At 34.2% G+C, this 144,179-nt stretch overlaps 1 protein-coding gene and 4 pseudogenes across 1 annotated transcript; all 5 read right to left on the bottom strand.

The window, feature by feature from the left end:
• Window positions 1-33,674: 33,674 nt before the first annotated feature.
• On the bottom strand, window positions 33,675-38,681 carry LOC141522644 (NEDD4-like E3 ubiquitin-protein ligase WWP1 pseudogene; annotated as a pseudogene).
• Window positions 38,682-53,023: 14,342 nt separating this feature from the next.
• Window positions 53,024-54,441, bottom strand: LOC141522643 (methionine aminopeptidase 2 pseudogene; annotated as a pseudogene).
• Window positions 54,442-59,673: 5,232 nt separating this feature from the next.
• Window positions 59,674-90,226, bottom strand: LOC141523074 (cytochrome P450 2C23-like; annotated as a pseudogene).
• A 4,797-nt stretch (window positions 90,227-95,023) lies between these two features.
• Window positions 95,024-114,184, bottom strand: CYP2E1 (cytochrome P450 family 2 subfamily E member 1). The gene is made up of 9 exons (XM_074232637.1): window positions 113,948-114,184; window positions 108,241-108,400; window positions 106,394-106,543; window positions 104,391-104,551; window positions 103,382-103,558; window positions 101,656-101,797; window positions 99,746-99,933; window positions 97,971-98,112; window positions 95,024-96,246 (listed from the first exon to the last, which is right to left on the bottom strand). Exons 1-9 carry the CDS (start codon window positions 114,122-114,124, stop codon window positions 96,056-96,058), a joined length of 1,488 nt encoding a protein of 495 aa, XP_074088738.1. The 5' UTR covers window positions 114,125-114,184; the 3' UTR covers window positions 95,024-96,055.
• Window positions 114,185-118,945: 4,761 nt separating this feature from the next.
• On the bottom strand, window positions 118,946-119,633 carry LOC141522642 (protein NipSnap homolog 3A pseudogene; annotated as a pseudogene).
• Window positions 119,634-144,179: the final 24,546 nt, after the last annotated feature.

Genomic DNA, 144,179 nt, shown 5'->3' with positions numbered 1-144,179 from the left:
AGACACTTGGACATCTTAAACTTTAAATTCAAATAATAAGGAACAGGAATTATCTAAAGTTGACTCCTGTTTGAAGTCTTTATTGTTTTACCTGGATTAATTTATCAGTTATGTAATTTCAGACCTTCAATCCAGAAGCAATCAGATAAATAATTTTCTGGGCTCTAGAGGTAGAAGATATCTTAGCAGTCATAGAATCATGGATTATAGGACCATAGATTTAGACCTGAAAATGATCTCAGATTTGATCTAACCTAATATTAGACTCAAAGGGGGTGGTGGTTGGTCCTAAGCAATACTGTAAATAACTGGAGATCTAATTTTCCCATCTTGATCTTTTGTTTCAAAATATGTAAGCTTTTTCTAATATCCTGCCTCTAGTCAGTTAGCAGAAGGGGAAGAGAGGCAGAAAATGATGTCCTCAGCATTTTTTTGAAAATGCATTTTAGGGGTGGCTAGGTGGCACAGTGGATAGAGCACCGGCCCTGGAGTGCCTGAGTTCAAATCCGGCCTCAGACACTTAATAATTGCCTAGCTGTGTGGCTTTGGGCAAGCCACTTAACTCCAATGCCTTGCAAAAAAACCCTAAAAAAATGCATTTCAACAAAAATAATAGATTCCAGAGAGATGAATAACCAGGGGGTGGAGACAGGAGTAGTTGGAAAACATGGGAATAAGGGAAACTGCTAAAGGAATTGAGTGAACTACCCTGACTCCCTCTTGTAACTCCAATCTGGAATTAGTTCATTTCTTTTTCTATTTATGTATGGATCTATTCCACTTTCTGTTTAGTAAGAAAATATTAAAATATTTGGACATTGAAAGAAAACAATTATTTTGTTTAAACCTGATCCAGCATGACTGGGAAGCTGTAATATCTCTACCTGTTGCTTGTTTTGGTTCATTTATGTCTGACTCTTCATGACCCCATGGACTTTGCCATGGTCTTTTTTTTTAGATTTTTGCAAGGCAAATGGGGTTAAGTGGCTTGCCCAAGGCCACACAGCTAGGTAATTATTAAGTGTCTGAGACTGGATTTGAACCCAGGTACTCCTGACTCCAGGGCCAGTGCTCTATCCACTATGCCACCTAGTCGCCCCTATGGTCTTCTTTTGGCAATGGTAATGTAGTGCTTTGCTATTTCCTTCTCTAGTGGAAGAGAGTATGGGCTCCCATTTTATAGATGAAAAACTGAGGCAAATAGTAATTAAGTGACTTGCCCAGTATCATGAATCTAATAAATGTCTGAGGCCAGATTTTAGATCCAGTCCTCCTGATTCAAAACCCAGTGTTATATCCACTGCTCTTACCAGCTGGTCCTGTTCCTTAGAGACTCGTGGCTTTGTAACTAGGTTATGCTGACTAGAAATCAGTCAGAAATGAAGATTGATGCAAGAAGGTTTTTTAATAGTCATATACAATTGTACAAATCAATCCATATATCTTTTCTGAAAACTGGTGCCTTAATAGGTAAGTAAATATTGTTTCCATGTTATTTTGATTGAATATAGGAGGGTTGTAAGTGGTATCTCTTTTTTTTCTAATTTTATGAAACTTACTTGTCTACTCTTCCTTCTCCCAACACTCAAAACTCATTCATCCCCCTACCTATCCCATAAAGTCCTTAATCTTTCTCAATTGGAAATCAGATTATATAATCTTGTATCCTGGTTTAAATTCTGGTAATTATTTTTTAAATGCATAAAAACCTATTTTGTATCTAGTGCCAAGTTTGCAAATATCTAATCGGGATTTATTATGCAATTGGCATACACTGAATATTAAATCAATCTCAGGGGACCAGGAAAGAGGATGGAGCCATGATGGAGCAAAAAGGATAAGGACTTACCTCAACTTTCTCAAATTTTTCTCCATACAACATTAAAACAACTCAAAATGAATTTTGGAGCAGAAGAACCAACAGAAGATCAGAGTGAGACAAGTTTTTAGCTCAAGTTAGCTTAGAATTTTGGCAGAAATGGTCTATCTCACCAGTGAAAGAGTAGATCACACTACATTGTGGTCAGTACCCCAGCAAATAAGCAGAAGACCTTGGATACAGATTCAGTATTGGTATGCAGAGCCCGCAGACAGTAAAAGGGTCAGGCAAATGGTCAGACTGAGATTACAGGAGATGCTTTCCTGGCAGTGGGTGCAGGACACTTTTGTATTGCCCATAGAAGCATGGATCACAATCCCAGAGCAAGAGGAGCATTTGCACACTAGTGACTACGAATGTGAGTGAACAGGGACCTTGCTCACAGTTCTGAGAAGCAAAAGAGACTTGTTATCACTCACAGAGCAGTGCAAAACCCAAGAGAGGAGTGACCACCACTCTTCTTACCTCTTGGCACCTGAGAAGAACTGACAACTCACACACCTTCAAAGATCAACATAAAAAACCTAAGACTTGGAACAGTATCCTCTCTAGTCCAGTAATAGAGCCTAACATTTTACTTTTTAGATTAAAAGCACAATTATTGATATCACGCTATCTCAACTTTAAGTTAGCCTGAAGGGTCAGGCATTCCCCAAAGACGAATTTTAACATGAAGCTAAAAGCCAAGAAATACACTGGAAATGAAAAAATCCACTGGACCAATTTTTCCATAGAAAGCTACTATAATGACCATGGATTTTAAGACACAACCGCAGAAGAAGATAATGGAATTAAATGAGCTGCATCCAAAGCCTCAGAGGAAATGTGAATTGATCTCAGTTTCAAAATGCATTCCTGAAACAACTCAAAGAAGGATTTTTAAAACCAAATAAAAGAAGTAAAAGATAATTAGGAAAATAAATGAGAATGATGAAAATATCATGAAAAGAGAGTAAACAATTGGGACAAAATATTGAAGAAAATAGCACTTTAGTAAATGAAACAAATCAATTGAAAACTTTAAAATCTGATGAAAAGTTCAACTAAAAAGTTAAATTATTCAAATATAAAGAGAGGTACAGAAATTCAGTAAAAATTCCTTAATAATTGAATTTGTCAAATGGAAAAGTAGGTACAAAAATTATATTAAGAAAATATTTTAAAAGCAATATTAGGCAAATTAATGGTAATTACTCTATGAGACATCCAAAGGTATAAATAAAAGAATGAAAAAGTGAAGAAAATTTGAAATATCTTACTGGAAAATCAACTGACCTAAAAATAGATACAGAAGAGATAATTTAAGAATTACTGGACTATCTGATAGATAAGATTTACAAAATGACCTGGTAATCCCATTTTAAGAAATTATCAAGTGAAAAATAATGTAGAACCAGAAAATAAACTAGAAATGCAAATAATCCACTGATCACTTTCTAAAGAGTTCTACTGTTGGAATAGTAGATAAAGCACTGGCCCTGAAATCAGGAGAACCTGAGTTCAAATCTGGTCTGAGACACTTAGCTGTGTGACTTCTGGCAGGTCACTTAATCCCATTACCTTACCAAAAAAAGGAGTTCCCAAAGTAAAAATGCCTAGGAATAGTACAGCTAAATTCTAGAGGTCTTATGTCAAGGAAAAAATATGGCAAGCAGATAAAAGGAAGCATTTCACATACAGTGGAATCACAGTCAGCACTACCAATATTTATTAAACTTTTATGTTGAAATATTGAAAGGTTTGGAATGTGATATTTTAGAGGCCAAAATAGCCAAGATTAAAATCAAGAATAACCAGTAAAAATGAAAATAAACCTTTGAGTAAATAATGACTTTTTCATGAATGAAAGGTACTGAAGCAGAGCTGAACAGAAAGTTTGATTTTCAAATATTAAACTCAAGAGAAGCATTGAAAGTTAAACACAAAAGAAAGAAAAATCATAAGAAATTCAATTTAAAAACTACATTTTTACATGGGGAAGTTAATATTTATAATGTAAAAACATTGCCATTATTAGGGCAATTTGAAATATTTTAAAAAAAATAGAATGTGAATTATATTGAACATGAAATTATACCAAAAACAAAATACAATTAAGAAGCAAGAAGTACAGAGCCATTGGGAGACTTGAAAAGGGAAAAGTAAAATGGGGTAAATTATTTCACATGAAAGAGACCTGAAAGCAGGAGCTTTTGCAATGGAAGACAAGATGGAAGGTTGTGGGACTTGAATTGGCTCAAAGAAGGAATAACATACACGTTGATATGGAAATCTCTCTTGTCCTAAAGGGAAATAGGAAGGGAGGAAGAAAAAAAAATGGAAAGGTTGCTGAAAGGGAGGGTTGATTGTGGGAAAAGGAAAGAAGTGTTGCAAAACACTTTTGAGAAGAGATTAGTTGAAAGAAGGGAGAGAGGGAGAGAGACAGACATACAGACAGACAGTCAAAGATAGAGACAGAAACAGAGACAGAGTCAGAAAGAAAGAGAGGGTAAAATAGGATGGAGGAAATATATAGTAAGTGATTGTAATTGTGAATGTGAATGAGATGAATTCACCTACAAAATGGAAATGGTTAGCAAAGTGGATTGAAAACTTAAATCCAGAAATATGTTACATTTCCCAATAGAAAAGTAGTTAAAGATAAGAAGAAATTAAAAGTATCTATAGCCACATGAAAAAATGTTCTAAACCACTATTGTTTAGACAAAGGCAAATTAATACAACTTTGAAGTACCACCTTATATATATCAGATTAGCTAAAGTGACTCAAAAGAAAAATGACAAATGCTGTGAATATGGGAAAACTGGGCTACTAAAGAATGTTGTCTATGATATAATCATTCTGGAGAGTAATTTACAACTATGTCCAAAGGGAAATCAAACTGTACACACAGACAGACACACACACACACACACACACACACACACACACACACACACACATACGTTGATCCAGCAATACCCCTATTAGGTCTGTATACCAAAGATATCATAAAAAAGAAAAAAGGACGTATATATACAAAAATATCCATAACAGCTTTTTTGTGGTGACAAAGAATTAGAAAATTAGGGGATGACCATCAATTGGGGAATGGCTAGACAAGTTGTGTTATATGAATATATGAAATATTATTGCTTTGCAAGAAATCATGAATTCAGAAAGACCTGTAATGACTTACATGAAATGATGCTGAATGAAGTGAGCAGGACCAGTAGAATACTGTAACATTAACAGCAACTTTGTGTGGTGATCAACTATGATAGAGTTAGCTCTTATCCATATAGTGATCAAAAACAATTCCAAACGATGTGTGATGTAACATGCCATCCATATAGAGAGAAGGAACTGTGGAATCTGAATTCATACCAAAGCATATTATTTTCACTTTTAAAAATTTGTATTAAGGTGTGACACTGCGAGGCTACCTTCCTTTATGTTTTTACTTTGATTCATTTTTTTTAGAAAAAAATTTTATTTATTTATTATGCTTTACAATATGTGCCCCATTCCTGCTTCCCCCTGCCCACCACAGAAGGCATTCTGTTAGTCTTTACATTGTTACTATGGGAAATATTGATCTCACTTGGATGTGATGACAGAGAAATCATATCCTTAAGGAAGAAAAATAAAGCGTAAGAGATAACAAAGTTACATAATATGATAACGTTTTCTTTTCTAAATTGACAGTAATAGTCTTTGATCTTTGCTCAGATTCCACAATTTTTTCTCTGGATACAGATGGTATTTTCCACTGCAGATAGCCCAAAATTGTTCCTGATTGTTGCACTGAAGGAATGAACAAGTCTATCAGGGTTGGTCATCACCCAAATGACTCTGTAAGTATGTACAATGTTTATCTGGCTCTGTTCATCTTGCTCAGCATCAGATTATGCAAATCCTTCCAGGCTTCCCTGAATTCCCATCCCTCCTGGTTTCTAATAAAACAATAATGTTCCATGACTCATAGTTTGTTAAGCCATTCCCCAAGTGAAGGACATTCGCTTAATTTCCAATTCTTTGCCACCACAAACAGGGCTGCTGTGAATATTTTTGTAGAAGTGATGTTTTTACCCTTTTACATAATCTCTTCAGGGTAAAGACCCAGTAGTGGTATTGCTAGATCAAAGGGTATGCACATTTTTGTTGCCCTTTGAGCATAATTCCAAATTGATCTCCAGAAAGGTTGGATGAGTTCACAGCTCCACCAACAATGTATTAGTGTCCAAGATTTCCCACATCCCTTCCAACATTGATCATGGTCCTTTTTGGTCATATTGGCCAGTTTAAGAGGAATGTGGTGGTATCTCAGATATGCTTTAATTTACATTTCTCTCATAAAAATGATTTAGAGCAATTTTTCATATGGTGATGGATGGCTTTGATTTCTTCAGTTGTAAATTGTGTTTGCATACCTTCTTTGTATATTTTAGAAATGTCAAAAATACTAGTTGTAAAATTTATTTCCCAATTTACTACATTTCTTTCCATCTTGGTTAGAGTGGTTTTGTCTGTGCAAAAGCTTTTTAATTTAATGTAATCAAAATTATCTAGTTTGTTTTTAATGATGTTCTCCATCTCTACCATGGTCATAAACTGCTTCCCTTTACATAGGTCTCACAAGTAAACTACTCCTTAATCTTCTAGTTTGCTTATAATATTGTTTTTTATGTCTAAATCCTGTGTCCATTTTGACCTTCTCTGGGTATTGGGTGTGAGGTGTTGATTTAATCTAAGGTTCTTCCATAAAATCTTCCAATTTTCCCAACAGTTTTTATCAGAGAGAATTTTTATTCCAATACCTGGACTCTTTGGGTTTATAAAACAGCAGATTATTATAATCATTTCCTGCTATTGTACCTCGTCTATTCCACTGATCCACCATTCTGTTTCTTAGCCAATACCAAACAGTTTCTATGACTGATGCTTTATAATAGAATTTTAGATCTTGTAAGGCTAAGTCACATTCTTTTACACTTTTTTTCATTGAATCCCTGGAAATTCTTGATTTTTTGTTTTGCCATATGAATTTATTTACAACTTTTTCAAATTCATTAGAGTAATTTTTTTTTGGAATTTTGATTGGTAGGGCACTAAACAAGTAATTTAGTTTTGGTAGAATCTTCATTTTTATTACATTAGCTCAGCCTATCCACGAGGAGTTGATGTTTACCCAGTTATTTAAATCTGATTTTGTTTGTGTGAGAAATGTTTTGTAATTGGTTTAAAAAAGATTGTGCATCTACCTTGGCAGGTAGACTCCCAAGTATTTTATTTTGTCTGAGTTTACTTTGAATGGCATTTCTCTTTCTAGCTCTTTCTGCTGCATCTTGATAGTCATATATAGAAATGTTGAGGATGTATAAGGGTTTATTTTATATCTTGTTACTTTGCTAAAGTTGCCAATTATTTCTAGTTGTTTTTTAGAAGATATCTTGGGATTCTCTAGGTATGCCATCATGTCATCTTCAAAAAGTGAGAGTTTTGTCAGTGCTTTCTCAATTTTAATTCCTTCAATTACTTTTTTTCTCTTATTGCTGAAGTTAACATTTCTAATATGATATTGAATAATGGTGGGATAATAGACATCCTTGTTTCACCCCTGATCTTATTGGGAATGCTTCTAGCCTATCCCCATTGCATATAATGCTTGTTTATGGTTTCAGATAGATACTTCTTATTATTCTGCAGAACAATCCATTTATTCCTACATTCTCTAGTGTTTTTAGTAGGAATGGGTGCTGTATTTTGTCTAAAGCTTTTTCGGCATCCATTGATATGATCATATGATTTCTGATAAATTTGATATTGATATAATTAATAACACTAACAATTTTTCTAATAATGAACCAACCCTGCATTCCTTGGAAAAATCCTACTTGATCATAATATATTATCCTAGTGATAACTTGTAATCATTTTGCTAAGATTTTATTTAAGATTTTTGCATCTATATTCACCACAGAGACAGACCTAAAATTTTCTTTCTCTGTTTTTAACTCTGCTTGGTTTAGTTATCAGCACAGATATCAGCACAGGCAGAGTTCTGTCTTCATCTGTTTTTCCAAAGAATTTAAATAGAGTCGGAACCAATTGTTTCTTAAATGTTTGATAGAATTTACTTGTGCATCCATCTGACTCTGAAGATTTTTTCTTAGGGAGTTCAGTAATGGCTTGTTGAATTTCTTTTTCTAAGATAGGGTTATGTAGGTTTTTAATTTCCTCTTCATTTAATCTGGGTAACATTTTTGTAAATATTCATCCATTTTACTTGGATTGTCACATAGAGTGGGGCAAAATAAATATGAATTATTATTTTAATTTCCTCCTCATCGGTGGTGAGTTCACCTTTTTCATTTATGATACTAGCGATTTGGTTCATATATGTTTTAAGTGAGAGTTCATCCCATTCACATTCAAAGTTATAATTACTAACTTTATTTATTACTAACTCATTACAGCGCCTTCAATCCCTTACTGTTGATATGGCCAGGTCCGACATAATCCTTACTGTAGCTCCTTGGCATTTAAAATTTTTTTCTTTCTGACTGCTTGCAGGTTTTCTCTTTTCTCTGTTAGTTCTTGAATTTGGCCACAACATTCCTTTGGGGTTTTAATTTTAGGATTTCTTTCTGGAGAGGATTGATGAATTCTTTCAGTAACTATTTTGCCCTCTGTTTCCATGATATCAGGGCAGTTTTCCATCACTAATTCCTGTAATATTAAGTCCAGGCTTTTTTCTCTTCAATGTTTTCTGGAAGGCCTATAATTCTCATGTTGTCCCTTCTTGATCTGTTCTAAAGCTCAGTGGTTTTGATGATGAGGTTTTACATTTTTTCTACTTTTTCGATCCTTTGGTTTTGCTTAACAGAATCTTGTTGTCTTATGAAGTCATTAATTTCCACTGATTCCATTTTTTTTTGAGAAGAATTTTCTTCATTTATCTTTTGCAACTCCTTTTCCAATTGATCAGTTGTATTTTTGAAGGAATTTTTCATTTGCCCAAGTGTAGTTTTGAGGGAATTCTTTTCTTTTTGCATTTGCCCAATTGAGGATTTGAGAGAATCATTTTCTTTCTGCATTTGCCCAATTGAAATTCTGAGATAATTGTTCTCATTTTGTATTTGTCCAATTATATTTTCCAAGGATTTGTTTTCTTGTTGAAACATGTTAATTTTCTCTTGAGTTTCATTTACCAATTTTTCCAATTGATTTTTAAACCCTTTCTTGGTTACTTCAAGGAAATATTTCTGGGCTAGAGACCAATTCACATTCTCCTCAGAAGTGTTAGATCTCTCTGGTTTAGAATTTCTCCATGGGCTCCCCTTTACGCTGGCCCTTCTTCATCTTTCTAGGATCTTGTGTTAGGGATGTGTGGCTCTCAGAGGTTTGCTTTTGAAGATCCTAGAGGCTTTGCTCACTTGGCTTGGTAATTCCAAGGACCAGCCAGTAGGGACCACTGGTTGCTTTCTCTGGAGTTCTTGAAGTCTTCAGCAGCAGGATCTGTGTTACCTTCAATAATGAGCCCTAGGGGAGGGAGTTAATCTCTTTTTCCATTGAGTGAACTCTGCTGCCCATACCTGAGCCTGAGGGCACGGGTAGTTGCATATCCTTTGTTCTGGGAAAAGGGCTCAGCTGAAAGTATGGAGCTCAGGTCCCAGCCCAGTTGATCATTTTCTAGGCATGCTCTGAAATTCTCTGTGCTGGAAATCACCCTCCCTTAGCTCCTCTACCCCTGGCTAAATTTGGATATTGCACCTGCCACTCATCAAAGTCTCTGTGGCTAAGGCTAGTCCTCTGGCTTCCCCCAGCTGCTGTCCTCATGCTGACCCTCTGCTCTTGTATCCTATTTAACCCACAGTCCCCTGAGACAGACCTTCCTGGTAGATGTGCTTCTCCTAGCTTCTCTTTCTGGGTTTTGTTGATCAAATTTCTTTTAAGAGGTTACTTTCATGTTTTTTTTTTTTTGAGGGGAAAGAAGAGAACTTAACACAGTGCCTGTCTTCTCTGTGCCATCTTGACCGGATTCCTGACCTTTTCTTCATCTGAATAAATTTTGACATTTTTTTCTAGCTCCAGAAAATGAGTTTTGATAATGTTATTGGTGGCACTAAGTAAATTAATTTACGTAAAGTCGTTATATTTGCTATATTGCTCAGCCTTATATTGAACATTATTGATGTTTCCAGTAGTTGAGATATAACTTTATTTGTGTGGAATTATATTCATAGAGTTCCTAGATTTATTTTCACAAGTAGACTTCTAATTATTTTATAATTTTTAGAATTATTTTGAATGGAATTTCTTTGCCTCTTGTTGGTAGATTTTGTGGGAATCTACAAAAATGTTGATAATATAATGTGGATTTATTTTATATCATGCAATTTTCTGAGGTTGCAAATTATTTCAACCACTTTTTCCATTGATTAACAATCATATTGTTTGAAAAAAATTACAATACTGTTTCCTCATTGATTGTTTTCAAAGTTTGAATTTCTGTTTCTTGTATTATTGCCACATCTATCATTTCTAGTACTATATTGAATGGGAGCAACTATAATGGGCATCCTTGCTTCATCAGACAAGTAGATCTGGTGGGCATCCTTGATCTTATTGGGAAGGTTTCTAGCTTATCCCATTACAAATTATGTTTGCTGATCATTTTAGATCAAATCTACTTACCATTTTAAAGGAAACTCCATTTATTGCTATGCTTTCTATTCCTTTTTTAAAATTTTTATTTATGTAAGGCAATGGGATTCAGTTACTTGCCCAAGGTCACAGAGCTGGGCAACTATTAAGTGTCTGAGACCAGATTTGAACTCAGGTACTCCTGACTCCGGGGCCTGTTCTCTAACCACTGTGCTACATAGCTGCCCCAGTTTCTATTACTTTTAATGGCCATAGGAGTCATATTTTCTCAAATGATTTTCTGCACCAATTTAGATAACCAGATAATTTTTATTATTTTTGTTGTTAATATGGTCATTAATATTGATAGTTTTCTTAATGTTGAATGGGTCTTGTATTCCTAGTGTATATATCCCACCTGTTCATAATCTTTTAATATATTACTGTAATCTCATTACTAGCATTTAAAAAATGTTACACTACATAAATTTGTCTGTGTTTTTCTTTCTTATTGCTTTTACAGGGTTAAGTATCAACAAGATTTATTAAGTTCTCCTTTGACTTTCTGAATTTCCAAATTTTCCAAGTTTACCCAGGAATTTTTAATTTGTTGTTTCTCTATTTTTAAAACTGTTTACATAATTCTTTGCTCTGCTCCTTTGCTATTTTTTGATGAATTTCTGTAGAGCTATAAATTTCTCCCCAAATAATTCTTTGTCTGCATCCTATCAATTTTAGGATGTTACTTCATAGTTTTCATTGTCTTTAGTAAAATTATTTATAGCTTGTATGATTTGTTCTTTTATTCACTAATTCTAAAGGGTTGGATTATTTAGTTTCTAATTAATTTTTTTCTCTTTCCAAGGCTCTATATTGAATGTGAAGAATTTTACCAGAATTCTGCAAAATACTGTTTACAAGAAACTCATTTGAGGAAAAGGGATATGGAGTAAAGATATGATTGGGGCAGAATATATTATGGTTCAAGTGAAGTAAGGAAAAAAAAAGAAAGCAAGGCTAGTATTCCTGATCTCAGAAAAAAGAAAAACAAAAGTAGATCTTATTAAAAGAAGTAAAGAATGATACTACGTCTTGTTTAAAGTTATCATAAATAATAAAATTATATCCATACTAAACATATGCACAAAAAGGCATAGCGACCAAATTCTTAGAGAAGTTATGTGAATTTCAGGAAGAAATAGAAAGGAAAATTATTCCAGGAGAGGACCTCAAAGTCTCTCTCAGAATTAGATAAATCTAACCACTGATTAAACAAGAAAGAAGTTAAGGAGGTAATTAGAATTTTAGAACATTTAGGATATGATAGATCTTTGGAGAAAAATGGAGATAGAAAATAATATATAATTTTCTTAGTGATAAAGGACACATCACAATCAAATGCAGAAAGGCAGAAATACTAAATGTATCCTTTCCAGATTATGATGCAATAAAAATTACATATAATGAAGAGCCATGGAAAGACAGACAAAATTAATGGAAACTAAATAATCTAAACTTAAAGAGTGGGTAAATAAACACTCACCTTTGTGTCAGGAGGAGGGGAGTTCGAATCTGACCTCAGTCACTTGACAATAACTCGCTGAATGACCCTGAGCAAGTCACTTAACACTAAATACCTTGCATCCAATGTCATCTCTAGTCATCCTGATCCATATCTGGTCACTAGACCCAAAGGGCTCTGGAGCAGAACATGAGACTGGTGACTTAGTTCAGCATCCTCACTCACATATAACTCATGTGCTTGTGATGGCATCACCTCCCTGATGTCATAATATTCTTCAAGAATGATGGACAAACATCATCATAATCATCTAAAATATTTGAAACAATTAATTTTATCAAAGTTGCAGGATATAAAATAAACCCACGTAAATCATCCACATTTCTATATATTGCTAATATTGACCAGCAGCAAGATATGGAGAAATTCTACTCAAAATAATTCTACACAATGTTTGGCAGTCTATCTGTCAAGACAAATCCAGGTATTATATGCACACAATTTACAAAACTCATTTCACATCAAAGGAGTCAGATCTAAATAATTGGAAATATACCAATTACTCATGGGTAGATTGAGGTATAATATTATACAAACGGCCATTCTAACTAAATTAATCTGCTGCTTCAGTGCCAGACCAAGCAAACTATCAAAAATTATTTTATAGAGCTAGAAAAAAAGAATTAAAATCTCCTTTAAAAAACAAAAGGTCAGTATTATCAAGGATATTAATGAAAAAATGCAAGGGAATGTGGTGTAATTCTAGCAGATTTAACACCATGATATAAATGTCAATCATTCTATAGTAATCTCCTGGTTGATAAACCCCCAAAAAAGCTTTTTCTTGGGTCTTTTTGAAATTTCTTAGCTCCTTCTGAACTCCCAAGTCAAGGAGAACTTATACAAGCAGCCAGACTGAAACAATTCAATTATCATGAACCTACAGTTAGGATTACACAAGAGTTATCAGATTCTTCATTAAGGGATTGTAGAGCTTGGAACATGTTATTCCAGAAGGCAAAAGAACTTGGATTAAAACCAAGAATCCACTACCCAGTAAAACTGAACATCCTCTGTCAGGGGAAAAGATGGATATACAGTGAAATACAGGACTTTCAAACTTACCTGTTGAAAGGACCAGAACTTAAACAGAGGGTAGATAAGAAGGACAAATTATGAGGGATTTAATGATGTTGAACTGCTTATATTCCTGCATGAGAAGATGATGTTGATAACTCAAATGGGATATCTCATTTAATAGGGCAGTTAGAAGGAACATATATGTATATATATATATATATATATGTATATATATATATATATATAGAGAGAGAGAGAGAGAGAGAGAGAGAGAGAGAGAGAGAGAGAGAGAGAGAGAGAGAGAGAGAGAGAGAGAGAGAGACAGAGAGAGAGAAACCACAGGAGGGAGCTGAATATGAAAGTATAATATATTATAAAGATGGAGTTAATGGGCTAAGTTATTTCACATAAAAGAGACAAGAAAAAAATATTTGCAATAGAGTGAAAGGGGGAAGGTGAGGGGGAATGAGTAAATGTTCATTCTGTTTTTTTACAGTAATTCAATGGCAATATTTATTAAAATACCATTTTAATCACATGTGTACATAATAATACATAGTAATACTCATTTTTGACATAGGCATAGTATCCCATATCTCTCCAAATGACTGTCTTTGGCAAACATAAAGTATGTAAGTCAAAATAATGCCTAATTCACATACTCTTAATACTTAGCATCAGAAGTGGCTTATAGAGGAAATTAAAAAAAACAGACTTAGTTGGTTATAGAAATCTATCTTACCCAGAGCACAATAGGAAAGAGATAGGAGAGGCAAGGGGAGGTACAGAAGATAAAAGAGAGGGAAGACTGTGGGAGAAGGTAGTCAGATAGAACACACTTTTGAGGAGAAACAGGGTGAAAGAAGAGAGAGAATAGAGAAAATGGGACTGGTAAGGAATAGGATGGAGGGAAATACAGCTAGCAATAGCAACTGTGGGGAGAAATATAAAAACAATTTCTCTGATGGACTTATGATAAAGAATGCTACGCATCCCCAAGTCAGAAATTATGGTATCTGAATACAGAATGAAACATTTTGTTTTCTCACTTTATTTTTCTTGGGATTTCTCTTTCTTTATGGGGGCATTTATGTCTAGTCTTACAACAAGACTATTGTAGTAATGAGAAAGAAATGTATTTAAAAATGCTCTAAATCAACTTTTTTTAAAAAAATATTTCTTTTCATCATAGGAACATAGGCACGTGTGTGTATATATATGTCTGAACAGTCAGGTAAGCATTGTACATGCATAAACATGTTTACAGATTAGTAATTTTGGGCATGAGGAATTAGGATTAAGGGAAAGAGATACATGAGATCTGGAATAACATTGTTCATAGCTTGGCCTTATACAGTTGTCCTAGCTCTCTCAACTGCTGCATGGATCTTCTTCCATCAAGGTTGTTCATCTAATAATGTTGTTGTTAATATGTATATTGTTCTCTTGTGTCTACTCCCCTCAGCATAAGATCACATAAGTAATTCCATGCTTCTTTAGAGTCTGACCATTTATGGTTTCTTATAGAACAATGATATTCCATAGTGTTCATGTACCATAACTGGTTTAGCCATTCCCCAATTCATAGACATTTCCTCAGTTTACAGTTGATTTACTACAAAAAAGAGTTGCTATGAATATTTCTGGAACATGCAGGACTTTTCCTTCTGTTTTTTCACAATTTCTTCTGGATAGAGACCTAGAAATGGAATGCTGGGTCAAAGGGTATGAACAGTTTTATTGCTCCCTGGGCATAATTCCATTTTGCTGTCCAGAAAGATTGGATTCATTCACAACTCCACTAGCAATGGATCAATGTCCTACACCTAACACAATCTCTCCAACATTGATCATATTCCCTTTTTCTCATCTTGGCCAATCTGATAAGTGTGAGGTGATACAGTATCATTGTTTTAAATTGCATTTATCTAATCAATAATTATTTGTAGCATATTTTAATATGATTATACATAACTTTAATTTCTTCATTTGAAAACTATCTGTTCATATCCTTTGACCATCTAAATCTCTTTTGATTTGAGAAATCAAACCAACTCTAAGGTACCACCTCACAGTCATCAGTTTGGCTAATATTCCTCAAAAGAAAAATGACATGTTGTTGAGGAGGTGGGAAGCCTGGTATTGTTGATGAAGTTATGAACTGATCCAATCATTATGGATAACAATTTGGAACTTTACACAAAGATCAACAAAATGTTCCTTTTGATGCAGCAATACCACTCCTAGATGTGTATCCCAAAGATTATAAAAAGGGAAGGGGTTTTTAAGTATAAAAATTTTTATAACAGCTTTTTTGTGGTGGAAAAGATTTGAAAATGTTCCACTGAAGGAATAGCTGACAAAGTTTTAGTATATAAAGTAATATATTAATATTAATCAATAGGAAATGTTGAGCAGGTGAATTTCAAAAAAACAGAAAACTTGTATAGACTTACATGAACTAAAGCAGAGTGAAGTAACCCAGAGAACATTGCACACAATGACAACAACGTGAGGTGACCAACTTTGATAGACTTAGTTCTTCTCAACAATAATCTAAGACAATTTCAGAAAATGTCACTCAAAAATGTCACCCACTGTGGCATCTAAATGCAGATCAAAGCCTACATTTTCACACTTTTATTTTTTTTTTATTTCTTGTGTTTTATTCCTGTTTTGATTCTCCTTTTACCACATGACTAATACAGGAATATATTTAACATGATTGTGTATGTATAACTTATTTCAGATTTCTTGCTGTCTTGAGGATGGGGGAAGTGAGAAAGGAAAGGAGAAAAATTTTGAACTCAAAATTGTACAAAAGTGTTGACTGAAAGCTATCTTTACATATAATTGGAAAAAACAATATAATTATTAAAATGAAGAAATACATTTTCTTCAACAGATTCTGAAGATCCTTGAGTAAATGAGGTACTGCATATTAAGTTCTTTTCCCATGGTACTGCTAAGTTGTGTAGAGAGCACAGCTTTGATGGGATGACTACTTTTTTTTCAGATGCAAAATATATGTTTTCCTGTAACACTATTTCATAGACAATTCACAGATTGCAAGCACTCACACAGAGGTTAACTGTGAGACATTGGAGACACAAGCACAGGACAACTGATTATGGTTTGCTCTTATCAAAGAGGGTCTTGTACTCTATGAGTAAAACCTAATTGCAGTAAAACAAAAGAAACATGTGAAGTACAAATCAGAGCCATCTCCATTTCCAGTGTTCATGTGAACTATTTGTGTCCAACCTACAGTGTAGCCTTCCAAGGTCATAATGTTCTGATCATCCATCATCAGACACACTGTTTCTTGACCCGCATAGAGAGAAGTTGTTTTTTGTAATCCTCTTCAAAGAAGGAAGGACAACAATCATCATAGAATTAAACTCCATATGACATTTCACAATCTGCCCACTCATAGAACCATTTTTAGGCTTTTAACATATGAAGAAAATTTTCCTTTCCAAACTTTCCAAAAGTGGAAAGAGCTGCATTTGGATGTAGTGATTTCCCCATAACTAGGGGTCTCCAAATGGCAGTTAAACGACCATTGAGGAGGAGGAAGTGGTTAGATTCCTAAGATAAGAGTTTAAGAATTGGGAGAAACCTGGAAGAATATGTAGTTCAAATACCTCATTTTACATTTGAGAAAACTGAGCCCTAGACAGACAATGATTTCTCTAGAAGAATTCACGAGGGACTCAATATTAGTTTCCAGATGTCCTGAACCATAATACTGCAACATGAATCTACGTATCATGCTGAACTCAGGAACAAAGTTATGAGAAAAAGAAACAAGAAAATAGGATAACAATGACTTTAGAGCCATCTGCTGAGGTTAATATCTCAAATAAATCCCAGTGATTTAAAATGATTTTGACTTTCCAATTTGCTTTCATTTACTTATGATTATTCATAAGTCCTATTTATCATTTCATAAAAATTAATGCAATTTTTAATTAATTCATGTAGATATCTAAAATATTTTACATGTGATTAGTCAAAGAGTTTTTAAGACTTGTCTTTGCAGACCTCAAAACTATCTTCTCTATTTAATATCAAGATAACATTTTTTTGCAAGGCCAAAGTGAATTGTCCAAGGTCACACAGCTAGGTAATTAAGTGTCTGAGGCTGGATTTGAACCCAGGCCCTCCTGAATCCTGTTCTGGTGCTCTATCTACTATACCACCTAGCTACCCCCAACATAGCATTCTTTTTTTTTTCAAGGAAAATGGGGTTAAGTGGCTTGCCCAAGGCCACATAGTTAGGTAATTATTAAGTGTCTGAGACGGGATTTGAACCCAGGTACTCCTAACTCCAAGGCTGGTGCTTTATCCACTATGCCACCTGGCTGCCCCCCAGCACAGCATTCTTAAAGAAAGAAAATGAATCATGGCCCATAATGAGTTCCAATGTGAACAAATGGATCAACTTTTATTGAGTGAAATTTTTAAAAAGAGCAATATGGTTTAAAGCCTAAAGTTGTCTTGATGCCATTCTATAATGCTATTCCATGACATGAGGGTATATAAGGAACTCTTTAATTTATTACTTTTCATTGCATTTTATTGAACAAGTGAATAAGAATTGGAATTTTTTAAAAGACACATTTAAAATACATATTGCATTTATCCTCAATAGAACTGGATATGAGAAACAAAGCAGGCCAGAGACAAAGTGCCAGTAAATCAGATAGTGGGTTTATTAATTACTTTCTTTGCAAGGAACCATTTTGAAAATCATGAGTTTACTCCATTCCTAGGAGTTCCACCTTGCTGTTGTGGAGCCAGATATTTTATATATGATCATCAGTGGGAAGATGGATCATAGAACAATCAATTTAGGTGACTTTGCCAAGACAAGTACAACCTAATGATTGCCTCACTTGGTGACAATCAATGTAGAGGCCCTCTGGACACAGTTGGGTTGATTATATAATTTGGGGTTTATAGGACAATACAAATTACTGACATATTTCACTTATCATAGGTAGGGACAATTGGGATACCTGTCACCTGTTTTCCCAGATCCAAATCCTTTCTGTGAAAAGAATCTTTAGAAATAAAGTTATTATCATTATTATTATTATTATTAACTTCATCATACATATCACACTAATCTTTATAAAAACCATAACTTTTGACAAAAACCATAGAATGGATTTGAAATATGACTTTTTCATCTTAGTGGGGAATAAAGCAGAGCTGGAAATTTGGAATAGAAATGACTCCTTTGGATCATCAATACCTTGAGGGTAAAGCTTTGCAGAATCGTGACTAGGAATCAAAATAAGTCCATCTTAGCCAGGTTGTCTCCTAAATAGACCCATTTTCCTGAAAGAAAACATGATTCATATCAGTGATCTTCATGAGAAAGGAAATAACTTCCAAGAATATCTTGTCTGAAGTACCTCCTCTCCACCAAAATAGAATGGTACTTTCCTAGTGCCCATGTAAAAAAACCAAAAAACTTAGTTCCAAAGTAAAATAGAGTTCTGGGTTTACAAATTGGAAGAAATGATTTATAATTTGAATTCATCAATTCACTTAGCCTCTCTCAGCCTTAGATTTTGTAATTATAAAATGGGAATAATTATAGCATCTCTTTTCCAGGGTGGATCAAATTAAATAAATGAGATAGAACACCTTAAAATTTTGAAACAATTATTTAAATAGCTTTTACATTATTAACTATTATTGATACAACTTTCATTTGAGTACAATTATTTATGTTCATATTTTCATTCCCCTACTCAATTATTTTATACCTCCCTGTCAGTTACAGATCACATCTCATTTATCTTTGAGTATCTTTCTTTGCAAAACACAATGTCCTTCTCTATTTATTATTTGGTCCTCATCTATGCCTTTATCAGTAAAAAAATTGTCAAATGTCAAAATAAGAAACTATTTTGCACTTTATAGTTAAACCCCAAAACTTAAAGGTTAACTGACTTGCTCAAAGTCCCATGACCAGAATGAGTCAGAGGTAGGATTTGAACCCTAGTTGATATAAAAGCAGTTCCTTCCAGTGAACTAAAATCCTTCTCCAAGTTTTCCATTTATTAAACCAAATACAAGTGATTAAATATCCTCCCCAGTTCCCTGACCACTCCCACTCCCAGGGCACTCTCCAATCAGCCAGTAAACAATGCTCTGGTGCTCAAGGACACCAGAGATGAAAGTTTACAGTATTCCCACACACAACAGTCCCTTATAAATCCCCCTTCATGTTTTTTTTGAAGCAAAATTTCTTTAATTCAATTATGTAATAGATGCCACATAAGTTGTAGACAAAAGCTCAAAAACTGTATAAATAAATGCCAATTAAACAATAGTTAAAACAACTAAGCATCCAAGCAAATTAACATGAGTTATTAAATTTGACAGATAATATTTCCATCATTATGCAAGAATCCACAGATTTATCCCAGAAGGGGATCATGATTTGTAATATTTACCTTACCATAAATGTGTGATGATAGGTGAGACAAAGAATATATAACATAAGTAACTGTTTGACAATTATATTAATTTAACATCAAAACAAATCAGTACAAATATCTCTTTCTCAAAAGAAATCAGTAAATTATATAATTCAATATTGTCAAATTCCTAGAAATATAAATTATCCCAATATAATTTCCTTCTGAATTACACATACACACACACACACAGGCACAAACAACAGAAACAACTCTCTTGAAACACATTTACCAAGCTGAGATCGATACCCTTGCCAGTACCAGATCTTAAAATAAAGGAACATTTTCCCACCCCTACAGGGCAGTGGAGAGATGTGAAATGTCCTACTGATGTTTAAATTCAAATGTACACATATATATACACACATATATATTTATATTTTGAGCTACTCTTTTACAGAGATATTACCCATAAGCACAGGCTTCATTCAAAAGATGAAATTTGAATTTCCCAGTCCCAGAAAAAAGTCTTCTTCCTCTTTTTTCTTAAGTAATTGACCACAAAGTTTCCCAATCAATAGCCTAAGAAAAAATGTGGTTATTGGCCAACCCTGCCCCCCTCCTCTTCCCCAAACCAGGAAGAAGGCATGGGGTCCCTTGATTTCTAAAACAAGTGTTGGGGGGATAAAAATAATCAACAATATTATAATGAACACAAAGCCAGTAATATACAACAATTGGTAAAAAGAAGCTTGCCTCTAGTTCCCTTCTGAGACACAGGCTTGAGTTTTGAAGTTCCGAAAAGGAAGATTTCCCTCCCCCCACCCTGCCCCCCACAGAGGGTGGGGGTGGCAGAGAATGAGAGAAAGCATTTGAAAGAGTAAAAGAGAAAAAGAGTTCCATGCAAAGATTTTTCGTCTGTCCAGACTCCCTTCTTCATGTAACCAAAGGGATACTTTTTGGCTTGATGTCATCCTGTATGCCACCACAGAATCCCTTCCAGTTGAAAATTTAATAGTCTCTGTTGGTTTGCTGAGTTCCTTCCTAAACAAAATGGGTGTTAAGTTTGTGCTCCTTATCAAAGGCACTTTATCTGGGACCAGGGAAAGGAGGCTAAGAAGATATTTCCATTCAAGAGCCTTTCCTTCTCCCTTTACCAGCTCCATGTTCTTCAACATCGGTATCTCAGTCACCATTTGACTTGTTCTCTAGACTCATGTATTTGGTGTTCAGATTTGGAAAGTTCACAGGCCACAGTTTTGTTACTAGCTCAGGATGAGGACTCATGTTACTTAGAGTCCTCTCTCTGAGTTTCTGGGAAGTTCCTGAGGAAGAATCAATGCCAAGTTTAGGAGGGAATTGCCTCACTGGGTCTGTGAAGACAAAATATTCAACTTTCAAAGATGGGATGTGTCTCACTGAGAGACACACAATATACACAGCCAGGGATTGAATGGCAAAAATCAAAGTCCCTTGCCTTCTACGTGCAGAGTAGGTTTTCTTTTCCACACTTGATGAGACCTCTTGAGAAATGATCTTCTCTTCTACTTTCAAAAATTCTCTAATCTTTTTAAGGGTTACTGAACATCCTTGTCCTTTTATCCCTAATTTCTGCCTCATGGTAACAACCAACCTGTTACCTCTCCAAAGTCTTTTGCTCTGCGATATTGCCTGGAAGTTATTTTTTCCGTGCTTGTATCTGATGGTCCTTATCCTGGACTCCAATCAGATTTCATGTCCCTGTTCAGGTGCCATTTGTTATGTTCCTGCAGGCTAATCCTTCCCCAGGTGAACGTTGAAGAGGTGGGAGAAAAGGGTGGCAAGTTCTCCAAGTTCTCCAGTTATTAAACCAAATACAAGTGCTTAAATATCCTCCCCAATTCCTGGTCCACTCCCACTCCTGTGGAACTCCCCAGTCAACCAGTGAAACAATTGTGAGGGGCAAAAGTGCTGACTTTTCAGAAACATAGTGCTAAATTAGTCTAAGCCATAGGCCTCAGTTTCTATTTCTCAAGAATCAGGTGAGCATGAGAACCCAGATCTCCGGCTAGAAAAATCATGTCACCCTAACCTTATAAAATGGAAACAAAGACAGACGACCCTCCTGGGAAAGCTTAAGTACACCTCCCTTCTCTTCAGACCATCAAATTTGACCAATTGTTGTAAGGGTCTGCAAAAAGAGGAGGGGGAATGGGTTATGGTTTTTGTGGTTTATTAACCCTTCTTCAGCTTCTGTAATTCGGCTTTTCCTGCTCTCTCTCATAGAGTTAGGAATTGCCCCGCTTCTTGCAAGAACTGAATTAAATTTTAACTCTTTGCTGCCACTTTGAGAGGACTCCGAGTAGTCATTTTGGGTTAGGGTCTAAATTCTCCGAACACAATGCTTCAGTGTTAGAGGTCACCAGGTGATGAAAGTTTACAGTATTCCCATCCACAACAGTCCCTTACATATAAGGGCTTTGCTTTTTTATGCATATGTTATGCTATACATTTACACTGCTATACAGGATCTGAGTTAAAGGTAGCATTTTCTATCATCTGAATGACTTCTAGTAAGTTGACAAAATGTAAGAATCAGCAATTTTAGAGAGAATGATAGTAATATTTAGTCCTAACAATTCTTCCTTCTGAAATGTTCTTAATTGGTCAAAGTTTTGGTCATTATGGTAAAAATAATTCATAATATTATAATGAACATAAAGCCAGTAAGAGACAACAATTGGCAAAAAGGAAGCTTGTCTCTAGCTCCCTTTCCTCCTTTATAGCCACTTTTGGCATCTTTTCTTTTGTTAAGGGTGAGAACCAATCTCTCAATTCTTTCTTTTCAGGACCTAGGCACAGTTCTGCCCTTGTCAAACAATGTTCAAGATTTCTCTACCTGTCTTTTACCTTTTCAAAACTTTAGCTTAGTTTACTATTATATTGGAAAAGTTCTGGCACAATAATGCCTTTTAAGATCTCTGTAAAGAAAGTAGAAGCGCATCTTTTAGATATTTGTCCTAAGAACTTTCGTGACTTGTTAGAATTTCCCTGAAACTCATGCAGAACAAATTAAGCCTTATCACATAGTGTTACAGAGCCTAGAGACCAAAAAGTCTAAAAAATATCTTCATAGAGTAAAAGGTGGGTTGTTGGGTAGGATCATTTATGGAGTAGAAGTGTTTATAAAGTAGAAGCGCAGTTGGCAAGATAGTCAAGAAAGATAATCATTATATAGGAATCACCTGGGATTAGCTTTGACTCTTATGTTAGATGAGACTGTTTTTTACTCATTTGGCAATCAAGATATTTAAACCTAAGGTTCCAATTCCAAAGCTGAGGGAACTCTTCTATATTATATACCATGAAAAATGATCAATAAATCTTTGCTTAAAGAGCCATAGTGTGCATCTCACACCCTATAACAAAAAAAGGTCAAAATGGGTACAGGATTTAGATACACAGTAAAGCACCATAGTACAATGATTAGATCAAGAAATACTCTATCTGTCAGATCTATGGAAAGGGGAGAAATTTATGACCAAGGAAGAAATAAATACATTATAAATTGCTAAATTAATGATTTTGACTGTATCAAATTAAAAAGGTTTTTCACTAATAAAACTGATGTTGCAAGCATTAGAAGGGAAACAGAAAGTTGGGAAACAATTTTCACAGCTGGGATTCTGATAAAGGTCTCATTTCTAAAAATATACAGAGAATTACATGAAATTTACAAGTCATTCCCCAACTGATAAACAGTTAAAGGATGCGGACATAGTTTTCAAATTTAAATTTAAATTTAAAGCCATATACATCATACTAAAAATGCTCTAAATCATTATTGATTTGATAAAGGCAAATTATGAACTTTCACCTCACACCTATCAGACTGGCTAAGATGACAAGAAAGGAAAACAATCAATGTTGGAGAGGTTGTTGGAGGATTGGCACATAAATGGAAAAGGTTCCACATGTTCCAAAATATTCATAGTGACCCTTTTTGTAGTGATAAAGAATTGGAAATGAGGGAATCCCCATTAATTCAGGAATGACTGAATAAGTTATGGTATATGAATGTTATGTAATACCATTGTTCTATAAGAATATCTGGATTCTCAGACTCTAGAGAAGCAAGGAAATAATTGCAGGATCTGATGCTGAAGGAAGGGAACAGACTCAAGAGAACATAATACACATTTACAACACCATTGTGAATGATCAATCTTGATGGATACAGCTCCTCACAGTAGTTCAGAGATCTAGGACAACAGCTGGAGACATGTTATGGGAAATGCTTTCTACATCCTTTGAAAGAAAAGCAAAACAAAACAAATTGAAAAACAAAAAACAAAACAAATCATACAGAATCTGAATGAACACTACATTCACTTTTTTTTGCAAGACAATGGGGTTAAGTGACTTGCCCAAGGCCACACAGCTAGGTAATTATTAAGTGTCTGAAACTGGATTTGAACTCAGGTACTCCTGTCTCAAGGGCTGGTGCTCTATCCACTGCTCCACCTAGTTGACCCCTACATTCAAATTTAAAAAAATTTCTCTTATGTATTTCTTTCCTATCTCATGGATTTCTTTCTTTTTCCTTACTCTAAATCCCTCATACTATTCTGTAAACATGTTAAACATAAATGTTTGTATAGTGTTCACCTGATATGTAACAGCTGAGGAGAGGGGGTGGGAAGGAAGGATGGACGGAAGAAAATCATGTAACTTAGAAATGTGATTTTGCCTATGGATGAATGCCAAAAAGTTTTCATAGCATATAATTGGAAAATAAAATATGATATCATTTGGTAAAAAATGACCCCCATGAGGTACAGAAAGAAAACAGTTTTTTTGTGGAGAAAGAGTTCTCCACAAAACTCTCTCAAGCAAATTTAAATAATGACCCCAAAGAAATTCTGAAAACCAGAAACCAGAAAAGGATGGATAGAAAAATATTTTTTAGCCCAAAATAAAAAGGTCAACAGTAACAGTCTATTGCACTAGGGTGAGAGTAGCGTCTAATCCAGTACTGACTGTAGGTCTTTGAGTTGTCAGAATTGGTGGCAGAAGTGGCAGTTTCCAGACATCTTAACCCATAGAGGGTAAAGAAATCAGATCAAAGGAATATTCCAGAAATCTTTCTGTGGTCAACAGGACAATTTGTGTTGCATTGCCCATACTTGGATCTAGGCTGCAATTCTGATCTCAGTCCCAGGGTAAGGAGGAGCACTAGCACACCAGAGCTTGCAAACATAGGGGAGCTGGGACCCTAGCAATCATTCCAGACTGGAAGAGTTCTTTTTTTGTCACTCAAAGAGCAGAGTTCAGGCTAGGAGAGTAGTCAAGACATGTTTCCCCAAGATCAACCCACGTTAGAAGAAACAAAAAATTTAGACTCCCAGAATTATCTTTGAAAACAATTAGACAAAAATATCCAAACTCAAGCTTATGCCAATGCTTTTTCCACTCTAGAAGTAAAGTCCGAATTTAATGGTGTGTAGTAGTGCTGGAGGTTTTCTCCTAACTGTTGGTTTTTAAATTGAGAGAGATCAAAAGAATATTTATTATCTGCTATTGTAGGGAGGTTGATACCATTTTATTATGTAAGCTGCTGGAGGAAATCCAGTCAAAGTTTCAAGTCCACCCATTAGCATTTCTGCTAATCTCTATTCCACTAGTCCCAAGTCTGCTTCTCTCCTTACATTTTCTACTTGTCCACATGGCAAGTCCACAATGTCTACCCATTCCCTGGGTTTTTATAGGGGCATAGAACAAAGCCAGTATCAGGTCAAATTTGAGGGTCACATATGCATCTTAAGTATAAACAATGTTGAGTTTAATTCCATATAAAGGCATTACATGCAGTTGAGCTTCATAAATGTGATTAAGGGATATTCGTATACGCATACAACCAAATGACTTGCATTGCAAGTATAGAGTTAAAAGCCAAAAAAAATGGACTGGAAAGATGAGCAAACAACAGAAAAAGATTAATATTATAGAAATTTATTATGGCAACAGAAAAGCTGAAATTTAACACTCAGAAGAGAACAGTCAAAACTGCTTCATTGAAACCCTCTAGACAAATATTAATTGGTCTCAGGTGATGAACGAGCTCAGAAATTATTTTAAAAACCAAGTAAGAGAAGTAGAAGAAAAATTGAGAAGAGAAATTAAAGTGATAAAAGGTGAAATGTGTCAACAGCTGAGTAAAGGAGCCAAAAAAAATACTGAAGAAATAATATCTTAAAAACAGTAGGAAATGAGCTATGAACCAATTCAACCATTCTGGAGAGCAATCTGGAGCTATGCCCAAAGAACAAAAAAACTGATCATGCTTTTTGACTCAGTCAGTAAGAGGCCTATATCAAGAAGAAATCATAAAAAATGGGAAAAGTCCTACATATTCCAAAGTGTTCATAGCAGTCCTTTTAGTAATAGTAAAGAATTGGAAATTGTGGGGATGCCCATCAATTGGGGAATTGCTGAACAATTTATGATATATGGAACAGAATCAAGAAAACATCATATATAATAGTAATTTTTAGTTGATCAACCTTTATGGATGCAGTTCCACTCAGCAGTTCAGAGAGCTAGGACAACCCTAGGAGACGTGTTATAGGCAATGCTCTACACAAACAGAGGAAGAAAAACAAAACAAACCAAAACAACAAAAACCATACAGAATCTGAATGAACACTTCATTCTCTTATTAAAAATTTCTCTTATGTTTTTCCTTCCTATGCCACAGTTTTCTTTCTCATCTATTCATCCTAATTCCTCAAGGAGAAAAATAACTAATCTGAATAACAGAGAGATGGTAGAGTATGTCTGAAAACTTTTGGTGCTTTAAAATTCTTCAATGTATATAAGAGATTTCATGCATACCAATATTTATAGGTTTATTATTGATTACAATATTTACTCACCCTAGTACTGGAATGACTATAAAGGAAGGATTTCAGAAAAATTCCTTGAGTACCAGGGACCACAGTAAGGATTATGCAGCATTTTGCAGCTTCAACATTAAAGGATCAGAGGACCTAGAATGTGATATTCTGGAGGGCAAAGGAAATTGGATTTTAACCAAGAATCAACTACCCTGAAAAATTCAACTTATTTTTTCAGAGGAAAAGATGGATTTTCAATGAAATAGAGAATTTTTATATTTATCTGATAAAAAGATCCAAATGGATCAACGTATTTTATCTTCAAGTAAAAGGCTGTAGAAATGTATAAAAAGGTTCACAGAAGAAGGTGGGAATTGTTAGTTAACTTTTGAGAACCATATTTCTCTTAGGACGATTGAAAGGAAAATATTTAAACAAAGGGTATGTGTGTGATTTGATCAAACGTTTATCCCTTGAGTGATTTTACTTTACATGATACTTTTGCTCATGAGGATTATATTTCTATAGAGGATACATTGGAAAGAGGGGTGCAGTATAAATTGATTATAATTTAATGATGTTTATGTTTCTTGAGATTTGTATTTTTTTTTTAGTTTTTGCTAGGCAATGAGGTTAAGTGGCTTGCCCAAGGCCACACAGCTAGGTAATTATTAAATGTCTGAGGTCAGATTTGAACTCAGGTATTCCTGACTCCAGGACCAGTGCTCTATCCACTGTGCCACCTAACCACCCCTGAGATTTGTATTTCTAATGGAGCAGTTGAGGGGACTCTACTTGGATAGATGCAATAGGTATGAAATGACTATGAGGTAATGCTGCTTATAAGTCTATCAGTCAATCAACCCTTGGGAACTGTACCTCTATCAACATAGATAAAGCAAATATATGTATTGATAGATGTTATGGGTACATGACAGGATTAGGATAATCAAGACAAGAAAGGAAGGATAGTACTAAGAGAAGGAGAGGCATTAAAGGATAAATAACCCCCATGAAGAGATGAAAAAGAAATTTAAAAATTAGAAAAGTCAATGAGGAAACAAACTCTCAGTCTTTACAGATGCTATGATGGTTTACTTAGAGAAGTGACTAAAAATTTCTTGAAACAATTCACAACTTTAATAAAGTTGCATGATATAAAGTAAACCCACATAAATTATCAATATTTCAATATATTACTGACAAAACCTAGAAGCATGAGACAGAAGGAGAAATTCTATTCAAAAGAACTGTAAAATATTTGAAAAATAATATCAGAGAAACTTAAGGCAGCTCAGAGAAGAGGGAGACAATGAATTTTCAGTGAGGAGCTTTCCAGAGGAGTCCTGGGTCTAACAGTTCACTTTTTGCAGGTGAGTACATGTGAAACCAAGGACTCCACTGTGAAGCAGAGTAATAGTATGGAAGAATCATCTAAGACAAAATTCACAGTGAAGAATAATGAATAGACAAAGCATTAAAGTAGATGAATCATCCAATCAGACAGGACACCTTATTTTGTGTCAGAAAATTCTTTTTTTTTTAGGTTTTTTTTTTTTGCAAGGCAAATGGGGTTAAGTGGCTTGCCCAAGGCCACATAGCTAGGTAATTATTAAGTGTCTGAGACCAGATTTGAACCCAGGTACTCCTGACTCCAAGGCCGGTGCTTTATCTGCTATGCCACCTAGCTGCCCCCAGAAAATTCTTACTGCAGAGAAAATATTTAAGTGTTATAAATGTGGGAAAGCCTTTAACTGCAACTAGTCTTCTTATTCAACAGAGAATACACACTGACCAAACCCCTTTACATGTAAAGAATGTGGGAAAGCCTTCAACCAGAAGGGAAACCACAATTTATATTTATGTATCAGAAAATTCATACTGGAGAGAAATTTTATAAATGGGGGAAAACCTTCAAGCAGAGGAAACACTTTAATCCATATCAGAAAATTCATTCTGGAAAAAACTCAATAAATTGAAGGAATGTGGGAAAGCCTTGGGGAAGAGGGTAAACATGAGAGATTTAAGACTGGAGGAACATTCTCATAATGAAACAAATGTCAGCCAAAAGACATCCTTTTTTTATCTGTAGAGGAATAGTTTGGATGAAATGAATGTGGGAATGTTTTCATCCAGACAGGAATAAATTACTGAACAATAAATTACTTAGACTTAAAACACTAGAGACTTAGAAGTAATCTTAGAACCATCTATTGTAGTCTCTTGTGCTTACAAAGATGGTGATGTTGATCAGAGAAGCACAAGATTCCAGTTATCATGTCCTTCCTAAAAACTTTCTGTCCGAAGGAAGCACAAGATCATATTGGGTACCGAGTCTCCCTTCCCAAACTTTGAGCTGATTGAACTTGCCTTCCTCTCAAGACTCCAGATCTCTTACTATCTGTTGCCAGTCATGCCTCTGTCATCTGAGCACTGTGGAATGGATTTTTAAATCCTAGCTTAGCCACCTGATGAATTCCTTAGCTCAACTAGCTGTGTCCTAGGTGCCTTTGATAAGGATACAGGTTAGATCTTTATCCCAGTCACTGATTAAAAAACATACATACATATATATGTGTCTATGTCTATGTCTATGTCTATGTCTATGTCTCCATCTCTATCATCTGTCTATCTATACAATACATAAGCCTGTTATGGCCAAGGATCATAGTCAGGTGGACCTATCAGAGTGTCTAATCCTATACCTTATACGTATTAGGTGCTGAGAGCCAAAGATTTAAGTCATTTACAATCACAAAGGTAGCAGAAGTATGATTTCAATGAAGGGCTTTTGACTTCAAAGACAATGTTCTTTACTCTTTACTATCAAAACAAGGGATCAAGAAATACTAGCTGAATGACTAAATGTTAAATAGTACAATTACTTATCCCTGAAATAGTGCCCCCACCAGTGACATAGACCAAGCAAGCACTCAAAAATTGTGGTAACTACAATAACTAAAATTTCCATAGCATTTTAAAGTTTGCCAAGCACTTTAGAAATCAATCCAATTTGAACCTAACAACTAACCTGGGAAGTAGCTGCTATTATTATCCCCATATTGCTGATGAGTAAACTTGAGGTAGGAATAGATGGCTGATTAGTGAGCGGAACCAGTAGAACATTGTACAGTGAAGAACTGTGAATGACATCAGGTTAATAGAGTTAAAAAGAGTATAATGGTAGTGAGGTATAGGAGGAAGAAGTGGGGACAACTGGGTGACATGGTGGATAGAGAGCCAGATGTGGAGTCATGTAGATCTGTGTTCAGATACAGTCTCACATATTTAGTTGTGTGGCCCTTAATCCTATAAAATGAGCTGAAGAAGGAAATTGTAACCGTTCCAGTTTCCATGACTATAAAACACCAAAAGGATATAATCCAAAAGAATCACACTCAACTGAAAAACAACTAACATATCCATAAACATATACACACGCATACACATGTACATATGTGTATATCACATGCCTGTATGTGTGTTTACACACACGTATACATGTGTGTATATTATGTGTTTGTCTGTATGTGTGTTTACATATACACATGTACACATGTGTGTATATTATGTATGTGTGTCTGTCTGTATATGTGTTGTGTTTGAGTATGTGTGGCCAATGGGTCAAGTATGTAAGGAATTCTTATTTCATCTTTCAACTGAAACTGTTTCTAAAAAAGTTGCTAAGAAACACAAAATTACTAATAATTGCATAACTGTCATGTCTTATGGCCTTTTAAAAAATTCATCTTTCATAATCTCTCTGCGTCATTTTTCTTTGCCTATTTCTTCTTGGTCCTTTTTTCTATAGGCTCTCATTACAGCTTTTATTAGTTTCCTTATATTCATCTGACCATTTTTCTGACGTCTTTGCTGCATTTTTATTCATGATTTGAAACTGATCAGGACTTTTACTTGGGTCCCCTGAAATTCCTTTCTCTATCCTCCCCTTCTCTCTTCTCTCTCTATATTGCTTCACTTGGTGATTTCATTAACTTTCCTGAATTCAATGATCATGTCTATGTTGGGGATCAGCTCCACTTATCCCAACCCTAAAAGTTCTCTTAAACTTCCAAATTCCAGTCTCCAACAGCGTATTGAACATTTGAAAGTTCTAGTCCTATAGACAAGTCTACTAGTTCCAAACTTGAATTCATTATCTTTCCCCTGATGGAGTTAATTGAATTGCTTATCTTGGACTCTGAAATGAAAGGGTTAACTGTGATATTATAGCCCCTAGTTTTGTATAGGAAAAGGCTCCAGAAAGGCCGTTTTTATAAACTGGACCAACACATGTAACACCAAGCATAACTTGCACCATTATCTCTAAGGCCCCTTGTTTTCCCTTCCTTTCTGAGAAACTTCTGCCTTGAAAACTTTGCAAATGGAAAATTCCCAGCCTATGGGTCTCTGGATGGAGTCCAAAATTTGTCTTTATAAGTTATTCCCCTTTTCCCCATCGCCAGTCAACTCTCTTAAATACCTTCTTTTCTTGACTCTACAAGCTTTTATACATATTAAAGGCTGACTGAAACAGATTGCTGCTTATGTGAGTTCTCTCCCAATCATCTACAAGCCAAGGTGGGTTCCTTAGAAACTTTCTGGGCCCATTCTCCCCATGACACCCTCCTAACCCTTCTCCCTACAAACATTCTTTTATTTTCAGTGGCATCACCATACACCAAATTATCCAGACTTGAAACTTTAATTTCTCACTCTCCCTTATGCCATCCAAATATCTAAACAAACTTTTAGCAAATTCTGTCGGTTTTATCTTAGTAATATTTCTTGAATATTCCTACTTCTCTACTCTCATAATGCTACCATTTTCAACAGTCTCCCACCTCACCTCAAAGAAATGAACATTAGAACTCTGCTTATTGGTAATTATTGCAATCATACTGAAATTCAATTTATAATTATAAGACAAGTAATCAAAAAGTTCATTTCTTTTATCATAGTAATTCCACTTGTATGGGACAGATGAACACCAACCCAATTAATTAAGCGAGAGACATCTCAAGGTAGAAACAGAAAGCAGTTTTATTCCATTTCTTAAGAAATAGCATGTCACCTCCACCAGCAAGTCTGGTAGAGTGAGGTGAAATGGCAGAAGCAAGTCAGATTTTTATACACTGTGATAAACAAGTTTTGACTGTATTTCCTCATACCCCCATCCTGTTCCCATCTATTGTCAGGGGCTTACAATCTTGTGATCACCCATTAGGGTCTTTCTGCACAAGAAATCACAGTTGTTAGTAAGGCAAGGCATCATTCTTTCTTGACAACCTGTCCTGATTTTTTGCAAGACTAGGTAAGATTATTTTTACAGGAATCTGCTTCTGTGAAGAAAGACCCTTACAATATCCTCAGGAAGGGGAGAATTTTACAATATTTCTTGAGACAGAGAAGAGGTCATGTTCCCAAGTTCCTGAGAAGTCTTCACCCAGCAATTTATTTCTTCCTCTCCACTGTTGACAGTTATTTTAAGAAGATAAAAGACCTGTGTAAGAATGTCTACATTTATAAATATACATATATAAGTATTCACATACACATATAATTACATATGTATATATTTTCATAATATATATACACATTTGTATAGAATTGTTTCTCCTGAGTGACCACAGCATTATATTGTGAGAGCAGAAAATTAGAAATATGAATTTCATCAGCTGTAAAATTGTAAAATTCAAAATTAATAAATAAATTTTTAAAAAAAGAAAAAATCTTCATATTTGAAAAAAACTTATGAGGTGCAGGGAAATAGCAGAAAATCCAAGGGAAATCATAATTGAGTTATAATAAGGGGTGGAGGGAGAGTATTACAAATAATTTTACTATTATTATTCATAATCCTTTTGTATAGCTTTAAAATTGTTAAATTGCATTTGCTAGGACTGTTATTGTCAAATTATATATAATTCTGCAAAGCAGAAAAAGGAAACAATTTCTTTTGTATTAAGTTTAATGGAATTTACAATGCATATTCAAAGCATGATACAAGTGGTAATTTTAATTTTTTATATTAATAAGGAAGCACATAGCACTTAACATAATTCACATCAGATTTATAATTGTTAAACATCTTTGCATTTCAGCAAATGCCCTTAATACTGGTAAAAACAAGTCTAAAGTGTTCACTTTGGACAGAAAATAACTTTGTCTACATTAAAAAAGGACAAGATTTTAAAATATGCTTATTTAATTAAGATTTAAAGAATTTTGCATGAACATAAAGAGGGTTGAAAATATTTCAAGATGAATAGAAATCCATTGGTTTAATAGTTTAATAGTATAGATGTTCACAAGCTTATATAACTGTCGATTGATTTGGATTGATGCAACCAAAACTTGGAACATAAAAAAAGCAGTGCAAGTTCACATTTTCTTTCACATATTTGTAAATGTCAAATTACACAAGTCTACCATGAACCTAATTTGATGTATAATCAAAAATTAAAATGAAAAAGAAGCAAAAAATAAACTTAGGAATAGTACAATTTCTTTTTAATAAGCTGAAAATTACCTAGTGTCTCAAGGTAACACAAAAGCAAATCTTTATGTTGCTCAGTGAGTTCTGTCCAGTACCTATAATAAACTAAGTGGCATCAGTTGTATAGCATTCACTTTATTGTGTTTGACTTTTATGTAAAGGTTTCATTCATTATTTTTGCTACATCATTAAAGTAACAGAGAAGAGTTACATATACTTATATACTTATACTTATTTTTAAAATAAATTGATCGAATTAGGCATCCGTCTTCAGAAAAACCATTTTTTTTCTATGTACTCTAGGTGGGTATTAACCTACGTCTTTAATACCAGCCTAAACAGCCATGTAATTAAAGAAAACCTTGGGAGCTATTATATAAGATAGAACATGGAGCAATTTATACTTTTATATTTCAGGATAAGGTAAAGCAAATCCAGGTCTTTTTCAATGGCTGCAATTATTTCATCTACTTAGAGCTCTAAAAATCTAGAGCCAGTAGTATATAAGTATATGTACATATATATTTTAAATAAAGTCTCTTGTCTGCTTTGAAATTTAAGGGTGGTTTGTTTTTTACTAGGTCAGTCATCTCAAAGGGCCAATAAATGAAAGTAAAAAGAGGTTAAACTGTTTTGTATATCTTTGTGGAAGAATGTAGAACATTTACACTTTTAAGGTTCCAGAAAGGTCACTGTATAGACTAAACAACTTATATACAACATCTGTGCAATTTTACTTGGCTGAGTATTTTAATGCAAAAAGCTCCTCTTAGACAAGAAGCCACAAATGTTCTTGTCCAAATCTGTCTCTTCTATTGCAAAAAGCAGTTTCTCTTTAGCTGTTTGTAGCTTTTATAAGGTGGTAGATACAAATGATTAAAGCATATAAGACTTCAAGGTTTTTTGCTAACTTTTTCAATACAAAACTCCTGAGGACCATTACTCCCCACGAGCTCAGCAAAGCATCCTAACAGTAGTCAGCAGGTTCCAGTGACAAACTGCATTAGACACATTTCAACTTCATTAACTGTCTCTTTCACAAACTGCCAGAACCAAATGAAGTTTGCTATTTCTTGTGTAATGTTGAGATATGGTATTTCTCTGCCAGTCTGCTAAGTTGGCTTCTTGCATACCACATAATATCAACTCCAATTCTTTTTCATCAAAGTACTGAAGCCATTGAAAGGGAACAACTTCATTAAAGCCATCAAGGAAAACTTTGGTCTGGTCTTATACTCCTCAAGAAAAATGCCATTCTGCCATGAAACTAATATATTCTTTGTTCTCCCCCAGTTACCAGGATGTTAGAACCACCCATCTTCAGGTCATGAGAAGTCATTTTTCCCAAAATCTCCATATCAACTGAAAAATACATTTCCAGGCCACATTCTTCAAAGCTGTTGTCTCTTATCCAGATGAGGGAATTACAGAATTCAATATCAAGAGATTCCAAATCTTTAACAATAAGCTTCTTACTTAACATACACTTATAGAATGGCAAAGAGAAACCAGTATCAATAAGCTTTCTATGAAAGAGTGCCATTACAATAAAGTGTCCAATGAAACAGAAGTATGAAAGATAGTCTGGACTGATTGTTGATGCTGAATTAATCTGAAGACAATGATTGCTTTTTCCAGAATACTCAAATAAACAATACATAGTATTCAGAAGTTTTGGGGAAAGTAAAAAAAATTCTCTTGCCAGGCCACCATAATCAAGTCCTGCTTCTCTCCTGAATATCACATACAATCTCCTCCTCAAGTCATAGGGTTTTAGAGCCATGTAAGATCTGTTGGAAAGAATATTCAAGCAATGTCTTCTTTCACAACCTGGTGATAAAGGTTGTGGTCTCTCCCATGTTGTAGTTTTGTGTTAAGATCAACATAATTCTATCATGAGGATCTTTTCTCTGTTCCCACCCTAGTGGCAAAGGTTCTATAACGGAATTTCCAGGCTGTTGCCTTATAGGTTCTTCAGGTAAATGAGCTATTTAAAAAGGAACTTATTTTTATTTTTTTCTATTATAAAGAAGATAGTTTTCTTTCTCCCCCTACCTCACCTCAATCTTAGGATAGCAAGTAATCTAATACAGGTTATACATGTACAATTATGTTACACATAATCATGCTGTGATAGAAGGAATCAGGATAAAGAGGAGAAAACTATGAGACAGAAAAAGCAAAAAAACCCAACAAATTTTAAAAATAAAAATAGCATGCTTTAATCTTCATTCAGATTTCATTTCATAATTTTTTCCTCTGGATGTGGCTGGCATTGTAAGGGGACCACATTCAATGGGGATCAGGAGAAATGAAGCAATTATTGTGCCTTAGGGAAATGATGCTAAACCTCTTATAAGTGGTATAGACATGTTTAAAATGCTATCCAGTCTTTAACTAAGTACCTGTTCATATATAAAAATAAAATGGTAGATAGATGGATACATAGATAGATAGAATGTTAGAGGAAGTTGAAGTAGTATCTACATAACTACCTTCAAAACCAGGAAATCTGAGTTCAATGCCATCTTGGACACATACTAATTTTGTGAACATGGTCAAGTCATCTAATCTCCTAATATTCTAGGTCAGAGAGGTGAAACATAGCCAATGCCTCAACCAGATTAAAATTCAATTGGAAAAATTAAAAAAAAATCAAATAAAGGGAGTAGCTAGGTGGTACAGTGGATAGAACAGCAGCCCTGGAGTCAGGAAGACCTGAGTTCAAATCTGACCTCAGACACTTAATTGCCTAGCTATATGACCTTGGACAAGTCACTTGACCCCATTGCCTTAAACAAATAAAATTTTAAAATATAAAGAAAAATGCAATAGAACATTGATAGTGTCAATATTTAGATTTCCAAAATCAATATCCAATATGCAGGGATCTTTATATATGAATTAGTAGCTGTGCATTTCCATTCGAGTTTGACATCACTGTTTTAGGTAATTCTCCATTATAATTTATTGAAAAATTGCTGACCAGATTTTGTAGAAGGAATTTTCTCCTCTGGGGGTTGTCTTTATTAGTGAAATCATAGATTCTGTGTCTATCATTGTCCTGCTTTATATCCCTAATATTGTGTTGCCAAGGTAGATGAGTTGTGTTTTGCTATAGGTTGAGACAAGTTTGGAGGGAGGAAACTCACTACAGCCCATTCTTGAAGAATCTGACTGCTTCTGAAGGGATAAGTTCAGTGTCATCTACAGATGATCTCTTTTCTGTAGGCTTTAGCTTTGTCTCATTAAATGTCTCATAAATTTTGGAAATTTTTATGGAAAGGACTCTTCCTCACAAAACATGGGCTGCCCTAAATAGTAAACATCATTATCTAATCAATGTGAAAATATCTACTCATTTAGTATATTGAATGTCCACTCCTCTGGAAGACACTGGATACATGGGCACAGAAGGCAAAAAAATAGCATTCTAGCCTTTTAGGGGCTGCCAGAACAATTAGGTTTTATCAGCACAGATTAGCTGAAAACAAAACAAGATAAGACATATTCGAGACTAGATTATAAGCATAGTAAAATAAGAACAATAGCAAAGTAAAATAGAAATTTGTAGAGAACCGATATGAGAGTCAGGAACATTTGGTTACACTTCTACCTCTCAACTATACAGTAGTATATTAGAAGTATGACTTAGGGTATGGCTCATAGCTCCTCTGTGACCCTATAGTAGCCTAAGATTGTAAATTATAGAGAAGTTGATGAGTTGTATGTTTATTCATTCAGATTTCCCTAACTAATGAAGTTTCAGATCTGAAACAGCACTGGATAATTTATAGTTAACATTTATGCAATATTTTAAGATTCGCAGAACACATTTTTATGCATAATTTCTCATTTCCTAGAGCAGTTAATATACTTGTAAATGCTAACTTGTATTTCTCATATGTCTCCTTTGTGATATTTTATTCTTTAGAAAGAAAATTTCTCAATTGAATTGTACCCATAATATCATCTCCTTCCTAGAATTAACCTAAAGATACAGACTTAAGTATAAACATGAATATATATGTTTATATATGTATATATCATACATATGCACATACACACATATATACATAGCATTAAGTATTCTCTACAACTTATAGTCTTTAAGAATCAACCAACTTTTTAAAGACAACATCATTCTGACTCTGGGTGTGGTGCTCAAGTCATCATGCCAGCACTATCTTTCATTAAGTTATGAAAACCTTAATTTGTTATTTCTTACTAACACCTTATGACCATAGTCATTGATGAAACATCATTATTAAAATGTTTGTAATGACTATTCTACTTGATTGAGTCCAGATGTAAAATTCAATCCCCCTTAAGTTGCAGAGAGACATGGAGAGGTCCTTGCTTAGTTGGAGCATATTCCCAATGATGGGAATAGGAGACAGACCAGGAGGAATCTTCTTTCCTTTATGATCTTTTCTCCATAGTGACAAAAATATCAAGAAAAAGACCCAAAGTACAAAAAAGACAGAGGTGAATCCCCAGGATTCTTTGTGGTAATCTGGCCAAATATAAAAGAGAGATCAGTTCAAAAACTCAAGTTAATATATCTGTGGTTTTTTTTAGGCTGGAGTGGAGCTAAACAGTTAATAAAGTCTTTAGTTCTCATAAATATTTAGTATCTCAGATTGCAGAGGGAAATGGGACTGATGGAGCAATGGCCTAGCAACCAACTTTAAATTTGTACCCTGTAAACCCCTGAACACTACTTATGGGAGCAGGAATGAAGGGCTTAGAGAATACAGAGGATTCATGACAATATCATTTCTCACACTTGATCCCTGTCCTTTGCACTTCTCATCCATTTTTACTTTGATTAATATTGTCTATTCTTGATGGCAAACAACTTGAGTCATATTCTCACACCTATTTAAGCTACAAGAAGAGTAGGTCTTGCCTAGTTCAGAGCACAAGATGAAACTGTAGAATGGAAATTCCCCCAGTAAGTTAAGAATAAGATCCAGTAACCTTGGAAGGTTTCTTTATGAAAGGTTCACATGGGAAGGCACAGATTCCTTTTATTTTTATTATCTTTATTTTAAAGCATGATTCTAACCAGGACTGAATATAACAAGTAGATTTGAAAACTTCAAAATAGGACTACTGGTAAAAATGACAGAGAGAAACCAGAACTTCTCTAAAGTGCTCTTAAGTTTACCTTAGGACTGATATGAATCAAGCCTCTTAACAGATTTTGGAGAAGCAGATTGCAACAAAGATCAGAGTGAAATATCTTCCAGACTGTCTTGGGGTGGAGTGGGTGTGCCCAGTGTAGAGAGCAGAGACCCAGTGCATCAGGGTGGTGGGGGAATTCACCTGAGATCCTCAGCTGTTGGAGTAAAGAATTTGGAGTTGGGACTTGGATGCTTGCTAAACAGCTCCACTGCACTGTGAAAGCTCCAGTACAAGTGTCCAGGACCCACATTCAGCCCTTACTGCTTTTGTGAAAACATGATCCTATTGTAAACTTCAGACATTTCTAGGCAAGAATAGGGTCTGGCATCTTGCCATCAACAATCAGGAGATGGTCTTAGGTGATCCAACCTTTCCCAACAAGCAGGGCATCTGAATTCCCTGGCATTGATAGTCAATCCAGAGATAGAGCACCAGGTGTTCCTGTGCAAACAGCACAGACACAGGTGTTCCCACTTCCTCCATCAAGGGAGGGTGTGACTGAATTCCATGCTCAGAAGAGACTCTGCTCCAACCTGACTGGTCTAATCCAGTGACAGGGCTGCCCATAGACAATTCCAAGATAGGCTATCCTCAAGATACTACTGTGGGGATTGGGCAGTAGACAACCCCCAATACAGCAGCCCAGAGAAGAAAGCCTCAGGTGTACCTTACTAGTCAGTCCACTGAGCAACCCTTAAGAGTTCCTAACATCAACTGTCCAGAGCAGTTAGAAAGTCTCTAGGACTTTCAACACCTAAGGACTGCAAGCAAGCTCTTCCCTCAACACAAGAACCTTAGAATAGGTAACAAAATTCAAAATGAAGGAAGGTCAGGGAAAAAACATCAGAATCCATTAAAAGTTACCTTGGAGATAAGAATGGGCAAAACACAAGCTCAGAAAAGTAGAACAGAAGGGTTGTTACATGTGAAGCCATGGAGAAGAATTTGAATCGGTCTTTAGTTCAGACAGATTTCTTAGAAGAATTCAGAAAAGATTTCAAAAATTCCATGGAAAAATTGGGAAAGAAATACAAGAGAAAATTAACATCTTTCAACAAAAATTGACAAAAGAAAACAAATCCTTTAAAAATACAATTGGGCAATTGGCAAAAAATAGCTTTTTTAAAAATAAAATTGACCAAATGGAAGTGGAAATGCAAAAGCTAAAAAGAAGAAAATAGTCTATTGAGTAATAAAATAGGAGTAATTGACAATAATGATTTCAGGACAAATGAAGAATATATTATAAAAAATTTGATAAATGAAAAAATAGGAGAAAATGTAAAATGTATTATTGGTTAAAGAGCTGACTGGGAAAACAGAGATCGGAGAGATAATTTAAGTGTAAGTGAACTATTTGAAAATCATGATTAAAAAAGAGCCTGGGTTCTGTTCTTCAGGAAATGATATAGGAGAACTGACAACTTGTGCCCAGAGGGCAAAATAGACCTCAAAAGAATCTGCTGATGCCCTCCTGAAAGAATCCTAAAATGAAAATGCCAAGGAATATTGTGGCAAAGTTATCCAAATTATCAGATTAAGGAGAAAATTCTGAGAGTGATCAGAAAGAATAAATTCAAAAAGTGAGCAACCACAGTCAGGATTACACAAGACCTGGCTACATCAATGTTTAAAGGATTGAAGGGCCTGGAATATGATATTCTGAAGGTCAAGGGAGGATGGATTACAGCCAAGAATCAACCGCCCAATAAAATTGAGTTTATTCTTTTAGCAGAAAAGATGGGACATTTAACAAAAGTAGGTGATGTCAAATTTTCTTGATGAAAAGACCAGAACTGAACAGAAAACTATCTTCAAGCAGGAGACTCAAGAGATACATGAAAAGGTAAACAGAGGAAATGAAAATGACTCCCTTAAATAAGGTTAAACTGGTTACATTCCTACGTGGGACAAAAATTCTCAAAACCTTGAGAATCTTAAATAAATTAGAGGGAATATACTTTTCCTGAATGTATGATCATAAATTTATTTTGATTCAATGATTTATAACAAATTATTTAGACTTTTTACAAGGAGTCATTATAATGAGACTGGAGGAACAGGGTGGCAGAATTGGTTAAAGTACATCACAGGAAGAGCCTCAAAGAACCTATTACAAAAGAGGGAAAGAAGGGAGGGATTGAGAACGGCTTGACTCTTATTGCCACTGGATTTGACTTAAAGAGGGAATAAAACACACTCAATTGGATTTAGAAATGTATCTTACAAGTTGTGGAATCAGGATGGTGGTATGAAAGCAGGAATTCCCTTAGACCACTCTAAAAGTCATACAATTATGACTCTAATGAAATTCTAGAGAGAAACCACAGAAAGAGCAAGTGAACCAGCTTTCCATCTTAAGACTATTTGGAAGCTCTACAGAAAGGGTTTGTTCTACTAGGGTCAGAAGGGGTTGCAGCAAAACTGGGGTCACAGTTGCATTGTGCCATAGCCAATGAGCTCCATCATCCATGTAGAGGGCCTAGGTCTCTGGGGGTGTCTAGGTCTGTGGCAGTGAAATCAGACCTCTCAACCAAGGGATCACCAAAGACAATTTGTCAGCAGAAAGATTAGCAGGAAAACTGCTATACCTGAATGAACAATGATCCCAGGCCAGCCAGGTATTAGCATGGACCTGTCCTATGGAAAAAAAAAAAATAACAGGCGTTCCAGCAGGGAGCCACCTGGCAGCTACTTCCAGAGCCTTCATCTCACTGATGGTAAGGGGGTTGGTGGATGCTTTTGAGGTCTCTCTACCATCCCTGGGGTAGGAATTTGTTGATTTGAACATAATCATATCAGATAAAAGTTTGGGACCCTCCACTGCCATAGCAGAGCACGAACCCTCTCCTCAGATCCATGGCAGAGGGGACTGCCTTTGACCATCCTCAGACCAAAGCACAGGTCAGAAGAACAGTCAGACTCTCTCCTAAGACATTGAAAGAAATAAGGACCCTGGGGAGGAGGGTCCTGAGTAAACAACAGAAGAAAAAAAAAATCTGATCATAGATAATTACTTTGGTCCCATGGAGGATCAAAACACGCACACTCAGAAGATGATCAAAGTCAAGGCTTCTGTATCCAAAGCTTCCACAAAAATAGAAATTGGTCCTACTCTATGCAAAAGCTGAAAATAGATTTTGAAAATCAAGTAACAGTTGTGTAGGAAACGTTGGAGAAGAGAAATGACAGCATTGAAGGAAAATCATGAAAACCAAGTCAGCAGCTTGGAGAAGATACAAAAAAGATAGCAAAGAAAATAACACATTAAAAACCAGTTCAGATCAAAAGGTCAATGGCCAATGAGAAGAAGAATGTGTTAAAAAGTGGTATTGGCCAGATGGAAAAGGAGATTACAAAAAGCTCTCTGAAGAAAATAACTCTTCAAATGTCAAATGGAGTGAAGGGAAGCTGATGACTGTGAGAAATCAAGAAACAATAAAAACAAAACCAAAAGAATGAAAAACTAGAAGAACATGTGAAATATATTGTTGAAAAAAAACTGACCTGTAAAACAGATCCAGAAATGATCATTTAAAATTTATTGGGTTATCTGAAATTCATGACTAAGAAAAGAACTTAGATTTCATTTTTCAGGAAATTCTCCAGGAAAATTACCCTGATATCCTAGAAACAGTGAGTAAAATAGAAATTGAGGGAATTCACTGATCACCTCCTAAAAGAGATTCCCTATCAGACTGCCATTTGTGGGGTGGTAAGGGGGAGAAAAGGGAGGGTGGGGGAAAATGTGTAAAGTTCAAAACCTTACCAAAATGATAGGTGGAAACTACTATTTTATATAACTGGAAAATATTTATATAATAAAAAATAAATTCCCCCTCCAAAATCTCCAAGTAATATTATAGTCAAATTCCAGAATTCCCAAATCAAAGAGAAAATATTACAAACAACCAGAAAGAAACAATACAAATTTGTGGCACTACAGTCAAGATTACAAGGATTTAGCAGCATCTAAATTACTCACAGGACTTGGAATATGATATTCTGGAAGCCAAAAGAGCATGGATTACCATCAAGAATCATCTACTCTCTTTAAGGGGAAAAGATGGATATTCAATGAAATAGGGGACTTTCAAGTTTTCCTGTTCAAACAACAGAGCTGAACAGAAAGTTTAATCTTCAAGTATAGGTCTCTGATAAAGCATAGAGATGGCGGATGGGAAGGGTAAATTATGAGAGATTTAATGATGTTGAACTGCTTTTATTCCTACATGGAAAGTTATAAACCTTCTCATTTATTAGAGCAGTTAGAAGGGACATTTATAGACAAGCCACAGGAGTGAGATGAATATGAAGATAGAATATATTATAAAGACAGAGTCAATGGACAAAAAAAAATCAAAATACTGAGATAAAGGGAAAGGAGAGGTAAAATGGGATAAGATAATTCATGCAAAAAATTCAAGAAAAAACTTTTGCAATGGAGTTTAAGGGGGGGAAGGTGAGGGGGGATGAGGAGACTTCATTCTCCTCAGAAATGGTTCAGAGAGGAAATGACAAACACATTCAGCAGGATATAGAAATCTATCTTACCCTAGAGGAAAAAGGAGAGGAAAGGATAGGAGAAAGGGGACAGGGAGAGGGGAGAATAGGAATGGGTGATAGAAGAGAGGGAACATAGTAGGAGAGGGTAGTCAGATACAACACACTTTTGAGGAGGAATAAAATGAATGGAGAAAGGGAATAAAACAAATGGGAATGGGGAGAAGGAGAATGGAGGGAAATACAGTTAGCAATAGCAGCAATGGGGTAAATTAGTGAAGCAACTTTTCTTATTGAAATAATTCCATAAAGAATGTGATCCATCCCAAAGACAGAGTGATGGTATCTGAACACAGACTGAAGTATACTTTTTTTTTCTCACTTATTTTTTGAGGCTTTTCTGTCTTTGTGGAGGGAGGGAGGGAAGGTTTTCTTTACTATTACATGACTATTGTAGTAATTTGAAAATAAATAAATTTTAAAAAATCTTTTTTAAAACCTATAAAATTTTAAAAACATATATAAGTTCAGAACTTCAGTCATGAGCCTATTAAATAAAAAAAATTTCTTAGGCTCTGGAGTTAGAAGATATTCACATAGGATTATAGAATCATGGATATAGATATGGAAGTAACTTTTGACAAGATTAATCTAATCTTAGACCACAAAAGGTGAAGTGTCTGGTCCCAATGTAACTTACATCTTGGAAATGTGTATTCAGTTATGTGCGAATTGTGAGAAAATTTTATTGAACTGTTTGAATCTAGACCTGGATGGCTAGGATACACTTTATTTATTGCTTAGAGATTCCTTTTTTTTTTTTTAGATTTTTCAAGGCAATGGGGTTACGTGGCTTACCCAAGGCCACAGAGATAAGTAATTATTCAGTGGCTGAAGTCGAATTTGAACCCAGGTACTCCTGACTCCAAGGTTGGTACTCTATCCACTGTGCCACCTAGCCACCCCTGCTTAGAGATTCTTAACTGAGGGCTTACCTTATGCTGACCAGAAATCCATGCAGATCTGAAGATGGATGCAAGTTCTCTCACACTTATATATCTTAAGCAGTCATATATCTTACAACAAAATTGGCACCATACTGAGTTTGAGGTTAGGCTTACCCTCACCCTATATTTGGATGAGGATTACTCTCTTTAAGGGAAGAAAGAGTTGTGGCAGGCAATATTAAAAACCTAAGAATTCCACCTTAGATATAATTTTAGGGGCATAAACCCAAGTGAAATGTTCATTGCTAAATTGGCAACCAAAAACTGCATACAAATAGTTTATAATGGTGAGGAAGTTTAATGACATGCTATACTTGAAGTAGTTCTATCAAATTAGTGCTAAGCTCTCATTTCTGTTAAACAGGCCTAATATCCAATTTAGACTTTCAGGAAGAAATTATGTTACAAAGGGTAAAACAACCTGTAGGAAACATAATATTATTCCAGTGGTGTCAGTGTTAGGATTACAGAGATAAAATGGGGATTCTTGCTTTGTTGGTTAATTTCAGAACTCACACCACTCTTTCTCTGCCCTAATTGAAAAGGGACTTAGCAAAAGCTTAGCATATCTTGGTGACTTTGGAAAAAACACACAATATAATCTGTTTTAACGAAAAATAAGAATTGTGTCACATGAAAACTTCAGATGAAAAAAGCTCTTAGATTAATTTCTTCCTGAAAATTGTTAGAGCTATTGATTTAATGTAATGAAGGAAAGTATCATCATTTTCTTCCATTTACCCAAATATAGCGAAATATAATGAATGTCCCATCTTAGTAAATATTTGCACTTAATAAACTAGGCAACCTAAGGAAAGGAGATAAAATGTGAGAATTGTGAAGATAATATGTGGTACAGTTTTACTGAACCAATCATAGACTTAATCTACTTAAGGTAATCTCCCCTAGGGTAGAGCATGATAGTATAGGAAAAAAATAGATAAAAAAGAAAATAGAACCCACAAAAGGGTGAAATAGATTTTTTTCCTAGCCAAGACAGCTTAGCTGGTTGAAAGGAAAAATCTGTCATACAAGGGTGAAAGTAGAGCATAGTCCAGCATAGGTTGTACCAGTATAGACTACATCTCAGGAAACAAGCTGCAGGTATTAGAGGTGACTGAATTAGCAGCTGCAGTGACTGCTCCCAGAGCTCTCAGGTCACAAAAGGTAAGAGGAATTAGAGAGTTTATCCAAAAAAAAATTACAGAAATACTCTGTTGGCTCTAGGGTACAGAATTCTTTTGGATTGCCCATATGCAGATATAGCTGACAGTCCCGGGAAATCCCAATTTGAGTAGAATACAGAATAGAACACTTTCGTCAGTAGATTGCTAATGTAAGCTTATGTAGACACAAAATATGGCAATGTAATACACGGATGTATAATGAGGAGAAGACTTTTTTCTTTCCCTCCGCTGATCTTATTTTAAGTATGCTAGAGATATCAAACTCAAAGGATACCAATATCCTTCAGAGGAAGTTAAATACTCCATAAAATGTATCTTCCAAGTAAATCATGGCACTTATGTAGGTGGAAATGCAAAAGAAGGAGGAATCTCACCAAAGAAATGAATAACCACATTGGATCCACAGAAGGACAATCACATCCTTAGAGCAATATACCTAGAGGAATTAAAAGTATAGTTTCCCCACACTCTTTAATAGTAGAAAAGTCTGATCTATCATGGTAATATAATATAGGGGATGGCAAATGGCCTCATATTTCTTATATATCACTACTGTGAAAAGAAGCAACTCAAATGATAGAGTTCAAATGATGTTGTGTGTCATACAAATACTCTAAATAAAATATTCAGGGACTGGGTCTGAACAAAAGAATTTTTTTTTGTTTATTTGCTTTCTTGAGAAAGGACAGATTCAAAAGTCTCACATGAAGAGTGGCAAGATTCAGAGAGCTCCATGCAATGTACAGTCAAGAAAAAAATATGTAGAGTTCCCACCCACAGCCTCCATAACCTTCCTCCCCTTTAGTACATTGACTGGGATTTTGGGGGTACAATCTATTCACTGAAATTTACCCCAGCAAGACACACAAAGACAAAATGTTTTCATAATATTTTTTCACCAGATGGTGAGGTATTTTAGGACCTTCATAATTATCTCAACTAAAATGAAGAAATTTCTATGATCAGAATGTCCTCTCAGTTTGAAGAAATGGTCTTACCATAAATTAGGAAGCTGAGAGCCTCCTTTGTAATGCAAGATTGTCTTGACATAAACATTTTTATCCCTGAGAAGACTTCACCAGGAACTTTCCCACATAATTCCTCCATAGATAGATAGATAGATAGATAGATAGATAGATAGATAGATAGATAGATCTAGACAGATATAGTTATAGATACACACATATAGATAGATAGATAAATATATAGAGATATATGGATATATAGATATATTTATATCTGAAGACCCTTACATTACTCTTGATATATCCCCTCAGTAAGATTCTTCATTATCCCCCACTTAGGTTCTATTATCTCTTCCTGTCCAATTGAGACATATCTTCTTCTTGGAACCCCCTTACCAAACAACCCATATACATACCTAGATGCAAGATGGGGAAAGATGAACTGGTTCAGTCTCTCTCTTTTACCCTGCAGACAACTGATATCTTTCTGTATCATTAAGAGTCCATTCCAAAAAGTTCTCTCCAATTCAGGTGACTTGTTGAGATCTTCTCTTCTGATATAGGTACTTCATAGCACAACATCTTAACAGAATTATGTTTTCATCACTAGACAATAAAATTCTAGAGCTATTATAATTTACATTTTGATTTACTCACTGTCATGTTGATATAAATAATTCACTCCAACAACAATAAAACTTCCATAATTGTTTCATTGAAAAGGTTAATTTGCTGAAAATTGCAAGAATAATTTGAGCTTATAACATATATATATATATATATATATATATATATATATATATACAGATATATATATGTATATATATGAAGATCACCTAAATACAAAAGTGATCATCAAGTAGCATACAGTCTCAACCTCTTGCTCCTTAATAAAATAACACAAGAAACTTTAAATAAAATGAATTTCTCTTCTCAAAATGTTTCTAAAATATAATATAGGTGATTCTTCTAATAAACTCAACTATTTTACATTTTTGTCATTAAGGTAGAATTTGAAACTACTATTGCACAGAATTGTATCTTGTTATTTTAAAAAACCCTTTTTATATTTCTTAGCTAAATATCCTTTCTAATATAAAATCAAGAGATCTAGCATAAGTACCTAATAATCAATTGCAGAAAGGCAGAAATAGTAAATACATCTTTCTCAGATCATAATGCAATAAAAATCATATGCAATATTGTGCCAGCAAGATATAGACACAAAACTAATTAGAAACTAAATAACCTCATTTTGAAGAATGAGTGGATCAAAATTAAATGTGTTAAGAGAGAAATAATATCCTTAAGGAAAAAAATAAAATATAAGAGATAACAAAATTCTCTAATAAGGTAATGCTTTCCCCCCCCTTAAATTAAAGTTAATAGTATTTGGTTTTTGTTTAAACTCCACAATTCTTTCTCTGGATACAGATGGTATTCTCTATCACAGTTACCCCAAGATTGTCCCTGATTATTGCACTGATGAAATGAGCAATTCTATTAATATTGATCACAACCCCATATTGCTGTTATGGTATATAATGTTCTTCTGGGTCTGCTCATCTCACTCAGCATCAGTTCATGCAAATCTTTCCAGGCTTCTCTGAATTCCCATCCTTCCTGGTTTCTAATAGAAGAACAGTGTTCCATAATAGATATATATCAAAATTTCTTCATTCCCCAATTGATGGACATTCCCTTAATTTCCAATGATTTTCCACCAAAACAGGGCTGTTATGAATATTTTTGTACAAGTGATGGTTTTACCCTTTTTCATGATCTCTTCAGGGTATAGGCCAAGTTATGGATCAAAGAGTATGCACATTTTTATTTCCCTTTGGGTGTAATTCTATATTGCTCTCCAGAAAGGTTGGGCGAGTTCATAGCTCCACCAACAATGCATTAATATCCCAGATTTCCCACATTTCTTCCAACATTGATCATTTCCCTTTCTGCTCATATTGGCTAGTCTGAGAGGTATGAGGTGGTACCTCAGAGATGCCTTAATTTTTATTTCTCTAATCAGTAAAGATTTAGAGCAATATTTCATATGGCTATTGATCGCTTTGATTTCCCCATCTATAAATTACCTTTGACAGTTTGTCAATTGGAGAATGGCTTGTTTTTATTTCAAAAAAATTGTCTCAGTTCTCTGTATATTTCAGAAATGAGTCCTTTGTCAGAAATACTAGTTGCAAAAATTGTTTCCCAATTTACATTTCTTTTGATCTTGGTTACAGTGGTTTTGTCTGCCCAAAAACCTTTTAATTTAATGTGATAAACATTATCTAGTTTGTTCTTTTTTTTAAGTTTTTTGGTAAGGCAACTGGGGTTAAGTGGCTTGCCCAAGGCCACACAACTAGGTAATTATTAAGTGTCTGAGACCGGATTTGAACCCAGGTACTCCTGACTCTAGGGCCGGTGTTTTATCCACTATGCCACCTAGCCGCCCCTCTAGTTTGTTCTTAATAATGTTCTCCATCTCTTCCTTGATCATAAACTTCTTCCCTTTTCATGTATCTGACAGGAAAACTATTTCTTTTGCTTATAATTTTATCTTTTATATCTAAATCCTGTATTGATTTGGATCTTGGTATAGGGTGTAAGGTGTTGGTCTAATCCAATTTTCTTGCATCCTAACTTCCAATTTTCCCAACAGTTTTTCTCAAAGGGAGAGTTTTATCTCAAAATCTGAACTCTCTACATTTAGCAAATAAATAGCAGATTACTATAATTATTTCCTGCTTTTGCATATAGTCTACTCCACTGATCCACCACTATATTTCTTAGCCAATACCAGGCAGTTTCAATGACTGATGCTTTATAATATAATTTTAGATCTGGAAGGGCTAAGCCACCTTCTTTAGCACATTTTCCCATTAATACTTGGACATCCTTGACTTTTTATTTCTTCATATGAATTTACTTCCAATATTTTCTAACTCATTAATTTTTTGGAATTTTGATTGGTCAGGCATTAAATAAGTAGTTTAATTTAGGCAGAATTATCAGTTTTATTATATTAATTCCTCCTATCCATGAGCAGTTAATATTAGCCCAATTATGGAAATCTGATTTTATTCATCTGAGAAGTGTTTTGTAGCTGTTTACATGGAATTTCTGAGTCTGCCTTGGCAGGTAAACTATCAAGAATTTTATATTGTCTGAAGTTACTTTGAATGGTATTTCTCTTTCTAGCTCTTGCTGTTGTATCTTGCTAGTAATATACAGAAAAAGCTGAGGATTTATGAGGGTTTATTTTATATCCTGCAACTTTGCTAAAGTTGATAATTGTTTCTATAAATTTTTAAAATTATTTTTAGTATTCTCTAGGTATACCAGCATGACATCTGCAAAAAGTGAGAGTTTTGTTTCTTCCTTCCCAATTCTAATTTCTTCAATTTCTTTTTCTTCTCTTATTGCTGAAGCTAACATTTCTAGCATAATATTGTATAGTAGTGGTGAATACAGATATACTTGTTTCACTCTTGATCTTATTGGAAATGCCTCTAGCTTATCCCCATTGTATATAAGGCTTTTTTGATGGTATCAGATAGATATTGCTAATCATTCTATGAACAATCCATTAAATACTAAGCTCTCTGGTGTTTTTAGTAGGAATGGGTACTGTCTTTTGTCAAAGGCTTTTTCAGCATCTATTGATATAATCATATGATTTCTGATAGGTTTGTTATTGTTATAGTTAATTGTACTAACAGTTTTCCTAATATTGAACCACTCTTGCATTCCTGGGATAAATCCTGGTTGATCACAGTGTATTATCATAATGATAGCTTGTTGTAATCACTTTGCTAAGATTTTTTTTAAGATTTTTGCATCTATATTCATTAGGGAGATACGTCTATAATTTTCTTTCTCTGTTCTAACTCTTCATGATTTAGGTTTCAGCACCATATTGGTGTCATAGAAAGAGTTAAGCAGAGTTCTTTCTTCACCTATTTTTTTCAATGACTTTATATAGAATTGAAACCAATTGTTCCTTAAATGTTTGATAGAATTCAGTTTTGAATCCATTGGTCTTGGAGATTTTTTCTTAAGGAGTTCAATGATGGCTTGTTGAATTCCTTTTTCTGTGATCAGGTTATTTAGGTATTTAATTATCTCTCCTTTTAACCTGGACAACTTATATTTTTATATATATTCATCCATTTTGCTTAGATTATCAAATTTATTGGTATGCAGTTGGGCAAAATAAATCTAAATTGCTATTTTAGTTTCCTCCTCATTGGTGGTAAGTTCACCTTTTTCATTTATGATACCATCAGTTTGGTTTTCTTCTGTCTTTTTTGTTTGTTGATAAAATTAGTCAGAGGTTTATCTATTTTATTGCTTTTTTCAAAAAAACCAACTTTTGGTTTTATTTATTAATTCTATAGTTTTCTTGCTTTTGATTTTATTAATTTCTCCTTTTTAGAATTTCCAACTTGGTATTTACTTGGGATTTTTTAATTTGATCTTTCTCTAATTCTTTTAGTTACATCTAGTTCATTTTCTCTTTCTCCAATTTTCCATGTAAGCATTTAAAAATATAATGTATCCCCTGACAACTGCCTTGATTGTATCCCATAAGTTTTGATATGTTGTCTTGTTACTGTCATTATCTAGGCTGAAATCATTAATTCTTTCTATAATTTGTTCTTTGATCCACTCATTCTTTCTAATGAGCTTATTTAGTTTCCAATTACTAATAGATGTATCTCTCCATGGCCCATTATTGTATGTGATTTTTATTACATTATAATCTGAGAAGGCTGCATTCACTATTTCTGCCTTTCTGAAATTCATTATAAGATTATTATATATGTTATTATGTTAATTTTTTGTCATGTACTGTAGAAAGAAAAGTTTATTCCTTCCTATCCCCATTCAGTTTCCTCCAAATGCTTATCATGCCTAGGTTTTGTTACATTCTATTTATCTCTTTAACTTCTTTCTTGTTTATTTTATGGTTAGATTTATTTAAATCTGAGAATGGGAGGTTGAGGTAGCCCACCAGTAGGGTTTTGTTGTCCATGTCTTCCTGTAACTCATTCAACTTTTCTTCTAAGAATTTGGGTAATCTACCACTTGGTACATACATTTTTAGTATTGAAATTGCTTCACTGTTTATGGTACCTTTTAGGAGGATATAGTTTTCTCTTCATGAGATCTATTTTTTTTTTATTGTAAAGTAATTTACTAAAAGCACTATTGTTTAAACATCAAACTAATCATTTGTTAGCCAGTAAGGTACAGCATTATTTTAACATGACAGAATGGTTCCAAGAGATACATGGATGGATAGTAGGTAGTTACACATTTCTTAAATCCATACCCTCCCTGCTTAACTAGATCACATCCCCCCAAAGTTCAGCCAGCCTAGGACTTAGCACAATCACGGTCGCTGATGCTATATCCCCCAGTCGGTCAGTCAGTCAGTCAGTCACTGGAGGGGAGCTTGTGCACATACAGAATTGGTCCAAGGATCCATCTGCAGGACTAGGATCATCTTAAGCTTCGACATTCTACAGCGAGCTAGTTGGAAGGATATAGCAGTAGTAGTAAGTAACATACTTATTATACATGGTAGTGATTATAGAGCATGCGTTTTGGTTGTCCTCCAAGTCCTGCTCCCCTCCTCTCCAAATACACTTGTCACCCAAAAGGAGGATCCTGCTAGCTTTCATTCATTCTTTCATTCATCATTCTGTCAAGAGGCTGCTGGTTTAAGCTCCAGAGACGCCAAACCTCTCCCACTGAGGAAGTCATAGGTTTCTTTGTATTTGAGAACAGGATGGTTGGTGAACAAGACTAACAGAAACTAAAGCGATGTCCCACAGGCGATCACATCGTGAAGTGATGGTGACAGGACAGGGGCACACTTGGAAAGCAAGCATGCCATTTGTTAAGGCTTTTTACCCTGGTACAAAAAATATCAAGCCCCAAAAATTAGTTTTAAAGTTTTTGGGACAGTCCCAACTGAGTATTTATTTACAAGTAAGAAAAATTGGGATTTGACAGCCTGATAAAAATCCAAGTAAATATATGACCCTTCACAATGAATTATTTTGGAGGTATTTGCATACTTGGGCATTTATATTTCACATAACCTTTGCAGCATTGCAAATTCATCCCCTAAGTCCCTGATGTTGATTTGATGTGAGATGCAAAACTAACCTCTCACCCTATCAAACTGGCTCATTCTAGCAAGGAGCCTAGTTAGTGACTATGATCGTATTTGTTCTATTCAGAACAGTAATTCAACCTAGAAACTTCCCTGGTTTTCCTTTTCTTATTCTTCAGACTCAAAAGGTTTCTTTTTCAGGTATGTAAAGTCTTCTGCTAGCAAAGCCAAAGAGTTTTGTTTTTTTTTCCCCCAGTGTGGATACAATCAGTAAAAGGTTCCATTTTAGAAAGTCAGAATGCTTGAAAGTTAATATATCTCTTTCCACTTCACTGGAGAAAATGAGGATTAACGGGAGGATCTCAGAAAGAAAATGTAGAATTCTCAAAGACTGGGTGTCTGCTAAGGTTGTTTATCCTCCTCCATCCATTAGGAAGAAAATCAGGAGCCAATGGCTTGGTGCACTGCTGCTGCCAGGGTGGTACCAGGCTGGCGAAGGTAGTAATCCACTGCATGAGCAGGAGGAAGGAAAGCTACATTCCAGATTCTAACACTAAGACATGGATTCTCTTAAATATAGCCAGCAAATCTTGCCCAGAATTAGAACCACAAACATGGAAATGTATTCTCTTAGATCAGAAAATTTGTCTTTATTTTTTACAAAATGGAATCCAGGAAGTGTAAAAGGCAATAATTTGAGACCAGAGGGCTTATAGTAAATGAGTGTGGGAGAATTAGGTGGTCAATTAATTCAAAGCATTCAAAGAATATGGTCATATAAATATCTGAAAAGCATCTTTTATAGAATAAATGTTCAAAACAAAATGTATAGAACTCATTCCAAACTAAAAATTGAGCATTATAGGTATGTTCTCCTCAACAGAAAATAGTCAACAGTTTTAACATTTTATGAAATCTCTCTAAAAGTCCCTGAAAGCTTTTTGCCTTAGTTACATGAGAAGACTTGCCTTTGATTGAATTCCTTCTTTTTTCACACATGAGAAAGTATTACAGAGGTCCACTGTTAAAAACAGACAATATGTTTGTTGCAAATTAATTCTGGTATAATGTATTACAACAAAGCCTAGGGAAAGCTGCTGAGGTGGCCTCGGGGCTAGGTTTAATAGTCATCTCCTCTGCTGACAACTTCTTTACATGTTGGGCATAAGAGAATGGTGTGCTCAAATTGTGCTGTATAGGAGCCTTTGATGTCACATAAGGGGGGGTAGGGATCCACAATCCCCAAGTCAAACAGGTTCTTGAGAGCCATGAGATATTTACTTTCTCCAAGGCGATCTAGCCACCTGTGGCAGAAGGCCAGGGTGCCAAAGTTTTCATTGATGACATTTAACAAGTGTTTTGCTCTTGGAGGTCTTATTGGCATGTGTCCAACATCAACATTTTTCATATAATGTGAACATTCCATATCATGCACCACACCTTTTCCTGTACTACCAAAGGTTTCTATGGTGTATACTTCACCTTCCTCCATTCTCGTTGCTTCTCCTCCTTTCACAATGGGCACTGTTTTTCCAGCATGTATTCTATATGGCCCAATTGAATGTCCATTAAGATTTCGAATGGGTTTCACTTGATACGTTTTCCCATCAATTTCCACTTCATAAGACTCCATGACTTCCTGGATGGCCTCACCAACATCACAAAGATGAACATCAATTCCAGCACACTTTATTGCAGTGTTAGTAGCATCTTTTACAGCCTTCAACAATGTGTCATATTTGGGGTTGAAAGTGACAGTAAAAGCACAATCGATAATTCTACCGCTGTCGTGTGTTCCAAAATCTATCTTGCAGATGTCGTCATACTGCAAGACCATGGGGTCCCCAGCATTGGGAGTGTAGTGGGCTGCACAGTTATTGAGGGAGCAGCCTGTGGGGAAGGCAAGGCCAGCATTGAGGCCATTCTCTTTTATGAGCTTCTGGGAACAGTCTTCCAGTTTTTCACAGATTTCTATCATAGGCTTGATCCAGCTCATCACATACTTCCTCACTTGTCTATGTGCCTCTGCTGCTTCCCGAAAATCATTCCAGATCTCTTCACTGGCCTGGTCTAATGCTTTTTGTCCTCCACTTGTGGTTCTCCAAGCTGCCGTTCGCCCATCTTGTGTGGAGGGGTACTCGCATTCTTGACCCTTTGGAAATACACCACTGGGATACAGGTCACATATAGGAACTGAGGGCGGGTCTGTCTGTACCTTCGGTCCTTTCTCCTTTTTCTTCTTTTTCTTCTTTTTCTTCTTTTTCTTCTTTTTCTTTCCTGCTGCTCCATCTCCATCACCATCTCCTTCTTCTTCATCATCCTCTTTTTCTTTGTCCTCCAGGGCCTGTTTTTCCAGCTGTTTGGCTACCTCATGCACTGAAGTCCCAGATTCTCCCTCCGTTTCCTGTTGACCTGCGGCGCTGGTCTTCCCCGCCTCTTCTTGTGCCGCCTCTTCTTGGCCATGTCCTTGGCCGCCGCGGCCGCGCCGTCGTCGTCCGGGTCCAGCTTGCCGTTCAGGTGCGGCTCCGGGGCCGCCATGTTGCCGGACCATGAGTCTATTTTTGCAGCTGTTTTGTCTGAGATGAGGATTGCTACCCCTGCTTTTTAACACTTCAGCTGTAGCAAAATATATTTTGCTCCAATCTTTTACTGTCACTCTATATACATCTCTCTGCTTCAAATGAGTTTCTTGTTAGCAGCATATAGTAAGATTCTGGTTTTGATCCAGTCTGCTATTCACTTATGTTTTATGGTGGAGTTCATCCTATTCATGTTCAAAATTTTAATTACTAACTCTTTATTACCCTCCATGCTATCTTCCCTCTGTTTTCATTTTTCCTCTTTTTCACTTTATCCTTATTCCACAGTATTTTGTTTCTGAATACCATCATCTTTAGTGTGTTTTCCCCCTTATATTCAATTCCCTTCCCCTTTTATCCCTTTCTCCTTTGCCAGTTTTTCCTTCCCTTCCTTCTGTAAGTTCTTCTTTTCCTCCCACCTCCCCCTTTCTCCTATTAATACTTGGAAGGTATGATAAATTTCTTTACTTAACTGGGTGTGTGTATATGTTAACTTTAAGTCAAATCTGCTGAGAGTAAGTTTCAGGCAGTTTTAGCAATGGGCCTGTCTTCTCTCTGCCATCTTGGCTCAAAAGTGTAACCCAATGATTCTCAAGTTGTCTCTCCTCATTCTATTCTTGAGGTCAGTGGTTTTGCAGATGAGATATTTTATATTACACTTTCTTCTATTTTTTCCATTTTTTGTTTTTTTTTTAAATAGATTCCTGTTGTCTTATTAATTTATTCATTTCCACAGATTCCTTTCTTTTTTTAGAGAAGAATTTTCTTCATTTACCTTTTCCAGTTGCTTAATTCTATTTTTGAAGGAGTTTTTCCATTTGCCCAGTTGATGCTTCGCGAGTTATTTTCTTTTTTGCATTTGTCCAATTATATTTTCTACGGATTTGTTTTCTTGTTTCAAGGTGTTAATTTTCTCTTGAGTTTCTTTTTCCAATTTTTCCAATTCATTTTTAAACTCCTTCCTGATTTCTTCTAAGAAGTCTTTCAGGACTGGAGAACAATTCTTGTTCTCCTCAGAAGTTCTAGCTCTCTCTAAATTAGGGTCTTTGTATTCAAAGTAGCTTTCAATAGTTCCCCCATACTCTGGCCTTTCTTCATTTTCCTAGGGCTTAGTAACTCTAGTAGAGGGTACTAGGGGCTTTCTAGGAGCATCTGTGAGCTTGATATTTAGTCCATTCCATAAGCCTGGGCAGGGAGTTAGCAGCAGATTCTGAATTATCTTTGAACAATGTGAGCTGGGTCCTTTGACTATTTAGTTAATCTCAGTACTGAGAAAGATCTGCTGCCCATACCTGAGCCTAGGGGGAGGGGAGGAGGTTGTTACTGTGTTTGCTCTGCAAAGAGTCCCTTTATCTCACAGGGATGGGGGTGGGGCTCAACCAGAAACTTGGGGACTCTGCTGAAAACATGGGTCTTTTAGCCCTGGTCTTTCAGGCCACTGGAGCTGACCAGATTGATGTCTAGCCACTGTGCTGCAGTTCCCCTGTCTACTGGGCTGCTCTTCTGCCTGATCAGAACCCAAACTTTCAGAACTTGCTCTGAGGTTAGTCCTGGGTCTCACTCTACTGCCCCTGTGCTGACTCTCTTCTCTTTGCCCTAGGCTCAACCAAGTTCCCCTGAGACAAACCTTGTTGGTAGATCTTCTTTGCTTCTCTGGATTTTGTGGATTTTAATTCTGTTAAGGGGTTTGATTCATATTAATTTTGGGGGGAAACCAGGGGACCTCAGCACCTAGTTTTCTCTCTGCTATCTTGGCCATAAGTTGCAAGGTAGCTTAAAAAAAAACAATGGGTATCTTTTATCATATAGGGCTATTCAAAAAGTTGATAGTTTGAAATAGAATTCCATGTATCCATGGAAATATTCTTTTATTTTCTCCTTTTGCTAACTTAAAATTGAGTTAAAATAAGTAAAATGTATCACTATTTCTACAATTTACAATGCAATTTGAAATTGCACTATGATTTAAAAATGATCAAAGAAATGTGAAAAGCACTTCTAAACATATAAAATGAATGAGACTGTTTTGTAAGCCTAATAGGAGAATTTTTAAAAATTAAATTTATAGATTGGTGAATGACCTCTTGTGACCTACCCAACCTTTAAAATTCCTCCTGGAAAAATGCATTAATAATGCATTATGGAGATAGAGAATGTGATTATTTCCATTCATATAATTAGACAAATTTCCACTGCATTATAACCAGAAATACTAAAAAATAAATAAGAAGAGCTATAGAGCAAACAAATGAAACAATGAAAAGACAAAAATATAGAGAAGCCATTTTTGTTTTCCACATTACCCTAGGCAGTTTTCTAAGCATGTTTTAAATATAAAATATTTCCTTTCCCCTTTAAATTCATCATACAGAATAATACTTCATTAAATTATGATATGTATTAGAAATTAAATCCAATGGTGGTTGTTGTCCTTCATGTTCAAAGACGATCAAAATAATACCGCTCTATGGGAGCTCAATAGACAATATTTCTGACTATGCTTGATCAGACCATTATGAATTTTTAAGATTCTATCATGTATAAATAGTATAAACAGATATAAATTGCCTATATGACCATTAGGAATGAAGATGGCTCCAAATTTGCACATTTCATATTTCTTTTGTTATTGCAATTCTGCTTTGCTCAAAAAGAATAATGCCTTCTTTGATGAGGGTGTGCTAAGATAGATTGTCCTGTGTGAGTGTCTCCCATGTCTCACAAAGAGATCTTGATAGTGATCTTGTGTAAAATCTTCTGACCTTTGTGTGAGAAGTTACATTTTCTGAATTCTTTAAAAGATAGTCTTTTAGGAAAACCAATGTTTGGCCAGTTCATCTAACTTGGGTCCCTGCATTAGAGCCTGATTTCTTGACAATTCAACTCAGATTTTTCTACCTTATTTTTACAGGTGATTTTCAAAATCTTTACAAGACAATTTGAATGAAATTTCTTCAAATTCCCAACATGTGACTGTTATCCTGTCTAATTTTCACAGACATATAGTGAGATAAGCACAATGATTTTGCTGACCAGTTTGGTGGGCAGACTAATATTACTTTCTACCACACTTACCTTCAGAGACTCCCCAAAACTGGTTTTGCAATTGTCAGCCTAAGCATCTGTGTTTACATTCCTGGCAAGTATGCAGCTAAGGTAAATGAACTTATCTGGAAATTTCAAAATGTCTCCATTCACTATAACCTGATTGCATCTATGAATGGTCTGATGTTGGCTGGTGGAAAAATTCTGTTTTTTGATATTGTTAGACTAAACTTATGGCAAGAAGCATTGCCTCTCAAAAATTATTCCATCCCAAGCTCAGGGACTACTTGAGTATATAACTCTTCTTCCACTTTAGCCTTTTAATTAAATCAAACTGATTTAAATCCACTTTTCTCACAAGAAATTCTCCAAAGAGTAGAAGCACAACAGTATACATTTATTTTAGAATATTTTGAATACTTTCTTGATAGTAGCAGTCCTATTTGCCTTTGAATAACTTTCCTCTTTAACTCAGAACCTTTGAACTCATTCATCAGTTAAAAATGAAAGCAGATATAGCTGTGAATCAAATTAGATGCCATAATAACTCTACTCCAAGAATATCTATAAGTAGATGGGATTCAGTGAGGTATACCAACTCACATTTAAGCAAATTTCATGCTTAATGAAATGTAATGCTCTGTGAAAAGTTTCCTCATTCTCTGTGGTAGACTACTTTGCATGAATTCTGTTTTCATGTGAAGGTCAGGCCTGATTCAAGATTTTCATATTACATGCTTCTTAGAAATAATACAAAGAAATAGACTTATTTTCTGCTGATGAATTCAATATTTAACTAGGAATAAATAGTATAACCTAATAGCTTTTTAGAGATAAGTCAGATTTATCAAAGTTTCTGTGACTTTGGCAAATGTTAAACTTTGATTTTTGTATATTTTAAATTGACCTTAGTATCCCATATGTATTTTGTCTCCTACTTCATGACAAAAAGGGAATGCTTTAATCAAATTCAATTGCCCATGATCCAGTACAAATAATTAAAGCTAATTCTATTTCTATACTCTCTTAAGCCAGACCACTTGTTAGGTACTCTGTGGTTAATGGATTAAGTGGTTTTCCTAACATCACATAGTTGCCCTCAAAAATATTCTTTTTCATTACAACTTTGATGCCTAAAATTCCCATTTACTCTATGTTGTAAAGTCCATAGTAGATTCCTTTGATTTTCTGCTGACTTCCAGGACCAACCAAAAGCAAATACAGAATAACTGGCATCATAAAAATTTATGATTTGCAATTAACTTGCAATAAAAATAGTGTAGAGACTTCATGCCCTTTTGAATGATAAAAATCAGAGTCAGATTTCACTTTTGGTAATAGCTCAGTCTTTCATAGCAAAGTGATTATTACTGGATAACTAGGCAAAAGTACTGACTGCCAAGACATTATCTAGACATGGAACGCATTGTTATGTTTTCTGAAGAATATTGATAAGATCAGTAGAATATTTTTTTAGGTCAAAAAATAGACTTGAGGAGAGAATTTTGCAGAAAATCTATTATAGACATGCCCTCTCCAATGAAGGCCCATGTTCCTTAAAGAAGAAAATTTTACTTGTCCTTACAAGGTGTTCTTATAAAAGTTGGATTTTATATCTCCCCACCATCAAACTGATTCCTTGGACTGCTTTTTTGACATAATAACTCCCTTTTAATATTCTTGGTATTGACTCAAAAGATTAGTAACTATTGATGTCACCTGTTTTTAACTGATAGTATGCAACTGGATAATAACTGATATTTATCATAAATTTTTCATGACATGAATTTTAAAGGTTCAAAATTGTCTTCTTTATCAGCAGGAAAGCACTCAGAGAAAAATATGAATCATGGCACCAATGAATTCTAATGTGAAAGAAATGGAACAACCTTTATTGAACTGAAAAATTACAAATATGAAGCATAACTTAAAGCCTAAATATGTTCATTGAGTCTCCATGCCAATCTCTATTGCAACCCTATCACATGAAAGTATGCAAGGATTTCTTTAATCTAGTCTTTCCTTCTACTCATGTATAAGAATAAGAGACTGTTCAAAGACAACTTTCCCTCAAGAGGATTGGCTAGTTTCAAGACATAAGATCATTGGGATTTTGCTGAGAAGTAGGGTGGACTTGAAGAGCGACTTAGTGAGGAAAAAGACAGAGCTGAAACTTTGGAGGAACAGTGACAAGTCCAGTAGAACAAGACTTGATGTTGATGTCCTTAGGATCAATGATACTCTTCAGGGTAAAGTTCTGCAGAATGGTGACCAGAAATAAAAATAATTCCATCTTAGCCAGGCCCTCTCCTAAACAGACCCGTTTTCCTGAAAAGCAAAGAAACAAAAAAATCATAATCCTCCTTGGTGACTTTCATGCAAAAATCCATTTTGATACCAACATTCCCAGGAAATCTTATCTGAGACAACTGAGACTTAAATTTGACCTCAGGCATTTCTAACTATGTGGCTGCACATGCCACTTAACCTCTTACAGCCTCAGCTTTGATGCATACAATATTATGGGGATTAGAGCAAATGTGTGGGGGTTAGGAAGCAAGGTATTGTGAAAAGATTTATTCATTTCTCTGCCTATAAAAATTTATTCATTTCTATTCCTATAACAATGTAAACTATAGCAACTGTCTTCGAGGGTTATTGTGAGCATTTACTGAGATAAATTAAAAACTTCACTTTCAAACTTTAAAATAGTATCATTTAATATCTTCTCAGAAATCATAGGCAATGTCTCATTTATTTTTGAGTCTTTCCATACCAAGCACAATGACTTTTCCTTGACTATTACAAATAACAGTTTTACACCTTATAATTTTAAGTACAAGGATTTAAAGACTAAATGATTTGCTCAGATTCACTTGACCAGGATTATGTCAGAGGTAGGATTTGAATCCATGTTGACATTAAAGCTGCCTCTTTCCTTCTGCCATCACCACATATACCATATATATATATATATATATATATATATATATATATATATATATACTATAAATTGATTTATAATATGTTTTTTAATTGAATGAATTAATGAACAAATGAATGATCCAGGATAAAAATATGATAAACATGTTAAGATGTGTGTAATGGGAGAAAAATGGAGGAAAACCAGCTTCAGTAAAATTCAATTCAGTTGTGATCATTAGGTATAGAATGAATAAATCTTGCTACACAAAACTTCCTGCTTCTCACCAATGTAACCTGAAAGTGTGGTGTGAGTCAATCATCCAATAAGTATTTATTCAGCAACTATTCCATGTTAGACTTGTTTTGTTTTAAGACTTAGAATTACAAAACAATGAAAAAGAAAAGAGATAAGAAGAATTCTAAGGAATTAAGCTAGGCTGCTGAAGTGCTCACATTTATGTTGCATATGAAAACAATTTGAATCATCTTATTAGTGACAGAAGAAGAACACACATTCACTAAAGGGAATCAAATAGAAATATTGTAGATACTCATTCATTTAAAATTGAGAAGGAAAAATGAGAAAGAAAAATCCACCTATGGAAAAAGCCATAAAGTAGTTATTCTTCTTAAAACTACCATCTTCATTCAGGAAGTGTCCTTCGTCAAACTGATGGGGATTGGGGAATTCTTTTTTGTCAAACAAGATAGAGTAAAGTGATGGGAATACTGTTGTACCCTGAAATAAAGAAATTACAATGGTGGATTAATATCTTGATCCAATGTCCAGAAAAATACTTTTTACACATTACTAAATATTATTTTCTGTCAATCATCTCTCTCAGATTATAAGACTTTCTTCCAATCAAATCAGCTCTTCTTAGTGACTTCAACCCATTTAATTTCAGCTTCTGTCAACCTTTCAGCAGTGTTATATTCTCAACTCCAGTCTATGCTCTGCGATGTCTAAGCAATTTTTCTCCTCAGTCTTTCTGCTATCACTCCTTCCTTACCTTATTCGGTCATGGAATCATATTATTTTCCATTTTTAGAGACTGATAATACCACAGACTTTAGGAGTTATGTTTACTTTCCACAGAATCCTGTGAAAAATTTGTCTAGGCATGGTTGCTTTGATGATGATGTGATTCTTGTTCCTCATAAACAAAGTTACAAAGTCTTTGAACAGCTCAGAATATAGATTTTTAACTTTATAAACTAAAATGCAAGATTTGTAGGAGAAATGTTTTTTATTGAAATAAAGATGTACTTTTCTATCTTAGTACATTAATCCCCTGTGATCTATTCATAAAACCTGAAATATCTATTATGGACTTCTTTTCTTTATAGTATTTCAAATAGATTTTTTTATTGTCTTTTAGTTTCTTACATCTCTATAATTTCCTTTGCTATCCCCATTCTTTGCATTCTCAGAGAGACATATAGTAAGGAATACTTTATAAAAAAAAGCAAAAAGCACCTATAGCTGATAAATACATATAATATCACATGAAAATAAGATAAAATCTTTATTTCTTCTAGGAATCTAGTTAAACTTAAATTGAAACTATGATTTCTTGGAGGATGTGTATGGAAATGATGTAGTAGGATTGTCTTTTTTGAGTTTCAGTTCTTCACATCACTAATCCCATACTATTTCTCTACCATGAGTGTTTTCTTTATTTTTCTCATTTTTTCTGGACTTCATAAATTTGAACTTTTATCAGTACTAAGTTCTGTATTTTAGTTAAGGAATAGTGTTTTCTTCTTTCATCATGATTTGTATTCTCAGAGAACTGAATAATGAGCTAGGTATTCTTCAGGGAGGAGTCAGTTGATACACTGGGTAGAATGCTAGACTTGGGCCCAAGAATATCTGAGTTCCAAACCTGTATTAAACCTTAACTAGCTTTGTGATGCTGGGCAAGTTATTTAACCTCTATCTGCCTTAATCTCCTCAGCTATGGAGATGGTAAGAGCTTCTACCTCACAAATTAGTTGTGGAAATAAAATCTGATAATATTCATAAAATGTTTTGTTACCATTAATATGCTATATAAATACTTGCTAAATAAATAATATATTTAAATACTTGCTATGTAATATATAAAAATACTTGCTATATAAATAATATACTAAACAAATACTTTGTTTTTGTTCCTGTTCTGACAGAAGTGTTTCTAACTAGCAAGTTCTCACAGATTAGGATGAAATGGGGACATCTGATTTAGCATATGCCCTTATTAATACCCTCCAAATCAGAACTTCCTAGGTTCCTGGTTCAGGGTCAGAGTAAAAAAAAAATGTGTTCCAGTCCTCACTAGCTTGAGTTGGAAGTCTTCAGTTATTGGTTCAAAAACCTGTAAAACTGTTACTGGTATTCTTCAAAATTTGTTCCAATAATATATGAACAGAAGTTCAAAAATTTTCTATGTGCTCTCCAAGTAAGAAGCTTAATTTTAGCACATTTTCTACAGAAAATTTGGTAAACTTCAGATATTACCTAATGTGTCTTGCATATATCTGCTATCACCTGGGCCATGGAGTCCATAATTCCATGAGATCCACCGTTTTATTTTGCCCCAGTTACCATAGCTATCATAAGTGATTTTCTTAGTGATGGACCAATTGAGTTTTGGTAGTGGTTATTACCTTTTTATATCCCATGGCAAAATCATACTTATCTGCAAAAATATTATCCAACAGAAGTTCAACCTAAATAGCTCCTTCAACAAAGCTATGATAGATTCCCCAGAGGGTCACTTTCTGCTTCTCTGTTGACTTAGAGAATCCCATCTAAGGGTTATCTTGCTATAAGTTCTCTATGCAGGTAAGTTTGGTTCAAAGCTTCAAAACTTTCTTGAGTGAATGGCAAAAGCTCTGTAGGAAGATGCTTATCTTTAGTTACAATGCCGGTATGGAGAGTCCTGATCATATGTGGAAGCACTGTGTCCCACACCAAAGGTATTGTGAAGCTACTGTATTCATGGAAACTGATATATATGTATGTATGTATGTATATATATATATATATATATATATATATATATATATATATACTCATGCACCCTCTTCTTTTCCACTATCGTCCACAAATATTTTATCATATAATGCCACAAGTATTTGGAAAAGGCAACATACAATTTAGACTTATTTCAAAACAATCCAATTGTTAGGTTACACCTGAAATTTAAAATCATGCTTCAGTGTGTAGGGAAATAAAGAAAAACAGCTAACATCTCCTCATTACCCGTAACATTACATTTCTTCCTCCTCAAGACACACGACATTTAGACTGGTTCAGTCATGCATACAAGACTAATGTACTTGAAAATGTATTAAAGGGGTTAAGCAGACAATAAAGCAAAAAAAAACACACAACAGAGTTCAGAGTCATATTCAGGTCTTTATTCCACTTCACCCCTCCATATGCATTGACTTGATTAGAATAATAATCAGAAAACAAAAAAGAGAAAATTCTATAATGATTTCAGTTAGAAGTATCCCTTGAATTCACCTTTGACTTGCTAGAAATAAAGTATTTTGCAGAGACAATAGTCAAAGACATTGAATAAATTCTCCAAATGTCTGCTAAAAGTTAAATGACTGTTATTGTATTTGATAAAGGAAAGTACCCACTCAATTGTTACCTAAACTATAAATCCTTACACAATTTTGAATGGAATTTTGTCTAATAATAGGAGATTCTCTAAATGTGACTGTAAAGTGACTTGTGAGAGAATTATTTTTAGGGTCATATGCCATCTTTAGAATCTCTTTAAGTAAAGTACTTAACTTAATTTCAATTGATAAAAATGTTTCTGTAGAAGTGTTCCTAAAATGAGGAATATAGCTAATGAATAAAGTTGATAAGAAGACAATAAAGCAGAAAAAAATAGCAGAGTTCAGTGATGTTAAAATCTTTGGCATCTCTTGTACTGTGATAGCAGAAGATTGCTATTTCTATGTTAAATGATTGATAGAGTACAGGGGAATGTTTTTTTTTTTTTGATGGTAGTGGAATGGATCTGGAATTATAAGTTCTAGGGAGGATGTTTTTGGTGAGTAAACTACTAAAAGACTAGAGGATTCCCCTGAAAATTGAAAGTTAAGTTACATTCTAATGGCCACACCGTCATTATGAGTCCGAAGCATACTTGAACTTTCTTGATGTTTTATTTTTGAATTATATATTATCAAAGTTTTTCAACATTTATCCACTTGCATATTTAAAAGTTACATATTTTTCTACCACCATCTCTTCCCACACTCCCTCCCCTCAGCACTAAGCAGTCTGGTAGAGATTGTATTTAACATGTTTATATATTAGTCATTTTGTGAATGAGAAATAAGGCTAAAGAAAAAGAAAGAAAATCATAGAATAGAAAGGAAAAACATGAGAAGTTTTACAAAAAGTGAATGTAGTATCCATTCAGATTCTGTGAGTTCCCCCCACCCCGATATGAATGACATTGTCCATAACAGGTCTTCCATGGCTGTCCTAGATTTCTGAAATGCTGAGAGGTGATGTGTCCGTCATAGTTGACCAACTCCCAATATTGTTAATGTGTCCAATGTTCTCTTGGTTCTGCTTGCTTCACTTAGCATCAGTTCTTGTAATTCTTTCCATGCTCCTCTACGGTCCAATTATTAATAGATTCTTATAGAACAATGGTACTTCATAACATTCATATACCATAATTTGTTCAGCCATTCTCCAATTGATTATACCTCCCTTCAATTTCCAATTCATTGCTATTACAAAAAGAACTGTCATAATTAATTTTCAATAAGTGGGATTTTCCGATTTTTATGGCATTTTTGTATATATAGACCTATTGCTCTTTGGACATAGTTTCATATTGCTCTTCAGAATGTTTGAATTAGTTCACAACTCAACCACACTGCAATAATGTTCTAGTCTTACCATAAGTTTTCCAACATTGATCATTTTTTTTCTTTTTGTCATCTGTCAGTCTGCTTGGTATGAGGTAGTATACCATAGTTGTTTTTAATTGTACTTGTCTAATTAATAATGATTTGAACTATTTTAATAATGATTATATATTGATTTAATTTATTCCATTGGAAACAGACTGTTCATATTCATTGATTATTTATCAATTGGGTAATGACTCTTGTTACCTTTATATTTGATTCACTTCTCTATGTATTTTAGAAATGAGACTCTTATCAAAATGTCAAACTTTCTGTTTTTTTTTCTAATCACAAGAGAATTGGATTTATTAGTGCAATTTTTTAAAATTTAATATCATCAAAAGCATCCATTTTGCAATTTATAATGTATTCTATTTCTTGTTTGACTATAAATTTCTCCCACTTCCATAGATTTGAAAGATAGAGTATTTCTTGATCTTTTAATTGATCTATGATATCATCTTTTCTAAATACATCCTGATGATTTTTGCGTGTTTGTTTTATATCCTGCTGCTTTTCTGAAATTGTTAATTATTTCAAGGTTTTAGTTGATTTTGTAGGCTTCTCTAAGTAAATCATCATTTTGCCTTTAAAGAGTGAATGTTTTGATTCCTGAGTATTTTATATTTTGGTAAATATGTATCCCTTTTGCTCACATTATCAAATTGATTGGCATACAGTCAGGCAATATAACTCTGAATTATATCTTTAATTTCCTCCTCATTGGTGGTGAGTTCATATTTGATACTGGCAATTTGCTATTCTCCTTTCTTTTTTAAAATCAGATTAACCAATGATTTATCTATGTTTTTCCATAAAGCCAGCTCAGGTTTATTTCTTAGATCAATGATTTTCTTGCTTTCAATTTAATCTCTCCTTTGATTTTCAGAATTTACAATGTGATATTAAATTGGGAATCTGTAATTTGTTATTTTTCTCACAACTCATTGATTTCTTCTTTGTCTATTTTATTCATAGGAGTATTTAGAGATTAAAAAAACTTATCCTAAAATGCTTTGGATACATTCCATAAATTTTCATAAAATTTCTCATTCTTATCATTTTCTTGCTTGAAATTGTTGATTATTTATATCATTTATTGATCCCATTTGTTAAAATTAGATTGTTTAGTTTCCAACTAATTTTTGATCCCTTTAGCTCTCTTACCAGAGTACTATAATCCTTCTTAACTAAATTATTGATTAAGGCAAAATCATATTCTGATCTGTTTATGTCCAATTCTTTTGTTATATCCAACTCCCAACCTCTGTCTCTATTGTACTATAACCCTCCTTAATTAAAGTATCTAGTGAAGTAAGGTCACATCATGCTTTAATTATGTATGAACCTGTAAGTACTCTCCTTATCTCTGTCACTATAGAAAATACCACCCTCATAATCTGCATTGATTCAATTCTCATTTATACTCAGATCCTCTATGAATAATCTTTTAAACTTTTTTTAACCCTTTAACTGTTCCAAAAAATAGTTTTCAAAAGTATCAAGATGTATACAGTTTAGTGTTCTTTACTAGCAATTTTTTCTTCTTTACAATTACTTATTTTTTTTAGGTTTTTGCAAGGCAAATGGGGTTAAGTGGCTTGCGTAAGGCCACACAGCTAGGTAATTATTAAATGTCTGAGACTGGATTTGAACCCAAGTACTCCTGACTCCAGGGCCGGTGCTTACAATTACCTTTTAAAGAATCTGTTGAGTATTGTATTTGCAGATCAAATTTTCTCTTCAGTTCTTATCATTTTATCAGAAAATTTGGGAATTCTTCTATTTTATTTGAAATCCATGTTTTTCCCTGACAGAGTATGCTGAATTTTGGAGTGTAGATAATTCTTGTTTATGGTCCAAGGTCTTTAGTACTCCAAAATATCAAATTCCAGGCTTTCTAATCCTTTAATGTTTAAGCTGATAAATCTCTTGTCATTCTGATTATGCTTCCTTTGTATTTAACTTGCTTCTTTTTTGTTGTTTGTAGTATTTTCTCTTAGTTGAGGATTCCAAGATGGCTATGATAGTCCTTAGAAGTTTTATTTTGGGGTCTTTTGTATTCATTCAAGAAGTATTTTATCATCTTGATTTATTGTATTAGGACAATTTTCAATGATAATTTCCTGAATCATATTGTCCAGCTCTTTTTTTTAATCAAAGCTTTTGAGTAGACCAATAATTCATAAATTATCTCTGCTGAATCTATTTTTCAGGTCATTTGATTTTCTTAAATATTACTTTATATTTTCTTCAGTTTTTCAGCCTTTTGGTTTTCTTTGATGGTGTTTCATAGAATCATTAGTTTTTATTTGCTCAATTCTAATTTTTAGTGTTTTATTTTCTTCAGGTAGCTTTTGCTTTTCCTTTTCCAGGTGGTTAATTTTACTTTTAAATGAGTTGTTTTCCTTTATTAGTTGGTTAATTGGCTCTCCTTCCCCTCCTTTTATTCTTCCTTTCTTCTTTGGTTTTTAAAATCCTTTTTTAAGCTGCTCCATGAGATTTTAGATTTGAGTCGAATTCATAAACCCTTTGAGACTTCTCAGGTAAGTAATGCTTCAATAGTTTCTTCTAAAATGGTATTTTTATCATCTCTATCAGAATGGTAGCTTTCTATGGTTACTTTTTTTATTTTTGCTCATTTTGATAGCTGAGTTCTGCATTTAGGGTATAAGGAGTATAGTTCTAAGTTTTTTGTGCTTGGGGGTGGATCTGGTCTCTGGTTTATTGCTTGCCAAATTTTTGCCTATGCACCACAGACATCATGCAGAGGTTTGTTTCCTCCTTTAGGTTTAAATTTTACCTATGTTCCCTACCCAGTGCTTTTTGTTGCCTCAGTGTTTCTAGGGCTCAGAATTTGCCTGGATTGGGACACTGCCTGCTGGCCTGCTAAGTAGCTGAGCCATGACTCAGGCTACTGTCTAGATGCTGGGATCTAACTGCTTCCCACCAGCTATTCCTCTCTCTTCTATTGCTGGACTAAACTTCTCCTTTTCCCCCAAAGACACAAACCTTTCACTGAAGATTCTCCATGATGTTAGAGTTCAGAACTTATTTTGTTCTTCTTTTTTTGGTAGGATTTATAGCTTTAATATCTGTTTAGATGCTTCATTTAATGGGATATAAGGAAAAACTCTGGGAGCATGATAGCTTCATGTGACTACCTTGACTCTACCCTGAAAGCCCTCTGAGCAAAGGTATTGCTAACAACAAGGCTGATTATTCACCTTCTATGCTTATATGTGAAAGGACATGAAGAATATAATAACTTTCCTTATTTCTTTGTAATTCAATTTGATTGAAAAAATGTTCAATTTGGTAATTTCATACATATGTGAATACATTCCAAATGGTTCTTTTCTCAATGCCACTTCAGTTGGAGAAGCTATTTTACAGCTACTAAGCTTATATCATTATCTTCCTCATGTATTCAAACCAACAAAGAGCACGATCATGTAATAAATAAGAAAATGGATGTGATTTAAAATCCCTTTCAGGTATTTATTATCTATATTACACCAAATGTCACTTTGCCTCTGATAGCCCCAAGAGTTTATATGCAGAGTATATATTAAAGTAAATATGCTGCATTAGTACTTTATGACACTGACTAAAAATCATACATTGATTTGGAAAGTTTGAAGAAAGTAATATGGCTACAATATTTCTTCCATTTCCATCTTTCTTACCTTAGGTACGAAGTATTGATGGAGGTGGGTATCATGAGTTGCTTCATGTGGTAAGCTGAAAGGGGCAAGATTAGTATATCTCTGTATCTCATGCAACATAGCTTCTGTGTAGGGCATCTCCAGTTTGTCTTTCATGGAAGGAATTCTATTTTGTCCAATAACTCAGTCAATTTCTTCTTGAATTTTAACTGTTTTGAAATAAAAAAATAACTAAACTTATGCTGTCTTAATAACTGAAATACTAAACTGACCATAGTGATATAGTTACCAGAAAGTAAATTAAATAAAATTTCTACAGAATCAGGAAGAAGTTCTTTTTCATATGAATTGAATTATATAATATATATGTGGAAAGAAGAAACATTCATTTTCATGAGTTATTTTAAGTTGTTTAAGAAAGTTGGCTGAGTGCCTATCTTTTCTCTGCCATCTTAAATATATCTATTAAAGGTTTTCAAAAGCATTGAAGAAAAATGTTAAATCTAATACTAGTGAAAATAGGGAAACAGGAAGTTGTTAAATAAGGGGATGACATAGATCTGTACTTTCAAAAAATCAACTGGACAATTGAAGAATTTGTGGACTGGTTTGTGATTTGATTCAGGGAGGAAAATAAGCAGAATAGCGAAATAGGAGGGGCTGAAAGGGATCAGATAATAGAAATATCAGAGGAGTGTATATGGGAGATGTTAGACAAGGTGATACTGAGATTATGAACCAGGATGCCTAGGAGAATGTAATACATTTGTCAGTGATAGGAAAGTTAAGAAGAGAGGAGAATTTCTTGGAGAAATCATGATTTTTAATTTTGAGCATGTTGAGTTTAAAAATTCTATGAATCAAAGATTGAGATGTTTAATAGAGCTGCCAGACTGGAGGTAGAAAGGTTGGAGTTCGATGTCTGGAAGTCTTCTATATAAATAGGATAATTGAGACCAAGAAGCAGACCCAGAAGCAGCTTCAGAAAAGGCAGACAATTGGAGAACCAGTAGAGAGAAGTATTAGGAAAATATAAAGAGAAGAGAGCAATTGATCGTGTCAGATGATACAGAAGAGAAAGATTATCTTAATTAAGAAATCATTTTTTTTGCAAGGCAATAGGGTTAAGTGGCTTGCCCAAGGCCACACAGCTAATTATTAAGTGTCTGAGACCAGATTTGAACCCAGCTACTCCTAACTCCAGGGCTGGTGCTTTATCCACTGAGCCACCTAGCCACCCCCTTAATTAATGAATCTAATGGGTTGTTTTTAAGTAGAATGAAGATAGAGAAGAAAAGTCATTAAATTATGCAATTAAGAGATTATTAGTAACTTCATAGTGAGCAGTTTGATTGAATGAATAGTTAAGATTCTAGGCTACAAAGAGTTACAAAGGGAAAAAGAGGAAACGTGAATAAAGGCACCTATTGCAGATGATATTTTCAAGGATTTCAGCCCTCCCTCCCTCCCCCCCCCAAACACCAAACATACAAAGGGACATCCATCCATAAAATGGAGGAGAGACATAAAATAGTAATTACATTCTTTACAATTGTTCTGTGTATGCTTATATGTTACTTGATTCCCCTACTAAGATTTAAAATATTTGAAGGAAGATAGTATTTCATCCTTTGTTTTCATAGCCCCAGAAAGTAGAACATTGTTTGACACAGGGTAGATGCCTGATAAATGTTTGTTGATCAGCTGATTGGACTCAAACAGAAAATATTCAGAGTTCTCAACTGCCTTGAATAAAACTCATTCCAGACATGTTGTGTTCTACTTTTTCCATTTAGGAAGGTAAAAGGGCCCGCATGCTCTCTAAACTGCCAGTTAATAGAAGTATCTGCTTCAGGAAAAATTCACAATTTTTTATGGTCATGGAGAATTAGAATAGTTGCTTTGATAGAAAATATGATAGTTGAGGTATGTGGAAGAGTCAGCTGCTGTGTCCTGAGTGCCATGTCCATTCTCTTATTTGTCCTTTTCTCCTCACTGAGTTTATTCTTTTTTGCTTCCCACTATTATTAGACTCTTTCCTATCAGCTGTTAATATTTTTTGAAAATCATTCAATCACAATCATGAAGCATTGGACCAGGTTCTGCATAAAGTTGGTTAGACAATTAACCTGAAATCTTTGATTTTAGTATCATAGTATTTTGAATTTTTGTCTTTACCTTGGATTTCTGGATGCTTCAGGATGAGAAGAAGGCCATATCTCAAAGTGATGCTGATTGTTTCTGTCCCAGCATCAAATAAATCCAATCTTGCTGTGGTCAAATTTTCCAGGTCAAACACAGTATTTGGATTACCTGGGTCCTATAGGTTATTTAGGCAGCAATAAGATAAATGTGTAATGAATGAATGGAAATAAAATTGGAATAATTAAGGAGAAATGAATTTAAAAAATCAGTCATTGACAAATTTGAGCAAGTATAATTTTAGTTCTCTGTTTCCTTGTCCAATCATATTTGTCATTCTTTTCTAGAGAATGAGACCCTACATAAAGATCTTGCTTATTAGGACATGGTAATATCTCTGCTATGGTGAAACTGTCCTCTGACTATGCTCTTCTCCCTCAGAACCTACATTTAGTTTGCTGTAATGTCAAAAAAAGGACCTGGGCCAATCATACTTAGTAGAAGGGGGTCTTTTGGTATTTTAGGAGAGTTGGCGGTCCTTGAGCTCAAGAACTATCTAGCTCCATTATTTCCTTGAAACTCAACAAGAACAAATTCAATCTCATTTCACAGTGGTTCCAGAGAGTCTAGAAGCCAAAAAGAATAATGATATTTTTGGAGTCCAACAAAACATGAAATAGAAGGTTGTTCTCTATGAAGTAGATAGGAAGAGACTAGCTTGGATGTGAAACAGTTGGAGCTGGCTATAAGTTATAATTTAAATGAGATTGTGCTTTCTCATTCATTAATCAAGATACATTAGCCTAAGATGTAATTCCAAAATCAAGGAGACTCTATTACCATCCTGAAAAATTGCTCAATTAGCCTTTACCTAAAAACCTTTAATAGAGTGAAAACATTCTATCTGGAGACATTCTACTTTCTTTTTATTCAACTCTAGATCTTAGATATTCATTTTATCAAGTTAATACATAATTACTTAATTAATTCTGTCTATTGGATTCAGGCAGAAGACAGTCTTTTCATCCCTTCAAATAATGGGAGTTATCACCTGCTCCATTTGTCTTCCTTTGCCAGGTAAAATATTAACTTATTTAACCGCTTCCCAGATGACATAATCTCATAGACCTTTACCACCTTGTTTGTCCTTTTCTACACACTCCACAGTCAATTAAAATCCTTTCTCAAAACTACTTCAAGAGGCGGCTAGGTGGTGCAGTGGATAAAGCACCTGCCCTGGAGTCAGGAGTACCTGGGTTCAAATCCAGTCTCACACACTTAATGATTACCTAGCTGTGTGGCCTTGGGCGAGTCACTTAACCCCATTTGCCTTGCAAGAAAAAAACTACTTCAAAATGAACTTTCCAATACAGATATGGTGTGAATGGGGAAATACAGAAGGCAACTGGACAGTCACATGTTGTTCCTTTATTTTTTTCTCTCATTAGACTAGTTTTCTCAATCTAGAATATGGCACAAACCCTAATGTCTTCTTAGACCAATGAAGAAGACTTTTGTCTAATCATCCCTAACTTCAAATTAGTGACTTCCTTTTTGATTCACCATTTTTGAGGAATTCATTTGTTCACCCCCATAAATCACTCCTCAATGCTTTCCATGTATCTATTCTTATCTATAATCTTTCATCTTCTATCAGCTTTCTCACTTCTTCCTAGATTCCTTGTCCTCTGTGTCCTGGAAGATAACGCTAGTACTGGAGCCACAGCAGCTGATTGGTGAGTTACTTCTAGAGGTTTCAATTTGAGTTCATAGGAGGCACATAAAGGATTCTTTTTGAATTAAAGGTATTAACTCTCTGGTCTTAGACATTCTGTCTGTCTCCATGCAGTCTAAATCCCATCAATTTGTGAGTATCATTAATTATGTTTTAGAGGGTATAGGGCTTTCTTTTATGCCACTTTTCTTTCTTTTGTGCCATTTCTGCAGTCTGTCTCAAGAATTACCCATGCAGGGGCAGCTAGGTGGTATAGTGGAAAGAGGATTGACCCTAGAATCAGAAGGACCTGAGTTCAAATCCGGCCTCAGACACTTATTAATTACCTAACTGTGTGACCTTGGGCAAGTCATTTAATCCCACTGTCTTGCAAAAGAACAAAAACAAAAACAAAGAATTGCCTGTCCATTTTGTCAGCCATACAATAAACATTTGATAAGTGGATAGCATGTGCCAGACAGGATCAAAAATCAGGGAGACAGAGTATTGTCTAAAAGACAGTGCTTGCTTTCAAGGATCTCACAGTTTAATAAGAGAGACGACATGAGGCAAGTATGAGTAAATCATTCTACACATAAATTAGAACTAATTAACAGAAAGGAGACAATTGAATTAAGAGGTGTTGGGGGGAAACTTCCTTTAGAAATCGGAATTCTAGTTGAGACTTGAAGGAAACTAGAGAAGCCAGGAGGGTGAAGTGATAAGGAAAGAAAACAGTTCTAGCATAAAGGGCACCAAATTAAAATATACTGGCTCTATAGCTACAGGTGGTTTTGGTGTTTGAACAAAAGCAAAAAAAAAATCCAGTGTCATTAGATAATAAATTATATGAGGTAGTATAGGAAATGTAAAAAAGACATGAATTCTTAGAGGAAGGGAAGTCTATGAAGGTCTTCAGGCATCAAAAAAGATTATCATTTCTTTTGGAAGGAATATGGAACAATCGGGGCTTATTAAGTAGGGGAGTGACATGGTTAAATGTGAACCATTTAGGAAGATAATTTAGACTGAATAGAACATGAATTGGAGAGAGGAAAGGCTTGAAGCAGGGAGACCATCCAATAGATTATTATAATAGTGCTCCCATGAGTAGATAAGGTCCTACAGAAGAAGGATGATTACCAGAAGAGAGAAAAAGGGCATATCTGAAAGATTCTACGAATATCAAATTGATAGAACTTGGCAACTGAATAAGAATGAGAGTGAGTCCTTGGAAATTACATCTAGGTTGCAAGTATTACATTAGAAAGATAGTAGTACTCTTTTTTTTTTAAAGGATTTTGCAGGGCAAATGGGATTAAGTGGCTTGCCCAAGGCCACACAACTAGGTAATTATTAAGTGTCTGAGGCCAGATTTGAACTCAAGTACTTCTGAGTCCAGGGCCGGTGCTCTTTCCACTGTGCCACCTAGCCACCCCTGGCAGTAGTGTTCTTAATAGTCTTTGGGAAGTTACAAATAGAGAAGTCTTTTGGGAGAATGATTATTTAAGTGTGAAAGTGTTGAATTTAAGAGACATCCATTTCAATACACCAAGAAGCTGAAGATGTTAAGAAGATTAAGTGAGATAAATTATTTGAGAATCTTCAGCCAGCGAAGTGATAAGTCAATTCCTTTGAGGTGATATGATCATCAAATAAAACATAGAGCTCAGGATAGAACTCTGTTGAACATCCAGAGTTAACCTAGTTGATTTTGGCTAAGATCCAGCAAAGGAAACTGAGTAGTATTCCTAAGGAAGAGAACCTAGGGTCAGTAGTGTCATAAAACAAGAGATAAGAGAATGTCAAGGAGAAGATTGGTAATATCAGTGTTAAAACCTGCAAAGAGGTGCAGATAGATGAGTTTTGAGAAAAGTCCGTTAGGTTTGGCCATTCATTAATCATTAGTAAAATCAGAGAGTTATTTGTTTTCAGATGACATAACAAAAATTTGAAATCTGCATCCCACAGACTGTGTACCATCATAATACTTCTTAGTGTAGGTCCATACAGATTAGACTACAATATGGAAATATTTAACAAAATAAATTAAAATCCACAATAACCATGCTAATGTTATTTTGTGATTTTTCTAAGACCATGTGTGGACTCAAGGGATCCTAATGTAAGTTTTAGCAGCTCCCATTTCGATGAAGTGCAACTTGTTTGTCCAGGGAATAGATTGCCCAATCTGGAGTCAGGAAGACTCATTTTCAAATCTTTCCTCACACAATGTCCATTGGCAAATCACTTAACCCTGTTTGCCTCTGTTTCTATTGGAGAAGGAAATGGCAAATGATTTGAATATCTTTACTAGGATAGCCCCAAATGGGGTAACAAAGAGTCAGACACAATTGAAAAGATTGAACAACAAAAAAAAAATTCAACGAAAATATATTTGTGTTTGTCTTTATTAATCTTCTCCTTAATACCTTCTTGATATTTCTTAATACTTTCTTCCATGTATGCTTCAATTTTTGTCTTTCTTATCTGAAATTATCCTCTTACTATACCTTATGTGTTCACACACACGTTCAATTGTTCAGTTCCATAATAAAACAGAGCAAACATAAAATTAAAAGCAGAATAATATGAAATATTTGTATTTTGAAGAGAATGTTTGAGTAAGTGCTTAGGATTCGAAAAAAGAGATATTGCAACCATGGCAATGATTCAGAATTCCTAAAAATTAACATGCCAATGAGGGCTACTGTAGCAAATAAATTGTGCCAAGAATAATAGCAATGTTAGATAAGGGAAGAACATAGTAGGTGGGAAGGAGGAAATAAAGGACAAAAATATTGTAAATGGGATCAAGTCATTAGGAAGAAATGAATTCCTTCAGTCATCCCCAACCAAAAACAGATTAATAACATTGGAAAAGAGATTGATAGGTAATATATTTGGGTGCACAATGCATGCAAATATGTATGTATATACAAAAAGCAACTATACATGTATGTATAATATGTCTGCATAAAATTTATATATTACCTCTTTATCTATCATGATAATACGTCATGAGATCAGATAATTAAAAACATAAATTCCTTTCATCAGGAAATGGAAAAAAATAATAAAATTTGATATGCAGAAATAGAATATCATTGGGTAATATGAAAATAATCAAAGCACAGACTTGAAAAAATATTGGGAAGATTCACATGCTCTGATAAATAATGAAATGAGCAGAAGCAATGTAACAATAGAGACAGTGAGAAATAACCCATAAAAAACAGATTTTCAAGAAAACCTGTTTTTAAGAGAAAGAACAGCTATTTCTTGTGGGCCTAATTTTAACATTACCTGTTATATTTTATAGAGGAAGCAGTCAATGTAATTCTTAAGATTGCTAGGATCCAGGGTCTCTTGTTGCTTCTTTACATTATGCAAAATAAACTTTTTAAGTGTCTTTATATTTGAAAAATATTTCTTGTTAGGTCCAGGTAAATAGCGGACAAGCCAGGGGAAATTATTGTAGAGCTATTTAAAAAAAAGAAGAGGATCATATATAAATGTATGAATGTTCAGAAAAATCTCTTACATAGTCACAGTTTTATAATTGTTTAAATTATATTTGCTTCTTTGGAAAGGGTTATCCTCTTTGGTAACTTGGTAGTTTAGAAGGCTATTTTGTCTTGTAGATAGAAATACTAAAGGGGAACACTTTCAATTTAAATTGGGGAAAAAAGAAACATTGTGATTTAAGGAATGACACCAAAAATCTTAATTACTGGTATAGAAATGTTCAAGATACTATTCAATAACCAGTTTAGTTGTTCTCATATATAAAAAGTTCTTTTTTTCTTTATATTATGGCATTAAAAGTAACATATTGAAGTAGTTCCTATACTGCTGACCTTTGATATACACTAGATGTGAGAACCTTGTCAAGTCATTTATTCTCCAAGTGTTCTGGGTTGGAGAAATTAAAAATGGTCAGTGGCACAATCAGATTAAAATGTAATTGAGACATTTTTAAAATATTATAGTTTTGATAGCATTACTATGTTAATATGAATTAAAGGGTGCCCATTTCTATTTGAGTTGGATACCACTGTTCTAGTTACCTCTCTAAGATTATAATTGGCTGAAAAGTTACTGGCTTGCTTTGAAAGGATGTATTTTCTTATCTAGGTGTTGTCTATTAAAATCATAGCTAGTGTAGTCCTGTTCTATGCCTCTGCATATCCAGATTTATTGAGTAGTGTTTTGCCACAAGTTGGTCTAGTCACAGAGGGAGAAAGTTCACTGGCAAATCTGGTTGCAACTGGAGGGATAGAAAATATATTACTTTTCTTAAAAGTATTCTTTTTTTTAAATAGATTCATACTTTGTCTCACCAAATGGTCCTCCTTTACATTCTCTGGAAATGATGATTCCTCACAATCCATGGCCAAGTAATGTACTGCCCTATATAGTCAACATTCTTATCCAATCCAACCATCTCATCCAGTATGTTCAATCTGTCTGGCTGGTTCTATTCAAGACACTGGGCACATGGGCACAGAAAACTATAAAACCCTTTGAAAGGTCTTCCAAGATAGCTAGGTTTTGTAAGCACAGATTAGTTAGAAAACAAAACAACAAAGGTAGGGTATGTTTAAGTGGTAAATTTTAAGAATAGCCAATAATGATCACACAAAGTAAAGCAGTAATTTGTAGAGAGCAATTCTGATAGAAGCATCTGGGTTAATTACTGTTTCTGCACTGAACTGTATGGGAGATATGATCCTGATCATGTTCCTTAGCATCTCAATGACATCAGATAGTTCTCTAGGACTCTAAAGTGTAGAGAAGTTTCTAATATGGATATTTATTCACTAGAAATCTTTATTTTTATTATGTAAATATTTTGTTTTCCAATTATTTACAATAGTAATTTCTAGCTATGAATTTTAGGTAAGATTTCCCTAGAAACCTTTAAACCAATGAAATTACAGATTGGGAATAGCATTGGATAACCTTATAGTTAAAATATATGCAACATTTTAAGGTTTTCAAGATACTTGATGCATATTTTCTCGTTGGATATTGAGATGAGTGCTATTATTTTCTTCATTTTACAGATGAAGAAGCTTCTTTGTTCAGTGAGAACAAATCAATTTCTGTTTCTGACAATCTAGTACTAAATGAGCAAAGGTAATCTTTTGGGAAGGGAAAACTCTGTAACCTTTGAAGCATGCCTCTTCTCGATCTTTTTCATGAACTGCACAATTATAAAATAAAATAATTGTTTCCTATTAGAATCTTCTGTAGTTCTCTACTTTGAGATAAATTTTCCAAAGTCATAAAGACAATGAGGAAGTGCAATGGTGTGTGGTACAATGGAAAAAAATTACAGGACTAGAAATCTGGAGGCTTTGAGGGAACTCCTATCTTCAATATTTGTTCGACTAATGATAGGTCACTTAACCTCTCACAGTCTCAGTATTGTTCTTAGTAAAATGGTTATAATAGGTGATAAGAAAGTTCTCGCATACACACACACACACACACACACACACACACACACACACACACACACACATGGAAGTATAAATAGAATGGATGGAACCCCACAAAAGAAAATGACTTCACAGAGCGAAGTATATGCTTGTGTAGAAGTTTTGTGGGGTCACATTGTTGGTGAATTTAAATTCCTATTACATTGAAATAATGTGATGACCAAATACACAAGCATGGGTTGACGATGTCTTACCTAAGCCATTGGACTGTTCAATAGATTCAGATTATCACTCAATATCCTCATCATAAAAAAAAATTTTCATTATTGGACTGTTCAATAGATTCAGATTATCACTCAATATCCTCATCATTAAAAGAAAATTTTCATTATCATAGTTGAAACCCTGATGGAACAGGATGGAGCTGATAACATTGGAAGGAGCACATCCAAAAATGAATGTTGGCTCAAAGGGTTGACCTAATTATAAAGAAATTCACAAAATGAAAAGATCAAGTTTAATGATAATATTTTGAATCTACTAAAATTATGATGGAATGGAAAAAACTTCTAATCATGTCTGATCTGAGAATGTCCTTCATTTTCATCAATACTGAACTATGCCATATCTGCCATAACCATAAGATCTTATGAAACAGGAGAAGAATCAGGAAAAATATGATCCACTTCCTTCCCAAAGTGTTGCACCTGGTTACGAAGATGGATAGTACAAAAAAGTGATTTCAAACCCAGAGAGATTCACTCCTGGTGATGAGTTATTATATAGTATCCATATGTCCAAAAAAGAATCAATGAAAACCAACTATTTGTTTTTCTCATCTCCTCCAAAAGAAACTGAGCTTCCTCCTGAACATGTTCTTCAATGCTCCTTTTTCCCATCCCAAAGTTCCTCAGTGTCATCAGGGAAAATCTGCGCATTTGTTTCCACCTTTCTCCATGACTGACAGTAATTCCTATGAAAATAAAGAAGCAATTATGAGGATAACAATATTATTTTGCTTAAAGCAGAATTTTTATTTTGTCATTGTTTATAACTAGGGAAGTGATCATTGTTAATTTGTTCTTCTTACTTTGGTTTTCCCATGTACTATTTTTTTTCTTTTTTTGCAAAGCAAATGGGGTTAAATGGCTTGCCCAAGGCCACACAAGCTAGGTAATTATTAAATGTCTGAGGCCAGATTTGAAGTCAGGTACTTCTGACTCCACGGTCATTGTTCTATCCACTGTGCCTCCTAGCTGCCCCTCTACTATTTTTTCTTGAAGAATCTGAAACTTACCATGTCCTTCGTAAATGTCATCAAATATTGGTAGTTTTCCCCTATCTCCAAAAATGTCTCCTTGATCAACCAGAGACTCCTTTAGTACCTTGAACCCATGTAGAATCACCACTGGATGAGATCCAAATTACACAGTAAATACAGGACCATACTTTTCAGGTAGCTGGGAAAATGAATACATGAAACAAATTAAAGACCAATGTTCAACTTAAAAATGGATATTTCTGAGTATTCACATCACATGCTAAAATTTAGACTACATTGGCTATATTTGTTGAATAGGTGAGCATATATATATATAGTTAGATATAGATAGATTTGGATACAGATATCCATTTGTACATTACATAGTGTCTATTAATATTTTTACTGTTTTGCAGCTATATATAGGTTTTAGTAGAAGGATTGCTCTGTTATTTTTTTACAATTACCATTCTGTTTGATTTGGTGGTTTCTTAAGACTGAATTCTTCAAAATTATAAATTTATATATTTTATTTATATATAAACTATATACTTATAAATAATTTTACATATAAATTTAACTATTTAGTGTATAAATATATATTTAAATAATAGATTTCTATATAAAATATAAAAATAGTAAGTTCTCAAGTGCCTTTGTAGGATTAGCATTATAGCAGTTTATATATATATATATATATATATATACATATACAAATATATATATACAAATATACAGTTTATATATACATATACAAATATAGCATATATATACATATATATATATATATATATATATATACACACAAATATACCATTTGCAGGAGTAGCATTATAGTAATAACTCACATTTTGTTAGCTCTTACTATGTGCTACCATCTTTCCCAAGCTCTTTACAATTAATATGCTATTTTACTTTCACAACTACTTTGGGAGGGAGGTGGTATTTTTATGCCTATTTTGTAAATGAGGAAACTAAGGCAAATAAAAATTGAATGACTTGCTCAGCATCATAGAATTAGGAAATGTATGAAATTATATTTAAACATGTCTTCATGCATCAAGGACTAGTTTTCTATCCATTGTTCCAGCAGCTGGATTTATGAGAAATCTTATCAAGGAATTATTTTGAATGGTGATATGGGTGATTAATAAACTATAAAAAGAGATGGAGCACTCACACTAAAGAAATCATGAATCTACTAAGGAATTAGATGCTATTTGAATATCCCAGGAGAAGCTATCCCTTCCACCATTTTAACCTGCAAACTAATGTTTTCTGTCTTTCACCGTTTCCTATCTGGAAACTTCCTGCTAATACTGCCATGAAGGGGAAAACCCAGAGTTTCTGCCCCTCTCCAACTTTCAAACCATATCTTCTTTGCCCAGTGATAGGAGAGATCCCTCCAACTTACTGGCATTTGACCAGGTGAAGAAGACTTCGTATGCCTACTGAACAACAATAAAGTCATCAACTAATATCTGACCAACAAAACAGAGGATCTTTTGGACTTCTCATGAGCACCACTACATTAGCCTATCCTCAGTCATTCCCATTTGACCTGCCAACATACCCTCAGGACCCTGGACTACTACTCTAAAGATGAATCCTTTGAATCACTAGCCCCTTCTGTTTGGTCAACAAATGTACCTTCTATGTATTTTGAGTAAACTAAATACAAATTTAACTACTTGAGAGAAAGAAATTTCTGGATTCTTTTTTTAATTTCTATAGTTTTAAGAGTCTTTGGAACATAATGAGTGTTAGATGAATTATTTTTCCTTTTAATTATCGAATTATAAAAATAGAAATAGTACTGTCTTAGAAGGCAGAAGTCCCTGATTTTAATCCAAATTCTGTTGCTGTGTAGCTTGGATAAATTTATGGAGCCATCCCAGGTTTCATATTTTCCTCCTGTGGAAAATAGGGGTTTAAGGTAGATTTAATTCTATATTGAATATTAATTGATTCTCAATATCAAATATTTGTCTAGTTTATTGCACTATTAGAACTGTGCCATAAGGTTGTTAACATTTTTTTTAAATGAGCAAATGAATGTTTCACTGGTTCTTTTTGAGAATCAATACAAGAAGTTGGAAGAGTTGAATTCACTGTATTTCCAAAGGCATTAAGAAAGGGATTTAATGGAAGACTTGATTATCCTCATTTTAATAAGAAAAAATAGCACCAATAAGTAATTGCAAGCTACTATTTCTTGTTGCAGATAATAAATTACTGAGTCCATGAAGAAGCTATCAAGTCTATTGAAAGCATAAGAACACAATTTTTGGAAACTTCAATGACAAGGAGATTAGTAAAGGGGAAAAGAGAGTTTAGACTTACTCATGTTAATATATCATGAATATTTTGCTCACAAGAGAGGAAGACATTCAATTTAATAAATGCTGAACTATATACAAAGAATTAATGGCCAACGAAATCCAATAGCAAAAGACATTTAAAAAAGCACATAATTGGGAATTTATCTCCCAAGAAAAACAGAATTACAAAACATTTTTCACACAAATAAAGTCAGATGTAAACAATAGGGAAAAGGCAAACTGCTCATAGGTAGACCAAGCTAATAAAATAACAATGACAACTCTACCCAAATTAAAATTGCTTATTCAGTGCCATAGTAATCAAACTACTAAAAAATATTTTACAGAGAGAAAAATATGATAACAAAATTCATCTGCAGTAAGAAAAGGTAAATAATATATATATATAGGAAATTAATTAAAAAACATTGCAAAGGAAGGTAGCTTACCCAAGCCATATCTAAAACTATATTATAAAGTAGGAGTCTCAAAACTGCTAGTTACTGACGAAGACATAGAGAAGTAAATCAGTGGAATACATTAGGTACAAAAGAAACAGTCATAAATGAATAAAATAATCTACTGCTTGATAAACCCAAAATGTAGCTTCTAGAATGAGGGCTCATTGACAAAAACTGTTGGGAAAACTGGAAAAGAATATTGCAAAAACTAGGCAGACACCTGAACTATAACACTGAACGCATGGAATTATATACTCTGTGCACTAGGAGCAAGACTCAACTATCAAAATAAGCAAAAACAAACAAACAAAAATCCCCCCCAAGACAAAAAAAAGAGCTTTAACCACAGAAAATTCCTGTTCTGATAGAGATGATAAAATTCTCATCTTTAAAAACAAAACAAGGCAAAATGCCTAATAGTAAATCATCAAAGAGGTTCAATGAATTGATCTCAAATTTAAAAAGACTTCTTAGGAAGAGTTCAAAAAAGGATTTTAAAAATCAAAGGAGAGGCACAAGAAAAATTAAAGAAAGAAATGAGATTCATGCAAGAGAATTATTGAAAATTGAATGAAGAAACAATATCTTCTCAAAAAAAAGTATTTATTTAAGGCAATGGGGTTAAGTGACTTGCCCAAGGTCACATAGCCAGGGAATTATTAAGTGTCTGAGGTGAAATTTGAACTCAGGTCCTCCTGACTCCAGGGCAGCTACTCTATCCAAAATGCCACCTAGCTGCCCCAGAAAACAATATTTTTAAAAGTAAAGTTGACCACCTGAAAAAAGGAAAGAAACCAATCTAACAATAAAATTAACATAATGGAAAAGGAAGCACAAAAGCTAACTGAAGTATATAAAACCCTATAAACTAAAATCGAAGAAATGGAAACTAAATTCTTAATGAGACACCAAAATTCCATCAAACAAAACCGAAAGGCTGTAAAACAGAAGAAAAATGTATAGTCACTCTTAGGCAATATGGTCTAATTGGAAAATAAATCCAAGACAAATGATTTAAAAATTATTGGTTTACCTGAAAGCCATGATCAGTAAAAGAACCTAGGCAACATCTTTCAGGAAATTATCATGGAAAATTGCCCTAATATCCTTGAACAAGAAGATAAAATAGTGCTTGAAAGAATCTAATGATCTACACCAGAAAATATGATCCCATAATACAAAATCCAAAGGGACATTGTAGTAAAATTTCTGAATTCTCAGCTAAAGGAGAAACTAGTATTTGCATCCAAAAAGAAGCAATTTAAATACCAGGAAGTCACAGTCAATATTATTCCAGACTTATCAACTTCAACATTAAAGGATCCAAAGGTCTGCAATATGATATTCCAAAAAACAAAGGAGTTTTGGTTATAACCAAGACTCAATACCCTCCACAATTCAGCATATCACTTCAGGAGAACAGTAAGATTTACAATGAAAGAGAGGACTTTCTAGCTTATCTGATAAATAAAAAAGATGACAATTTGATCTTCAAATGCAAAATTCAAGAGATATGTAAAAATTAAAAGGAAAGTGAAAGAAATGTCATTCAATAAGACTAAACTATTGATATCCCTATGAAAGAAAACACTTTTAACTCTTGAGAATTAAATTTTTTAGGCAGTTGAACAGACAGTACCTAGACTTAGGATGTGGGCATAAATTGACTGTATTGTGATCAAATCTTTAGATACTAAGCACTGTATTTCTATTGGCACAGTTGAAGAAATTATACTTGGAATGAGGTTGTAAGTAGAAATTAATAATGATGTAAGGATGCTTATGGCTCTTAAAAGCTATATTTTTATCAGAACAGTCGAAAAGAGTATACTTTAATAGAGTGTGGATACATAACATATGAAACAATTAAAAATAAGCATAGGCTAGGCAAAGAAGGTAGAGACATTACTGGATAAATAACACCTCATGAAGAGGTATAAAGGATCCATTTTAGTAGAAGAAAAGAGAAGATGTGAGAACTGAGTAAATCTCACTTTTGATTTTGCTAAAAGAGAAAAAATAATTTGCACCCACAATTGAGTTTAGAAATGTGCTCTACCCTAAATGGAATCAGAGGAGAAGGGAAAAAAAATGAAGGAAAGGGTGATAAAGAGAGAGGAAAATTTAAAGATAAAGAAAAGAGCAAAAGGGTCAAGGGAAAAGAAAAAAAGGAAGAGGTCTGAAAAAGGGAGGACAGTTGGGGGGGATAATAGCTGGAAGCAAAACATTGATTAGAAGTTATACAGAGAACAAAGAGAGAAAAGTGCAAATGGAGGGCAGAGAAAATTGTACTGGAGAAATAAAGAGTTAGTAATCATAACTCTTAATGAGAATGGGAGGACCTCTCCCATAAAATGGAAGTGGATAGCAGTGTATTAAAAACCAGAAACACATTCAAAGCATACAAGCACACAAGGTAAAGGGAAAAGGTTGGAGGAGAATATATTATATTTCAGTTGAAGTACTAAAATACAGGAATAGTAATCTTAATCTCAGAAAAAGGAAAATCAAAAGTGTATAGTTAAAAGGGATAAAGAAGGAAACCACATCTTCCTAAAAGATTAGCAATTAAGCAATGTCAATATTAAACATATATGCCCCAAGTGATATAGTATCCACATTCTTATAGAAGAAAATTTAAAGGAGTAACAGAAAGACATAGATAGCAAAAATATATCAGTGCAGGACCTCAACCTCCATTTAACAACAAAATAAAAAGAAAGTTAAATGAATAGAATTTTTAAAAGGTTAGCTATAATAGATTTTTAGAGATGTCACCTACACAAAAATTGACCTTTTATAAGGATATTAAAACCTCATAGTCAAGTGCAGAAAGACAGAACTGTTAAATGTATCCTTTTCAGATCATGATGCAATAAAAACACATGTAATAGAGGAGCATGGAAAGATAGATGAAAAATTTATTGGAACTTCAAAAACCTAATATCAAAGAATGATTCAAATCATAGAAATAATCAACAGTTTCATCCAAGACAATGATAATGATGAGATATCATATTAAAACCTGTGGAATGTAGCCAAATGCTTACATGAATAAATTAGAGAAAAAGGAGATTGATCGATTGGACATGCAAATAAAAAAAGTTTGGCAAAGGGCAAAATATAGCCCCCCCAATTAAGTACATAATTAGAAATTGTGAAAATTAAAGGAGAAATTCACAAAAGTAAAAGTAAACTATTGAACTAATAAAACTAAGATTTTGTTTTATGAAAACCAATATAACAGATAATTAATCTGATTAATTGAATTTTAAAAAAAAGAAAGACTAAATTATCATGAAATCATCATCAATGAGGAGGAAATTAAAGTAATAATTAAGAAGTATTTTAATAAACTATTTGACAAGAAATCTGATGATTTCAGTGAAATGGATGGATATTTACAAAAAACTATAAACTTCCCAGATTGATGAAAGAGGAACATTAATACATAAATAAACCCAATTCAGAATAAAAACTGACAAACTAACAATGAATTTAGGGAAGAATTTCTTGGGTCCAGAAGATTTTACAAATAACTTTTCCAAACATTTAAAGAATAATTAATTGCAATTCTATATAAACTATTTGAAAAAAATGAAATAGAAGTCCTACTAAATTCCTTTTATGAAACCAGCATTTTACTGCTGCTTAAACCAAGAAAAACTAAAACAGACAAAAATGTAGACAAATCTACCTAATGACTATTGATTCAAAATTTTTAATAAAAATTGAACAGAGAGATTACAGCAAGTTATCATTAGGACAATTCACTATGATCGGATAACATTAGGAAAACAATTAGCTTAATTAACCATATCAATAATAAAATTAGCAGAAATCATATCACAGATGCTGAAAAAATCAAACAAAATATAGCATCTGTTTCTATTAAGAATGCTAGAGATAGGGCAGCTAGGTGGTGCAGTGGATAGAGCACCAGGCATGGTGTCAGGAGGACCTGAGTTCAAATCCAGCTTCATACACTTAATACTTACTTAGCTGTGTAACCTTGGGCAAGTCACTTAATCCCATTAACTTGTAAGGATCCAAAAACTAAAAAAAAAAACACTTGAAAGCATAGGAATAAATGGAGTTTTCATTAAAATGATAAGCAGTATCAATCTAAAACCAAGAGCAAGCATCATAATGTGGATAAACTATATGCATTTGCAGCAATATCTGAGATGAAACAAAGTTGCCCAATATCACCACAATTATTCAATAATTTCAAAATGTCAGTTTTAACAATTAGAGAAGAACAAAATGAAAGAATTAGATTAGGCAGTGAGGAAACAAAACTCTTACTCCTTGCAGATGATATAATGGTATATTTAGAGAACCCTAGAAAATCAATGAAAACGATGCTTGAGATAACATATTCAGCAAAGTAGCAGGGTTTAAAAGAAACCTACGCAAACCATCAAAATATTTATATATGAACAACAAAGTTCAAAAGCAAGAGAGAGAAAGAGAAATTATATTTGAAGTACTTGTAGAAGAAGTAAAATACTACCTGCTAAGAGAAACCTAGAAACTATATGAACATAATTGCAAGACACCTTTTCACACAAACAATATCACAACTAAACAATTGGAAAAATGCCAATTGTTCAGGAGTAGTGCAAGCTAATAAAATAAAAAAATGACAATTTTAACTAAATTAAATTAAATGTTCAGTGACATAGCATCAAAGTCCCCCAAACTATTTTACAGAGCTAGAAAAAAATAGTAAGAAAATTCATTTAAAGGAATAAAAGTTCAAGAATATCCATGAAATTAATGGAAAAATGCAAAGAAAGATGACCTAGCTAAATCATATCTGAAACTAAATTATAAAGTGGCGACCATCAAAACTGCCTGGTACTGGCTAAGAAATAGAAAAAGAAATGATCAGTGCATTAGATTAGATACAAAAGAAGTAGTAGTAAATAACTATAACAACCTAATGTTTGATAAACTTATAAGACTATAGCTTCTGGGATAAGAAATCATTATTTGACATCTCCTAGGAGAACTGGTAAAGAATATGGCAGAAACTAGACATAGACTAACACCTCATGCTCTATTTCAATATATGGTCCAAATGGGTACAAGATTTAGATATAAAGTGTGATATTTTAAGTCAATGAGGATAACAGGGAATAGTCTTTTTTGCCAGATCAATGGAGTACGGAAGAGTTTATGAGTGAAGAAAATATAAAGCACATTATAAATTGCAAATTTTATAAATTTTAATATTTTAAATTAAGAATCTTTTGCAAAATAAAACAAATCCAACAATGATTAGAAGGAATGCAAAAATGTGAAATGATTTTCAGAGTTAGTGCTGATAAAGGATTAATTTCTAAAATGATAGAGAACTGAGTCAAATTATAAGAGTATAAATAATTCTATTGACAAATGATTTGTTTATGAATAGGAAGTTTTCAGATATAGAAAATGAAAGCCATCTAGAATCATATGAAAAATGATCTAAATAATTATTAATTAGATAAATTCAAATTAAAGCATCTTTGAAGTACCACCTCACACCCATAACATTGACTAAAATGAGAAAAGAGAAAAATGATAAATTTTGAAGACGAGGTGGGAACTCTGAAATGTTAATGCATTGGTGGAGCTATTAACTGATTCAACCATTCTAGAAAGCAATTTGGAACTTACCAGAGCCCAATAAAACTGTATACCTTTAGATCCAGGAATAACACTACTAGGTTTATATCTCAAAGAAATCATAAAACATGGAAAAAGATCCACAATTATAGAAACATTCATGGCATTTCTTTTTGAAGTGGCAAAGAATTGGAAATTTGAGGGAATAATCATCAATTGGAGAATGATTGAACCATATATACACACACATATATATATATATATATATATATATATATATATATATATATATATATGAGTGTGTGTGTGTGTGTGTGTGTGTGTGTGCGCATATGTAAGATGGAGTATTATTTTTCTGTATGAAATCATTAATGGGCAGACTCCAAAAAAATCTGTAAAGAATTGTGTGAACTAATGCTGAGTGATGTGAGGAGAACCAGGGAAAATTGAACACAACGATAACATTGTATGATAATCAACTATGATGGATGCAGTTCTTCTCAGCAGTTCATGGATCAAGGATAATTCTAAAAGACTTGTGATTCACATCCAGAGAGAAAACTATGGAGTCTGGATGCAGATCAGAGTATACTATTTTCCTTTCTTTAAACTGGTTTTATGTTTTTTTTTTCTCATTTTCCCCTTTAGTTCTGATTCTTCATTCACAACATGACTAATATTGAAATATGTTTTACATGATTGTACTTGTATAACCTATATCAGCCTACTCACGGTCCTATGGAGAAAGAAGAAAAGAGAGGGAACTAGAAAAATGTGGAATTCAATAGTTTAAAAAGAAGATGAATGTTGAACAGTACCTTTGCATGTAATTGAAAAGTGAAATAAAATGAGTCAAAAAACTTTTCAGTAGAATTATCCAAATGGAGAAGGAGGTAAAAATAATACCTGAAGAATTTAATTCCTTAACAAGTTGAATTGAGCATGTGGAAACAAATGACCCTATGAGACATCCTGAATCTAAAAAGAATAATGAAAAAAATAGAAGAAAATGTAAAATATTTCCCTGGAAAAACAACTGACTTGAGAAATCAATTCAGGAGTGATAATTTAAAAAGCTTTGGACTAGCTAGAAGCCATAATCAAAAGAAAGACTTGGATAGCATCTTTCAAGAAGCTAGCAAGGAAAACCTGCCCTGATATCCTAAATCTTCAGAGTACAATAGACATTGAAAATATTTTCCAATTGTTTTAGGAAAGAGTTCTTGAAATAAAAACTGCAAGGAACATTACTGTCAAATTATAGAACTACAGACCCAAGAATACCTACTACAAGTGGACAGAAAGAAATAATTCAGATATTGGTGAGTTGCAATTAGGATTGTACAAGACATAGCAGCTGCAACAGCAAAGACGCAGAGGTCATTGAACATTATATTTCACAAGGTAAAGGATAAAGAATTGTAGCCAAGAATTACTTACCTAGTGAAATTAAACATGCTATTCCAATGGGAAAATGTTCACCCAATACAATAAAATAATTGCAACTTTTTAAAGTATATTTGAAAAGAAAATTAATATTAATATCCATATCCACAATATTTAAATTATTAATATCTGTATTTCCCAGTGTGGTTAATAATATTGTCAATGCTAACCTCTTTTTCCCCCCATTTCTCCCATTTTGCTTTTATCTCTGGAAATAATTTTTAATTGAAGCTTATTTTTGGAAAAACTTGTATGTTGTCACAAAAACTTAAATATAACCATGACTATACTTATAAATATATACACATATACATATACATAAATACATATGTATATAGTCAATACTCAGTTTTCTCTACAACTTTAAGAAATGTTTGACTTGATTTTTAAGGCAACACCATTCAGAATCTGGCCCTAGTGCTCCCGTCATCATGCCACCATTTACTCTCTTTATATTATGAGATCTTTTATGGGAGCTTTGTTTACATTGCTCAAATGTTCTAGTATCAGTTATGAGCAGCCTTTACTAGAGGACTTTGTAATGAATATTCCATTTGATGTAGTCCAACAACAAGATTCAATCCCTTACCTTGCAGAGAGACATGGGGAGGTCCTTCTTATTTAGTTGCAGCATATTCCCAAAGATGGGGAGAGGAGTCGGGCCAGGAGGAAAGTTCTTTCCTTTTCCCTTCAGTGATAAAAAGACCAAGAAAGATGCACAAATCACAAGGGTGAGAGTGATGAATCCCCAGGGCTCCATTGCAGCAATCTGGCCACCACTAGAATAAATCCAAAGCTTGAGCTTAAAATGTCAAATTCATTTATTTTCAAGTGAGAGTGAAGGTAAGTAGCCAATAAACAGTATTTAGTCCTACAAGGAAATAATAGCAGTACTCTGGCAACCGTTCTGGAATCTACCCCCTGTCATATCCTGAATGCTAATTGAAAGGAGTTAGTGATGAAAAGGATAGGGAATATAGTGGATTTAAGACAATTTATTTTTTCTAACTTGGTCCTTGTTCTTTGCACTTGCTCTACATTTTCTCTTTGGTTAAGGTTGTCTGTTCTAGATGGCAGAAAACCTCCTTTACATTCTCATTCACTCATCTGAAAAGAGATTATATTGCAAAATTCCAAGAACAAAATGTAAGTGTAGAATAGAAATTTTCTACCGAAATGTGAGAGTAAGAGCCAATGACCCTGGAGGATTCTTTGTGAAGCTTCTTATGGGAAAACACTAATTATTTCTCTTATTATCTTTATTCCTTATTATTAGATTGACCAGAACCAAATCCATCAAGTATGTTTCCAAACTTCAAAACAGACCTTTGGCCAACAGATTGTAATCTTGAATTAGAAATTCAAATCACAAGGAGTAAAAATTATCTTCAGAGGACTCAAGTTTAATGTCCTTAATATTTTACTGGGATTAATTTATCTGTTATGTAATTTCAGAACTTTAACCCTGAGGCAGTTATATAAAGAATTCTCCAGTATCTAGAGGTGTAAGATACCTTGGTGGTCATAGGATTATAGGATCATAGATTTAGATCTGAAAGTGATCTTAGACATGATCTAGTCCAAACTTAAACCCAAAGAGCAGAAGTATCTGGTTCCATATAACACTGTTAGTAAATGAAGATCTAGAACTGCAAAGTGAGACTTTTGCTTACAAATACATAAAGTTTCATTTATCCTGCTTCTAGTCATTTATCAGAAGGGGAAATGAGACATACAAAGTTATTCTCACCACCATTTATTCAAAATTTGTTATTTTTTCTTTGTTTATTTATCTAAAGCAATAAATCCCAGAGTGAAGAATAACCAGGGGGTGGGAGAGACAGTGGAAGGATATAGGAATAAGGGAAACAATTGAAGGAATTGTGGGAATTGAGTGAACCACACTAATTCCATCTTGTGCCTCAATTCTAGAACTAATTCAGTTTTCTTTTTATTCAGTTATGAATCTATTCTCCCCCGTGTTCAGGGTCTAGTGCCAAGCTGAGGGAGTCTGGTCTGGTCCAGATTCCTAAGGAATTGGCATGCACTGTCTTATCTACCAACTTTCTCAGAAGCCTGCCACTTTTCTTCCTCAGTTGTTTCAAATTCTAACTGTTCCAGTATTTGGCTAGTCAAACAAGGTTAAGTCAGGACTCCGTCTCTGGGGACAGCAGCTGTCCAGAAAAAAAAATCCATTTAGTACTTTGGTTAATGTTTTACAAATAGAATTTATGTGGCAGATGGACTTTCCTCAATTTCAAATTCGATGCTAAGGTATATTTTACCTCCACCCTTGTAAGGAAGGTTTGTCACAACCCTGAAGGTTGGGGAAGGGTGACGTTTACCTACAAACCACTGGGGAAAACTTACCCCAACCCTGAAAGTTGGGGGAGATTTATTTCATTTATGGAAAAATGAGGTTAGTTTTGTTCCCACCCTGAAGACTGGAAAACAATTTCTCACTTCAAGTAAATTATGGGTTCTGGTAATAGCAAAATATTGATGAATGCCCACCCCTAGTTGATAAAAGTTCCTTAGGCATGGAGCAGGAAAAAGTTCACTGTTAAAAATAACACTGCCTTAGAAAAGATTCTTGTTGACCTGTGATTTCCCATGTAGGTGTGGAGTAGATGAATAAAATATAGAAGTCTCAGGTTATGCTAAAACATATGAAAAATCAAATTGGTCCCAAACTTGGCACAAAGAAGAGTTTTTTCATTCTGGAAAAGATAAGAAGACTAGAAAGTATGTATTTATCTTATCATTTTACTTCTCTTTTTGTTTCTTTGTAAAATTCTCAGAAAAAAATCTTACTTGTGTCATATTGAGTGACTGTAGACTCTGCAAACTTGAAAGATTTCTAAGGGGAAAATGTAAGTACCCAGAAAAAATGCTTAAAAGCTATAGCCAAAAAGGTTAGGATACTGAGGGTGCTTAATGAAGTTTCATGCTTGAAGTACTTCCCCCAAAGACTAAACTATTTGGCTTAGTAAGCAGAACTAACTGCCAATTTAGTCTTTAAAACAGAGATTAGGTTAAAAAGGAAACAGAATACCTGCAAGTTGCATTTTCTAGGTCATTTCAGCTAGAGCTATGTTGGGATTACAGAAAGCTAAATAATCAAATAAATGAAAAGGTTTTTTTTTCTTGTTTGTCTGCTTAATACATTTTAATATGTTTTGGAGGTTTCAAGATTAAGGATTTTGGAGATGTAAAATGATTACATTTTATGATTGCAGAGGAGCTCTCTTGGGAGTTGGGGTTATTTCAGTAACTTACCCCCACTTCTCAGTGTCCTAACAAATAAGACATTTAGCAGAAGCCTACTACATCTTAGTCAATATTGAAGTATGCCTTCTGGAATTTAGTTTTAGAAAAAAAATCTGTTGCATTATATTAAAGTTTGAGGAAGTAGAAAACATATCAATTTATTTTTTTCCTGAAGATTTATAGAACCATTTTTTTGTTGTTGTTGTAATGAAGGAAGGCACCAACACTATCTTACATTTGCCTAAATGCAACAAAACTTCATGGATGCACCATTGGAGGGAACATTGGCATTTAATATCCTCTGACATTCATTCATTCATTTATTTATTCATTTATTTATTTTTTAGGTTTTTGCAAGGCAAATGGGGTTAAGTGGCTTGCCCAAGGCCACACAGCTAGGTAATTATTAAATGTCTGAGACCAAATTTGAACCCAGGTACTCCTGACTCCAGGGCCGGTGCTTTATCCACTGCGCCACCTAGCCGCCCCATATCCTCTGATATTGAAAGAAGATATAGAAGACTGACAAAGACCATGTGTGTCACAGAGTGCTGCACTATTCAGAGACTTATTGTCTCCACATTCAACAAAGTGGAAGCCCCAAGCTCTGTAACTATCAGAAGACTCAAAGTCATCATATTATATCAATTTTCCTTTTGTGTACAGTTTGTTACTGACTTGGACGGAAAACTGAGACAATGTGTTCCTGGCTTCAGTAGAGCAGAAAAGGAGTAAGAAGCTTCATGGATTTTGCATACAGCAACACATTTACTCATCTGGGTTAGAACACTTGCAAACATCAGAATTTTGTTGTAGTTCAGATGTTCATTCATGATCCCATGAATAAAAACATCCCAGAATAAATATCTGAATTCACTATAATGGTCATTTGAAAACAAGACACTATCTACAGCCAGAGAAAGAACTTATAAATAGAAGTTTGTATAGATTTACAAATATCTCTGGATTGGGAATTTAGAGAAAGGGAAAAATGCATATGAAAAATTGATTATATATTTAAAAAGAATGGAAAGTTGTACACAATAGATTTAGTTTCATGAGCAATCATTTTTTCCCCAAAATATTAATCCCTTATGGGAATTCTTGTCTTATCCCATAAATTAAAAAAACCAAATGTGATTTCAAAAAAATTAAAAGGAAAGGGTCTATGCTGTGATTATTTTCTAGCATGTCCTCAAATAGGTTTTTTTCTAGAGTCATTGATTTGGGTTCCAAGAATGATGGAGTTTAAATTCATGTCAACTTGTGTTTTTTTTAGTAAGGGTTCAAAATGTTAGGTTATCTATTAACAGAATAGGTGAGGTCTTTAGATAGAATCTATAGTATAAAACATTAGAAGAACCTTAACCTCTTTTGTAAAGCTCTCTTGTCTTCTACTTTCCTCTGTTCTCTTTTTAAACTTAGTTAAATCTATTTCTTTCTAGCTTATTTCTCCTCACTCAGCTCTTCCCAGGGGGAAATTTCTAACTTCTCCACTACTTTTAGGTCTGTGAAATTAAAACCTAAACTTTCAGATTTTACAATTCCTTTTTGATGTTGAAAACAGTTTAAAAATTGACCTTTTGTTCTGCTTAGATATTTTAGCCAAGTCTTAGTGCTTGGAATTGGGCACCTAGGTTGCACAGTGGAACAGTGGATAGAGTTAGGAGGATGGGAGTTTGAATATGGTCTAGACACTGGACTGTTAACTGGATGTGTGACCTTGGGCAAGTCACTAAACCATGATTGCCTCGTATCCAGAGCCATCTTTAGTTGTCCTGATTCATATCTGGACCCAGATAATTTGAAGGAGAAAGTGAGGCTTGTGTTAGCACAACCACTCCCCACTCGAATTCAATTCACTTGGTTGTCATAGTATCATCTCCCTGATGTCATGGTTTTCATGGAAAATGAAGGACAAACATTTTAATTCCTGGAATAAGTTCCTATCTAAATTGTGCAAAAATAAACATTTTTTTACTCTTTGGATAAATAAATGCTCAAAGGAAGTATACAAAAATGGAGGTAATAAAATATGGAGATATATAATGACTTAGAAAGGTGAATCTCTGGGGCACTAACTGATGGAAAGACACTATCTGCATCCAGAATGCAATTAGAATTAAGCTGCTTAAATAGTAACCCAGTTGTACCAACAGCTATAATTGGTTGTTTGTTTGTGTGTGTTTGTGTGTGTGTGTCTGTGTGTGTATTTGTGTTTGTGTGTGTGTGTGTTGTGGGGGACATGTCATAGTTTTCTATAGTAAAATAAATGAGTAAATCACAATAAGTGTACTAGGCCTTTATTTCATGTGAATTTTAGTAAGAAGAAAAAAAAAGTATTTAACTTTAGCTGTTCACAGAGCATGAGATAGGGCCAAAGGAAAAAGGGACAAGGATTCAATCAGTTACCCGGAAAGACAAAACTATAAACATAGCTATGAAATGATAGCATACATATGATAGCATACACATACAGTTGGACGTGTTGATCTTCAAACCTGGTGATCTAGGTAAAGGTCCTAGATCCTAAAAGGTCCTAAAAATCAGATCCCTAGACTGTCACACAAGTGACTTTCACCTTAAAATCTTAAAGTTTTGTTTGACTTTCCACCTCCGATTTCTTTTTTCTTTCGTTTTTTTAAAAAATATCTATTTATTTTCATCCATATGCATATGTATATTTTTAAGTTATAAAATTTCCCTCCACCCTCCCTTCCCACCCCATCCCCTCAGCACAAAAGTCAAGTTAGTAGTGTACGTGCATATTTTGATAAACATGTTTACATATTAGTTATATTCTATATGAGGAATTAGGATTAAAGGAAAGAGATACATAAGAGATAATTTTTATAAATTGTTCATCAGATTCTGAAGGGTTATTTTTTGTTTTGTTTGGTTTTTCTTCCTCTGCATAGGGATGACATTGTCCGTTGTCCTAGCTCAATGGACGGATGAGAGGAATTGTTTCCATCAAGGTTGATCATCTCATAATGTTGTTGATGTGGACATTGTTCTCTTGATTTCCACCTCTGATTTCACAGAGTCAGAAATTTATTAGCTAGCAACCTAGGAGTTTCCTATAAAAAAGAATCCAGCTGTAAGAGCTCCAAATAAGCATCAGGGAAGGGTCATTTGACAGGAGGATTGGGTGTTTACCACAAAGTCAAACTGACATCACAAAGGCTATGATTAAAAATCGTTCGAAACCATACTATTACAACTCAAAGAAAATTCACTCTCTATTCACAAGTATTCAGTCCCAATACAAAAATTCTTGATTCTGACAAGAAATTGGGCATTCAACACAGTCCCATTTTCATAGCTCTGATCGAGGCAGGAGGCGGAGCTTGTAAACCGGTGGAATAGTGCCAAAACCAATAGTGGCTGGGGTGATATCTACTTTTTCTGGACTGACAAGAGGTTGCAATTTAAAATGCTGTAAAATAACAATCAGGAATAAAAACAATTCCATTCGAGCTAGACCTTCTCCAACACATACACGCTTTCCTGGAAAAGAACAGAAGTAATATTAGTCAGAGCTATTACTCAAATATTCCAACACAGTAAATAAAATACCCAATAACTATTTTCTTCCATTTTATAAGAATTCATCATTCTTGGAAGAAGAGACAATTAAAATGCATTTTCAAGGGAGCTAGGAATTTGAAGACATTATACAAGTAGAATATGTGTTAAAAAATACCCAAGAAAAATGCAGCCACCTGAAATAATTTAATATATGGGATAAATAACTTTAACTACCCTAAAATGCCAAGAGATATTAAACCATATGGAATTTCATTTAAAGCAAGAGACTAGGTAGCATAACATATATTTTAGTGAATTTTCATCAAAATGAGTGACACCAGATTTTTTTTTTTTTACATTGAAGCACTTGAGTTAGCTTTAGGTATTTGTAGAATTGTTTCAACAAAACATTTGTAATGATTCATATCAAAGATGTTGGTTCCATGGAGTGTGATTGATCCTTTTATTTTATCTTAATTCAGAAGGAAGAATATATGGAAATCATAGTGCAGTACTAAAGAAGAGATAAATATTGGATATGTTTGATTGTTTTGTTAAAGAGCTATTCTAAGTTTCTGGTAATTCATTCATTCAATTAATCATTTCCGTAAATATTTATTTACATGAATCAGTGTCTTTCAATGTATTGAGTGCTGAATTTGAATTCTGAAGTGTTGGGCTAAAGTTCTATATTAATATGATTTGGTAATGACAGGATAGGGAAAAATGAGGTCTTGGTTTGTGGTCAATGGAATGTCTTTGTGTTAAAGAGAATCTCTAAAATAATGGTGGTGATAGGCCTACAGTCTACAACTTTAGTCAGACTATATTTTGAGAATTTTGTTCTGGCCTTGACATCATCTTCCAGGAAGAATATTGATAAGCTGGGGAGAGTCAAAAGAAGGTTGATTGTGTAGATGAGGAGAAAAAAAATATGATATCAGCAGTTGAAGGAACTGGGGTGAAGAATCAGAGACTCGAAAAGACAAACTGTCAAATATGCAAAGTTAGCAGGCATTTCAAAAATTAGATTGATTCTATTTATCCTTAGAGGGTAAAAGTAAAAGTAATAAATTTATGTAACTCTTAGGTGATGCAATGTAACTCCAGATTCTTACTAGCTATGTGACCCTAGCCAAGTCATTTAATCCTGTTAGTCTCAGTTTCCTCATCTGTACAATGAGCTGATGCAAGAATGGCAAACCATTTTTTCCAAGTATTTTTCCCAAGAAAACCTCAAAAGATCACAAAGAGTCAGACTCAGTTGAAATGATTGAACAATATAACAGAAACACAGATTTCAGGCAAATTTTCCTAACAAATAAAAAGTAGAAAGGTAGAAGGAGATAGCTGGATATAAATAGTGATCTTCCAATAACTGGAAGTTTTCTCAGTGTAAGACAGAGAAAAGAGCTCTATATTTGAAGTCATTGGAGCTAGATCACATTTTCTCATATGTAAACTAAGGGAATTGGAGTAGAATGCTTCTAATTTTCTTTCTAGCTCTGGAGCTTGGAGTCCCTCATTGTTTGAGTTCTGTTGGGCAGAAATGGGAAGTCCTTTTTTTATCTCTGAGATATTAGGAATCTAGCCGAGTTTTGGGATGGTGACAAGTGCTAATGCAAAGAAACTTAGAGTTTCAAGTAAGCAACTCTGGGAATTCAATAAATTATTGGGGAAGGATGAAAATGAACTTTACTTACCTGCTGAAAAAGCTTTGAAATAGTCACTGTACTTGAATTTTCCATTTTCATTCAGAAAGTGTCCTGGGTCAAATTGTTTTGGATTAGGGAATTCTTCCTTGTCTAACATGATGGATGACAGTGTTGGATATACTGTAGTGCCCTAAAATAAATAAACACCATAAAAATAAAACAAGTTTTCATATGAGCTGCTTGAATTTGAATTTCCACTTTGAATAGTGACACAAGATTATTCTAAATCTTGGGAAATTCATTTGTTCAATTCACTATTTCCAAAGATATGTAATTACAGGACAGCAAGGTGATATAGTGAATAGAGCACTGGTCTTGGAGTCAGGAGAATGGGAGTTCAAATACAGCCTTAGACACTTTACTATTACCAGCTATGTGATCTTGGACAAGTCACTTAACCCTGATTGCCCCCCATTCAGTGCCATCTCTAGACATTCTAATTCATATCTGGTCACTGGACCCAGATGACTCTATAGGAAAAAGACTAGTGACCTAACACAGCTCCTCCTCACTCAGATGCAATTCATGAGCTTGTCATGGCATCACCTCCCTGGTGTCATGGTCTTCGAAAAATGATGGACAAAGGATTTACAGGAGCTAGAATATATTGGATATTGGATATATATATATACACATATGTATGTATATACATATATATATATATGTATATGTATACTGAAGCCCTGAACTTGAGTCCTGAATATTTTACATGAATACAGGCAAATTCATTGACTCCACTTTGTTCAGTTTTCTCACCTCTGAAATGAGAATAATTGTACACCAATAACTGCAATTATTGTAGAAACTCAAATTAACATTCATTTCAAAGGATTGCTCTAATAAGAATACTTTCTATCACAGAAAATCCAATAAAATGTTGTTCTTTGCTGAAAATATTCAATAGTTTGCTTGAAGTACACTTTATCTTAAGTAGTGGGCAATTAGGAGGTAAAAAAGGTGAACAGGGGATAATGATAACTTTAGTGAGAATTTATGATCTAGTAGTGCTAATCAGATATATGATAAAATAGCAATGGTCACTATAATACAAAACAGAGGAGCAAACTTCATTTGGGGAAGTGATGGGAAAGATGATTTTTTTAACCATAACAATGATGACAGATAAGTGATATAGATGAGTGAGGAATATACTAGGTACCTTGGGGTACTAGGTAACTTGGGGAAATGTCAGTGGTGTTGGATGCTAAAACCAATATTTTCAAGCCATTATAATACATAGCAATCTAGAATACAAATTTCAGGAGACTGTAATTCATTTACAAATGGGAAAGCTGAAATAAGGCTAAATGAATGATTTTCCTGAGCTATCAGTAAAAAGCATTTATTAATCACTTACTATGTGTCATTGTTCAAATTTTCACTGCAGTTGGTTACTTGAACAACTATTATTAGTTCACCTCTTTGTCATTCTCACACAGAATGCTAGAAGTGAAAACGAACTTAGAGGTTGTTTTTTCCCGATTCTCTTGCTTGGCCCATACACATCTGGAAGCCCAGTGTAGGAAGTGACTTGATCAAAGTAAGCAGCAAAGATAAAATTGCATTCTAGTCTCCTGATTCTTCATCCATTGGTAAGAATCACACCTAAATAGGAGCTTGACCAGCCCTCTGATACTGACATATTCCTTTTTTTTCTGACCTCTGTTTCTCTGCCTGGAAATTCAAACAATTGAAAACAATAGACAAATCCCATGAAGCACTTGGGTATATATGGGAATAGAGACATTGAGAATTCTTCTGACCTTGGGGATGGAATATCCTCTGAACTGGATGTCTTGATTCATTACGTGGGGCAGGTTGGAAGGGACAAGGTTGATGTATCTGAGAATCTCATGTACCACAGCATCCATGTAAGGCATGTTTACTTTGTCCTTCATGGAAGGTAGTCGTTCTGGTCCAATCACTTGATCAATTTCTTCATGAAGTTTTGCTATATATATATATATATATATATATATATATATATATATATATATATACAGAGAGAGAGAGAGAGAGAGAGAGAGAGAGAGAGAGAGAGAGAGAGAGAGAGAGAGATTAATACTCCTAAAGGCGAAAGGGGCATGTCTATCCAAACTGATTCCTTGTGACAACTATCCCTACATTCAAAGAATTAAGGATAATGACATAGAACATTTTGGACTTGTTTGTTATTGTTCTTTAGTGGTTTCTGTCATAGCTAACTCTTCATTACCCTTTTAGAGATTTTCTTGGCAAAGACATGAGTGTGGTTTACCATTTTCATCTCCAGTTCATTTTACAGGAAAGTTAACTGAGACAAACAGGGTTATGTATTTGTCCACAATCACTCAGTTGGAGATATCTGAAGAGAGCTTTGAATTCATATAGGTGAGTCTTGCTGATTCCAGGCCTAGCATTTGACTTTAGTGTTACTTTTTGGTAAATTATAAGAGAGTATGGACTGATAATTCATGTGATCAATTCATGTTTCTATAACAGAAAAAAATGGAGATCTAGTGATCCTATTGCTACATGGGATAAGAGATCCAAGGGGTATTGTCTCACTTCATAGTTACTTCATAAGTTGGAACTGTCATGGGGTAAAAGTATTAGCAACTCCCAGATCATATATGGCTACACACCTCAAGGCAGGGAAGGCTCCTATTTTATCAGGTGTGTAAGTTTAGATACAAGGAGAATAGCACCAAGAATTTGTCTATGCTTGAGGAACTTAAAAATTTAACAAAATAGAAATATAGGTGGCTAGTAGAGTCATAGAGGTCTCTAGGATTTTTGAAGCATAAAGTGGTATTTGCCTATGGATCAATCAAACAATTGGAAGAAGTCATTTGATTGACTTTTTCCTTCTGTCTCTGTTTCTCTAGATCTCTGTGTCTCTCTCTTCCATTTAGTTTCTCTGTCTCCATTTCTTGTCTCTCTTTGACTTTATCTGTTTCTATTTCTGACTCTTTCTCTTTCTATCCTTCACCTGCAACAGATTCACTAGAACAGAGTTTACCAGAGACATTGATCTATTCACTGAACCTTGCCATCTCTGCTGTCAGATGTCTGAGGTCCAGACACTTCCTTGGATCATAGATTTAGAACTGACAGAGACCTCTCATATTACAGATGATTAAATTGAGTCTCAAGGCAGGTGAATGACTTTTCTAACATGATAACGAGTAGCAGAGTTCAAATTGAAATCCATGTCATGTGAATCCCAAACCATTGCCATTTCAAACTTGACTTAAATTCACTTGCACAAAGAGTGGTTGGGAAGAGGGACCTTGCTCAGAGTCACTGGTTCAAATTGAACTCAGTGCTTACCAGTTAGGATTTCTATGTCTTTCATCCATTTCTTTGCCCATATTTACTACTAACAAGAAAATCCATTGGACCATTTTTGTTTCTATCAAAACCTATTCTTTCTCTCCCTTAGTTGGCTGACACAAAGTGATGTGATGAGAAACAACACTTCGAAGTTCTCTTCTGGCTCAAAGATTCTGTTTAAGTCCCTCCAGAGTGAAGAGCTAGACACAAGAAATGATAAAAAAAAATCCCTAAATTTATACATCTGGTTACTGACAGAATCAAAGCTAATACCCTGATTTCCTGAATACAACTCATCCAACACTGTTTTTTTTTTTCCCTCAGACCCCATTGTTTGGTTCTTCCTAATTCCTCTTACCTTCCACTTCTGGGTATTTTAGAAGGAGTAGGAGTCCATATCTCAGAGAGGTACTGGTTGTTTCTGTTCCAGCAAAAAGTAAATCTGCTACAGTGACTGTAACATTTTCTAGATCAAAGCCATTCTTTTGATTCTTTTTGTCCTGAGAAGCATTTGACAAAAAAGATATGAATAGTAAACCGGTAAACAGAAAAATATGTCTTCCCAAAGGCTCAGTAATATTTGTCCCATTCTCCCCTTCAATCTGAGTGAGGCCCTAAGGAAATTTCCTTATAAATGTGGAACTGTATTCAAATATTATCTCCAGCAACTCTTGCTGGTTCTGTGAATTCATGATTCTCAAGTTAATTTTCTCATCTTTAAAATGAGACTGTGTGTGATAGTTATTAAAATGAACTAGAATCTTTGAAAGTGGCAATCCAAAGCAGTATTGTCAACACACACACACACACACACACACACACACACACACACACACACACACACACACACACACACACATTAGATCCTTGTAATAATCCTGTTAAGACAGTTAGTCATCATCTGAAAACGGATTTGAACTCAGATCTGCCTGACTGCAAGACCAACTCTCTTATCTACCATAACACCTAGTTGTCTATAATATGAGCAGAACCACTGACTCCTCCTTGAAGCCAAGTTCTGTGCTACAGTAATCTAGTCCTAGTGCCTTCAAAATAAATCTTGCCTGGAAAAATAGTTAATCATTGAGCTGTTGTTGAATTTGACCTCATTAGGTGGTGATGACAGATTTTTTTTCTGTTCCCTGGATTGAATTTTGCCAATTATGACTATGAAATGCTTATTACTTTGGACTTTGGCTGCCCTTCAAGCCACACGGAAATCAATTCTGTTGCAACTATCAAGAACAAAGAAAGAGGTGCCCGACTTTATTTGCTGAGAGTCACAAGAACCTTACATATAGGAATATGCTTCCAGATTTAAAAGGGTCATAACTAGGAGACAAGTCTAGGCAAACACTTTTTTCCAATCCAGTGTGGTTTTGGCAAAGAAGTATAAGAAGCTTGAGTTAAGACTAAAGTAAAAGTCTCCTGATTCTACTTTTGGTGATTTATACCTTATAACAAAAAGGGCCTTTCAGGTTTATGAATTTAAGACAATCTGTGGAAAAACAGATTTATATCATTTGACCATAAATAATTTAAACTTATGGGGTGCTTCAAATGACCAAATCATTGTATTTATTTAATCTTTCTTATAGTAGTGTATTGCTGTCATTTTTAGTAGCAATAGATTTAGAGATTTTTTTTTTTTAATTTGCTGCAGACCAGGTCTAGATACCAGCAAGGGGACAATTCTGCTCAAAGCACAACCTAGGGAAAGATGATTAATGCCAACAGGGGATTATAAAGAAAGCTCATTTTACTCTTCTTTGATGAAACAGGTTATATAAGAAATTTGTCTTGAGTTGAAAAGTTTTATAGGTTCTCACTATGCTATTCAGGTTGCAGATACACTTAAAATTCCCATCTACACAAACAAACAGAAACCATATCTGATGTATGTGAGAAATGTAAAAAAAGCATTCTGGGGACATTAGTTGTAAAATATATTTTTAAAGTATACATTTTGTTTTGATTTTGTTGCATACCTTTTCTACCTGCCTTTTTTATTGGAGTTTTTTTTATACTTAATTTTGCTGCAGAAACAAACAGAAATCAAAAGAGAAACTTTTTTTCTGCTATACCTTCTCCATTTGGATGAGCAAACAGTCAGTGAGATCTTGAGGGCTGTTGACATCCAATAATTCTTGGTGTTCTTTGACTCGTTCAAAGACATACTGTTTTGCTTCAGCTATATTTTTCATAACTGTCCAGTGACTTCCAGGCAGGTAACGTAAGAAGGATCCTACATTATTGTAAATCTAAAGAGAGAGACACTAATAATTATAATAGCTACCATATAAAACGCTTACTATGTACTAGGTACTATGTTAAACATTTTACAATTATTATCTTCTTTGATCCTTACAATCATGTTGGGAGGTATGTTCTATTATTATTATTCCCATTTTATAGATGAGGAAAGGAGACAAATAGGGATTTAAATGATTTGCACAGGGTCTCACATTAAGGGTCTCAAGTTGAATCTGACCTCAGATTTTGCTAACTCATGGTTTGGTGCATGATGCTGGGTACAAAATAAAAATTTTCACTGGACTTGATTTAATCTCTGAATCTCTCTCTCTCTCTCTCTCTCTCTCTCTCTCTCTCTCTGTATGTGTGCATGTGTTTCATTGACTTTCTTTTTCTCTCACTCCCTCTCTTTTTTATGCAAGCAGGAAATGTCACTAGTATCATATTTTCACCCAGCAGTTCCCTCTAATAGCTTTTTCATGTAGTCATGTAAAATTTAAGGAATCTTGGATATAGAAAAGGCTTCAGACTTCTTGTACCAATCTTTCTGAAGCAAGCTTCTCCACAAAAGCACTGAGAATCAGTGATATTCTCCACTTGAAGGTCTCTTAATCTGAGGAATTAATTAAATATCAAGGTAGCCCATTCTGCTTTTGGATGGCTCTAATATGTAGGGCTATTTTTTCCTTTATAGAGAGCTGATAACTGCTTCTCTGTATTTTTTACTTAACTGATTATTTTTTCTTTATAGTTATTGACTCTTGTTTAGTTCAATGTCTCTAGAACAACTAAAACACTCATTGAACGTTCATGTTCCTGTAGAAGACAAAATTATCTTACCTGCAACCAGGGTGAGCTTAACAGGAAGAAGTTTTCATTGTACAAATGTAACAACCTCTGACATTGCTTGTCTGAATAGTCAAGGCGATGATGGAAAAGGATATCAGAAATGACATTAAGGGGACCACCACCGAGGATGAAGGTTGGATCAAAGGGCTGGGCTGAAAAGAAAGGTAAAATAGCAAAAGATGTGAGATTTAAGAAGTTTTAGTTATGTGTGTTTTTATGTCGATCTGTCCATGTTTGTAAAATGAGCAATAAGATGGATGCCAAACTTCCCTCTCCATCTAATTTTTCAATCTCTATTCATTATAAATTTGTCCCAACAGGAACTTATTCTTATCATTTCTACATTGCTTCAGTTGCCCTGTTGAGTTATCTTGTGACATCAAGTATATATCATTTCTTTGATTAATCTTTCATTGGCTTTAATATTTTCATTATATACATGTATACATATATATATATATATGTATACATGTATATATATAACATTTAAAGGAGATGCAGTGCTGTTAACCTATTCTTCTCCCACCCAAGCCCTTCCCAATCTGATAAGACTAGGCAAAGAAAACTAACCCAGTTTATCCACTTTTCTTGGTGCATGATAGTTATTAAAATGAGCTAGAATCTTTGAAAGTCGCAATCCAAAGCAGTATTGTCAGTCTTCTGATTTAAAAAATGGAAGCATCAAAAGATAGTAATAATTATAATCTTACTTGAAATCAAAAATTTGCAAAAATAAATGACATAAAAGCCAACTAGTCTAACCTCATTATTTTATAGATGAAGTAATTGAGACCTGAGGGAATAAAATGACTTGACTAAAGTCTTATAAGTAATGTTTCCAAAATATGACAGTAGCCCTACTACTCTGAATCCAGAATCAATGCTCTTTTTCATTATTCTACAATGTCTCCAAACTATTAATTTTTACTTTTGTGGTGTTGTCTGGTTTATAAATCTCATTTACATGCATTATCTCATTTGATCTGTGCAAGTAACTTGTGAAATAGAATAGGTAGACATTAAATTTTTTTAACTCTATGTAATCAAGAAGGAAGCTGAAGGACAAAGAGATTAAGTGGCTTGTCACAGGCCACCTGGGATCTGTATCCAAGTCTAAACATGTGCCAGAAGTAAATTTTTCTAGGCATAGTGGAATGTAAAATTTCAAAATTTCACTCAATTCTGTGAATGAAACTCTCTCTATCCTAAAAAAAATTGACAAGTTTTCTACATTCTGAAGATGATTAAAAGTAACAATTAGATATTTTCTTCCTCTCTAAAAACAGAATTACAGTAGCAACTGTTACCTGAATTTCTATGATTAATTGAAAGACATTTTGAAAACTTGAAAGCTCTACAAGCATAAAATCTTTGATTCCTAAGGAAATTTGGAACTCTGCAACTAACAGTTATGAGAGCTTGGACAAATCACATAATTTCTCTGAGTCTCAGTTTCTTCATCTGTAAAGTTAAAGGACTAATCTATATGACTTTTCTATTCACTTCCAACTCTACTAATATGATCTGTTGATCTTCTATTTCATCTCATTTCTGACAAAAATAATTTTATGATTATGTGGGCCATAGAGTTTTCCCACTTCAACTTAAAGACTTCCAGAGATAAAAATACCAGCTTTGGTCATCTCTAGTGATCAGAAATAGTTTCCTCAATTATTTAGTTAAAATCTCCACCTCTGTTTCAACCTATCTATATTTTTTCTTATTCAGATTTTATTTATAGTTTTTTTCAGAATTTTTTATTAAAGATATTATGAGTTTGACAATTTTTTATGGTTAAATAATAAATTATATAGCACCCATATTTTCTCTAAACCCTTACCATATTTTCATTTATATTATTATTTCTCATGTTCCTGTTTCATCTTCCTAGCTAGAATAAGCTCATTGAGAGCAGGGTCCACTATGTATTATTATTTACCCCCAGGGAATCATTATATAGAGGAAATTTAATAAATGTTTGCTTAGATACGAACAATTTGTCTTCCTTAATGCCTCAATCAGAAAATGAGATTCCCTTTGAATTCTTTCCTCATTGCTCTGCTTCCCCATTCCATAATCCCTGAGGACTGTGAGACCAAATCGACGTGTGTCTCTCCATGTCTCTGTGTTGTTGAAAATAATTCCTAGGGAAGAAAGATAAGAATATGTGTATTACATAGGCAAAAAAAAAGGTTTATGGTAAGAATGCAGTCTCATTTTCTCTTCAGGGATAAAACATGTCCCCAGATAAATAAATTTGAAATCTATATAAAGTAGATAAAGTAATTAGAGATATGTTTGTAATGAGAGAACACTGATACCTGCTCAGGTAGATCAGGAAAGGCCCTGTATAGCATTTGTATAGCAACCTTAGGCTTCAAGAGGGTTAGGGATTCTAAAAGGTAGAGGTAAGAAAGGAGAAAATTTCCTGTATAAACATTGAACTTTGACCTGTACAAAGTGAGGGAATTGAGGAAATTCAAATACTATGTAGTAGTGGTAATTGAGTGAACCACACCAGTTCCATCTTGTGATTCAATTGTAGAGATATCTCAAATATCTTTATATTCAGTTATAGAATCTAGTTAAATTCCTATCTTCTGAGAAAACTTTATTCAATTGTGGGAATTAGGAAAAAGCTTTATTGCATTGTTTGAACTTTGTCTTCCATGCTGAGCAGTTGGACCATCTCCACCTGTTGCTTATAGATGCTAAACTAAGAACCTTATATATGACTATAAATGCAGTTAGATCTGATGATGGATGCAAGGAGTGTTCTATCAACTATGCATCTCAAGCAACTCATATGTTTTATATGAATACTGACCCTATAATGATAAGTTATTTTTCTGTATTCCTTTGATTGCTCACAGACATGGGAGCACCTTTTTTTTTTATGATTTCAGGGAAGTCATCTTTCTCCCTGTCCCAACTTGAAAAAGTTCTCATTTTTTTCCTCCAATTAGAAATCAGATAACCTTATATTTTATTCTGGATAATTATTTTCTTTTTATGAATTGGGCTTTTATCATTAATCGGTTTGAATATATAAAATTATTTATAAAACTGAGGAAGGTGACTGATCCTATTTTGTTGGACAATTGATTTGTATTACTTAATAAATAAATAAACTCAGAAGTTTGGACCTTTGTTTCCTCACTCATTTCATATTTTACTAAAAAGGTATATGGGTAAGAAATGGGAGATAGTCTTTGCGGAAAAGCAGATAGATCAATTTAGGTAAAACGAAGGATTTGTGGGGACAGTGCTATAAAATCATGGTACAGTGATAAGTTGGTATGATATTATGATGGTCTTTATGTACAATGATGGTATTTCTGAAAGTTTTCTTGTTTTAGAAGCAAGAAGGAACTCCTTTCCTACATTAGTTCAGTAATTGGTGTCGTTAAAAAAAGTACAGTAAAAAGAACAAGTAATTTCGAGTCAAGAAACCCAGGTTCACATCCTGAATCTTGGAACTCAAATATGTTGTTTCACTTTTGGGTTTCAGTTTTCTCATCTATAAAATGAAATGATTAGATTAAATGATGCCTGAGGTCCTTCCTTTGAATCTTTAAATCTACTAGAATTCATGTGAAAACTGAATTTGGAGCCAGGGCCTGTGGATTCACATTCAAATGCTACTTGCATGATCTTGGTTGCTTCCCTTAATTTCATGGCCTTATTGTTTTTTTTTTTTACCATACACTGAAAACTTTGAATCTCTAAGGTTTTCCAATTTCAACATTAAATGATCAAAGATTATTTATTGATGGGTATCCCTTTCTGGTTAGACACACATATAGAATACTTAAGATTAAAAAAAAATTAGGTGACCTACCATTACTGTCATGGTCCTCGAAGGATGGTATATCTGCTCTCCCTGCAAAATCGTTTTTACGATCAAGCAGAGCTTCCTTTACAGCTTTGTATCCATGTAAAACCACAATACGTCTTGGACCAACATATACTGTGAACACAGGACCATATTCTTCAGCCAACTGTAAAAGAGCACACATAGAGGTACATATGAACAAAAATCAAGGTCATTCAACACTTGATAGAAAAGATGTTTGGGTTTTTTTTGGTTTGACTGTTTTACTTTAGGGATAATATTCTATTGACAGTCATTTTAAAACCAAGATGGCTGGCAAACCTCATAATGCACATCTAGGATTATGGATGGTGCTAATTTTAATGGTAGTGAAATGCTTAGTCTAAGTTTTGTCTATATAATTACCAATAGTTGAATGCAGAAATAAAAATCCATTTTTTAGAAGGCAATGTGGTTAAGTGAATTACCAAGGTCACACAGATATTGAGTATCAAGTGACTGAGGCCACATTTGAACTCCTGACTCCAGGGCTGGTACCCTGCCCACTGCATCACCTAGTTCTCCCAAGTATCAAAAATTTAGTTACCAATATACATAGAAGAATAGGAGATATACTGAAGTTGTGGGGGGGGGGGATAAAACATTTATATTTCTTCAAAGAATTAAAAGAATTATAGTAGTTAACTCTCCCAATGACTAGAAATGAAGGGTGTCAATGAAAGAACTATCAGATAGGAGAAAGGTTCTTGGTATAAAGGACAGGGGAAGAGATAGGATTTATCTACAAATAATTATGATGTAGAAATACAACTCAACAGTAACATTTATAAATGAGTCACTTAAGATAGATTCAGTAAGATAAAAATATTTGGGCAAAGCCAGAAGAGTACAGAATTAGGAAATTGAACACTAGCATTGAACACCAAAATTGCCATATATATAGATAAATACCACTTGATTTTATTGTGACAGGAAAGGGAATTAGATATTGGACCATGATGCCTCAAACTAATGTTTTAACTCCACAATATCTCTTGGTCCCTTTCCCTTTATCACTTCTCCTTATTAATCTTGAATATTTGTGCATGATAAAGTTGTTTACAAGGATGCTGATGGGGTTACTATGTTACTCCTGCTTAGAAGATAATTTTACTTTTAAACAGTATATAAGAGTAAGAGGTGGAGAAGGGATTTGAAATCATTTTGGCTTGGGAGGGCTTTTGTAGGTCAGATCCTACCTCAGGGACCCAATATATTCTCTTAAATTACTAAGAAGTAAGTCAATTTGATGCTGGTGAGAGGTTGCCTGGCCATAGGGATTTTCAAAGGGGGGGGTGGTCTCCCCACAACAGTTGGGGGAGTTGTCATCAACTGGTGAAAAATTCACATAAATCTTTTACTCACAAGTGAAAGAAGGACATAAATTTTATTTCACAAGTTGCTACAAATATTTAACATAACAAATGACAGATTAGAGACTTGGAGAATAACATGAGTTAGTTTTCTTATAAAAGTTCATCAAGTTCAAAATAACCCTAGTCAGGAGCCACTAGGTGGCAGACTGGATAAAGCACTGAACTTTGGAGTTAGGGAATTCTAAGTTCCAATCTCTCCTCAAATACCTGATACTTATTAGCTATGTGAATATAGACAAGACACATTGCCTCACATAAACAAGCAAAAAAGAAGAAAACTAAGAAGAAAGAAAGGTAAAAACCTTAAGAAAGATAGTAAAGTTAGGAAAATAGGAGAAGATAGCTGCAAGTCCCAGCTTGCACCTGAACTGGTAGGAGCAGCAGGATGTCAGAGAGAATTGGCAGAACTTTTAAAGGGAACCTAGCATGCTATCTATGTTGGGAGGAATTAGGGGAGCAGTAAAGGTCGTGCTAGGGAGATGCTAAGAAGTAGCTAACACCTGAAAGTGACTGGTGTCAAGTATAGACCTTAGTGAAGGGAACAGGACATCTATTACATGCTAGGAGAAGACTAAGAGAGGCGGTGGGAGGAGGGATTGAAGTTATCTCTATTTTTTTCAATGGATTTACATCTCTGAAGGGGTTGAGATGATAGATAATGTGATGGAAATCCAATATCCCTAGGATATTCCAGGCGAGCACAGAATATATTCCCCTTATTATTTCTTCTTCATCAATTTAATTCTCTCTATCCTATTGTCCTGCTGCTCTGCCTTTCTGTATTTCAATTTTTAAATCATATAATATGGACAGAAAGAAACCTCTAAGTGCAATGGGGGAAATAGAACACTAGATTTGAAATCAGAAATGTTTCAACTCATTCCATCTCCACTTTTTATAATCTAAAATATCGAGTCACTTTTTTTTCTCAACAGATGGAAAGATAAATAGGAAGGGCTTGACTTCATGACCTCTATGGTCATTGTGAGTTCTGAATTCTATGATCCAAACAAATCCAGAAGAGAAAATAACCCCTTCACTTTTCTTCACCAGTTCCCATGATTTTAACACACTGTATTCTCCTATCCCCACCCCACCTCCCAAAAAACAGGAAAAATATGAGTTATACTGATGGGGTCCAAATTTACAAGACCCCTCTCTAAAATTCAGATTTGCTCTGAGTGGTCTGCCTGGGTTCCTCCTAAAACCAAAAATTCTAACTATGACTGGCCCCACAATCCCAAATAACCTCCTGTCTCTTGCCCAAGCTCTGATCTATGCATTTTTCTCAATATGCACTGACTAGGATTATCTTTTAAAGTTATGCAGGTCAAGTTCTTTTAACATTTGGAGTATTCTTTGTTATATAAAATGATTTTACAAGCACCTTTTATAACTGTTAGAAGATCTGCCCTTTGTCAGCTTCTGACCTGCAGACCCACTTACTATTTGTCTGAGATCATTTCTTCTCTTCCTTCTTCCTCTTTCCCTATATAATTAAGGGCATGTCAGATGGCTCTTTGCTAGTGCATTTCCCAATGGGGCAGCTAGATAGATAGAACATTGGCCTTAGAATCAAGAGGATGGAAATTTGAATCCAGCATCTAACACTTATTAGCTGTGTGACCTTGGGCAAGTTAACTTAACACTGATTATCCATCATCAAGGGTCATCTCTAGTCATCCTGATTCTTATCCGACCACTGGACCCAGATGGCCCAGCATCCCCTCCCTCAAATCCCATTCATGTGTTTGTCATGACGTCACCTCACTGATGTCGTGATCTTCTTTGAAAATGAAGGACAAACACCATCATCACCATTATTATTATTATTATTATTATTATTAATGTCTCCAAACTCGCAGACCACTGGCCCAGTACAGTGTCCAATAAAATGTCAGCTTGCCTTGGAAAGAGCTCTACATCTTGTGAATTCTTTCCCACACCATCACTAATCCCAGTATTGTGGAGGTAAGAACCCCAACACTATTGCTCAACAGAAAAAGGACTAATTAGTTGGAGGGTAAAATGGCAACCAGGACACACAGTCTGCTTTTCTGTAAAATCAGTGAGTGAACAAGATAATATACAGCTCTTATTCTGTTCAACAATTTTTGTGTTAGACATGAAATTGACATTATCACCCAAATAGCTGATAAAAAGAGTAAAAACAGCATTCAAAGTGATTGCTTTTTTGGTAAATTGACTGAAATCAGTTGTGGTGATTGGTTAAGATCAGCAATAAGTGCACTGAAATCATCTTCCTATATTTCAATTTCCCCTCCCTGCCCCCTTGCCAGTCACAAGGATTTGAAGTCTTATTTTTGTCCATTAATTCTTTTAGGCGTAGGGTCCTGCAATCTTTCCTATTATTTAGAATTCATAAAAACACCTATGAAAAGATCCCCAACTTTACTTACTATAATTTACGTTCCTTTCCCTTTCTATCCAGTCACTTTTAGAGAAAAAAAAACACCATTACTCAGAAAGGAACCTTTAAATATGTATCATTATAAAGGAAATGGAAAAAATACATGGAAGTTCAATTAAATCCTTCCTTAAACTTTTAAAGGATTTGAAGAATTATCAATTATACAACTAAAGATGGAAGGTAATGAATATTTGATTGACTATTACTTCACTCTTGCAAAAGCTTCTAATGTGCCAATTGTTTTCTACTTATCTGACACTTGAATACAGATAAAGATTATCCAAAGCTTTTGTAATCATTACTCACCAACTGGAGTGGTCAATTGAGTATCTGGACAGAAGACAAAAATAGTCATAACCCTAAATTTAAACTTGTCCCCATATCTTTACTAGTAATGTGACACTGGGCAAGTCACTTAAGTCTCTGACTCAGTTCAATATATGTAAAATGAGTTGGATAAAGAAATGGCAAAACTGCTTTAGTATCTCTGCCAAGAAAACCTCAAATGATGTCATTACTAGTCAGATATGACTGAACAACAGCATCTACTGAGTCTATCATTACTTCCAAGTTTAAATAATGTCCCTTTCCAGAAAACTGGGAAGGAGAAAAAGAAAGGAAAAAGAGGGGAGGGAGGAATAGTGAAAAGGACAGAAAAATATTTAGAATTATGAGGGAGAAAGAGCCAGAGAGAGCATTTGTTCAAAAAAGTTATTATATATATATATGTATGTATATACTTTCAATAACCTAAGAATCTTGGTAGGGCAAAAATCATGATCCCTGAATATATAGAAGGGAAAAGGGAAGTTTAAAGAGCCCAAGATCATACAAAATTAAGAGGTGAGACTAAAACTCTAATCCAGGTGTTAGGACTTTATAGGCAATGCTTTTTCTACCTGAATATGTATGTTTTATGTCTTGGAAAGATGTAGCTTTTCCAAAATTAGATTAGTCATTAATGTAATAATCTTTGAGAGCTGAATTTTTATATCTCCCACTTAAGATTACACCATTGGATCTAGTATTAGGAAACCTGGTTTCAAGTCCTGCCTCAGGTATAGCTACATTGTCATGCCATCCAATGCCTCTGTCTCCCAGGTTCCTCATCTGCAAAGGGAAAGTAATAATGTCTAAATTTCCTGCCTCAAAGGCTATTGTGAAGATAGTATTACATGCATATGAGCTATTATTAATATTGATTATAGTTTTTTATACCTGTATATCTGTTAATAAAATGCCAAGCCACAGATCAATTTAAGGGAAAGAGTCAGTTGAAAATAGTTCTGTTCAAACCAAAGTGACATTGCAGAATTATTTTAAGTCTTACTTTTGGTTCAGTAATAGTCATAGACTAGGAGATCATACCCATCAAATCCCATAAGAATTGGTCATTTTTTACCTGAAGATACCAGGTCAAAAGCAAGTTTGATTCTGAGTTATTCAGTAATGATTTTATTAATAAACAAGAAGAAATGAATAGCATCATTCCAACTATCTCTTTAATACTAGGAAGAAAACCTTTGCCTTTCCCACATCACTTAAACTGAGACATCGACTTTGATGCACTAGTTTTAGGATCATATAAATAACAGCAATATCATTATCTAACTTTCATGTGACTGACAAGCTCTTTGGGAATCTAAGAGTTTGCAGGGGACTGAGAAGTCATCCAGGGCAACTCTCACTTACATAGAAATGCCCTCCATTTTCTCATCAATAACTATATTTTACTTAATTCCAGTACTGAGAAAATCTAATACCTCTTGAAGAGCCGGGCTGTGGTTGACTGCTATATAAGGAAAGAGAACATGTTTTAGTATCAATTCTTCAATTTTGCAAAAAAAGAAAACAAAGCTTCTCTTACCTTTTCAAAAGATTTAGGGATATTTTTAATATCCAAGTTGAGAAGATTTCCAACAATTGGAAGAGGAAATGGGCCTGGAGGAAGTTTCCAACTGCTATAAATCTGCTTCCATACAGAGACAAAGAGTAAGAAAACAAGCCAAATTAGCAAGGCAAGAGTGGCACCAAGAAAAGCCATTGCACCTTCTGTGCTCGTACTACAAAGTGAAGAGGCAGAACAGCACAGGGAACCTTTTCTAATTAAGTATCCTGTGAATGCAATATGATTGGTTAAATATTAACTTGTTTACTCAAAGTCATGTGTGTTGGCTAACATTTCAAGGTTTGACTTCTTGTATTCTTAGTTTTCTAATCTGTTTATCAAGGACAATTTTGAAAAATAAACATCATCATTCTAGCATCTTCAAGCATTCTGGCTTGATTTCCTTTGGCAGCAATATCAGCAAAAGAAATATAAACAAACTTCACCAAAACAGATTTCAAAAATCCAAAAGAACCCAGGACATTAAGTAAGAAAGGAATTCATTCTTCCAATAGTAGCTGAGCCAAAGAAAGAATGTGTCTTTGTTTTGGAACATGGCAAACAGACAGACCTTCTATGATGACCATCCTCATGCTCTAGGATCCACCAAAACACGTGAGGCTTTTGGAAGAGCAGCTGTTTGATAACAGAATTACATAATAGCATTGTAGCCATCAGCTTTCAACTGAAAAGTACTCTGTTCAAACTCACTCTATATATCAAACTATCTATCAGAGTAATAATAGATGCATTATTTTTAGGAATGCTTCTATGTTTATTTCTTATTTATAGAATTCATTTTTGATACTTTCCCATATTTACAGTGAGCTAAAATTACATATTAGAAAGCTAGGTAGTACAATGGATGGAGAGCTAGATCTGGAGTAAGGAAAATTCATCTTCCTGAGTTCAAAGTTACCCTTAGGCACTTATTAATAAATAATGTATGACCCTGACCAAGTTGCTTTACCCAGTTTGCCTCAGTTCACTGAAATGTAGAATGAGCTGGATAAGAAATGAAAAATCATTCTAAGACCAAATGGGGTTTTGTTCCTCAGCTCAAAAGCTAATAGGGAAGACAAAAAAAGCAAAATAAAAATTAATATATATATACATATATTTACATATGATAAATGAAAATAATTAAGAGAAGATGGCACAAGAATTAAGAAATGTTGGGAAAGGTCAGGAGAGAAAGAGGTCTTGTGTCTTAAATGTATAGCAATCACTAATGAATCCCACAAAGCAAAAAGAGAGACACTCACAATGCAAAATCTTTATGAATTAAGACCACAGGAATTCAATCTCCATGTTTTCAGTCAGGACACTTGCTCAATAAGCCTCCACACTCCCAGAAGGGACATAAACACTGATTTTTTTCATTATATTTCATCACCCTTTCCCACCACAAGTGTCACTCACTGATTCTCACCATCCAAATTAGTTGAAGGAGATGTAGAATTCTGCCTTCTGCTTGGGGCAGACTTTATGATAGAAACCCTTATGGATCATGAAATTTTGTCTAGAACGTACTACTCTCTCAATGCATCAAAAAGCTGAAGATATTTATTTAAGCCAATAAGAGAAGCAACATTGCTAATTTTTTAAGAGATTTTAAGGTTTCCAAAGTGTTTTACAACTATTACCTCATTTAATCCTCACAACAAACTGTAAGTTAGTTGTTATTGCCATCCCCATTTATCGGATGAGGAAATTGAGTCAGACAAAAGTTAAGACAGTTTTCCAATGTTACACAGCTAGTGAAGTCTGAAGCAGGGTTAAGTTCATTTCTTCCTGACTCTTCTGTCCCAGGCTTTATCCATTGCTCCACATAGCTTTCATAATTAATGAAAAAGAAGCAAGGGAAAAACTGAATAATAAGCCAGAATTTGTGGAATCCATAGGTCTGAAGAAAAGTTCACTGAAACCAAGTTGAAACCAAGTTCTCCCCCCAGAATCTCCAAATAGCAGGGACTAAAGTCATTAAAATTCCCCAGTGTGGAAAGAGACTGAGGTAGCTTTGAATTTCAGCCTGGATGAGTCAAAAATCAATCATAATAATATAAGGGGAAAAAACTGAACTATGAAAGATTTCATTAACAAGAAAACTCAATAAAAACCCAGAGAACAAGCAGGGCATCTTAAAATGGAAGGATGAACATTGTGCTCCAAAAAATAGTAATCCCATTTTATAATAATATAAAAATGATCTCAATCACAATTAATTAGAGAAATGCATTTTTTTCTTTTTATTATTAATTTATTTTCATCCATACACAAGTATATTTTTAAGCTGCAAAATGTCCTTCCAACCTCCCCTTCCAACCCCCTCCTCTCAGTGAAGAAGAGTCAGGTTATCATTGTACATACATATTTTTGATAAACGTATACAGATTAATTATTAATTATATAGTATTTTTAAAGATTATTCAAAGGACCAGGGGGAAAAAACTTGAATCCAAATTAGAATTGTTTTTTCCCCTAAGAAGTAAGAAATTAAAAGATAATAATATGACAAATGAAAATTAACAAGGGAAAATGTTTTAAAAACTGGACCCTGTTTGCTTAAATCCTTGACAGATTTTATTAGTTAGATAAATGCTAAAATTTATTGATTTAATGGGAAAATAGATGACAGACGATGAAGGATGAATTTTTTCATTTTTAACAATTCAACAATAATTTGCCAACTTTACTTCATATTTATAAAAGATTCAGAGATATGTGATTATAAGGGAAGGGAAAAAAAGACATTTATATAGAGCCTATTTAATGTTCCAAGAATTTTTGGCAAATATTCTATTTGATCCCAGAATGACCCTGGGATGTGGGTGTTATTATTCTGTTAATATTGTTCCATTTTCAGAAAACAGATTTTAATTTCTTGTCCAAAGTCAAAAAGCTAATAAGGAATCTGAGATTCGATTTGATTTCAATGTTGTTCCTGAACTCATTCCATTTTAACATCAGCTGCCCCCTTATAATAATTCTTATCCTAAATGATTCTTAAGAGTTTGAAATAAAAGAAGGAGCAACAATGTCTCTTCTCAAATATTAGCAAATCATTAGTTCATATGTTCTGACAATATATTCTGGCAAAGTTTCTAGTCATTTTGTCCATTTACATATAACCAAAATCCGATGGAAATTAGTTTGCTTGCAGGTCATGAATTAAAGTGACCAAACATTAAATTTAGTCAGACCCTGTGTCCTCTGTGGGGACATTTTTTTCTGTGGAGGAAGGAATATTTAAAAGATTTAAAGAGATCATAAACTTGTTTGAAGGCCTTTAGTACATGTTCATAACTGCCTCGTGCCAATACATTAAAGATACTCGTCTATGCTAATTGTATCTGCTTCTTAAATTTCTTTCCATGCATTTGATACTTAACAGTAGTTTCTCTCACTACAAATACCTGTGCAAGAGCCGCATTCCTATGAATTTTAAATATGTTTTGAATTAAGAGATAGTTGTTAATGATACCAGGGCACCCTAGCCCTACTACCTACAGCTTTTCCCATTTTACAAATATTTCTAGACTCTAACATAGAAGTACTGGAGGCTGTGTGGTTCCACCTCTTATTCCACCTCATATCTCTAGGAAGATGGGTCTTAGTAAATTCAATAGTATTCTACTTTTAAGGAATTTAGAATTCATTGCTGTCCCAGACTTCTCTCTTTCTTCTTTTAGAAGCAGGATCCAGATTTGCAAATGATGTAACACAAAAGACTCATAATTTTATACTTGTTATTCATTCATTACAGTAGTCTGAGATTATATTTTATAGCCATTTCACCATTAGTGCAAACTAATGGAAAAGTAAAGGATCTGCCACTGCTTTTCTGGGTATCTAGGTCTCACTGCCTCCTAGGTCTGTTGTTTCTTCTTCTGGAGACATCATATAACATATTTCAGAGGCTTAATTCAGTACCTCCAGAACATAGTACCATGTTTGATAAAATGTAGGCACTTAATATATTTTTAATTCACCGACTCTCTATGCACCAACTAGTGCTGGCTCTTGGAACATATAGCTCCTTTAGCTACTGGATTAATATGACTCTTTGACTATTGATAGATGCAATTTAGTGTTCCATGTGGATTCATTCAGTTCTAACTTGTTAGTTCTCTTCTATCTAAGTCATCTCTCTACCTCAGATTTCCTAGCTCACTTAGTGTAGAGCAACCCTGAATCAGCATAAAGTACACAGTTAGTCAATCAGTGTGGCAAAGGACACACGTAACCAAAGAACAATCATAAAAGGCGGTAAAATCTTTAATGTCAAAAGTAGATATAAGAAGGTACATCTACTTGCTGATTTTGGAATATCCCCAATTTATAAGAGTCTAAGGTTGTATTTATTTTCTTATCAGACTTTTCCCCTTATCTCTCCAAGTTATATAAATGTCTAATGATTTATTTTTTTTTGTTTCCTTATCTGACTTTTCTCTTTTCAGTAGGCATTACTATTTCAACAAAGATGATTTTTCTTCTTGTTTCAAAGTCCAAAACTTTATCCACTGGATCACCTACTGCCTATTCCTGTAACCTCCAGTGGCATCACACTTCTGTTTAACAATTACCATCAACTAAGTTTTATAAAAGGATATTTACTTTAAAGATTTAGTAAGAATAGAAGTTACAAATATTTAGGCTCACTAACACTAACTAACTTATTCCCTGATGCTATTTTGATCTTTGGGAAAGAAACATTAAATTTAAGATGATTTCTACATTTAATCTATCCCATCAAGTTTATTTCCAAAATGTATACTACACAGAATTTGGGTCTTTGTCTTAATTACAACTGGGCTTTCAAGAAAATTCCACATAATTCAGAGCCTTACTTTTTACTTGTCAGTCATCTTGGGAATCTCCAAATACTTTTAGGACCTCTGGTGGCTCAGTTTTCTGCTCTTTTTTTTTTTAATATAAGGAACTTTGTAAGAAACTGCTGGCAGAATGCAGATGCAATAAGATATTTTGTCAGAAAATTACTTTAATGGTGAAAATGTTGCTAGAATGAAAAGTATATTTTTCTGAGATCCCAGGTGGTTGTAACTCTCCCTAACAGCTGCCACTAATTGGGCATTCTCATGGGATCTGTGTCTTCCAACTGCTTGACTGTCTGGTGACTCAGTCCAAAAAAGAACATGAACTTTATTAAATGTTCCATTTTTTTTGCATGAAAAACTGCAATAGTTTTTTAATAGTTTACTTGGATATGGGAATTCTCTACTCTTTAAAAGTTCACCCCATAGAAATGACCTGCTAGACTTCATCAGAATGGTAATAAGCTCCCTCATTAGGTTTTGCTCTTTTGCACCATGGGACTAGCTAAGTTAATGCATTCTTCTGCTTGAATATAAATGTTTTATTTGGGCAAACATTTTTTTCCTTGTCATTCTTTATCCTTGGCTAAGGCTTCTCGAACTCTAGCTCAATGACCAAATATTATCATATTCCCAAATATTAAAGATGTTATTTATCAAATCATCTCCAAACTCTTGTCTCCACTATCTAACTAATTCAGAGAGAATTGTATGAAGGTAAATACGTTTATTCTTGTTTTCCAGGAATTCATTTATTTTTGTTGGTTTTCTGTCATAAGTGCCCAATTGATAGAATGTCACATCATATTGTCTGTAGCAGTAGATGCATATACATGGAATGGGCACCACGATGGGGAGGTGACCAGAGTATACCATTACCTTTGAAGATGAAGCATGACTCTATGGGTTCCAGGAAAGGTGGGTTCAAAGACCAGATTGGAGGCGCATTCTCTTTTTGCTGGCCAGCACTGTATTCTGATCTTTTGGAATTCAAAATAGCAAACTCTAGTCTCTTTCATTTCAGAAGAGCAGAGACAAAAGCCAAAGTAGGATCAAGCATCCTTGATTCATATTAACAGAGTCATGTTGGGGAGATAAGACTTGCAGTAGTTTTTGCTTCATTGGAACTTGAGTCATGAATGAGATGAGCCAGAAGAAATACAAAGAGTAATATCAAGGGACTTTGATTACTGGTTAATAGTTTCTGAATGCAGCTCAACTATGGTTCCACAACCAATCAAGTGTCATTCTCTTTGTTGTCAGGTCAGCCAACTTGGACAGGTTTGAGAACACTTAGGTGTTACTTGTCATGGAGAAAAGTTCCATTGCATATGATCCTCTCTTTCCAGAGTAAGGTTTCCCAATGTCTTTCACATGGAAATGTAAATGAGTTTTTCCTATCACATGTGAAGAAGGAATTGTTTTTTGGTTTGAAGGTAGATGCTCCTGGGTTTTTCTTCTATCTTTCTAACCAATGCTTCTCTGTCTCCTCTACTGTTTTATCATTTTCCTATTGATTAATTAAGGTGGATGTTCCCTGAACTAATTTTCTCAGCTCTTTTCTCTCCTCTGTCCATGAACAGAAGACATTCTCACTGCTTCAACTATCACCATCAATGACTTGCCTCTACATAGATGACTCTCAAATATGAGGCATCTCTAATTGGATATCCAATGAGTAGGATATTGCAATTCTTCCTTTCAAAGCTATTCAGTGACTCCACCTATTCTGTTAAATACTATGTTGTGTTGCAGAGGATTCAAGATCTTCATCAAATTTATAGCACCCCAGCCAGCTTTTGTATTTCATTCATATTTCCCCCCACATAATCTCGATTCTGACTAAATGGACTTTTCTCTGTCCTTAAATTCAACTGTATGGTATAGTAGTAAAGAGAACTGGACCCAAAGTCAGGAGGACATGAGTACAAATCTAGCCTCAGATACATACTAGTTGTGCAACTGCAAGAAAGTCATTTAAACTCAGACTCAATTTCCTCAACTGTAAAAATGGGTATAATAGCACCTACCTCAAAGGATTGTTATAAGAATCAGAGGATATAATATATTTTCAAAAATGCTTAACCCAATGCCTGGCATACAGTTGTAGATGTAATGAATGTTTATTTTCCTTCCCTCCCTTTCACTGCATAGTTTCTGTAATTCCCTGACTTTTATTTTTGTTCACACAATCTCGATATGGACAATATTCCCACTCTTTTGACCTACCTTTCTTTCCAACTATTAAATTCAAGTACAGCATTTAAAGTATAATTTGTATTTTATTTCCTATGGGAAACCTTCCTTATATCTAGCACAATCTACCTGGACCTTGAACTTCCTATAATATTTTAATTATAACCCTCTCTTACACTGAACATGTGTCATTTTGGGTTAGAATGCTTTATCTGCATCATATTCAATTCAACCCCAAAAAGGTCTATTGAGTACCTGATATGTGCATGAAAGATACATGTACCTATATACATACAAATAAATATAGTAGTTATGAACAAAGGAAAATCAATATATTTTTGGCTTAAAGAAGTTTATGATCAATTAGAAGTAAATATGTACACAATATATAAGGAGTATGGAGAGAAGAAAATAATCCTTTATTAAGCAAGGCCATAAAAATTATGTTAAGCACTTTACATAGATTAGATCATTATATCTTTGTAACCCTGATACTCTTATAACCTTCATTTTGTGTTTGAGGAAACTGAAGTACACAAAAGTTATGTAAGTTATCTAGTGTTACAGAGTTAGTAGATATCTGCAGCAATATTTGAACTCAGGTTGTCTTGATTCTGCTTCCAACACCACCCAGCTGCTTTGAAAGTAGAAAAATTAGAAATTGTACAAGGTAGAAAGAAGTTGTCTAGGGAATGTGCTTTTAGAAAATTAGATGAAAAAAAATGATCACTTTCATGGTGAGCAGGGAAATTGATCAGGGAATTTATGGAGGATATGTGACTTAAAGATAATATGCTCCTGCTAATTTATAAACTCTATTATCAAACAGTGAGGTCTTATCCCAGAAGCTGGACACTTTGGGTTTACTATGATCATTTCCTGCTGTCTCTTTCACACCTAGTTTATTCCACTGATCCACCACTCTATTTCTTAGTCAGTACCAGGCAGTTTTGATGACTGATGCTTTATAGCATAATTTAATGTCTGGTAAGGCTAAGCCACCTTCTCTTGAATAATTTTTCATTAAATCTCTTGGCTTTCTTGACTTTTTGTTTCTCCTTATGAATTTAGTCGCAAGTTTTCTAGGTCACTAGGTAAGTTTATAAATTTGTAAGTTTGATTGGTACGGCACTAAATAAGTGGTTTAATTTAGGTAGAATTGTCATTTTTATTGTATTAGCTCAGTCTATGAGCAGCTGACATTTATCCAGTTATATAGATCTGATTATATTTGTGTGAAAAGTGTCTTCAAGTAATTTCATAGAGTTTCTGAGTCTTTTGACAGGTAGACTCCCAAGTATTTGATGTCATCTGAAGTTATTTTAAATGAATTTCTCTTCCTTGCTCTTGCTGTTGTACATTGATAGTAATATATTGAAATGCTGGGAATTGATGTGGGTTTATTTTGTATCCTGCAATATTGCTAAAGTTGTTAATTGTTTCCAGTAGGCTTTTAGATGATTTTTTAGGGTTCTCTAGGTGTAGCATTATGTTACCTTCAAAGAGTGAAAGTTTTGTTTCTTCCTTCACAATTCTAATCCCTTCAATTTCTTTTTCTTTTCCTATTGCTGAAGCTAACTTTTCTAACACAATATTGAATGGTAGTGGAGATAATGGGCAATCCTTGTTTCACCTCCAATCTTATTGGGCATGATTCTAGCTTATTCCCATTTCATACAAAACTAGTTGATTCTAAGGAAGAATCCATTTATTCCTATGCTCTCTAGTGTTTTTAATAGCAATGGTATTTTGACAAAGGATTTCTAGCAGTTATTGAGATTATCATATATTTCTGATAGGTTTGCTATTGATATAGACAATTATACTGATATTGAACCAACCCTGCATTCCCAAATGAATCCTGGTTGGTCATCATGTATTATCCTTTTGATAAGTTGCTATAATCACTTCGCTAAAATTTTATTTAATATTTTTACATCCATATTCATTAGGGAAATTGGCCTATAATTTTTTCTCTGTTTTGATTCTTCCCCATTTGAAGTCATAGAAGGAAATAGACAGTTCTGTCTTCACCTATATTTCCAAAGAGTTTGTGTAGATCTCTTTCTTTTTTTAGAAGGATTTCATTTATTTTGAGTTTTACAATTTTTCCTCCAATCTTGCTTCCCTGCCCCTACCCCCCCACAGAAGGTAGTCTGTTAATCTTTATATTATTTCCACAGTATGCACTGATCTAAGTTCAATGTGATGAGAGATAAATCATATCTTTAAGGAAGAAAAATAAAGTATAAAAGAGAGAAAAATTACATAATAAGATACTGTTTGTTATAGAGTTAGTTATAACTTTGAATGTGAATTGGAAGAAATCTTCCATGAAATAAAAGTGGATAGCAGAGTGAATTAAAAAACAGAATCCTACAGTATGCTGCTTACAAGAAACTCATTTGAAAAACAGATACATATAGAGTAAAAGTGAAAGACTGGGGCAAAATAAATTATGCCTCCACTGAAGTGAAAATGGCAGGTATTGATCCTAATCTCAGACAAAGCAGCTGCAAAAAATAGATCTCATTAAAACAAATAAGGAAGGAATCTATATCCTCCTATGAGGTAACATAGACAAATAAATAATTAAAATATTAAATATGTATGCATCAAGCAGTATAGCATCCAAATTCATAGAGGAGTAGCTGAATGAGTTACAGGAAGACACAGACAGCAAAACTCTACTGGTGGGATAATTCAACCTCTCTCTCTCTCTCTCTCTCTCTCTCTCTCTCTAAGAATTAGATAAATATAACCATAAAATAAACAAGAAGAAAGTTAGGGAGGCAAATAGAATTTTTGAAAACTTAGATACAATAGCTTTGGAAAAAATTGAACAGGAATAGAAAGGAATATACATGTGCTTCTACAGTACATGGCATTTATATAAACTTTGGCCATATATTAGGGCATAAATACCTCATAAACAAATGCAAAAAGGCAGAAATATTGAATACATGATTTTCAGACCATAATACAATTAAAAATCATATGCAATAATGGTCCATGAAGAGATGACCTAAAACTAATTGGAAAGTAAAAAGATCAATTTTAAAAATGAATGGAACAAAAAGAAAATCATAGAAAGAATTAAAGATTTCATCCAAGACATTGCCAGGAATGAGACAATATACTAAAACTTATGGGATACAATCAAAGCAGTTGTAAGGTGATATATTATATCTCTAAATCCTTAATTGAATAAAATAGAGAAGGAGAAAATCAATGAACTGAGCATGCCACAAGAAATGTTAGAAAGAGAGCAAATTAAAAATCTCCAATTAAGAACCCTAACTAGAAATTCTAAAAATTAACGGAGAAATTAATAAAATTCAAAGCAAAAAATATGGAATTATAAATTAAACTTAGCATTGGTTTTCTGAAAAAATACAATAAAATAAATAAACATTTGGTTATTTTAATTAAAAAAAGAAAGATGAAAACCAAATTGCTAGTGTCAAAAATGGAAAAGGTCAACACCACTTCTTGCCAAGTTGGTGGAGAGAAGACACGCACTGTGCTAAGGTCTCTTAGTTTCCTTTCAAAAATAACATTAAAGAAACCTCTTAACATAAATTCAATCAACAAAACCCAGAAAGAGAAGCTAGGAGAAAACACCTACCAACTTGTTGGTCGGTCTCAGGGGAACGTGGATGAACTAGGAGTGGAGAGCAGAGGTACAGCACAGGGGAAGCAGTGGGGAGAAGCCAAAGGACCAACGTTAGCCACAGAGGCTTTGGTGAGTGGCAGGTCTGAGGATCAACTTTAACAGCAGAACCTTTGGGGGGGAGGAGCTCTGATGAGCCCCAGTCGACCAAATGATTAGTTCCAACATGAAGAGTTTCAGAGCCTACCTGGAAAAATTACCAGCTGGGCAAGGGACCTGAGCTCCATAATTTTGCAGGGCATTCTTCCCTAACAAACAGTAAATGCCCCCTCACCCCCTCAGGCTCAGGTGTGCGCAACAGAGATCACTCAGTTGAAAAGGAGATTAACTCCCCTTCCCCCAGGGCCCAGCCCATATATCAAGGTCAACTCAGACCCTGATGCTGAAGGCTTCAAATGCTCCAGAGAAAGCAACCAGTGTCCCCTACTAGCCAGGCCTTGGAATTACTAAGCCAAGTGAACAAAGCCTCTAGGGTTTTCAAAAGCACACCTCTGAGATCCAGTTGCTACCCCCCAACACAAGATTCCAGAAAAAATGAAGAAAGGCCAGCAGTAAGCAGGACCCATGGAGAAATACTTGGGAGAAAAAGATTCTAATCCAGAGATCTAAAACTTCTGAGTAGCCCAGAAAGACTTCCTTGAAGAAATCAGGAAGGAGTTTTCAAAATGAATTGGAAGAATTGGGAAAAGAAACTCAAGAGAAAATTAACATCTCACAAGAAGAAAACAAATCCTTGGAAAATACAATTAGACAAATAGAAAATGAGATTAAATCTCTCTCAGATCCTCAATTGGGCAAATACAAAAAGAAAATAATTCTCTCAAAACTACACTTAGGCAAATGGAAAACTCTTTCAAAAATGGAATTGACCAATTGGAAAAGGAGTTGCAAAGGGTAAATGAAGAAAATTCTTCTTGGAAAAAAATGGCATCTGTGGAAACTAATGACTTCATGAGACAAAAAGTGAAGCAAAATCAAAAATTGAAAAAAATAGAAGAAAATGTAATATACCTCATCAAGAAATACACTGACCTCAAGAATAGATTGAGAAGGGACAACCTGAGAATTATAGGGCTTCCTGAAAATGTTGAAGCGAAACAAAGCCTGAACTTAATATTACTTGATTTAGTGATGTAAAATTGCCCTGATATCATAGAACCTGAGGGGGAAGTAGTTATTGAAACAATACATTGATCCCCTCCTAAAAGAGATCCCAAAATGAAAACATCAAGGAATGTTGTGACCAAATTCCTGAACTATCAGATAAAAAAGGAAAATCCTTCAAGCAGCCAGAAAGAAACAATTTAAATACCAAGGAGCCAGTAAGGATTACACAGGATTTGAGTGTATCAACAGGCATCAACATCTGGAATGAGGTATTTCAAACAGCAAGGGATCTTGGAATGTGGCCAAGAATCCACTATCTGGCAAAGCCGAGCCTTCTTTTCCAGGGGAAAAGATAGATATGTTGCTGAGCAAGATGAGAACCAGAAAAACATTGTACAACCTAACAGCAACATGGAGATGATGCTCAACCTTGATGGACTTGCTCCTTCCATCAGTGCAACAATTAGGGAAAATTTTGGGCTATCTGAGATGGAGAATACCATCTGTATACAGAGAAACAATTGCAGGGTTTGAACAAAGGCCAAAGACTAATACATTTAATTAAGAAAAAATACAATGTTATCTTCTTATATAACCTTGCTATCTCTTATACTTTATTTGTCTTGCTCAGGGAAATGATTTCTCTCTCAATACATTCAACTTACATCAGTGTATACCATGTAAACAATGTAAAGACTAACAGACTGCCTTCTGGGGGGGATGGGGGAGGGAAGCAAGATTAGGGGTAAAATTGTAAAACTCAAAATAAATAAAATCTTTCTAAAAAAAGATTGCCTATTCTGTATTTCCCTCCATGCTCTCTTCTTTCATATTTTTCTCTTTCCTTTCCTCTTAATCCTCCTTGGCAAAAATTTAATTTACTCCCTTTATCCATTGAGGTTTCTTTTAAAATTTAACTTTCTCTTTATTTTCACCTTTACCTTCATCTTCCCTTTTATTAGTCCCTTCTTCCTTTATCTTTCCCTTGCCCCACCCCACCCCCATTTACCCAAGTGGGAATGTGTCTTATTCTCTCTTGGGTAAAATCTGTTGAATAGAATTTACTCAGAATTCCCACTCCCTTTTTTCCCCTCTAAAATTATGTTTTTCTGTCTTTTTATTTGCTTTTTTTCTCTCTCTCTACTACTATTAATCAGGTATTATTAATCATAATTTGATTATTACTTGATAAGCTCCTATTTCTATCAGAGTTTCATCACAGATTGCTTGTTTGATAAGGATCATTGTCTCAAATTACATCCAATTATATTTATAATCATTTTTACTTTACCCCCTTTTCAAGTACCCTCATGGACACAAAATCTTCATCATGTGCCAAAATATCATGCAAAGTCAAATCATTTTTTGAGTTATTTGTGCCCCTTTCCCCAGACCCATTTTCTCTCCACCACCCCCACCCCCCATTCAGGCTACTTATCACCTTGTTAAGTGAAGCACTACTTACTTTCTCTCATACTTTACACACACACACACACACACACACACACACACACACACCACACACACACACACACTTAGGGTACTTAACCCCATGTTAAGTTAAGGGTGAATTAGGTCAAACCTTGATCTAATTAACTGTAAGAATCTTAAAGGTCTCTAAGTACTGGAAGGTTCTAGAGTTCTCATCTGAGAACTTTACAAATGATTGCAAGTTTTCGGAGACACTGACTCAAGACCACTCAGTTTATGATGACTTCATTAGACAAGGTACTAAGCTTTGTCATCACAGCAGAATTAAAGTGACTCAAATGATAATGATATACTTAAATTTAAAGCTTTAAATTTAAAGTGCTTTTCATGAGGGCTTTTTGTCTCAACTATAGTGAAGTCATCCTGGACCTCTTTATGGAGAGATAAGACCTAATTATACCCATATCCTTTAAGTCTAATCTCTTCAATTATATTTGACCCTTTAATTATCTTAAGAGAAGTAAAGTGTTATAGAAAGAAATGTTATACCTTCGCTTTTAGGGTTGTATACAATTTAATGTTCTTAAGTAACATTTATATTGTTTTGTTTTTCTTCCCCTTTTCTTTTACCTTTTTATACAACTCTTGAGTTTTGTATTTAATCTGATGCCTGCCCACACCAGCAGGGGGATTAGTTTGGCTCTAGAGAGAGAAATGAAATTCACACACACAGGTGGAGGTGCTAATAGAACAACTAGCAGAGGCCTTTATTCACAATACCAGACAGTACTTTATAGCAGAAAACCACAAAATTAGTATATAAGATAAAACAATGACATTTCTCAAATTTGCACAAGATGTAACCTAACAGGATGTAACCTAGGGCAAGAAGTTTGTGTACAGGGTTATCACAGAAGTGAGGTCAAACATGATGCAGTTGTATTATCACAGCCAAGTTCAGTGGATAGCCCTCAGCTGAGGGTCACCTAAGCTTGGACATTTTAACCCAAAACTTTAGCCCAAACTTTTACCCCAAATTCACCTGAGCAGCTCTAAACACGTATTTGGTGACTGAATTCTCTATGCTGTTCTGGTCTTTGTGTCAGGAAATTCTAAAAGTCCTCTGTTTCCTTGAACATTCATTTTTTTTTCCCCTGACAGGATTTGCTGAATTTTTCTGGGTAGTACATTCTGGGTTGTAATCCCAGGTCCTTTGCTCTCTGGTATATGTTATTCCAGTTCTTCTGACCCTTCAATGTTCTCCAATTTTCTTGTGCTACAAGTCCTCCATCTGGTTATTGACTTTTTGCACTGGGGTCTCAGGTGCTGGTGGCTTGCCCAATAAGATTGCTGAATAAGCCCAATAAGTGCCTAATAATGCCTGTTTTGTTGGGATTTCAGGGATGGCTATTCACCCTTTCTGTTAATGCTAGAGACCTCATTCCTGATCTGTTGTGCCACTGGCCTGCTTATTTAAGAACAAGTGGTCTCTATTGCAGATCTCTGCTGTGAGTAATAGCTTTCCCTTGACTTGCCCAGATACCATCTCTTCAAGGCTGCACTTTCCTTTTACCCAAATGAGACAGATCTTTCCTGAGGTTCTTTTAAGGTATCTTAAGCTAGAGAATTATTTTACTCCATCTTTTTTTAAAAGTCCTCTAGAATCTATTTAGAGTTTTGATTATAAGGAACAGCCAAGATGACAGAGTAAAGGCAGGGACTCCCTTGAGTTCTATCCCAAAGCACTAAATATCTATTTTTTTGCAAGACAATAGGGTTACTGACTACCCAAGGTTATAGAGCTAGGTAATTATTAAGTGTCTGAGGCTGGATTTGAGCTCAGGTCCTCTTGACTCCAGGGCTGGTGCTCTATCCACTGTTCCACTAAGTGGCCCACTAAATACCTTTAAATAAAAATTCTAAATAAATTCTAGGGTGACAAAATTCACGCAAAAAAAATGAAACAATTTTCCAGGCCAAGACAATTTAGAAGATTGGCAGGAAGGGTCTGTTGCACCAGGTAAGAGAGGAGCACAATACAACACTGTCCAACAATTCAGGAGCAGGAAGCTGGGTAACTCAGTCAGTGACAGTGGTGATAGTTTACAAAACTTTCATCCCAGAGATTGCACAGTACAGTACAGATCTCAGCTGTCAGAAGACAAGAAAGTCCTTGTGAGCCACTGAATCAGCAGAGGCATTTTCTTCTGGACTTCTTGGTCAACAGACAGTAAGGGAATCAGAAGGTGACTCTTTACTATCAGTGAGGCAGGACTCTGTTGCTTTGCCCATTCTCTGGGTCCCAGTTCCAAGTCACTGTCCCAGGAAGAGGATGATCAGTAGCAGAACAGCACTTTCTGACCTAGGGGAGTGGAGGATGCTCCTCAGAGTTCAAGGAAATAAAGGTATGCTTGTGGTCACCCAAAGATCATAGTACAGACAGGGAGAGGAGTAAACACCTCTCCTTCAATCATACCATTTTGGAAAAACTATAAACTTTCAGGTCCTTAGATGTATCTCTGAGAATAGCTGCAAACTATCACCCCCTCCAAAGGCTTGGGACAGTGTGCCTCCACCTGGGAAGTCGTAGACTGGAGAAATGAGCAAACAATAGAAGGAAAAAACAATCTGAATATAGACAGTTACTATGGTGACAGGAAAGATTAAAACACACTCAAAAGATTAAAAAGGCAAAGCTTCTACATTCTGAACCTCCAAGAAAAATATGAAATGGAATCAGGTAATTGAAGAGCTCAAGAAGGAATTTGAAAAATCAAGTAAGGGAGATAGAGGAAAAAATTGGGAAGAGAATTGAGAGGGATGCAGGAAAATCATGAAACCTGAATCAGAAGTTTAGTGAGGGAGAATAATAGTACTGAAGTAAATAACACCTTTTAAAAAGTTATAGAAATATTATATCTGTTTTTCAGTTATATACAATAATACTCTCTACCAATCATTTTTTGCAAAGTTTTGAATTTTACAATTTTTCCCTCTCTCTCCTTTCCCTACCCCTTTACCTGCAATAGAAGGCAATCTGGTAGAGTCTTTCCATTTGTTTCCATGATATGCAAAGATCAAAATTGAATGTGTTGAGAGAAAAAAGACAAATATAAGGAAAAAAGAAAATCTTAGAGATAGAAAAATTATGCACTATATGAGACAACTTTTTTAAAAAGTTGAAGATAATAATCTTTCATCTTTGTTTGAAGTCCATGATTCCTTCTCTGGATACAGAAGATATTCTCTGTCAAAAATGCCCTAAAATTGTCCCTTATCATTGCTCTGATGGAGTTAGCAAGTCCATCAAGGGTTTTCATTACCTCATGTTGTTTTTAAGATGTTTTATGATCTTCTGGTCTTGCTCATCTCTCACAGCATCAGTTCATGAAGGTCTTTCCAGGCTTTTCTGAAATCCCAACCCTCCTGATTTCTTACAGAACAATAGACTTAAATCACACACGCACACACACACACACACACACACAACACAATTTGTTCAGTCATTTCCTAATTGATGGGAATTCCCTCAATTTCCAATTCTTTGCAACTATAATAAACAAGGCTGCTATGAATATTTTTGTACATTTGGCATTTTTACCCTTTGTCATTATCTCCTCAGGACAGAGAGCCAGTAGTGGTATTGCTGGATCAAAGGATTATACATTTTTATTGCCTTTTGGGCATAATTCCAAATTGCTCTCCTGAAAGTTTGGATCATTTCACAGCTCTATTAACAATGCAATAGTGTCCCAGATTTCCCACATCCTTTCCAACATTGATCATATCATTGTCCTTTCTGGTCATATTTTCCTATCTGAGAAGTGTGATGTGGTACCTCAGAAATGTTTTAATTTGTATTTCTCTAATCTGTAATGATTCAGAGCAATTTTTCATATAACTATAGCTTGTTTTGATTTTCTTATCTCTAAATTGCCTTTGTATATCCTTTGATCATACCTCCCCCACCAATCCACAGAAGGCAGTCTGTTAGTCTTTACATTTTTTTTTCCATGGTATACATTGATCTAAGTTCAAGGTAATGAGAGAGAAGTCATATCCATAAAGAAGAAAAGTAAAGTATAAGTGATAGCAAAATGATATAAGATAATTTTTTCCCCCTTAAATTGAAGGTAATAGTAATTGGTCTTTGTTAAAATTCTGCAATTCTTCCTCTGGATACAGATGGTATTCTCCATTGCAGATAGTACAAAATTGTCCCTGATGGTTGCACTGACAGAATTACCAAGGTCATCAAGGTTGATCATCACCCCCATGTATCTGTTAGGGTACATATTGTTGTTCTGATTCTGCTCATCTCTCTCATCAGTTCATGCAAATGCTTCCATGCTTCCATGAATTCTCATCCCTCCTGATTTCTAATAGAACAATGGTGTTCCATGACATACATATACACAGTTTGTTAAGCTAATCACCAATTGAAGGACATTCACTAAATTTCCAATACTTTGCCACCAAAAACAGGACTGCTATGAATATTATACAAATGATGTTTTTATCCTTTTTCACAATCTCTTCAAGGTATTGACCCAGTAGTGGTATTGCTGAATCAAAGGGTATGCAAATTTTTATTGCCCTTTTGGTGTAATTCCAAATATCTCTCCAGAAATGTTGGAAAACTTCAGAGCTCCACCAACAATGTATTGGTGTCCCAGATTTTCCACATCCTTTCCAACATTTATCATTGTCCTTTCTGGTCATATTGACCAGTCTGAGAGGTGTAAGGTGGTACCTCAGAGATACTTTACTTTGCATTTCCCTAATAAGTAAGCACTTAGAGAAATTTTTCATATGACTATGTATTGCTTTGATTTCCTCATCTGTAAATTGCCTTTGCATATCCTTTGACCATATGTCAATTGGGAAATTACTTGTTTTTGGAAAGTTTGACTCAGTTCTCTGTATATTTTAGAAATGGGTCCTTTATCAGAAATAATAGTTGTAAAAATTGTTACTACATTTCTTTTAACCTTGGTTACATTGGTTTTGTCTGTGCAAAAGCTCTTTAATTTAATGTAATCAAAATTTTCTAGTTTGCTTTCAATGATGGTCTCTATCTTTTCCTTGGTCATAAGTTGCTTCCCTTTCCATAGATCTAACAGGTCTACTCCTTGATCTTCTAGTTTGCTTATAACATTGTTCTTAAGGTCTAAACCTTGTCTCCATTGTTATCTTATCTTGATATAGGGTGTGAAGTATTGGTCCAATTCAAGTTTCTTCCATACTAACTTCCAATTTCCCAACAGTTCTTATTGAACAGAGTTTTCATTCCAATGGCTGGACTCTTTTAGGATATCAAATAGCAGATTACTATAATCATTTCCTGTTATTGCAGCTAGTCTATTCCATTGATCTACCTCTCTATTTCTTAGCCAATACCAGACACTTTTGATGACTGATGCTTTATAATATAATTTTAGATCTGGTAAGGATAAGCCATCTTCTTTTTCACTTTTTTCATTGAAACCCTGGAAATTCTTGACTTTTTATATCTCCATATGAATTTACTTACAATTTATTTTTAACTCATTAAAGTAATTTTTTGAAATTGTGATTTTTTAGGGCACTAAACAAGTAGTTTCCTTTTGGTAGAATTGTCATTTTTATTATATTAACTCGACCTGTCCATGAGGATTTGAAGTTTGCCCAGTTATTTAAATTTGATTTTATTTGTGAGAGGTGTTTTGTAATTGTTTTCAAAAATATTTTGAATCTGCCTTGGCAGGTAGACACCTTGGTATTTTATATTGTCTGAGCTTACTTTGAATGGGATTTCTCTTTCTAGTTCTTTCTGCTACATCTTGCTAGTTATATATAGAAATGTTGATGAATTATAAGGTCTTATTTTACATCTTGGGTCTTTGTTAAAGTTGCTAATTCTTTTGAGTACTTTTTAAGATTATTTTTGGACTCTCTAGATATACCATTATGTCATCTGCAAAAAAGTGAGCATTTTGTCTCTTCCCAATTCTAATTCCTTCAATTTCTTTTTCTTCTCTTATTGCTGAAGCTAAAATTTCTAATACAATATGGAATAGGAGTGGTGACAATGGGCATCCTTTTTTCACCCCTGATCTTGCTGGGAATTCCTCTAACTTATCAGTGCCTCTAACTATCAAGCCTCTAGCCTATCCCCATTGCTTAGAATTCTTGTTGATGGTTTCAGATAGAGAGTACTTATTATGCTAAGAGACAGTCCATTTATTCCTACAGTTTCTAGTGTTTTTAGTTGGAATGGGAGCTGGATTTTGTCAAAGGTTTTTTAGCATATATTGATATAATCATACTTCCGATAGTTTTGTTATTGATATAATTAATTATACTAACAGTTTTCATAATATTAAAACAACTTTGCATTTCTCAGATAAATCCTACTTGATCATTATGTATTATCCTAGTGATAATTTGTTGCAATCAGTTTGCCAAGATTTTATTTAAGATTTTTGGATCTATATTCATCAGGGAGATAGGTCTATAATTTTCTTTCTCTGTTTTTAAGTCTTCGTGGTTTAGGTATCAGCACCATATTGGTGTCATAGAAAGAGTCAGGCAGAGTTCCATCTTCACCTAATTTTCCAGAGTCTATATAGAGTTGCAACCAATTGTTCCTTAAATGTTTGATAGAATTCAATTGTGAATATATCTGGCCATGGAGAATATTTCTTATGGAGTTCAATAATGGCTTTTTAAATTTCTTTTTTTCTGAGATAGGGATATTTATTTATTTACTTTCCTCTTCATTTAATCTGGGCAACATATTTTATAAATATTTGTTCATTTCACTTTGATTCTCAAATTTATTGGCATAGAGTTGGGCAAAATAATTCTGAATTATTACTTTAATTATCTCCTCATTGGTGGTGAGTTCACCTTTTCAATTATGATACTAGCAATTGGTTTTCTTTTTTTTTTAATCAAATTGACTAGCTTTATAAATTTTATTGGTTTTTTCATAAAACCAACTCTTAGTTTTATTCATTAGTTCAATAGTTTTCTTGCTTGTGATTTTATTATTTTATCTTTTAATTTTTAGAATTTCTACTTTGATATATAATTGGGGTTTTTAATTTGTTCTTTCTCTAATTTTTTAAGTTAGATATTGAGTGCATTGATCTTTTTATTTTTCTACTTTATTCATGTAACCATTTAAAGATGTGATATATCCCCTGACAGCCACCTTGAGTGTATCCCATAGGTTTTGGTATGTTGTTTCATTATTGTCATTACCTAGGATAAAATAATTAATTATTTATATAATTTGTTGCTTAGTCCACTCATTCTTTAAAATAAGGTTATTTAGTTTCAAATGATTTCTGGGTCTATATCTCCCTGGTCTATTATTGCATATGATTTTTATTGCATTGTGATCTGAGAAATATGTATTCACCATTTCTGCCTTTCTGCAATTGATCATTTGCTTTTTATGCCCTAGTATATGGTCAATTTTTTGTACTCCTGGGAAAAATGTTTATTCCTTTCTATGCCTATTCAATTTCCTCCATAATTCTGTCATATCTATATTTCATAACAATCTATTTACATCCTGAAGTTCCTTCTTGTTTATTTTATAATTAGATTTATCTAAATCTGAGAGCAGGAGCTTGAGTTCTCCCCCTAGTAGAGTTTTGCTGTCTATGTCTTCTTGTAGCTCTTTAAACTCCTCCTCTAAATACTTGTATGCTATACCATTGGGTGCATACATATTTAGTATTGAAATTACTTTATTGCCTATGGAACCTTTTAGGAGTGTATAGTTTCCTTCCTTATCTCTTTTAACACTATTTTTTCAGCTGCTTTGTATGAGATAAGTATTGTTACCTCTGCTTTTTTTACTTGAGCTGAAGCAAAATATATTTTGCTCCAACCTATTGCCTTTACTCTATATGTATCTCTCTGTTTCAATTGCAAGCAACATAGTGTAGAATTCTGGTTTTTAATACATTCTGCTATTTGTTTATGTATTACAGGAGAGTTCATACCATTCACATTCAAAGTTGAAATGACTAACTCTTTGTTGCTCTCTATGCTATCTTCCTTCTGTCTTTATTTTCCACTTTTTTCACTTTATCCATATTTCCCAGTACTTTGATTGTGAACACTGACACCTTTAGAGTTTTGGGCCTCTCATATCCACCCGCAACCGCTTTCCCCTTCTTCCTTCCCTTCCTTCTGTTAGTTCCCCTTTTTATCCCCCTCCCAGTCCTTCCCTCCCCTTTTCTTCTTTTAATACTTGAAAGGTAAGATATGTTTCCTAACTTAACTCAGTGTGTTTAATTAACTTTAAGCCAATTCTGATGAGATGAAGATTCATGTGGTTCTCACCTTCTCCTTTCTTCCCCTCTATTACAATAGATCTTTTGTACATCTTAATGTAATAAGATTTTCCCCATTCAGTTTCCTCCATCCTCCTGTCTCCTTTATGTCCCCTTTATAAGGAGTTATTGTTTTTAAATTGTTCTGTCTGAGTCATAGAAAAGTCATGAGTGTCCATCACTTCTGGCTAAGTGTATTCTCTCTAATAGAGTTACAATTCTTGAGAGTTATTAGAGTCTTTCTCCTAGGTAGGGACATAGACAGTTTCATCTTATTAGTAGTTTCATGGAAAGGTCATTAGTGACTATCACTTCTGGTTAACTATATTCACTGTCATGGAGTTACAATAGTCAAATGTAGTGAGAAACTTTCTCCCAGGTGAGGAAATGGCCAGTTTTATCTTATTGAATACTTTCCCCCTTTTGTTTTTCAACATTTTCATGTGTCTCTTGAGCCTCCTGTTTGATGTCCAAATTTTTATTTAGCACTGTTCTTTTCATCAGAAAATCCTGGAATTCTCCCATTTTATTAAATGTCCATCTTTTCCCCTAGGCTAGTCTTTGCTGAGTAATAGATTCTTGGCCACATTCCAATTTCCCTTGTTCTTTGGAATATCTCATTCCAGGTCCTTAATGTTCATGCAGCCACTTAACCTTACTGTGACTCCTCCTAGGTATTTCCATTGTTTCTTTGTCCCTGCTTGCAGGGTTTTCTCTTTTATCTGATATTTCTGGAATTTGGCCATAACATTCCTTGGTGTTTTCATTTTAGGATTACTTTCCAGAGGGGATAGATGTATTCTTTCAATAACTGTGCCCTCTGGTCCCAAGATATCAGGGTAGTTTTCCATCACTAAATCCTGTAATATTAAGCACAGACTTTTTTTCTCTTCCTTGTTTTCAGGAATACCTATAATTCTCTGGTTGTCCCTTCTCAACCAATTCTTGAGGTCAGTGGTTTCGCTGATGAAGTATTTTACATTTTTACATTTTCTTACATTTTTCTGAAATTTTGGTTTTATTTAACAGTCTCTTGCTTTCTCATGAAACCATTAGTTTCCACAGACTCCATTTTTTTTTATAGAGAAGAATTTTCTTCCTTTACCTTTAGCAACTCATTTTCCAATTGGTCAATTCTACTTTTGAAAAAGAGTTTTTCCATTTGCCAATTGAGGTTTTGAGAGAATTATTTTCTTTTTGCATTTGTCCAATTGTATTTTCCAAGGATTTGTTTTCTTGTTGCAATGTTTAAATTTTCTCTCTCAAATTTTCAAATTGGTTTTTAAACTCCTTCCTCATTTCTTCAAGGAAGTCTTTTTGTGCTAAAGACCACATCATATTCTCCTCAGAGCTTCTAGGTGTCTCTGAGTTAGGGTCTTTTCCTTCTAGGATTTTTTCTCTGTAAACTCCTTTCTACTGGCCTTTGTTTATTTTCCTAAGACCTTGGGTTGGGGAAGGGCTGGTTCACAGAGCTTTGGTGTTAAGATCCCTGGAGGCTTTACTCTCTGGGTTTAGTAATTCCAAGTGTGCTAGTCAGTTGACTGTGTTGGTTGCTTTCTTTGTATTGTCTGTGAGCTTGATTTGAGGCCCAATCCCTTGGAGTGGAGTACATAGTTGAAGCTGCTGAATACTTTTATCTTTGAAATGGTGAACTTTGCCCTAGGCCAAGGTAATTGTTCTCCCAATTCAGAGCTGAGAGAACTCTGCTGCTCAAACCTGAGCCTGGGGCAGAGGTGGGCTGTAATAGTGTTTGTTCTGGGAAGAGCCTTTTGCTGATATGAAGGTATGTACTCAGAGTTCCTCCAGACCAAAGGAGCCCAGGGATCTCTATCCATATCTGCAACTCTCCAAAACTGGAACTCACCCTCCAGCCCTGCCAGAAAGCCCCAAATTGTCAGTAAGTCCCAGACTGTCAGTGTCACAACCAATGCCTCTGCTCCCCAGTTGTCTCACACCTCTGTGGCTGATCAGGCTAGTCCTGTCCAAAGGCCTTTAGGCTCTCAGGCTCCCACCTGTGTTCCTGGCAGAGTTGGCTTTCTTCACCAGGGTTCACCCAAAATCTTATAAGACAAACTTTGAGGTACATGTTCTTTTCTTGGTTTCTCTTTCTTGATTTTGTCATTCAGATTTCTGTTAAGAAGTTTGTTTCATATTATATATGAGGGAAGATCAGGAGTCTTTAGCACAGTGCCTGTCTTCTCTCTGCCATCTTGACCAGAAAGTCAGAATTAGTCATCTTAAATGTAAGTGTGAAGGAGATGAACTTTCTTATAAAATGGAGGTGGATAGCAGAATTGATTAAAAACCAGAATCCTAAAATACATTGTTTAAAAAAAACACATTTGAAGCAGTGAGATATACACAGGATAAAGGTAAAACATTGGAGAAAAACATATTATCCCTCTGCTGAAGTAAAAAATCAGGGGTAGCAATCCTGATCTCAGATAAAGTAAAAACAAAAATCAAGCTTATTAAAAGGGATAAGGAAGGAAACTACATTTTCTTAAAAGGTGCCATTGGTAATGAAGTTATATCAGTACTAAACATGTATTCCCCAAATGGTATTGCATCAAAATTATTAGAGGAAAAACTGAGTGAATTACAAGGAAACATAGACAGTAAAAGTTTAATAAAGGTGGAACTCAATCTCCATCTCTCAGAACTAGATAAGTCTAACCACAAAATGAAAAAAAATGGAAGTTAAAAAGGTGAATAAAATCTTAGAAAACGTCGATATGATAAACCTCAGGAGAAAATTTAATGGGGATAGAAAAGAATATACAATTTTCTGGGCCGTACATGACACCTATACCAAAATTAATCAACTGAGCACAGAAATCTTTTATTCAAATGTAGAAAGGTAGAAAAAATAAACACACACTTCTCAGACCATGATGCAATAAAATTATATCTAATAAATGTCATGGAAGAATTCACCAAAAACTAATTGGAAATTTAATCACTTTATTTTAGACAATTGGTAGATAAAACACCTAATAATAGAAATAATAAATAATTATATTCAAGAAAATAATACTAATGAAACTTCATACCAAAATTTATGGACGCAGACAAGGTAGTTTTGAGGGATATTTACTATCTCTAAATTCCTTTATGAATCAAATAGAGAAAAAGGAGCTTAATTAATTGGGTACACAATTTAAAAAGATAGTAAAAGAACAAATTAAAGATCTCCAAATAAATACCAAATTATAAATTATGAAAATCTAGGGGGAGATTAAATGAAACTGAAAACAAGAAGACCATTGATCTCATAAATAAATCTAAGAGTTGGTTTTATGAAAAAGCCAATAAAATAGACAAAACTTTGATTAATCTTAGAAAAAAAGAAAGAAGGTAACCAAATTACCAGCACCCAAAATGAAAAGGGGGGAACTAAGCACTAATGAGAGGATATTAAAGAGATAATTCAGAGCTACTTTGCTGAACTGTATGCCAATAAATTGGATGAATTGAGTGAAAGTGGATGAATATTTACAAAAATACAAAATACCCAGATTAACAGCAAAGGAAATCTATTTCTTAATTAACATGATTTCAGAAAAAGAAGTTGAAGAAACTATCAATAAACTCCTGAAGAAAAAGTTTCCAGGTACAAGTGAATTCTAACTACAATTAAATAACAATTCATTCTTATTCTACATAAACTATTTAATAAATAAGACAAGAAGGAGGTTTGCCAAACTCCTTTTATGACACCAACATGGTGCTTATACCCAAACCAGGAAGAACCAAAACAGACAATGAAAATAGTAGAACAATCACCCTAATGAAAATTGATGCAAAAATCCTAAATAAAATTTTAACAATGAGACTACTGTAAGTTATTATTAGAATAATATACCTTGTTCTGGTAATATTTATAGGAGGTAGGCAGGGATGTTGCAATACAGTATACTATATAGTATATAGTATATTATAAGTGTTATATAGTAGTATAGTATATAGTATTATATAGTATATAGTATATTATAAGTGAAAACACGCAACATAATTGAACATATCAGTAGTAAAATCAACAGAAGCCATATGATTATATGAATAGATGTTGAAAAAGCCTTTGATGAAATACAACATCTATTCCTTTTAAAAACACTAGAAAATGTAGGAATAAATAGAGTTTACCTTAAAGCAATAAATATCATCTATCTGAAACCACCAACAATTTCTATATGTAATGAGAATAAAATTGGAGTATTTCCAATAAAATTTTGGGTGAAACTAGGATACCCAGTATCACCATTACTATTTGATATAGTATTAGAAATGCCAATTGTAACAATAAGAGAAGAAAAAAATTTGAAGTATTCGGAAATGGCAATGAGGAAGCAAATCTTTCACTCTTTGCCAATGATATAATGATATACTTAGTGAACCCAAGAAAATCATCTAAAAAACTCTTTGAAATAACTAACAAATTCAGCATAATAGCAGGTTATAAAATAAACCCATAAATCTTCAACAATTCTATACAAGAACAATCCAAGAAAATCATCCTAAAAACTCCTTGAAACAATTAAGAAATTCAGCAAAGTAGCAGGATATAAAATAAGCCCATAAAAGTCATCAGCATTTCTACATATAAACAACAAAGCTGAAAAGCAAGAGATAGAAAGAGAAATTACACTTAAAATAATTATAGACAGCATTAAATACTTGGGAATCAACATACCAAGACAAATCTACAAAGTGTATGATGACAATTATAATGCACGTCTCACCCAAATACAGTCAGATCTAAATAATTGGAAAAATGTCAGTTGTTCATGGTTAAGTCAAGCTAATATAATAAAAAGGACAATTTTACACAAATTAAATTACTTATTAAGTGAAATACCAATCAAATAACTACTTTACTGAGCTAGAAAAAAATATAGCAAAATTCATCTGGAGTAATGAAAGGTCAAGAATCACAAGAGAACTGATTAAAAAAAGGAAAAGGAAGGTTGCTTAATTCTACCATATCTAAAACTATACTATAAAGCAGCAGACAGAAAAACTGCCTGATACTGGTTAAGAAATAGAGGCATGGATCAGTTTAATAAGATAGGTTCAAAAGAAACCACAAGACATGACTATACCAATTTCCTATTTGACAACCCAAAGGACATCAACTTTAGGATAAGAACTCACTGTTTGAGAAAAATTGGTGATAAATCTAGAAAATAATATGGCAAAACCTTGGCATAGACCCACATCTCATATCCTATATCAAAATAAGTTCAAAATGGGTACAGTATTTATACGGAAAAGATGACACCACTGAAAAATTAATAGACCAAGAAATACTCTATCAGATGTATAGAAAAGGGGATAAATTTATGACCAAAAAAGAATTAGAGTATATTATAAATGCAAAATGAATGATTTCAACTATATTAAATTATAAAGTTTTTGCACTACTAAAATCAATGCTGCCAAAATTGTAAGGAAAGAAGAAAGTTCAGAAATAATCACAAGAGTTCTGATAAAGATCTAATTCCTAAAATATAGAGAGAATTGCATCAAATTTCTAAGGTAATAAGTCCTTCCTCAAATGATAAATGATGAAAGGATATGGAAAAGCAGTTTTCAAATAAAGAAATTTAAGATATATATATATATATATATATATATATATATATATATATAAAATCATATGAAACAACACTCCCAACCATTATTGATTAGAGAAATATGAATTAAAACAGCCATGAGTTATCAACTCACACCTATCAGATTGGCCAAAATGAAAAAAAAATCAGGAAAATGATCAATGTCGAAGAGGTTGTAGGAGGGCACATTGATGGCTTGCTGGTGGAGTTGTGAACAGTTCCAAACATTCTTCATAGCCACATAGAACTATGCCCCAAAATCAATAAAACTGTTCATACCTTCTACCCCAGCAGTTCCAATTTTAGGTCTATATCCAGAAGTAATTATTAAAAATAGGAAAAGTCCTACATGTTCCAAGATTTCCATAGCAACTGTTCTTGTAGTGGCAAAGAATTGGAAAATGACTGGATGTTCATCAATTGGGGAATGCCTAAACAATTTATGGCACATGAATACTATGAAATATCATTGTTTTATTAGAAACTATAAATGGTTGGACTCCAGAGAAGCATGGAATGACTTACAGGATGAAATGGTGAATGAAGGGAGCAGAACCAAGAGAACAATGTACATATTAACAATAAAATTGTGAGATGATCAACTTTGATGGAACCAGCTCCTCTCAGCAGTTCAGAGAGATATTCGACTGACTATGGACAATGTTATCTTCATCCATAGGAATAAAAATAAAAGCAAACAAAACTAAAAAAAAGAAAAACCAACCCTTCAGAATCTGATGAACACTTTATAAAAATTGTCTCTTATGCATCTCTTTCCCTTAATCCTAATTCCTCATACTGAAAATGACTAATATGTAAGCATGTTTATCCAAAATATGTATGTACAATGCTAACCTGACTGTTTGCTGCTGAGAAGATGGGGTAGGAAAGGATGTTGGAAGGAAATTTTGTAACTTAAAAATATACATGTGCACATAGATGAAAATTAATTAATTAATTTTATAAAAAGAAAATTAACAGTGCCTCTTCTTCCTGAGAAGCCAACTTCAATTTTTAAAAGTCATGCACTATACTGAAAATGAGCCAAAAAAGTCAAAACAAAACAGAAAATAGCTACTATGGTGTCAAAGTAAAGAAAAACACAAATTCAGAAGAAAACAAACAATAATGTCAAAATGCCAACATGTGAAGCTTCAAAAGGCAAGATGAATTGGTTTTATGCTCAAAAAGCATTTTTACAAAAGCTCAAAGAGGATTTTAAAAATCAAATAGGAGAGGAAAGAAAGAACTTTGAAAAAAGAAATGAAAATTATGAAAGAGAGAGAATAAAAAATTTGGCAAAAAAGACAAAAATTGACTAAAGAAAATATTTCCCTGAAAAATAGAATTCATCACATGGAAAAAAATCATTGAAAAGAAATTACTGTAAAAGTAGAATTGACCCAAAACAAAAGGAAGGAAAAAATCTAACTGAAGAAAATAATTCATTAAAAATTAGAATTGTCCAAATGGATGTTAATGGCTCTATGAGATGTCATGAATCTGTTAAGCAAAATTAAACAAATGAAAAAGTAGAGAAAAATGCAAAATATCTCATTGGATAAATGACTTATCTGGAAAAACAGATCCAGGAGAGATCATTTAAGAATTTATGGTACTATCTGAAAAAAATGATTCAAAACATAAAGCCTGGACAAAATATTTCAAGAATTTATCAAGGAAACTGTCCTGATATCCTGAAACTGGAAGGTAAAATAGTCTTTGAAAGAATTCATCTATCACCTCCTAAAACAGACCCCCCAAATGAAAATGCCAAGGAATATTGCACGCAAATTCCAAATTTTCATGTCTATGAGAAATTATTGTAAGCTGTCAGAAAGAAACAATTCAAGTGTTAGAGAATTTCAATAAGATTTAAACAGGACTTAGCAGCTTCTTTGTTACAGGATCAGATAATCTGGATATGATATTCTGGAAGGCAAAAGAGTTGTATTACAACCAAGAAGCAAATACCTAGCAAGATAGAACATAATTTTTAGGAAAAAATAAAATAGGGGATTTTCAAACATTCCTAATGTAAAGATCAGAGCAGACAAGAAAATTTAATTTTCAAATACAAGACAAAAAAGAAGCATAAAAAGGGGAACAGGAAAGGAAAAACTTATTCAAAAGGTTAAATTGTTTACATACTTATATGTGAAGATGATACTTGTAACTTGGGAATTGTATCACTAATAGGACAGTTAGAAGAAGTAAACTTAGCCAGAGGGTGTGGGTATAAATACATTTGAATGAAAAATTGGGATAAAAATATTGTAGTGGGAAACAAAGAGAGAGGTAGAATAGGTTAAAATATGATGCAACATGAAAGATCTATTACAGTAGAGGGAAACAAAGGAGAGGTGAGCATCATTTCAAACTATCAAAGTATTTGGCTCCAAATGGGAATAACCTACACACTCAGTTGGGGATATAAATTTATCTTTCTCTATAGGAAAATAGGAGGGGAAATGGGAAAGATAGAAAAGAGTTAGATTGAGAAAAACAATGGTCAAAAGCGAATCGCTGGTGACGAGAACTAAAGCAAATGGAGAGATAAAAATATAAATGAAGGGAAACTTGAGGGAAAATATTTGGTAATCATATCTGTGAATGTTAATGGGATAAACACCTCCATTAAATGGAAGCAGATATAAGAGTGTTTTAAAAACAAAATCCTACAATAAGTTGTTCATACAAAACACATTAGAAGCAAAGAAACACACACAAAATAAAGGTTAATGTCTGGAGCAGAATATATGGGTCAGCTTAAAAAAATACATAAACATGGATAGAAATCTTTATATCAGACCAAGCAAGAATAAAAATTAACCAGACCTAATCAACCTATCTATTTTAATTAAAATAGATAATGAAGGAAACTACATCATACTGAAAGGCACCAAAGACAATTAAGTAGTATCACTACTAAACACATGCATCATTTGCTATAGTATTCCAATTCTTAGAGAAAAGTGAATTAAAAGAAGAAATAGGCAGTAGAACTATACTAATGGGAGA

The sequence above is a fragment of the Macrotis lagotis genome, chromosome 4 (genome assembly GCF_037893015.1).
Source record: "Macrotis lagotis isolate mMagLag1 chromosome 4, bilby.v1.9.chrom.fasta, whole genome shotgun sequence".
NCBI classification, from domain to species: Eukaryota; Metazoa; Chordata; class Mammalia; order Peramelemorphia; family Peramelidae; genus Macrotis; species Macrotis lagotis.
This window is presented reverse-complemented; position numbering and strand designations above follow the sequence as displayed.

Excerpts from the sequence above, each read along its gene's own strand:
- CYP2E1 (XM_074232637.1), bottom strand. The coding sequence starts at position 114,124 with ATGGCTTTTCTTGGTGCCACTCTTGCCTTGCTAATTTGGCTTGTTTTC. Across the intron at positions 104,552-106,393 it reads GGCATTAAGGAAGACAAATT|CCCAGCCCTTTGATCCAACC; the intron begins GTTCGTATCTAA and ends CTTTCTTTTCAG. Across the intron at positions 98,113-99,745 it reads GAGGATATTCCATCCCCAAG|GGCACTACAGTATATCCAAC; the intron begins GTCAGAAGAATT and ends TATTTATTTTAG.